At 41.2% G+C, this 144179-nt stretch overlaps 5 protein-coding genes and 1 long non-coding RNA gene across 14 annotated transcripts; 3 read left to right on the top strand and 3 right to left on the bottom strand.

The window, feature by feature from the left end:
* The first annotated feature begins 3951 nt into the window (after positions 1–3951).
* LOC311439907 (lipase member N-like) lies at positions 3952–15286 on the top strand. Its single transcript, XM_084526214.1, has 9 exons — positions 3952–4115; positions 6427–6541; positions 7364–7562; positions 8303–8412; positions 10035–10171; positions 11145–11285; positions 12314–12385; positions 13775–13843; positions 14848–15286. The coding sequence occupies exons 1-9, from the start codon at positions 3984–3986 to the stop codon at positions 15079–15081; spliced, it is 1209 nt and encodes a 402-aa protein (XP_084382340.1). The 5' UTR covers positions 3952–3983; the 3' UTR covers positions 15082–15286.
* Positions 15287–18172: 2886 nt separating this feature from the next.
* STAMBPL1 (STAM binding protein like 1) lies at positions 18173–43218 on the top strand. 3 transcript variants are annotated; one of them, XR_014695066.1, is made up of 11 exons: positions 18173–19286; positions 30295–30493; positions 31341–31558; positions 32734–32809; positions 33452–33547; positions 34905–35250; positions 35872–35996; positions 36937–37074; positions 37751–37879; positions 40229–40328; positions 41945–41960. XR_014695066.1 is itself a non-coding variant. In XM_084526206.1 (11 exons), exons 2-11 carry the CDS (start codon positions 30413–30415, stop codon positions 41999–42001), a joined length of 1350 nt encoding a protein of 449 aa, XP_084382332.1. In that variant the 5' UTR covers positions 19063–19286; positions 30295–30412; the 3' UTR covers positions 42002–43218. The 3 variants fall into 3 exon arrangements, 2 of the variants coding, with proteins under 2 accessions (XP_084382332.1, XP_084382333.1); XM_084526206.1 differs by having other exon boundaries at positions 19063–19286; positions 37751–37863; positions 41945–43218; XM_084526207.1 differs by lacking the exon at positions 18173–19286 and adding an exon at positions 23053–23186 and having other exon boundaries at positions 37751–37863; positions 41945–43218.
* Positions 43219–43870: 652 nt separating this feature from the next.
* Positions 43871–81643, bottom strand: ACTA2 (actin alpha 2, smooth muscle). 5 transcript variants are annotated; one of them, XM_084526211.1, is made up of 12 exons: positions 81406–81579; positions 76359–76493; positions 57662–57809; positions 57128–57303; positions 49274–49445; positions 47894–48022; positions 47321–47431; positions 46732–46816; positions 46477–46638; positions 46044–46235; positions 44925–45106; positions 43871–44161 (listed from the first exon to the last, which is right to left on the bottom strand). In XM_084526211.1, the coding sequence occupies exons 5-12, from the start codon at positions 49400–49402 to the stop codon at positions 44018–44020; spliced, it is 1134 nt and encodes a 377-aa protein (XP_084382337.1). In that variant the 5' UTR covers positions 49403–49445; positions 57128–57303; positions 57662–57809; positions 76359–76493; positions 81406–81579; the 3' UTR covers positions 43871–44017. The 5 variants fall into 5 exon arrangements, with proteins under 5 accessions (XP_084382337.1, XP_084382338.1, XP_084382339.1 ...); XM_084526212.1 differs by lacking the exon at positions 76359–76493 and having other exon boundaries at positions 81406–81643; XM_084526213.1 differs by lacking the exons at positions 76359–76493; positions 81406–81579 and having other exon boundaries at positions 57128–57274; positions 57662–57804.
* On the top strand, positions 67380–81226 carry FAS (Fas cell surface death receptor). Of its 3 annotated transcripts, XM_084526202.1 has the most exons (9): positions 67403–67796; positions 74073–74241; positions 74836–74967; positions 77451–77562; positions 78041–78105; positions 78464–78544; positions 78688–78749; positions 79215–79236; positions 80036–81226. In XM_084526202.1, exons 1-9 carry the CDS (start codon positions 67470–67472, stop codon positions 80449–80451), a joined length of 1386 nt encoding a protein of 461 aa, XP_084382328.1. In that variant the 5' UTR covers positions 67403–67469; the 3' UTR covers positions 80452–81226. The 3 variants fall into 3 exon arrangements, with proteins under 3 accessions (XP_084382327.1, XP_084382329.1, XP_084382328.1); XM_084526201.1 differs by lacking the exon at positions 79215–79236 and having other exon boundaries at positions 67380–67796; positions 80011–81226; XM_084526203.1 differs by lacking the exon at positions 79215–79236 and having other exon boundaries at positions 67381–67796; positions 78688–78756.
* Positions 81644–92957: 11314 nt separating the features above from the next.
* Positions 92958–97227, bottom strand: LOC311439910. Its single transcript, XR_014695069.1, has 4 exons — positions 97093–97227; positions 96840–96934; positions 94194–94258; positions 92958–93690 (listed from the first exon to the last, which is right to left on the bottom strand). It is a non-coding gene; the product is annotated as an uncharacterized lncRNA (long non-coding RNA).
* Positions 97228–140348: 43121 nt separating this feature from the next.
* Positions 140349–141881, bottom strand: CH25H (cholesterol 25-hydroxylase). The gene has a single exon (XM_084526222.1). It carries the CDS (start codon positions 141737–141739, stop codon positions 140915–140917), a length of 825 nt encoding a protein of 274 aa, XP_084382348.1. The 5' UTR covers positions 141740–141881; the 3' UTR covers positions 140349–140914.
* Positions 141882–144179: the final 2298 nt, after the last annotated feature.

The following is a 144179-nucleotide window of genomic DNA, read 5'->3' on the forward strand; positions in this document are numbered from 1 at the left end:
GGAACAGCCCCCAGTACCAGCCAGCAATACACTGGCAGGGCATCACTGCTTTGCTCCTCAGAAGAGCTCTTGGCATCATCCCTTCAACGCAGAGCTGCTCCACCACAACCCTGCAGGCTGCCCTCTGCCAGACCTCACATAGGGCCCTGTCTCCTTGTTCGTACTCTGACTGCTGGTCTCATCAGAGATCCTCTATATGATGGCACACCATGGAAAAGGAAATTAAAGTCCTGTTTGCTTCATGTTTCTAGCAGCTCTTTGCAAGGAAGAAAGGAACATAGGCATTCCCCTTGTCCTCCCTCCCCAAGCCTGCAGACCATCATAGATGTGGTTAGAGGCACAGGATAACTAGACATTTGACAGACATTGGGGGTTAAGACTTTTAGGTACTTCATGTTATGTTCAGCTGTAAGCCAGACCACCTGAACCTCAAATTGTTGCTCCAGTGTTTTCAAAACTGAATAAAATCTATCTCAGTTGAGTGGTTTCTCTGGGTAAAGGCAACATCACATGTCCTAGGAGACTTCTGTATATCTTTTAGGCTTTGCGTTTCCTATGCTTTTTTAATATGCATTACTTTCATTGTCTCTTTCCTATGTCTCGTCTTTTTCCAAACTAAAAATAAGGGACAGTACTCAGGTTCACCTATCTTTTGCTCTTCATCTGATCCCTAGTATCTATCAATATCAGAAATTACATAAACTTTGTACACCCCATATGTTGGTATGCGGTAGAACTAGGTAAAATGTAGATGATTCCAGCCTGAACTAAAAATGTAGCATGGTGTTAGCTCAGACTTTAGCAGAGCATTCATCTCTGTCTCTCATTGAGCAGAGATGTCAGAGTTACCAATCCATAAGATCTTTCATCAAGCAATCACTTTTTTGGCCATTCCACAGACTGCTCACTACTTCATAAAGTAGAATTGTTTCTACAGTTTCTCTAGGTTCTGTTTACTAACAAAGATTTGCTTCACTCTGTTTCCCCACATGAGGCAGAAGATTATTAGCACCCACATTCCAGAGAACCTGCTGCACAGGCATCACTTTCCTGTGGTGTTCTTCTAAAAGCTCATCTGTCCATAATAAACCACAAGTCCTTCTGAAGATACTTAATAGTTAATTTGCTGAAGAGACTGGTGCTCATGCAGGAGGATTCTATTTTGTTTGTAGCATACCTGCCTAAGGATACAGAACATGTCCTTCTGGCCATGGTCACAAAGCCAGTTTCAGTGAGGACTGAGCCCCTGCGCTGACTATAATTAATTCAGTGGTCAGCAATGTTTACACGGAGTTCATGCAAATTGTTTGGAAGAAACAAGAAATGTTGTTAGCATCCTGTCTGAGGAGAAGTTTATATGATGTTTTCAAACTTCATTCAAAACTTGGGAGTCCCTGCTGGAACAGGCTCATTCAGAGCAAACTGGTCTTTCTGTGTTGTGGTACTCACCGACCAACAGTTTTAGGGATATATGTGTAATGCCAAGTATATTCCTTTTAAATTACCTCTATTTTCATTCTAAGATTACCTAACAAAAAAGAATTGTCCCCAGGAAACTTGCAAGTGCAGTTCAGAAAACAAGTGGCAGGTGTGCAACCAAGGACCGTGCCAGCTTCTGTGCAAACCACAGTAGCAGAGACCACATTCGTATGTAGAAAGTATTTGAAAACAGCTGGACTCATCCCCATCTTCATCCCAGAATAACATGATCACTGCCCGAGACGAGCAGTAGTACAAAGCAAGACCTGTAACAGCCTCAGGGAACATGAACCCCCAGGTCCCTGCTAAATAGCCTAACCACAGATTAGGTGCCTCTTAACCTTTCCTGCTCCATGGTGCAATTTGGTCTTTCAGTATGTCACGCAAAGGTGCTATTTATCATAACATATCTCCACTCCTTAAGTACTGCCAAATCAGCACTTAAACGTCCTCGCCTATACACGCAGACAACACACAACACTCTATTGCTGCTCTTAAGTGAATTTTGATTTCCTTTTTTTTGGCATAAGTTTCTGCCAGTGAATCAGTCCACTAGCAGAGACAGACAAGGGACTGCAGCAGAAGACAGTGAAAGGCAGTGAAAGAGAAGACAGAAGACAGTGAGGCAGTGAAAGCAGAGGTAAGTTGCTTGTATGTATGTGTTCGTGGTCTCTGTCTCCATTGCCTGTCTCCATAAGATGTGCAGTCTTGGTTTCGTGCAGTTGCTTGTATGAGCAAACAGCCTGCATCCTCTCTGATCTGTAAGCCTGTTGCTATGCGTCTAAGTGCATGTTTTCCAAACTTGAGTAGAGGAAGAAGTATTTGATCAGCTAAAGCAAAAAAGGAATAACTAACAGTTTCATCTTGCTCTGCTTATGTTTATTTTTTTCCTGAGACCATCATTGTGGCTGAGTGAAAATGTCAGCATAGAAAGAGTGTGCATAAATTGGCCATTTTGCACTCAGTCTCAAATGCATTTAAGCTTTCCTCATAAGTTAACCATGAGACTCAGATATCTTCTAATTGTCCTGGTGGCTTTCAGTCCCACTTATAGTTGAATGCGAAAAAAATATTATGACTCTCTCAAGAGTATGTTGATGAATTTCTAGAAGGTTTAAAGCTTATTTTCATTAAATATCAAAAGTTTCCAGAAGTTTGGAATAGCCTTTTTAATGTACCTTTCAAGTGGTCTCTTTCATTACTTTTTTTGTTGTTGTTTTGTTTTGTTTTTTATTAAATATTTGTTAATTTCAATTTGCCATTTAAATGCTTCCCTTTACCATTGTTTCATAAGATAAAAAGAGTAGATTGTTGTTCAAGGTTCCTACAGTCAAGACTTTACCTCTGAAATTAATGAGACAGCGTGTGCCAAGCTTTGTAGTTAATTGGTGTTCTCTATCTGATTTAGAAAGCATTCATCTGGAAGTGCCTTAAAGCACTAAGATGGGTGACAATATAGGACATGGAAAGAAGTATACCTGAAAAGGGGCAACAATTTTGCTACCCTCTTGCCTCATCTGTTAGTAGAAAAACAAACTATGACTTAAGTTGAACTTCTGAGTTTGCTTCCCAAACTACGTTCCACATGCAGACAGACACAAAGGAGCATAATTTACTTCTAATAGAACAGAATAAAACAGTAGAAAGCAGTGAAGAGTGTCTGCTATAAAACTGTGCTACCAGTGCACACAGCTGGGAGGATCTCCCTCTGTTCTATTGACAGAAGAATGGAAGCATTTGCCTATATAGTGAATAGACTAAACTTGGATGCTAATATTAAAATTGAGGGTATTTCCCAGCTTTTATTTAACCTGATAGTTCTAGTGATTGAAGGGGACAAAATATTTAATAAATAATTAAAAGAACTGAGAATGCCCTCCCTCATTAAAAAGTTCAGACAGAATGAATCTCTTGGTTATCCCTTCCAGGCTCTCCCAACTCTTAAAAGTTTTCCCTGCAATATGCCAGATAGTACACTGTTTTTACAACCTGTCTGGTGTCTCTGTGCTGATCATAAAGGTGGCTACAGCCAAAAAGAACATGTAACAGCTGACTGCTGCCAAGCAGGGCACTAATGAGATAGATGCCACTCTGCAATTTCTATTCAGCAACACTGCCCAGTGACCATAAGTTAACCCCCTCCAAAACACAAGAAAAGGGAGTCTTACCTCTAGGTTGCCAAGACACATATTTACAATAGGAAGACCATATGTGAGAAAGAAAGGAAGAAACTTAAGGCACAAGCTATCACTAATGTTCTACAAGAACATTCCCTCAGGCCTGTTCCACATCCTCCTGGAGCCCCTGACTCACTCGTGACCCTTGTTACCTGACATTAACTGTAGACAGTCCCTCCTCACAAAGGTATGTGTTTCTGTCAGCCCCTTGGGGAACACCCGAGGCAACCTCCAAGAGACTCCCCACCTGGGTATCCCTGTGGAATTCCCCAGCTCTCCCTTCCTACAGCAAACGCACATGCCTCTGCTCTTTCACACAGCCCCGAGATGTGGTGCCTCCTCGTGCTGCTCTGCTCCCAGGGAGCTGCCTTTTCAGCAGGGTTCACAGCACCCTTCACTCTTGGCTCAGAGGGAAGACAGCACTTGAAGCACCGCCACCCTGAAGACTTTATGAACGTTGTAAGTTGTGGCACTTTCTCTGCCTTTCTTTTAAAGTTTCTCTCACAATACCACCACCACCACGGTACCAACTCTAACAGCCCATGAGAGAAGGCTTCAAGAAGGGCCCCCTCCTGGTCACCCATTTTCCCAACCTGCCTCTTTCAAAGCCACTGTGTTAGGGCCAGGACTGCTGTGAGCACCAGCTCGGGATGGGCCAGGGACAGATGGGACCCTTGTACATCACACACAGCACCAGAGCAGTGTGCTAGCTGCCCCTTTTGGCTCAGAGGCCAAGCAACTCCCCAGAACCTGCTGAAGGGCCCTGGATATCTGGGTTGCTGAATTTTAACCCCAGCAGCAGGACTCAGCTTTAGACTGTGGCAAAGCACACACAGCACAGCCAGCACAACAGGCTTTTTCTGCCTGCATTTAGAATGAGCCCCAACAGATGCATGAACATGTGGCTTATAACTGTGACACCTGCTTGCACAGTCACCTTCCTCAACACACCCAGATGTTTCAGACTAGTGCACAAAGAAGGGGAGGGTAGGATCCTGGCAAGAGGACAAAGATCCTTCCAACATTTTGATAGGGAGCACCCACGTACAAGAAACGTCGACATCTTATCCAAACAGTCAGAGCTGCCAGAGAGAGACTCCTTTGCAGCAGAGGCAAAGGTTGGCTTCTACTCTCAAGAGAAGCAAAGTCCTCCCCTTTAACAACCCGGTTCCTCAGTATGGTGGCAAGGGAAGTTGAATCCCTTCTTAAAGCAGTAGATTCTCACAACACAGGGTAATCCAGGACCCCTTGTTCTGACTCACCGAAGCTTTCCTCACAGAATTGGCAGGAGTGTAAGAACAGGTGGTACTGTGAGTTTGTAACAGGAGCTCCACCCTACACAGCTTACCTAACCGCACTTTGGCAGGAAAGGACTCATTTGGACCAAAGACTGCATCTTCTGGCACAGTCTAATACTGATACTGCTGCATGTTTACCCTCTAGAAAGATACCACCTGTATCAGCCTTGCAAAACAGGACAAACTATCTCACTTGCATTTGCTGTGTGAGCTGAAGCAGTCTCCCCTTGAGAGGCAGAACCTGAAAACAGTGAAACCTGACTTTTCACGTTCCTCTCCCCAGCCACCAGACTTCAGAGCAAGCAATGGACCTGTCTGCTTTATTTTCAGACATGCAGGTCTAGTGAGGAGGATGTAGGTCTTTCTGGCTTTGTAACACACAAAACGCCAAGCACAGCCAATGCTACCTTCCTGCCTCCCCCTGTGCATCTGCTTCATGCAGTGCTGAGGGACAGGACCCTGCTGAAACACAGTTCTGGCATTTCTGCTCTGGCTGGGTGTGACCCAAGAGCTGACTGAATGCAATGCTGCACTCAGGCAAGCAGCTTAGTTACCCAGTACAGGTCTGCTCTGTCTCACATGTCATCAAAAACCTGACCACTACCACCTATGCAGCTCTGAAGCAGGCTTTTGATGCATCTTTTTACAAGACCTGTAATATTTGTTCTCAGCCCTAAGCCTCGTTACATATTATGGTCCCTGCAGCCACAGCCCTTGCACTACTGCCCAGGAACAGCAAAACATCCACACCATTCATCTTTCTTACACTCCAAAATGGGATGCTTCTTCCAAGCTGTTTAACTACATCATCCTGCAGCTCCAAAAGCACAATGATGCATTCAGGAGAGGTGGTGGGAAGCACTGGTATGGACAAGAAAATCTACTCCTCGAGCAGTCCTAATACATGACACATTCAAACAAGCTCCAGAGCCGAGGAACATTCTCATTTCCTGCACAGGCGATCTTTGTCATCTTACCATTCTTATGAGCCTGAGTAGTGCTCAGGTACCACTGCCACAGCAATTACTACCCAGCCAAAACCTAAACAATAGTAGTGTATGTCTGGAATGCTCCAAGTATAATTAGATGCTTCTACCCAGGCAAACTTTGAGAGATACAGCATTAAACAGCATGCACAAACCACATCAATCAAAGACAGGTCAGCTTCTCTCACTGTTGTTGGCATCCTCCAGCCTCCCTTTCATGGCTGCCTCACCATATATATCTGTTCATCCCCAAGAGAAACACGGCCAGAAAGCTGTGCTGTCCTGCAGGAATCTCTGTAGGGTCCCTTCCTACTAGTGTAACACAGGAAAATAGAGAATAGTCCAGCAGCATGGAATCGTGTTCATCTTCCTGCCGTGTTCTTGGCTAGCTGCACATCCTTGGACAGAAGCAGCCTCTGGACACTTTTTCCATCAACCTCTACACTGTAAGTGCATGTTAACAAACTTTCCTTTGGCTTCCCACAGAGTGAAATGATCAGATATTACGGATACCCCTGTGAGGAGTATGAAGTTACCACGAAGGATGGATATATACTTGGTGTTTTCAGAATTCCCAGTGGGAGGAACATGCAAAATACAGGTGTGACACGGGTATAGGACATAAGGAAGGTCTGAGATCCAACTCCTACGTGGGTCCCCCACCTTTCAACTTTGCACATGTAATGGCATGTTCCACAACTTTCCACCTCAGAAAAAGCAACTAGTCAGGAGCACGGTCTGAATTCTGAATCTATCTGAAGACCGCAAATTTAGTGTCTGTGTTCAGACTTCAAACTTCTGTGATTTTTTTTTCCATAATTCCCCTTCTTGTCTTTCACATTTGGTACAACTGTTGGCAATATCTTTGTTGACAATAACTCTCTGAGTTGACATTGAAATAGGCATTCCCTGCCTCATGAAGGACAGTCAACTTAAAGTCAAGAAGGTGATTGATTTTTCTGTATCCATCTATTGGGTAGGAATCACGTCATTGGTTGGGAAGAAATAGTTTTTCAAATTTTCTTAGTAGAATGACAATTTGTTCCTGGAATTCAAAGGTCATAAATGCGGGACAGTGCTGCTCCATTTCCTGCTCTTCCATTGTCATCTTAATATGCTATTTTGTCTTTAATTTTTTATGTCTAGAAATCAAGGGATCTGTAGATTGGTTTCTCTGTGAAAATGGATGTTGGCACTGACCACTTGAATGTGTTCTTTTTTAGCTAGTCCTGACATGAAATAAGACAGCTTGCATGGAACCAAATCCTCCACACATCTTACCCCAAAACCCATGGCCAGCATCCATCAGTTTCTTGAAGAAGGAATGTTAAAAAAAACACTCATATAAAATCACATTCTGCAACTCAATTTTAACTACACATTACTTCTTACTATAACATAAGAAAATGCTCTTCTGTTTCAGGGAAAAAGCCAGCAGTCTTGCTACACCATGGTACTTTTGCAGATTGCACTTACTGGATATCTAACCTGCCCAGAAACAGCCTAGGCTTCATCCTTGCAGATGTTGGCTATGATGTCTGGTTGGGAAACAGCCGAGGAAACACCTGGTCTTCAAAACACAAGACCCTTAAGCCCTGCCAGAAAGAGTTCTGGCAGTTCAGGTACTCTGTGGAGAAAGAATATCTGAAGACAGCAATTTTCAGGGGACTAACAAGTTTGGGCAATTAGTATTGGTAGACCCTTTCCCCTTCAGGCAACTGGTTTTCATGTAATCTGACTTCAAGTGGGATGTACAACTTCTAAGGGGACCAGACCAATTCTTTGTGGATGCAGCCACACTGGGCTTGTCAGGGAGATCAGGGGAAGGATTTGGCTGGTTGGTCTGGACAGGCCTTTCTGGAATCAGGACACAAAGAAGCACAGCTGGAAGTAAACAGGTCACCCACCATCTTTGTACATATGCAGGGCTGGTTTATTTTGGGGAAAACATTTCCAAAACTGGGAAGAGGCATCTTTAACCTGGTGGTCTCTTGCTAGACATCATTCTTCCAAGTATGGACAGGAGAGGACAATACACAGCCGAGTCTAGAAATCTGATCTATCACACCTGACATTAACTGACAGAGAAATGAATTTTGTTACCCCTGCTAGTGAAAGGACTCAAATCCACATCCTGGACTGGCACCTCCTCAGCAGAAAGTCCAAGGCATCAGGCAGCCTGTCAGTACAGTTGTGTCCTTCTGTCCCCTTCCCCAGCTCACAGAAAAGAATCCAGACAAAGTGTGCATCCTCATCTTTGAACGGGTCCGGCTTGGTGTTATGAAGAAAACTGACATTCAGTAACTCACGCTGTGATAAAGTACATGCCCCTCTGTCAGCTTTTTGTGTTTCTCCTTTTTAGCTTCCATGAGATAGGTATATACGATCTCCCAGCTGAGCTGGACTTCATCATGAATAAAACTGGACAGAAGGATGTATATTATGTTGGTCACTCAGAGGGTTCAACTGCAGGTAATGTTAGGACGCCTGAGTATGAAATAGTTAACGTCACTACCTGACTGGAATCTCTCTCTCTCTGTCAACTATCTTCTTCTCTCATAGAAAGTTATTAAAGGGAGACGTACTTTTAACTTGACACTTGCAAAAGGGGGGGGGGGAGGGGAAGAGGGGAGGGATTTTTTTCTATGATCTGTTGTATCTGAAACAAGCAAGTAACAGAGGATCCAGAAACACGTTTAACTTCTGAAAGGATTACTGATACATAAAAGCTAGTATTTACCAGGTACAGTTTTCTAAGTATCCTTTTTTATTATACTCTTGCCATTTATTGTTATTTTTTCAGAGTCTTCTAGCAATGGGATATTTCAGCAACAAGGAGCTTTTATTAATCTAAATTCTTAAAATGTATACCTTATGGACTACAATAATCCTCAATGGATTAGACCCAATAATCCTCATGGATTAGATGTAAATACAAAAAGCAACAATCCATAAAACAGTTCTAAGGACAGGAGACCAAAACAAACAAACAAACAAACAAACAAAAAGAACACAATAACAAATTAAATGTCTCATGACCTAACACCAGACTTACTATTTAAAACGTAGTTAATGTACAACTATAACTCAAAACATTATTGTTTTAAAACAAATTACCAGACACTAGAAATTAGAAAAGAAATACCAATGCTCAAAACTTCATTGTTATTAGCTCCTCTGTAACATCAACACACTTATGGTCTTTGAATGTTGTTAGTGTTTATTATTTATGCATAGGATCCATGAAGAGATACTGAGTTTTATGCTATTGTGTGTCATTGCCATTGTATAAAAATAAACCTCAAAAACTGAGGAGAAATTTGGTTGGGGGGGGGGGGAGAGGGGTGGAGTTGTATTTGGCCATTTTATTAGACCATTATTTTCCTTTTCTCTCATAAGAGCATTCTAAGTTTTTGGAACAGAATAAATCACTCAGACCAAGATATCGTCATCCTTGTCCACAGGTACCTCTGTTTTAGGCAACCAGCTAAGATTGTCACCAAATCCATCAGTGGAAAAATTTGGACACATTCAGAAAACAAGATAGGATGTACCCTTTTTGTTTTCCTTTCCTTCCTTTCTTCCTTCCATCCTCATAGGGTTACTTTTCTGTGCATTCACTTTCACCTGAGTTTACACTTTGTTGCAAGTCAAAAATTCTGCTCTTAGCCTCCCAGCCTTCAGGTATTTATTGCATTACTGCATGCCATCATCAACATACAGAGATTTTTAGAGACTACAAGCTGAAAAATTCATTATGGTATTAGAGTTTGGGGAACTTTAGCAGGAATCTGAATTCAGAAAATCTGATTGATGTATCATCTCCCAAAAACCGGCCTAACAAAAAATTGTCAATTCTGAGAAAATCAATGTTTGGACATCCTCTAATGAAGATGTATCCTTAGAATGAACTCTTTCCCCCAAATAAAGTTTCAAGGATCAAACACTTTCCTTAGGTCTGCAGCACAGAAGAGGACAACAGACAATGGGTTGTTATTCTACTGTCATTTTTTATTTGCCACCTACTGCTTTTTATATATTTGGTCTGTGGAAGATCTCTTCACTAACTTGATTTGTGTCTCCTGTGTTTGCAGGCTTTGTAGCATTTTCTACATATCCTGAGTTGGCTCAAAGGGTTAAAGTGTTCTTTGCTTTGGGACCAGTAGCCACAATCACATATGCTACGAGTCCTTTCGTAAAGTTTGCACGTCTTCCTCAGCCACTGATCAGGGTATGTCATTCCTTCTAAAAGACCTAAATGCCTGCCTTGTCTCTACTGGATTCACTCAGGCTGAACTGAGTTTTAAGGGGGTGATGAGTTAAGAATGAACTTAGGGCATCAGAGCATTGATAGTGCTGGTAGACTTCAGACTTTCCACAAAGATAAATTACAAAGCTTGACACAACATCTCTTTGGAAGTTCGTTAGGGAAGCCAGCACTCTTGCACCATTACTTGTTGAAATCAAATATTTTTGAAAGAAGCTCACAAATGCCATAAATAAAAGGTATCTACATAATCTACTAATCTGAGCCTTAAGCATTAGTAGAGAACTACAAATAAAGTATTCCACAACTTAAATTCATTAGACATACCATTGCTTTATGCTCATGAAATATTTCTTTGTAAAATTATAAAGGAAATTTAAAGGGAAATTTAAAGGAAATTTAAATCTGTTTGACACCATAATTTGCCAATTTAATAGAATGTTCTGGAAATGGTAGAAACCCTGTATGCTGTAGTTATATGCCAAACTACAGAAGCTCATGCTCTTTCTGCCCAAGCTGTACCCAGTATGTGACTATAGAGTGCCCACTTCTATACCCTCTCATTTGTCTTCTCCCCCTTTGCTTAGTATCAATATTCAGATAACAGTTTTGTGCACCTGCTTGGAAAAAGGACTGGGGCAAAGAGGGTCTCCCTATACTCTACAGCCATGACTGCAGCCAACTGCCCTTTCTCATTGAGGCCTGTGCACTAAAAACAGATGGATATCAACCTCCAAGACTCATATCCAATAGTAAGAGGCAGGAATAATGTTCTGTGTGCTCTGGGGGAAAATGCACTTTAAAGGATAATGGAATGGCAACCAGTTTCAACCATCTTAGTTAAGAGGCTATGCTGTTGGAGAAAGGGAGAAACAATTCCCTGCATGTTGCTCCTGCAACAAGAAAAAGAAAAAAATTGCACTTTTTTGCCCCTCAGTTACTTCTTGGCTGCAAAGGAGTTCTTCGCCAGAATGAACTGACAAAAGGGCCTACAACACTGCTATGCGCAACTCTGGGAAAACTTTGTGCCAGAATCTTCTGCTTCATAGCTGGGGGCAGTATACAAAATCTGAACACGGTAAGCACGTCCAAGAACACCTTTATACAAGTAAAACTGAAGTAATTTTGAAGAAAAATGATTTTTCTGCCTTATGTCTATATAAATTGCGGGGATATATAGAAATGTGTTGGGGTTTTCAAATAATGCCAACTAGGGTCTCAGCTGATGATGAAATCAGCCACCTGACATTCAGATCACACAAGGAAGAAAGGCTGAATTCAGCCTAGTTTCATCTTGCAATGATGTACCTCAGTGTTGCCTCTTCTGGGACTAAGCCAAAGAAATATTGGCCAGATACCAAAGCTCTCTAAAATGAAGAAATGGATGATGGAGAAAGATCTTTTGATTTTGCAAAATTAGGATTTTTCTTCCTAAATAGGATGACAACCAGATCTTATGAACATAGGAGACTGTTTATTTTTGGTCCCTACATGTCAAAACTTTTCCAGCCAAAACTCAGTCCTGAAAGTTGTTTCTTCACACTTCTCCACTTCTCTCAATGCCAATATATCTTTCCTTGACTTTGGCTGCTATCTTTTTTTCTTTCCTTTCCTTTCCTTTTTTTTTTTTTTTTCCAGACCTTCCACATATCTGTTCTCGGTGGCTTTTGCACACTCGTTTTTTAACAAGTCTTCCCATAAAAAGCTCACATACATGGAGTCTCATGTTCAAGTCAACAGCCTACTAACAGTCCTTCTCTAATGACTGAGCAGAGAATTACTTAAAAGCATCATGCAGACTGTAAAAACTCAGAAAAGATAAAGCCATACATACTCCTTGAATGTAGCTTTCCATATGACTAAGCACTAATGTGGGAAAGACTCTCTTTATCTTTCAAAACAAAGCATAAAACTCTACGTAATACCTCCTACTGTAAAATCACATTATATGGGAGTCGACCATTAATTTTGTTTAATATTTGAAAAATATCCTACAATATGGTCAGGGCTTTAACACAGCAGCTATATGTTGCTCAGGTCCTTCACAGCTTTATTCTGTTACAACACTGAATCTCTGCTTTTGTAACACTTCTGCTTTCTCTCCAGAGTCGAACAGATGCATTCGTAGCACATTACCCAGCTGGAACATCAGTACAGAACACTATTCACTGGCATCAGGTATAACTGTGTACTGACATAAGCAGACTCGTACTACTGCTTTTTATGCAACTGACAGCCTATAGGGAAGTCCACAGGTGCTGGTTCTGGGAAATTACCCAACATGTCTTCTCGCACAGTGCCGTAAGCAGCTGCCACCAAGGAAGCACTGCTTCCCGTCGCTCACCAGACCATTACCCACATTGTCCCTTTCATGTCAGACCTTTCTGCATGTTAGGGTCTAGTGGCTTCCAGCCTTCAGCTCCATTTGTGAAGGCAATTGCCTTAAAAGCTGCAGAGGAGTGCTCGAGCACAGTCGAGGCACTTGGCAGGCAGTAGGAAGATAGCGGAAATGTGAACAGCTAGGGGATGAGCCAGAACAAAGTGATCCAGGTTAAAGCTTTTCTCCCAGAAGGCTAATTGCAGCCTGGATCACCTCCCAAAGCCAGTTAACCACACAAGCACTTCTGCTGGCACAACGGGAAAGTGGGGATCCGCCTTTCTTGCTGGAAACTTACGCCACTCTCAGACCTGAGCTTGAATCAGACCAGAGCAAGAGCAGGTCTCAGAAGCATGTTACAGCACGTGCTCAACACTACGGCCATTTCTGCCAACACTTGGTATGGTCTTAAGTATGTGCATGCTCCTGCATTCAGCCCTGACTAAAATTTCTACCATCCAGACACTCAGCACACAGATCCAGCAAATGGAGGCAAGGTAAGAGATATCCAGCACATCCTCAATTACTTAAAGACTTGAACTCAATTCACTTATCAATAACTGAGGAACAATTTCATAATGACTCTCACCTTGCATTAGATAAAAACACTAACAAATCAAACCACTAATCAGGTTTGGAATTTAAAAAACGCACTCACCTTTTCAGTAACTTTTTTTTTTTTTGTAATTCAAAATAGATTCCAGACTACTATTTAGTGATAGACTATTCACACCCCAGACTACTGTCAGCAGACCAGACACTGCTGACACACAAAACAACAACTTGTGGGAGGAGAAATCATAAGCTACACTAGATAGCCACTAAGAGCCATGACAGGTACTAGACAGCCTGGCCCTCCCACCAAGGTGAAAACTGAGCACAACTCCGCATCACAAACGGGAACACCACCTTAGCTAACTTAGTCAAACAGCACTTTAAAAACAAAACATAACAAGGGTGATAGTTGAGGATGAGGAGAGAACACTAGCAAGGGCAAAGGCAATAAAGCCTCTCATCCTACGACCCATCCTCAGTACCTGTGGAAATCTGAAACTGGAGGAAGGGGTGGGAGGAAGCCACAAGCCACCATCTGAGCCTTGGGTCATTCACAGGGAGGAAAATACCTTCTGCACTCTGCTCTGTCTCTTATCACTAACACTTTCATTTTATCTTTGTTAAAATATTCACAGATAGCACATGCAGACCGATTCCAGGCTTATGACTATGGCTTGAAGGAAAACATGAAGAAATACAACCAGGTAAGGCAATATCGTTTTCCTGAGAACTCTTCCTTGGGTCCTGGCAAAACTAAGAACAAAGAACTTCAGCTTTTAGAATCCATGAGCTCCACTGCTACAGAAAGGAGAGAATGCTCTGAGATAATGTTTCACCCAAACCTAATGTTGCTATGTGTAAAAGTCTATTCACAGACAGTTCCTTGCGGGCAGCTAATAGAAGTTCATTTTCCCTTCCCTACTGGTGCAGGGATGTATCTAGTGACATGCTGATTTACCTGCCATTCCCAAAAGGCTCAGAGTCACAGCCTGGCCATAAAAAGAAAAAAAGAGAGAGAGAGAAGGAAATGCATCTCTCACCTTGTTTTTGGAAAGCTTCTTATGAAATAGAAGGGATGCTTCAGAACAGCACAGTGAATACTGCTGTGGAGTATTTTTTTCTGTACACTGTACAGAAAAAAAGGATAAAACAGATAAAAACAGATAAAACTTGGTTACTGCCTCGTCAGCCCTCAGAAATGCTGCTCTCCTCCCGCAACACTGAGAACTGGTCTGACAATTTTTGAGATTTGATCAGATCTGTTGACTTCTGGTAATATTTGTGAGTCAGGGCAGGTTGTTTTACATGTGGCATAGGTGGACAAATATTCCAAAGTATATTTCCATCTATTTTATAGGTGGAAAAACGCTCCAAAGGTTTCTCAGACACTTTCCATTCATATACGATCTTTAAATACCAAAGTTTGAATTTTGGACTGGGTGAAGTTCTATTCCCAGTACACTTAATGTTTAGGAAATGGTCAAAAAAATAAAAAAGCAGACTGAGAAATATAATAGAACTGTGTTTAAATAACAGCAGTCAATTTAAAATCATCTTTTGCTATGGAAATAAACACTAAGAGGGTTGGCTTACTGTTTTCCTGTAGCGAGTGCAGAAGGGAAACAGAGAGATGTCTGCACAGCATCCTTTCTCTAAACACAGCTTCTGATATAACAGCATGCACTAAGGTCTCCTCCCTTTCTTGCAGCCTACTCCTCCTGCCTACAACATAGAGAGGATAAGCACACCCATTGCTGTTTGGAGTGGCGGACAAGACAAATTTGCAGGTCCAAAAGACATTGCAAAGCTACTTTCTCAGATTACTAATCTCTTTTACTATAAGCACTTTCCTGAGTGGGGACATCTTGATTTCGTCTGGGGCCTTGATGCGACTGAGAGAATGTATCGGAAAATCATTGAACTAATGACAAAATACGCTTAAAGCTTCATTCAGGGAGCTCATTCATGCAGTAAACCCCCTCCATTTTCTATTTAGCAGCAGAATATAGGCATAAGGACTGGTATTGGGGTTTGTATTTTCTTGCATTGTTTTCTGTGGCATTACAGTATTTTGGTGACTGGAGTCTCTCTGAGGAAGCTGAGGTACATGGGGATGACCAGTGAATATACAAACATTAGAAGGCATGCTTCAGAGGGTGGCTTGCTTTTTTAAAACTGTTACAGGAATGAATTTGCTATAACCAGGCTTTTATTTTCTCTCCCTTGTATATCAATATTACATGTTCCACTTGAGACAGAGGTGATATCACATGAAAACATAAAAATTGAATATATTCATTTCTCTGTTGAAGTATTGCCAATCTTCGTTTAAATTAAATCATCTATTGTCTTGATAAAGTTGCTGGCCTGTTTTTATTTCCTCACCTTATCAAGGCTGAGCCACAAGACCTTCTGCCATAAGACTACCCTGCCATCTAAACATACAGGAGCTGGCTTCAGTGGCACAAATCCCAGGAAACCCAACCTCGGAAAGTCTATGCCAGAGAGAAATCACTTAACCGTTGGACAGACACAGATGCTCTCTTGTCTTTCATGCCCACACACCAGTGAATAGTTTGTTCACCCCCTGACTACAAAGAGCACAAACATCTTCACATCCATCACTTGGCAGCTGAGGATTAAGGATATGCAGACATACCAGGCAGCCTGCACACCAAGGACTAGAGCACCCATCCCAAGAAACATTCCTGACACTGCCAGTGAAGTTGATCGTAATCTGGGAGACTGACACCAATATATAAGCAAAACATGTTTGTCTCATGCAATATACAAAACATATGCAAAGGAGATGACACAACCTGTTTGGCACCTGTGGTACCAGGAACTGGGATCACAGTTTCTGGAGAGGTTTGCAGTCCACAGCTCAGAGCAGCTACTCTCACCTACACCATATTGCTTGTGACCTGAGCACCCCAGAGAGCTCAGCAGAGGCCTAGCCCTGCTCCTTAGCATAGCAGAGGAGACATGGCTTTACACACAGTACAAACAAGAGCTCCAGGTCTGAAAGGCAGGGAGCAGGACCAACAATTTGAGCTCAGGTAAAGAAGTGAACACCTCTTTAAATGGTCTCTCAGCAAAGCCCCTCGCCTCTACTCGCACCCTCCTGCAGCACCACCTACACTGACACAAGCTGCACACCAGAACCTAGCAGCGTGAATCTGCACAAAACATACGATAAAAGGACCAGAGAACACAGAATCCCAACACCAAACTCATCCCACCCTCACCAGGGGTGCCCTTTCCCTGCTGCAGGATCGGGGCAAACCAGGAACTGCCTCAGACCCTCCATGGACAGAGCACACAGCTCTGCCCGACTGAAGAGAACAAAGGGCAGGCACTGGGGACCGTGCTGTGTGGGAGGTGAAAGAAGTGGGACCTGGCAGCTCTTCAAAACCTGGCTGTGTGGATACAAGGCTGACAGCAAGCTCACTCAGCTTGGGAGCAGCCACCAAGGGGCACTCAAGGACATTGGCATCTCCAGAGAGCTTTCAGTGCTCTGCAGGAAGAACCAGCCACAGACAGACACACCCTGCAAGAGGTCAGAGGGAAGCGTTCAGGTCAGTGAAACACCGCTCAGAAAAGAAAGCAACATGCAGTGTCTTGCAGACTGAAAACCTAAGTGTCATGATGGAGAACTAATGTTCCAACCTAACATCACCTCTGACCCAAATGACGTTTACAAAGGGTTGCCAAATTGTCTCATGGAAGACAAAAACAATTTCCAAATAGTTTGATCGGAACGCTTGCCAATATAGTTTCCTGCAACCAGTCATTATCTTCATACTAGAATAGATCATGAGTGTAATCCTGTAATGGACAGTGTCTGGACAAAGAAAAACACCCACCCTTTATACCTCCCCTCACAAGACTGTCACCCCTGCAGCACTGCGAGGAGCCCATGCTCCTCTGCGTCAGGCTGGGCTTAACTCAACAGTCCCCCCAGCACCAAGAAACCACACTGTTATAAATGAAGTCTCAACTAAATCTGAATTTAGTAATATTTATAAAAGGAATATTTATAAAAGGCATAAAAGGCAAGTAAACAGCGCTGGTTGTACGGGGAGTCTACGCTCCACCAACACACACACACAAACATAACATTGCTTTTACATACTAAAACCGAGTACGCCTATACATATGTACAATCAGAAAAGGTAACAAACAATCCTTTAAATTCCATGACTTAACAGTCTCCATTTTCCATTCCTTTTCTTGATTACAAACAAGTCTCCGTTTTCCATTCCTTTTGAACAATATGTCTTGCTTTAACTTGTCAAGCAACTCAGTCTTCGGGCCTTATGTATCCTGTTCTTCCCGAATCGAAGAAAAGCGTATCCATCTCCTTTTCAAGGCCAACAGGGCCTGGGTCAAAAGGCACCTCCAGGTCAGCAGGGGGCGTAACAGCAAAAGGCTTCGATGGCTGTAGCAGCGGAGGGGCCCATGGCATAGCAGTCAGATCAGTAAAGGAGCCCGCGGCTCCCTCACTATCTGGCAAACCACACGTTTGTGATTGTGGTCCCACATGGCTCTTTAAGGCCTCAGAGATTGCTCGCCAGGTGCCGAGCAGTCCCGCTGCTACCTTGTCGTTTTTAGTAGCAGAGTCCCACACCTTGACCTCAATTTGGTCCCATATTTCAGGATCATAAACTGTCTGACTGTTAATAAGGAGAATAAGCTGTAAGGTTACCAGGACAGTCTTTGTTTCTAAGGACGTATGATTCCCCATAATGTGCAGCTGCTTACCAGCGAGGGGCAGTTGTGTGTATGGGTCCACTTCTCTCAGTTCAAGCTTCTTCCCAGCTCCAGCGTGCCTATTTCCTAAGACTTCCTGTACGAGCTTCTCTGAGTGGTTTGCTGAGTTTGGCTGAACCCATATTCATGAGGCAATCAAAGTGCCTGTTCCCGTCTTGGTCTCTGTCCTGCTAGCCTGTTCCTTTTCATTCCTTCTTCCTACTTCTTTATTGATGACATAACTTCATTGTGTTGCCTTCTTTTTTTTTTTATCTTGAGGGCAGGCTCCCCTCTTATACCCTTCTCTCCACAGCAGTCCTTTTCAAAACAATTTTTCATTGGTCAAACAACTTTGCATATAACAGCAACAGCAAACACCCAGAAACTTCCATGCCTTAATGGCTGGAGAACAAGCAACCCTGAGACTGCATGGAGCCTCCTGAATCACCCTTCTTTGCTCCCTCTACTCTTTTACGTTCCTGATGGCCTCATCATTCAGAGTCTAATGTTACCATCAACCACAGGGCTTTCCGACCCCTATGGCCACACTCCCACATCTCCCCCTTCTTTACTAATATCAACCATTTTGTCGACACGAATTACCACTCCATATATAACACACACCATGGGGCAAACTGAAGACTTTATTTTATAACACCTGATTCCACATTTTGTGAACCACCAGTTGGAAATATGCAAGCAACCAAGGCAAGGCAGAGCAGGCTGGCAGGGTGAGCAGAGAATCTGTCCCCTGACACGCTGCTTAAGCCTCTCTCAGTGCCACTGGGCGCTGCCAGCTCCCTTGCTGCACCAAATGTTCGCCTTGTTCCAGCTTCAGCTCCGCAGCCTTGGAGCCCTTCTGCAAGCAGCACGCTGACCACGGCCTCTCCCCTCGGTAACTCCAGCACTGCTCCCGCCCGGCTCGGGGCTCGGCCCCCACAGCCTCCCGACCGAAATGGCGGCGGGCACTCGGCAGGCGGGGAGGGGACGAGGCCCGGCGAGCCCCGCCGGGGGTGCGGGAGTGGCCGCAGCCCCCTGCCCTCGCCCCCCTCAGCCCCGGCGGCCGTTGGGCTGCAACGGCGGCCCCGCGGCACGGCGGCGCCCGCGGCCGCAGGGCAGGCAGGCGGCCCGGCGGCTCTGCCGGCGCTGGCTCCTCCCTTCGCCCCGCTCCGTGACCCGGCTGCGGCTGCGGCAGCGCAGGGCGTTGCGAGCCGCTCCGCTCCGCGGGGAGCCCCTCGCCTCGCCCGGCCCCGCTGGAAGCAGCTGCCGCCCTCGCGGTCGGTGCCCGCGGCCGGGGTAGCGGTGCCCGCAGGCAGCCCCGGGCCCGGTGGGGCGGGAGCTGCCGCTGCTGCGAACCCCCCGAGCCTGCGGAGCGGCGCCCAGCGGAGCCGAGAGGTGAGGAGGGAGGCAGGTGAGGTGGGAGGGAAGGATGGGGTGCCGGCACCCCGCTTGTAGGCGTCTATTCCGTGTAGCTCGGAACATAAAATGAAAGGTTTTAAAAAAAAAAAAAAAGGTGGGGGGTGCGTTGCTTGGCCGTCTGTAATCCTCTCGTAAGGTGTTTCTGCTCGTCTGCTGCGTTTTGTACCTACGGTATCTCCGTAGGACCTAAGTTGCCTCCCCATAGCACAGCAAGCAGCACAACGTGATGTCTCCAAGGCGTGGATGCACTTTCCCTTTTCAGAAGGGCGAGGCAAAGTCTCTTCTGGGGGAAGTCCTTTTGGTTGGGAATTTCTTTTGTTTAATGTGCATGTGGTTCTGCCTATGTGTCCGGGAGGTCATGGGCACGCTTCATGCTGAAAAAGAAAGGTGGTGGGGTTACGCGGTCTTGGGTGGCTGGTGGCTCCTGGGGCTTCTTTCCTCAGGGCAATTTGGAGGAACTTCTGTCTTCACAACTGGGTTTCTCCTCGTTGTAGGCTGAAGTGGCTGACTGTCCAAGCTGGAGTCACACGTTTTTAATAAATTGCTTTGGACCAGCAGGTCCTAGAAAATGGGGTACAGATCCATAATTTCATGAAGTACCCCTAGGAGGAGGCAGTCTAGGTTTGTTGTGAATGTTGCTGAGGCAACATAGCATATTTCTCTGTAACAGCTGGATTTTCTGAAGCCCCAAAAGCATTTCTGTCTTGTGTACTGTATATCTGTGTCCTCAGGGTATTAACTGAATCAGAGGCCATTGCGGACCAATCCAGAGATCCCTAGATCATGGAACAGAGTGGAAAGCTTTGTTTGCAAGTGCTATAGTACAGGTGCAAAATTCATGTTTATGTTTCTTCTGTAATATTTTAAGCACTTGTAATTACAGGAATTTTATTTTGCAGTATTATGTTTAAAAACAGGGTTCGGTGTCTTGATCAATGAGAACACTGTGAAGGCATTTCTCATGGTTTCCTTTATGTGTCTAAGTAAGTTCAAGATTAGGCCGTAAGTCACTTCCTGGAAGTTAATCACCATGCTGGGGGAGAGTACAAGGTGAGGGGTGTCACAAAATCTTCAACTGCTGCAGGAGTTGCAAGGTGACTTACACATGAAGACACTGAGCAAATGCAGTATAGTAAGAAATGTTTGGTCTCTGTTTGCCTAACTTGTATGCATAGGTTTTGTTTTTGTTTTTTTTTTCCTTGGCCTTATCTGACTCCTGATATTTTATTTCTATATCAAAGGTTACACATCCAGTTTGTGTGCTGAAACTTAGGTTGCTGACCTGTAATGAAAGTCTTTGTCTACCAAATTTTAATAAACATGTAATGTTCTGATTGCCTTGCCATAAAACATATTTTCTGGTCAAAGTTTTCATTGTAACTAGAAGTATCGGTCCCTGAAAGCAAGTGATCATGCCAACACAGTACAGATCCTGAATGATCTGGTGCCTGAAGGGTCACGGTGGCTTAGTACTCTTGCTGCACAGGCATCCCTCTTATAAAGATCCACCATTTTGAATCATATGTGGATGATGATACCTCGTGTGATGCCGTGAGTCAGGCACCTGCTCAGACACGACCCTTTGCCCACCACTTCCTACTGGTAGTTCTATATGACTGACAGTTCAGCATGCAATGCGTTGAAGTGTGTTAGGGAGGCAGTGGGCTCTCTACATAATCATTGCAGAAAGTGCCTCCATCCTTTAGTGTCTCCAAATCACAGTCAGAAGGCCTTCAGAGATTTCTAGCCCTTTCCATTGATAAGGAACAGAGCTTGGATAGGCTGTAAAGATCATCAGACTCATCCTGAAGGGACAAACGATGAATTTGGAAATTATTTTGGCTCAGAGATAGGCTGTGCCTATCACTGGGATGAACAGCCTGTTGAGCTGCATGTGTATGAGTTAACTGCACATCACTGTGCTATTAACTTTGAGACCCTGGATAATTGAGCCAAAGTAAAACCAGCTTACAGGGCTGCTTGAGTTACATTCAGTGCCCCTATAAAGCGCATGCTTATCATTGTTAATCTTAGCAAACTTACAAAAGAGAAAATATGTATTGTAAGATACTTTTGTTTTTTTACAAGTAGAAAAAAAAAAAAAGGACTAAAGCACATCAAATTCTTCGTATAAAGTCAGACATTCCTGTTTTTTTTTTTTCCATATACTCATAGCATGAGAGATCCTCCAGCTAGGTCAGAGCAGGAGGTCAAAGACTTCATTATGAAATCAACAAACTGTAGTATCTTGTATGTTTCTGTAGTATTTATGTATGTTTCTGCAGCATGATGCTTATGCCTGGTTAGGTGGTTACTTGTGTTAGTTGACTACACTCCTTCCTGTAGGTAATAGCACTATCAGTTTTTTTACCAGCACTTTGTTCACTTAACCATTAGTGCACAAAACAATCAGAATCCATTGAAGTAATGCCCCAATTTGTGTTGTTTTTTTTTCTTTTCTTCCAGATTTGAGGCCACAAGACAGGCATCATTCTTTACAGATAATTTAAAAGACATGAGGTGAACTGTGAATTTGTGTCAAAAATATCTGCTAAACTTAATTCTCCCTTTTTTGTTACCTATGTTATGAGCCATAACAAATAAGGCAGGATAGGAATTTGTCATCCAGTAGAAACAGAAATTGATTGTTGCAGCTGGTTACTTGCCCTATTAACAAGTGTCCTAATTAGAGGTTATGGAATGTCAAACTGTTACAGAATTAAGTAGCAAATACTGTCAAACTGTTGTCTTTTATAGGAAGAACAGGAAGACTTCTAAACCTTCCTGAGGCTTTGTCTCTGAGAGAAGTAGGGCTACAGGCAGGAAATCTGTGAAACCTGAGAATTTGCAAGTAATCATGCTTTCTCTCTTTCTTGGAAATCTCTGAAGTGTTGCAGACCTCTGTGCTGATCTTAGCCTCTCATTTGTTTCCCTTGGCAACACAGCTTCTTGTCTTCATGATGGAAGTTAGTTTTATCCATGATGATATGTGTTGCAGGTATCTTGTTTCAGTATGTCAGCTGAACCATCAAAGAATAAATAATATAATAATAGGCATTTCTTTTGTTTCTTCCCTCTTCTGGCTTAATATGCCCAGGTACACTAACTTTTATGGGGGACTGTTGTGGATTTCCTAAAGGAAGAATAGAGCACTGTTTCTCTATGCAATGCCTAAAATATCCTTTTAATGGGTTATTGGAGAGATGCTGTCCTATGTTGCATAAGTATATTTCAGTCACTGCCTAAAAATGCTACTGATCTGTAAATCCAGTTGTTCTGGTGATACTTTATCAGTTACATCAAAATTGCTTTTCTGCTGAAATTGAATGGTGTTACCAAAAAGGGAGAGGGAGAAATTGTGTTTTGTTTTGACAGAAGAAACCACAAGACAAAGAACCATCTGAGTTCACAGGCCGCTGCCGCTGGTTCACAGGTGCATGTTTTGGTGTTCAGAACCTCCGGTCTGTTTTTCCAGACATTCCCTTAAAAGCAGCTAATAATTGGTGTAGACAGAGCATATTAATAAATCAGGTAGCGAGCCATCATTATCACATACAGCACAAGTGCACAGGGTTACGTAACAGTAGCACAGACGTAGCAGATCTTAATTTCAAAACAGTCTGTGTAAAAAGGAATGAGAAAATAGATGTGGGTCAGAGCCCTTTGTACTCTGAAGTGATGGGAAATGTCTGTGGGTTCCGCAGTCATAGTCTTTGTAGTGGTGGTGCTTCTCCCCAAAGTGATTAATTCAGTTTCGTAGTCAACTTACTGATACCCTAAGTTTAAAACATGCATCAGCACAACCCTCCCATCTCAGTCACTGACCATCAGCAGTTAACCTCCGTGGGTTGGATCAGTGTCCTGCCAGCTGAATAGGTAAGTGCCAGGTGTTAGGGAGAAACCGAAAGAAACTGATCCTAAATTAAGATCATGGCAAAGTGGAAGAGGTCTGAGTGGCTGAATAAACTGTCAGTTTTGAGTTACTGCTTGAGACGGCAAGTGAGGTTTTCTTTATGTGTGCTTCCTTTTTGTGGAAGGGAAAATAATGAGATGGACTTTATTACCCATGGGTAAAGATAAGAGACTTTGCACATGCATTTGTGTTGTATGATTTTCTTCCTTACCAGGAACAGAAAGCGTAGATGAGAAAACAGTTCTTTCATGTGTCATGTTGGGCATTATTTGCTTGTTGTAGTGGTTTATCAGATTCTCAGCAGACCTGATAGCAATCTAATTTTATTGAAGTGGTTTCTTAATGCAGTAATGTTTGTATCTGTTCCAAAGGGAAAACTGTCCTTAGAAAACAGCCGATGGTATGGAAGTAGCTACATTCACAAACTGCAGTCAACCAAATGTTTGCTGAGCAACTTTAAAAGTCTTCAAAGAATTGTTCTCACTTTTTTAGCTGTTGAAAAACACATTCTTGTAATTCATCTTGTTTAGATGAAAATAAAGCTCAATTTTGTGATGTAAGATTGAGCAATGAGTGGTGTAACCATACAGGGAACATTTGGGTTTGGCAGATCAGTGCATGGAAGATCTCTGCACATGATTTCTCCCTCTCAGTACCGAAGGGGGTAAAGATGATACTGCTTGTACACCACCAACAGTCTCCAGAAAGACCTTTAGGCAGCATCTGGGGAGGTGTGTGGGACTGGTCCTTCACAGGAGAAGAAAACAAGGATATAACCATGACCCACAACCAGGAGAAAGCATTGTGTAGCTCAGCAGGTGCCTGTAGGTGCTAGTGAAGCCTAGGAGGAGATCTTGTCAATGCTCTTTAAACGTAGCCACAGGGCCGAGAGGCAGTGTTAAATTATGAACCGTTACTGAGACAGGCTTTTCTAGTGCCAAGACTGGTAGCTCCTACTATGAAGAGCAACTTCTCCATCGAATGATGTGGGGTTGTCAGCAAATGGTTCCTTGTGGTGCTTCTCTCTGAAAGGCCCTTCTGTTGTTTTGTGTTAGTTGTGGGATTTTTTTTTTCTCTGCAAAAGAGAATGATCTTGCCATGACATTCAGTGCTTTGTTGTTGTGGTGTGTTTTTTTTTTTTTCTTTTTTTTTTTTTTTCCAGAAGAGGCTACTTACTATAGTAGCTGAATCACTTGTTGTAATGGGCAACTGTTGTTTCAAAAAACATGCTGACAGATAAACATGGTGTTTCTTTTTGGAGAGAACCAACAGAAGGCAGTTTGCTGTTTAAGCTGTTTTTAGCATATTTTACATCAAACCCGTGTGTGTGTAAATGATTATGTTCTGTACCAATATGCTTGACATTTCAAAAAGGGCTTGAACGAGATAGGTGCCTGTATTTCACTAAAGACAGTTTACATCCACTTCAAAACACACAAGTATAGGTATCTGCATGACTTGTTGGCATGAAACAGTCATTTATCTTCATGTAGCAATGACTGGATGTGCTCTATTTTGGGTTTGCTGAGACAATTGAATTCTATTATTGGCAGTTAAAAGGTGTTTTTGCACTTGCTAATTTGACTATTTTAGTGAGGACGGGCCTCTGTGGTTTGAGACATCTTTATTCTATAGTCATCACACCTGATAGTGTAGTAAAACAGACTATTACTGTTTTAGCTTCTTATTGCAGTATTAAAGTAACCTTTTTCTTTTTTTATCATAGAAAGAATGTAGAGCAGTGCTCTCAGGAGTAGCTTATAAAAAGTGGAACTGTGCCATGTTTTAGATCTTTTACTAGCAAATATTTTTAGACCCTAATCACGATGAACTGAAGTGAATGGTTTCTATGGGCATCACATCTGGGCTCTAATTCCACCAAAATAGCAAACAAAGGATGGATATTTCTAAAATAATTTACTACTAAAATAGGCAAAGAATAAGGTCACTGTTATTTTTTAACAGAATCATAGCCAGTGCATTAAAAAGTGCTGTGGAAAATTTTACCAGTGATCTGTTTAATGCAGCTTTTTAGTAAGACCAGCATTCTAACTATTGACAAGAGCTGCTGGAGTAGTGAAATCAGCGTGTTGTGACTAAGCAAGACCCTTGAAATTGAAAAAGTATGTTACAAGGGGGGAAAGTGGAAATTAATGATGAAACTAATACATTGTTAAGTCAGGCCGTTACTTGTTTATAAATCTAAAAAGTTCATTCAATATCTAAAAAACTCTTGTGAAGACAGAAGAAAGAAAAGCGGCCTCAAGGCCGGAGCAAGGAGGGGAAACCCATCCTGGTGCTTCTGCAGCCCAAGGGTCTCAGGGCTGCTGTCACCCCAAGCCCCCCACCGGGCCGTGCCTTCCCCAGCAGGACCCGTCAGAGCCTGGCCATGCGGCCTGGCTGTGCTCGCAGGTCGCACGTGGCCGGGTTGTGCTCCCGGGGCGTTTCGGAGCCTGCCCAGCTCTGAGCAGAGGTGGTACACACTCCTTCTGCCCAGACTGTGAGCTGGTCCCACACAGGCATCGCAAGCACAAGCTGTGGGGCTTTGTTAGCTTGGTACTGCACCGGAGCTAATTGGCCCTGCTGTGTAGCCCTGCGTACCGCCTTTCGCTATCACAGGGCACGCTTCTGTAGCTTCCAGAATCAGCTGAGGATGTGCACAGGCAAAGGGGCTCTTGTTTGTCCACGTCCACCCACACTGACAGTTACAAACATGCCAGTGCAGCATCCTGTGAGGGTGTTGGAGAATTTGTGGTGAATTATGGTGTTGTACCTCTCAGAAAACCCATGAGCGTGTGTTCATCTTCTCATTACCACCTCTGTCTTGTTAGCTTACTCTCGACTTTTGATGATCTTGAAATACTGTATGTAGTTTGTGCTATTTGCTTAAATATGCAATACTTCCTGATAAAATTGCTGTCTTTCATTCTCCTTTCACTTGGTACCATGCTTGTTAGCCTGAACAGAAAGAATGATTTTAATGCCATTTAAAGTTCTTGCTTTGCTCTGTTTCCTGTGGCTGAAGGCCTTTGATTTAATTAAGCTGGATTTTCAGAATAATTAATCTGTAGTATGATAACGTGGATTGAATAGGAAAATAAGTGGTTTTCTTTTTGAGATGGAAATGGGATTTGGTAAGGAGTGTCTGATTAAATTAGGAAAAATATCTTAACTGTTGAATGGATGTTACATTCTTATATTCTTATAACGATTTTCAGAAAGTTCATCATTAGAGAAAACTTAGCATGCTAAATCTACAGACATTTCTTCTTAACCAGATGTTACCTATGTCCCTCTAAATTAGCTGGAGTGCCTGAAATCGGATAGCAGAAAAATATGTTTACTCTTAGAATTTAGAGCACTTCACACTCTAACAGACTCTGACAGCTCCATGCTGGTGTTGCTACTTCCCACATGCTTGGGGCTGGATTGTGGTTTACTGTATTTGCATAACTATTTTGTATATCTGAATATAGTTAGTTTCAGTTACATGGAGAGGTCTCCTACTTGCCTTTGTCTTTGCTCTTGTAGAGTAAAGTATGTGTTTATTCCACAAGATAAGTAGTCATTGCTCAGGACTGGGCAGCTCTTGGTAGACTCTGTACAAGTTCATAGGGGGCATTTTTAAAGCCAGCTCCTGCCAGTCATGCCCTCTGAAAGGGGCAGTCTGTCAGTCACCACCTCCACCTTTCTACCACCTTCCGTACGTCCTGAGCTGAGAAATCACTCAAAGGAAGTAGTTAATTAAAATGAGTCTACTTAACTTGAATTTAGGTTAGATATAACTCGCCTTGAAGTCACTATTGTCAACAAAGCAGAGGTAGAAAAAAATATGGCAAGGGCAAGAGTGCAAAGCTGCAGCATGAGGAACATTATGCGTGGAGGCATACCGGGGAACTGACAAATGTGTTTGTGGGGGTGGTTTTAGTAAAGCTTAATCTTCTGCCTTTTAATGATTTATAATTCTGGCCAGTGTGCCTGCATGTTAAGGGTAATATATAGTAGTGCGATCATAAAGCAGCAAATGATCTTCTTAGGACTCTTTTTCCTTTTTTTTTTTTTTTTTAACTATGCAGCCACTTGTAATAACTAATGCATTTGAATCTTGTTTTGCATTTTTGTAAACATGATACAAATTCATCCTAGTATTTCTTCTTCATTTAAAATGTCTGGGTGTTAACATGCTCCTGAAGCTAAGTTTAAAAAGTCCGTTTCCTCTTTTATCTGAGGCAATTTTTTTGCTAACCCCTCGCGCGGTGACCTGACTGTGCTCGGTGCCTTGCTCTCTGCAGGGCTGCTTCAGCTTTTCAAAGCCCTGGCACACTTTTGAGGAAGTGTGAGTTTCTGCTGTTACCAGATGTCTCTTGTTTAAAATAACCATCGTTAGTTTTTTTTTTTTTTTTATTATTATTAATGATTCTTTTTGTTAAAAATTTAAATGAGAAATGTTTGCAAGCAAGGGGTTCTGTGATACCTTCTTCTGCCAGTTCAAAAGATTTTGGCTGGGGGATACCACAAGCTTCTTTAGCAAGGACTTATTTGAGAATGCTAGCAAAAAATAAAATAAAAATGGTGGTTTCTGTGTTCCCTACTTGCTACACTAAGATTTTTCCACTTGTCTACCCACTAGGCTGAAAAGTCTTCAAGCTGTGTTAACAGTTGAAAGAAGCATATAACCCATATCCCCTCCTTTGACTGTTTCCATGCTGGATGTTGTAGAAAGTCCATAAGGACAGTGTTTGAAAAGCAGTTTTCTTCTATAAGAACTGCTAATTGAAATAGAAGTAATTGAAATAGGAATTGAATAAAAATACATTTCTGCACCCTTTAATTTTGAACAGTATTTTCTGGAATAAATTGAACGTCTAGACCATTTTGCAGCATGTCATAGTTATATGCATACCTTAGATCAAAGCCAGCCTTCCAGTCAGTCATTGTGGATCTCCCAGTTGCTATTAGGGGAACTAAGAAAAATATTTTAAATCTGCAAATGATGGATAAGGGAATAAGTGGTTTTAAAATACATGCTTTTTAGTTCTGAGAGTGCTTTTCCTTGTTTGTTTGCTTTATTAATGTTCCTACAGGACGAGGGGGAATGGGCTTAAGTTGCGCCAGGGGAGTTTTAGGTTAGATGTTAGGAAGAACTTCTTTACCAAAAGGGTTGTTAGACATTGGAACAGGCTGCCCAGGGAAGTGGTGGAGTCACCATCCCTGGAAGTCTTTAAAAGACGTTTAGATGTAGTGCTTAGGGATATGGTTTAGTGGGGACTGTTAGTGTTAGGTCAGAGGTTGGACTTGATGATCTTGAGGTCTCTTCCAACCTAGAAATTCTGTGATTCTGTGATTCTGTAAGCCACACAGAACATATGAATGCAGTCTCTTACTGAAGATTTGTTCTGAGCATCTGAGCTACAGGGACAGAAAACTAATGTGAGCTCTGTGCTGACCTGGCTTGTAGTCCTCTCCTTTCACAGCCTACCATGGCTACCATTTTCCAACTAAGAAGGCTCTCAAGTGGAACTAGCCACAAGGCACTATAAACATAGCTTTGGTATATACTAAAGCAAAAATATTTCATTATCATGGTCCCATGAGATCTTTCTGCAGCCTGTGAATTGGCAATGAGTAGGGCTTTCCTGCCAAGCTAATCCAGTTTACACCAGAGCTCCATCTTTATAAAATGAAATTGTTTAGAGAACTTTTTCCATCAGTGCTACCACCTCAGCTAATGTTGATATTTTGAGTGCATAAGCCAAGCTCTATTTTTTTCTTTCCAAAAGGGTATCACAAATCATGCAAGTGTTTTGAATGCCTTGAATTGAAAGAAGCTGACCTTAAAATTGCATTCACAGGTCTGTGAGATACCAGATGAAGAGAATAAAAATCTTGAAAATGCAAAGCAGGGTTGTAAAGTCAAACAAGAATATATTACTTGAGATTAGGTCATACATAGAAACGGGGTAAGGTTGATTCAGTAAGTGTACCATTACAAAGAAACAGGATGATTCTGATTATTTTAAAGAAAGCATCTTGCTTAAGTGAATGTAATGTCTCCTCTAACATTTGGTTATAACATTAACACTAAAGATTAAAATTAAAGGCTGACCTAATAGATAGATGTTGTTAGTTTTGAGAAAAATGAAGACCCAAATACAGAAATCAATACTTTAGGAGCCAGCTAAAATGTGTTAGGATTGTTCTCCTCTAACCCAGAATTGCTTTTAGAGAAGGATGTGCCGAGAAAGTATCTTCGCTGAACCCTCTGTTTATGCTTCTGTGAAAGCATAAAGCATATGGATTGCAATATATGAAGTGTCTTTGACATTTGGAATCAGATCTGTTTGGATTGAGAGCTCAAAAGTGAAAGGCCACATTAGCAGCTTCATTTTCATATTTCCAGTGTAATTTAAATAATTAATTTCCCTTTTTTTATTATGACCATGCCATGTCTAAATATTTGTCTTTACTTGTTCAGAGCTGTGCAAGGAGCGACTACCATCAGTCAACTTGTCATATTTCATTGTGTTTTGAGTGGTGTTGAAGTCAGCAAGTTGTACAGGTGGAGCACAGAGTGCTTGAAATATTTCCTGTATGTTATATTACTGATATGAGTTTATGTGCTAAGTTTTATTTATAATTATAGGCGTAGTAGGAAAAAAGGTGCTAGATTGATGCTGTTTATAAATATGTTTGTCAAAACATATGCTCAAGGAAGCAGATTTTGTGCTTAGCCTTTGAAGTTTTTTTCACTTAATGCTTGAAAGTTGGCTTGCTTGTGTGTTTGTGCTTCTTGGTTGCGTTGTTGTTTGTTGTTTTTTTTCAAGTTACTGTTAAAATTGTAGAAATAATTTGCATTTGAATCCTCTGTAATAATGTTAGGTCAACTAGCGCACAAGTGTCCTGCAAGGCCTCATGCATTCCTACCTTAAATTCTAGATGTCTCCTAAATTCTAGATTGTTATTAAGTATGTAAGTATTGTGATACTGAAGTGATGAGTGGGTGCAGGCATGCAGACTGATGTGACATTTGAATGTATTTTTAATCTGAATGACTTGTCCTATTTCTTCCAGCACCCAACCACAATCAGCATATTGCTGTTAAGTTTCCCTTGGACTAATAGACTCAGAGGCAGCCTGCTGCAAATATTGAACTGATTGATACTTCAGTCATCCTGTCCTTCACAGTAAGATGGAGACTTCTGAGAAAAAGAGCGATCTTGGTTTGCAGACAGAGAACAACGTGGAACAACCATTCAGTATTAGTTCCTTGGTATGTATTACGAAAAATGCTTTAATGGCTTAGCACCCTCTTTCAAATAAGCAACAATTTAAGACCTGATTAGCAGTGCTGCTGTCAGCTGGAAGGCTGTTTTCTCAAATTCTGCAAGTTCCTCACATGTTCTGCTTGGTTTCATTGGAATTTTATTTCCATGTGTTTGGCTTATGGGGATTTAGCTTGTTTCAGTGATCACGGTTCTAAGAAGTTGAAGTAAATGTTTTGAATAGAAAAAGTAAACCTTTACAACAACATAAGGCGAAACAACTTGCAGTAGCCACTTAATTTAACCACTTAACAGGAAGGTAATGATTACAATAAGCAACTCTGCTTCTTCTTCAGTAGAATCACTTTTAGGTTCTTCGACTCTGCTTCCTCTGAAACTGTAAAATTAACTGTTGATTAACCAGGAAAACATACTGCTTTTTGTTAGGTGACCTGTACCCAGAAGTCATATCCAATATAACATATAACAGTAGTTGGCTTAGTCATGCAGATTATTTTAGTAACTAAAGGTAGAAACTTACCGAATTTCATATTTGGGGGATTCTGAAGAGGACGCACTGTTATTTTTGATCACTTCTGCTGAGGTTTACTGTTGTTTTTTTTTCCTTTTATATGTATGCATTGAGAGGGAGAAGATTTGAGGAGAGGGATAAGATAATTTTTTACTTTTATTGCAATTGAGAAACATTAAAATATTTTAACTGTTGCTAGTAGTGAGGAAACTGATACCTATTTTGAGAAGCTGAAGATTTCCCTTGAGTTTCTTGAATGACATCATTTACTGAAAGAGAATTGTAGTATCTGGCTCTCCTTGCTAATCTCTGTTCTTTTTCAGAAAAAGCTAGTAGCTATTCCTGACCATACAGACATCTCTGTAACCCCAGAAGAGAGAGTACGTGCCTTAAGCAAACTTGGCAGCAATATCACAATCAATGAAGACATCACTCCACGTCGTTACTTTAGATCTGGAGTAGAGATGGAGCGAATGGCATCAGTATATATGGAGGAGGGAAACCTGGAGAATGCTTTTGTTTTTTATAACAAGTTCATAACGTAAGAAAAAGTTTGTGGTCATTAGAGCTTACAGTTCTGAGTAAATTAAAACGAAGATTTGCAGTGATAATGGGGCAACCCTTTAGATCAGGAGAACAATGTTTACTGTTTTCTTGCAGAATAGCTGTGCTCTTTAGAGATCTTTACTCTAACCCATCTTTTTTACAATTTCATCTCAACTGTTAGGGTAATATTCTTATCTGTCTCTTAACTGGCAAGTGTGAATTAACCTCATTTACAAAGGCTGAAGTTTACTATACTGTAAGCTGTACAAAAATCGGGACATAGATGATAATATTGCACAGCGCTATTTAAAAAAAAAAAAAAAAAAAAAGATTTTTGCCTTTCTTTTTAGTTTTCATCCCCAAGCGGTTTAAGCATATTTTTTTTGGAAAAATATATTGATAGCAGATTTAAACTTTCTGTCTAGCTAGCTTTGCTGTAGGATTGGTTAGTTTGTTTTGATACTTCTAAAAGTATGCATATCTTAAATTATTTTTTTTAACAATAAGAAACCTCCTTCCCTCCCCTAATTTTCATCATACTCTGAAAAACTAAGCCAAATCTTTCTTATTCGACTTTGTTTTAAATGTATGTATCTCTATAAAGAGGGTCTGGAGGTGAACATTGCATAAATTGCAGAAAAAATTATTAGCAGCTGAGAATCCTAAACTTTTCTGCAGCTAAGCATTGACAATTCTGTGATAATTTAGATGTCTGGATGGGTTAATAATACTGCAGTTAGCTGTGCAGCTTAGTCTGGTAAAAATAACTACTTTAATGATAGTCAGCGCTTTATTTAAGATTCAGCATTTCAGCTAAGGAGACAGATTAAGACAGCAGAAATAAGATTTAGTAACACTGGCCATGGTGTTTTTTTTTTTCAGGTGCTGAGTTCTAGTTAATCCTGTTTTAATCAAGCCCACTACTAAAGAGAAACACAATATATTCAGGTGTAGAAAATAAGCTCCTGTCATTATCCTCTGTGTCCATACAAGTCCGTACAAGAGATTAAGTGGTAATTTAAACAAATGAACGTATAGAAACCTGCTTGGAGTCATGTGGAATTCGATGTCTAACAGTTATAACTTGTGAAACTGATTTCTCTGCCAAAGTAAAAGCTAATGTAGTTATTCCTCTGGTTACTAAGACAAACATGCTGTTTAATTTTCTAGCTTGTTTGTGGAAAAACTGCCCAGTCACCGAGACTATCACCAATGTGCAGTACCAGAGAAACAAGTTATTATTAAGGTAGGGTTACTGTTTCCTGAACTTCAAGAAATCTTTCCTCTATTTCTATTCTTTCCTATCAGTCCTTTTCTCCCAGTGCAAACGTAGTCCAAGGCAGCCAATGCAGTTTGAAATTCTGATAACTTTGTCAAGTCATTTATGTTTTATTTTGGTTTAACCACTTGATCATTACTGAAAGTTAATTTATCATTCTATAAGGAGAACAAGAATGGTCTCTGAATAAGTCGGTACACTGTTGGAAACACAAGTATATTTCTGAAATAGTAGTTGGCCCTAGTTTTTTTTATAAAACACATCTACATCAAAAATGTTGGTTATCACACACCTGTTAAACAAGACAGATAACAGATCACTAGAAAAAATGATCTTTTCCTAAGATAGCAAGTAGTCTTGTTATAGGTAACTCCTTTCACTGATAGAAACTAATACGGCATTATTTGAAATCAATGTACTAAGCTTAATAAGCTGATGATTTATTGTGTATTTCTTATTTTCTTTCCTGGGAGAAGAGCAGTATTTTTTTATTATTTTTTATTTTTAAATCCATATTACAGATGAGTGTGGTTTTCAGGTGGTCCTTTTATGAAGTAGAAAGTTAACTTACCTGTCTTTCTACCCTACCCCATCCCACCCCACCTAAAGAAACTGAAGGAGGTTGCATTTCCACGGACAGATGAACTGAAGAGAGATCTTTTAAAGAAATATAACTTAGAGTATCAAGAATACATGCAAAACAAAGTAAGTTTTATGTGGTTATGAAATCGTTGTTGTATGAATATTTTTCTATTGTATAAAAATTCTTAAAAATAAAGCAGTAAAATAGCAGTTCTGCAAGACCATAGTCACCCAGCAGACTGTTTAGAATGACTTTTCATGTCTCAGAATGTGATCAGTTGATCATTTGAAAATAAGTAATGCACATGTGAGCTTGGAAATACATGTTCTGTCATATTTACATATTGATAGTCAAAGAAAATCAGAATAGGTCTTCAGTACACTCTGGTTCAATTTTATAGACGGTATTTTTCAGAGATTTTTGTAAGTATATAGAAAACACCTGTTGACCCTGAATTTGTTAATTTCAATTTATCCCGTTTGAGTCTTTAAGTAACAGTAAATACCTGCATATTTGTAATGAAGTCAATGAAGACAGGATCTGCAGTTTTAAAAACTTGTCTTGGAAAAGAGTGTCTGGGGAAAAAATATCTTTTCTTTCCTTCCCATGAAATGGACCTAGGGAATTATGGAGAGGGGGAAAAAAAAAAGGAAACCACCACACCAAAAAAAAAAATAAAAAAAAATCCTGTCACTGATTTGTTTGAGGCTTACTTTCGCATTATATTTGGGATGATAAGAAATGACTTTGTTCCAGTTTTCTTATTTGCTTTTAAAGATGCTTGGTGCTCTCCCTGTAATGGGGGTAGGAAAAACTGTTGAAACCTGAAGCTTCCCTATCTGGAAGAGCAGTTGGCCCGGGGACTGGGGGCAGAGCCCAGACAGGTGGCAGAGATGGCATTAAATGTGTCTGAAAGTGGGGAGGGCATGCACAGAGAGTTGAGATAAGCCCCTGTCAGTACAAGGAGCAATCCAGGGAAGGCTAAGGAAAGAAAGAAGCAGGAGAAAATTGACATATCCAAACAGCAACAACAAGCAACAAATCAGGTAATAACATGGATTATGAAATCTACCCAGAAAAGCAATGTGCATGTGGATCTCTTGCTGCACTGCAAGTTGTAAGGACTTCTCATCTCTTTACCACCACTGTTCTGAAAACTCCTTCACTGCCTATATTGCAGTGGCTTAATAAGGCATGTGCTCTCACTACTGAAATAAAACACAGAGCATCATAGGTAGGCATGCTGCAAGCTTTGTGTTGGAAGCTTCCTTGCTTGTGGTGTTCCATTCCATATCTTGCTGCTCTGGGGGCCAGAGCTGTATTTGGCACTTCAGCCAACAGGTTTCAAAAGGCTTTTAAATGTTAATGACAGGGTTTGATGGTTTTGTTGAACAATTGTATTGCTTCTTTCCTCTCATTTTTGTAGTTTATATGTATATATATAAAATTCTGAGAATGTAACTGTTTTGCATGTTTCAGAACAAATGTAAAACTGAATTTCTGAAGAAACTAGAACAGCAGAGGCTAATAGAGGCAGAGAAGAAAAGAATCGCACACATGCGGCAACAGCAGCTTGAATCAGAACAGTTTCAATTCTTTGAGGATCAACTTAAGAAGCAAGAACTAGCTCGGGATCAGAAAATTAAAGACAGCATGGTTATGTCTGAACAGATAGATGGAAGTATGCTATCTTGTATTTCTGTACCTGAGAACAGTTCCTTATCTACCACATTGCTTGAAAAAAATGAGAAGAGTGGCTCAACTGGACATTCACCTCCAGTAAACCGGGCCCTAAAGCCAGCAGCTGCTTTAAGTTCTGTTCAGAGTAAGTGCACAGATTTTGTACTCTTTGTCTGCTTATAGCAGTCCACACATTGTATATGCATATGATGATGGTTGGACTTGATGATCTTAAAGGTCTTTTCCAACCTAAATGATTCTATGATTTATTCCCTTTGAGTGTGTCTGTAGCAAAATAAGCATGAATAGGTTAATGTACACACAACAGTTCTATATATTTTCCTTGTTTTAAGAGAAAAAAAATTCACATTTTCCATCTGAGTGCCAGTAAATGGAGATGGAACCTCAGTTTTCCTATGGAACGAAGTCTGAATATTGTCAAGGGCTTCAAGGGAACAGAAGCAGAACCTGCAGGGGTCTCAGTCAGAGAGGCTTTTTGAAAAACCCTGGCCTATTAAATGGGATCAACTCACTGTCACCTCAGATGCATGCTAGCTAGGTTATACCTCACTTTGGCATGACGTGCTTGCACTGTAGATGTAGTCTCATTAGAAATGTGTGATGTGATAATTCCTTAATCTTTAATAATTTCCTGTAACTGTGTATATTGCCTTATTTTAAGGAACTTCACTGTGTAAGCTACATATGCCTTTTTATTTCTCTCTCTCTCTCTGTCTCTCTCTTTTTGGTTTTGTTTGTTTGTTAGCTCAATTGGCTGAAGCACTCAGAGGTGTAATTTTACCCAGGGATCTCTGTCACAAATTTCTGCTGCTAGCAGAGGCAAATACATTAAGAGGAATAGAGACATGTGGAATTCTCTGTGGAAAACTGGTACAGTTCAATCTTCAAATTCATATGGGGAAGACATTTTTGGTAGTGTAATATTTTCCTGTAATATGCTGACTTCAGAGCAAAAGAAGATTTAAACAATTAGTCTTTAATGTAACTAACATCATATTATCACCTGAGTGGTCACTTCACCAGTGTGGCCTGCAGCTCCCCTTATTGGGGGAATACTTGATCAAAGAACCCTGCTGTTGTCATAAATTTTAATTTTTTTCAGTATGCTGTACAATACAGGCTTTTTCAAGTACTTTCTTAGCATTCATCTAAGCTAAGTGAGGTTTAGTTACAGGACAATGGAATATAAAGACTGTTAGAATCTACTGGGGTCATCAAATTCATAACAGCAACAGAACAGAAAAGAAACCACCACCCCTATCAACCTGTAGAACATCTGATTTTCATTTTTTTTATTTTATTTTTTTCCTGTTTTATTTTTCCCTTGACCTAGATAGCAGTGTCCTTTCAGAGCAGGGAAAGATGTCATGACTAATGCTGACATACAAAGAATTTTGAAGATGATGTCCAGTTGTATTTAAATCACGTAAAGAGAAAGAATAGCAAGAGTAGTGATGTTCCAAGGTGCACAGAAAATAATAATTCTCAAACCTCTTTTCATTCCAATGTTTTTATTTTTTTTAAATGACATCTTTTTCACAGTGGTTTCTGTGACCATTTCAATACAACAATCTTATGCTGTTATTCATAATACCCTGTATGTTTCCATGATAACATGCTAGGGCATGTTTTCAGGTGTACTAGGTCAGCGTACTTTTCAGGTGTACTAGGTCAGGTAGTGATGTGGCAGTCACTGCAGATACACCACTTTGGTTTAGCTGAAAGGCAGACCTGCTTCAGATTCTCATTCAGCGTTTATTCAGTAGTTCAATTGTTTCACTCTAAGTTATCTCAACTTTTTTTTTTACAGACACACAATGAATTTACTATTACCCATGTAATAGTGCCAAAGCAATCTGCAGGACCAGACTACTGTGACATGGAGAATGTGGAAGAATTATTTGGTATTCAGGATCAGTATGATCTCCTCACTTTGGGCTGGATCCATGTATGTATATCTCACAGATTCTGGCTTTCTGCATCAGCTCTGCATACTATATGTAAACAACTCTGTAAAAAAAAAATAAAGAAATAACTGGCATAATACAAATGAATTTGCTCACCTAATTCTAATCATAGTGATGTAAATGAACTTTAATGTTCTTCGCAGATAATGAGAATCTCTTAATCTATGAAGTTGAGGCATCCTGTTTACACAATAGAGCCTGCTTTTGCCATTGCAACTTTTGTTTATGTCTGTTTGTGGGTATTTTATTACATTCTAATGCTATTTCTTTTCCATTGTATTCAAAATCCTTTCAAAGTTTTGGGGGTACTGCGTTGCTTAAATTCTGTATTAATTACGTGGAGTGTGATTTCACTCTTAGAGATTTTGAACAATCAAGTAATTTCCCTTTTGTCCTGTGCTTCTTCATTCTACTTTTTTTCCCCACCATGATGAGAAAACTGCTTGTACATCTGGGCATGAATGTGTTCCCATGAACTTCATAATGAAAAGCTACTCTAGCAATGTAGAATCTGGGTTAATCGTAAATTAAGAAACCAATCTGGGGAAAGTACTGATGCATTTATGAGTTAAAAATTATTGTTTCTTCTCGAATGCATGTTGAGCTTGACTTATAAGGAGTATTTCATGATGTTGAGTTTTCCCTTCCTTTTTGTAGACACATCCAACACAAACTGCATTCTTATCCAGCGTTGATCTTCATACACATTGTTCTTACCAGCTAATGTTACCAGAGGCCATTGCGATTGTTTGTTCACCAAAACATAACGAGTGAGTTCTGATTTTTGTAAGTAATATGGAGATATATTCCCCCACTCCTTATCTTAAAATGTGATCAAATGCAAACAGCACATGTCAACTGGGGTGAAGGACAGGAATGGGCATATCATGAGTTTTTCTTTAGTCTGTTTAGACTTGCATTCCAGTCAGTCTGTATGCACAGTATTGTTTCTGGCTTCTCTCTCCTCCCCCGTTTGTAGCTCCAGGTTTTAAACTTTGATTTATTTTTATACTCTACTTAACCAAGTAGTAATAACAGGAGCTGTTTTACTGTAGACTTCATTGCCTGTGGCTTACCACAGAGCTCTTGTCATTCTGTCTGATGAAGGAAATGGAAGGGTAAGACATTTCTGTGACTAGAAATTTGTAGGATGATATGAAAATTGCAGTTTTGGGAGTAGAAAGATAAAGGACACTTTCCCTATTAAGGTCCTATTTTCATATTTCATAAAATGCAAGCAGTAAGTATGTGGAAAAACCTGGAACTGTATAACAAATGATGTGAAGATTTACAATGTAATAGGCTATACAGAAACATTGTTAAGTCTCCATCCTTGGAGATAAAATTGAGTGGAATAAGGTCCTTGGCAACTTGCTCAAGGTGATTCTACTTGAGCAGGGAGTTTTGACCAAATTATCAGAGGTTCCTTCCAACTTTGACAACTATGTGATGATTCTTTGGTGTGCTTGACATTGCAAGTCTCTGTGGCTAACTCCGTTGTTTAGTTTGTACCTGTCTTCAGCCTGCCTTTCTGGTCTTCTGCCCACATAGATGACTCCTATTATAGTTGGCCAACTTCCCATATGGGCCATTCAGGTAGCAGAGCTGTAAATAAAGCTTGAGTGATAAGTGCATGAACATTAGGCTTTGTGACTTTGAGCAGCAGCGTTTGCATACCTTCAGAAATCTCTGGCCTTGTAAACTGCTTTCATAGCTTTTGCTCGTCTGCTACTGCTGTCTGTAACATTAATTGATCAGATCTTGTCCTGCGGTTTTTAGGTGATTACTTTTTTGTGAAAATAAGCATAGGTTTAGGTGTGGCCATGGTAAATCAAATAGATAGCAATCAGCAGTAATGCTTTATAAGTGTTATATACATTATATATATATATTATATATTATATAATATTATATATATATAATATTATATAATAATAATTATATATATATTTTATATATAAGCATATATGTTTATACTATATATAATGTTTATTATACATATTTATCTATTAAATGATATGATGTATAATATATAATACTTTATAATTCAGTACTACATATTGGGCTACACTTTGATACATCCTCACTAGATATTTCTTAGATTTTGGTGTATCTCTTTTTTGGAACTGGAAGTGTCAAGCTGCTTCTACTGCACCCTAAATGCAGCAAAAATGTTGCTAACAGGACTAGACTCTGGTCAGATTTTGTGGCCAGCTGTGACTGTGCTGTAGATGAGTATCTATGGAGCATTTTGTTGAGAAACAGTTACAGCATATTGGCACGCTTTGAGGTAGGATTCTGTATGCATCTGTGATATGCACAGCAGTACTCTGTGCCAAAGCATCATCTACATGTGTCAAAAGAGGTCCTTACTTACCAGTATGCTGCTTTCGTTGGTCTAAGCAAGATCCCAAGCGTATGTAAATAAATAATGCAATAAATGCTTCATGCTTTTGTTTTCTCAGTTTCCAAATCTTTTTCATCTGACAAAATAATGTTGATTTCATGGAGACTTCTTACCTGAATATAGATTCAATATCCCTCCAAAGCCAGGCCTTTGAGTCGATCTGTAGAGGCAGTGGGTTTTTTTTGTTTTTTTTTATAGATGTGTGGTTTGTTTTTGTTTGTTTGTTTTTAAACTACTTGTTCTGTACTCAAAGTAGAGTGTTAGATCATATATATTCAGCAGTGTTTTTTTTGTAGTGCTTTGTATTACTTGATTACCTAAAGCTACCTAGAAGAGTGATTGGGGAGGATGTATACTCCCAGTAGCTACTTACAGGGCTTCAAGGCTGTTCTTTTTGTGTTGCCCCTCTAGAGTTCAGTGAGTGAAATGCAATCCAGAGCAGACACGGATGCTATGTGGCTGTTCCTATATGAATTTACCTCCTGCCTTAGTGGGCTAAACTGCCTAATAGGAATAGCACCAAGTATTTTGTCTTCTCCCCCCATTTCCTCACCACGTCTCCCTTCGCTGCAAGGTGACTCCTATAAGGTTCAACCCAACCTTAGCTCCAGTATATCAGAGGTTATTGAGTACCCTCACATTGTCCTTCTGTTTAGCTAAGTATGTGAATATGTGCAGTTGTATTATGGGGACAATAAATAACAGTAGTTCCACCTTTTGCTTTCCAGCACTGGCATCTTCAGACTTACTAATGCTGGCATGCTTGAAGTTTCTGCCTGTAAAAAGAAGGGATTCCATCCACATACAAAGGATCCTAGGTTATTTAATGTAAGTATATAATCTATATAATCTGGTATGTTTTTGACTATTCAAATTCTTTCCCGTGGTTCTAATGCAAGCAGAAATTGTAGCTGCTTCAGATTAGGTTTCCTTATACTTTCCCCCATCTTAATAACTCCTTATGCATACTTCTCTGACAAAGGCAGACATCAGGAATCTGTTCAAGCAGTTGGTAGCAGCCCTGACATGACTTTTGTTACACACTGCTATTGAGATAGTGGACAGCCAGAAGTAGTTGCTATCAGTTGTTTTCAGAAGAAGCAAAAGCCACAGATTCAAGTAGGAGTTGTTCCTGAGTGCTTCAGTTTTTAAACAAAAAACAATTGTGTTGTCCCACCAGAACATCCCAGCTGCTAAAAAGTGCAATTATGAGTAGATTAAATCCATTTCCTTCATTTCCCATTTTCTTGCAGCTTCTCAATAAGCTTTTCTCAGTAACTACCACATCTTTTAATGTTGTAATAGCATGATATACTATATGAATGACTGAACTGTATAGTCATTCAGAATTATCAGAAATGCCACTGCTATCTGGAAGAAAACCATATTTATCTTTGAATAATTAAGATTTTTTTTTTTTAAATGAGACTCTGTTAAAATAGACAACTAGTCATACCTCTAACTCAAAGTAAAATGATTAAGAGCAAGTAATACTAAAAGATGACTTTACCAAAAAGTAGTATTTTTTTAGAACTTCCAGAATATCAGTACTACTCAAGGAGAGTTTATGTGTTTTGCTTTGTTCTTACATCATTGACCCTAGGGGTATTGAGAAGGTAGTCCAAGTCAGAAAAAATATTTATGCTTTTGTTCCAGATAAGCTCTTTTGGGTAGTCCTTTACTGACTTAGTTTACAAATTAAGTTACTGGCCACTTTAGCACATTTATAAACAGTAGATGCATTGCTGGTATCACATATCAAACAAATATCCTTGCAAGTACAATCCCCAAAACATATTTATCTGCCAGTAAGAACAGTAAGATCACAGACATTTTTCCTGGAGGAAAAATATCAGGGGTGTTAATATAGGAAGCTTCCTGAAACCTGACTAGAACAAATCTAACATGCATCTGTCAGGTTTCTTAAAAAAAGCTCTTATCCACAGATTCAACACATGCTGTTACTTAGAGAAGGCTGTGGCTAAAGACACAAGCTAGTCCTAAATGCTTAAAAAAAAAAAAAAAAAAAAAGTGGGCAGATAGCTGAAGCTACTGCAGAAAGAGAACAGAGTTTATGCTTCCCTTGCTGTTGCCCTCCATGCACCTGATCTAATGCAACACGCAGCTCCTTCTCTCTCCCTTTCAGATATCCCATGCTGTGATATGTAAAGCATAGCACTGAACTATAATCTGCTTCAGAAGCCAAGCACTAAACTATATCCTCTGTAGAAATTTTCTGTTTCCATGTTGTAGTCCTTGCTTTTATTCAGCAGTCTACACCTGCGAAGGTAAGGTTTGCCTGTAAACAGGCACAGTGATAGGTATAGTCCAAGTTGAATATATAGCACATTAAGCAGGCTCAGAAAATTAAAAAGAAACTATTGTCTAAAATACGCAATTTTACTGAAACTTATTTGTGAGTAATGCATTGATTTCTTCTGCAGCCATGTACCCACGTGGTTGGAAAAGACATAAAGATAATTGTGCTGGATCTGAGGTGATACAGATGGACAATAACAAGTTGCTAAATAAGTGGTCAAAAGAGAAAAATGGCTTCCTGTTTTTCCTACATTTTCAGAAATGACTTTTATATTTATACATTTTAGATTGAATGGTTTGATATTTATTGCTTTAGCCTGTTTTGGAGTTATTTTGTTGCTCTGTCAAGATGGAGTTCAGTGGCATTACCCCTGAATCTGTAAAAGCATCATCTCGCTAAAACCAACAATAAAACAAACTTCAAATAACAGAAATGAAGTCGAAATAAGTAATGCTTCCTTTGTCATTTGTTAGCAGTAATTGCTCTCTGAGAATTATAGTTTTTTTTTTAACAGCTTTTTAAGACTTTCAGCTACTTAAATCTATTCACTGCTTCAGTGAATTTACATTATATGTGGTAGAGACAAACACATTGGTTCAGCGATTTTTGTTTTCATCCTTATATAGCTCGTGTTTCGACTAAGCCATTAAACAGAAAACACAAGTCCTTTACCTGAGTGCTGACCCTCATAACATCCTGGAATAGCAGAGAGGTTTTGGAGTCCCGTGGAAAATTGTGTTTTCTCCAGCAACCCTCTAGCAGAAACTCCCATTTGAAATCAAGTTCTGATTCTGCAAGGGATTCCCTGGGTCTGTCTAGAGCTAGATTAAAAGATCTGTCTAGAGTTAGAAGGAAGAATCGTACAAAAAATATTTGCTCTTACAAGAGTTTATTTAATATCTGCTCCAAGAACCTAGATGACCTATACTTTAAATAATAAGGTTAGTACAAAAACGTTTGGAACGTGCTAACAGTCAGAAGATGGACAAGATCTGAAACCCAACAGTTACACAGTCACAGTAAATAACAGGTGCTATTGCAGAGTTTACAGCTTGAAGATAAGGAGTAACAGGTAAGTGAGGTAAATAAACTATTGAGTTTAAGACAGGAAAAGAGGTAACAAAAATAAATAGCATCCTTTATCCTGAACTCTAATGAATACAGAGTGCAGCAAGTTCCTTAGAACTGACCTTTTCCAGGTCTGCCTCGTGATTACTTTATTCATACATATATATATATACTTGTAAGACAGTAGTAGTACTGGCTTCAACTTCTATGCATATACTTCTATTTTAATATCAATTTCAATGTATTTAAGACATAAGTGGAATCAGAAAAGTCACAGAAAAAGAAAAAATTCTAAAAACATTTTAATCTGCTCTGATTACATTATATCCCCTTACGTATCCCACCCCACCCCTGCAAAAAAAAAAAGTTCTGAAGAGCAAGTGTATTAAGCCAGCTTAATTACCCTTTAGACCTTGCTAGAAATCCAAACAACAAAAATAGACTACACTCATCCTGAGGACATGTAATAGAAAAGTCACGTGTTCAATCTAATATCAGAACTTAGGTATGCTCTAAAAGAACAGGTTTTGTTTCTTTAAAGAAATCACCTGGAATTGCTGTATAAAGCATTGTACCTCTGGTCCATACAATGAGAGAACTTCTTCTAGCATGACAGCTGTGAATTAAGTGATGTAGACAGATAATATTTCTGGTTAGAGCAGATGCAGAGCAGAATGCGCATGCACATCCTGGTATCGAACAGACACTATGCTTCTTTAGTGCTGCCCAGAGCTTCAAAAATCAAGACTAGCTCTGCTTGCAGACTAAAATGCAGACTAAAATGCGGCTAAACATCAACAACATGCTGCCTGATAGTCCAGCATTTTCTAGCACTGATACCATTGAGCAAGAGGTATTTGCTACTTTTTCTATTAAGCCCAGTATAGTGTGGTAACAAATTTACGCCACAAGATGGAGCTTCACACCAGCTGTAATGGTACATCCAAAAATGTGTCTTTTTAAAATAGGAGCAGCAATCTCATTTGCATATTTAAAATTTATTCCAAAAAATACATAGTATCCAATTAATGAGTCATGATGAAGGATTTATGGAATGAAATTATAAGAATGTATTTTCCTGAATACATTCACAGTAATACACTAAAAAGACATATAAAGATAAAGCAATTTAAAAGCACTTGCGGTGAACAATGGATGGGCCGGCTTCATCATATTCCTGTTTGCTGATCCACATCTGCTGGAAGGTAGAGAGGGAGGCAAGAATAGAGCCTCCAATCCAGACTGAGTACTTACGTTCAGGAGGAGCAATGATCTGTTTAAGAAATAAAAACATTAAACACGACTTTCAGCTGTGAATTTGTTATACAGAAGTATTAAAGCAGTGATATTTGATATTACTGAAAACAGTGTATTTGTACACATTAGTGTCATCCCTTGCCATCCCAGTCAGCAAGTCATAAAGTTAAAAAGTTGTTATTGAAATCTGAACCTAAGTCCTCAATTTTTACAACTGAGTCAGTTTGACCAGTAAGAGTGTATTCATGACTGCAAGTGAGAAAAGAGGAAAAGCAGTTTTCATATAATATATGAGACAAAACACGCAATGGTAGCCAAGGAGGGTTTGGAAGAATGAGTGACCTAGAACACCCTTACTGGTATAGCTGACAAAATGTTTGCAAAGCAAGAAAGGGGGAAGATTCAAAGCAGCAGAGAGAAGATTGGCTGGTGAGAATCTCTTTCTTTACTGAATTGTAGGCTGAGGGCAGAGCCAGTATTTCTCCTTCGTTCCCCTTTCCCTTAACCAAAAAGGGCTGAAGAAGCTTGATACAGCCCCAGGAAAAATTATAATTTATGCTGTTAGGGCAGTTTGCAGAACATAGCATGAGAAAGAAAGTCAGAGGAGAGATTATCTTCCAGCAACCAGGGTGATTCTTATAGTTACCAAGCAATTATTATTTACTATAACATACAGACTTGATTGAAAAAGAATTTTGTGAAGTGTTACTGTTTTTCATTAGATTTTTGAGGATGTTGCACATGCCAGCTAAAGTAGTCTACAACTAATTGTGCCATACCTTGATCTTCATGGTGCTGGGAGCCAGAGCAGTTATTTCCTTTTGCATCCTGTCTGCAATGCCTGGGTACATGGTAGTGCCTCCAGACAGCACATTGTTGGCATAAAGATCCTTTCTGATGTCTATGTCACACTTCATGATGCTATTGTAAGTGGTTTCATGAATGCCAGCAGACTCCATGCCTAGAGAAGTTACATCAGAACACTGAGGAAGCAACTCCTTACAGGGACTTTAAATCGTTAATACAGAACGGACAACATGAACTGCAGTGTCTCTTTGGAAGACACCAGTCTTCAGAGCTACAGAAACTGGAAAGTCTTTCTGCAGCTGTTTAAATTATTGGAGTTCCTTGAGGGTACAGCCCTCCCCTGCTTACACACACAACGCCTCCTTAAAAAGAAAGCCAGGGGTGTGGGTGTACAGTCTCCACTAGGCTTTTGCAGAAATCTCATAAGTCCAAAGAATTCCTTATATGGTCCTGGAATCATTTGTTGTTTTTTTTTTTTTTTTCTTCTTCCTTTCTTTAACTGAGACAGCTCAGAGACAGAACAGTCAAAATATGTCCTAATACCTCTAAGTATGCAGCTACTGTATCAGTTTCTAAGCTGAAATTTACCAATCAGCAGAAACTACACAGGATTTTTACATGACCTTGCTGCAAGCCTGCCTTCATAGCTATTGATTTGCTCTGCAAATGTACAGAACCATGGATTCAGGATTTGGAGTAGTCTTTTGGAAGAATAAAAGTACTGGGTTTTGTTTTGTTTTTTTTAACCCCTCCCTGCAAGCACATTCAAACTACAACCCTCACACTATTTAGAAAAATGTCTCTGCAGCCATACTTTTTGTAGTAGCCAACTCCATAACATACAAAATGGTGTGGGCCCGAAGCCAGGAATAAACATTCAAGGTTTATTTTGGGAAAGTATTTTGCTTTACTGTTTGACATAAAGTTCCTCCCACTGTATTAATAGTGCTGTTTTAAAGATTAGTTTATAATGGGCAATAGGACACACTTGTGTATACATCTAAGTGTGCTAGCAAGGTGTACAATCAAACCAAAACAGGGACTTAATATTTATGTGCAGCTTACCAAGGCCAAACAATCACTCAACCTACCAATGAAAGATGGCTGGAAGAGGGTCTCTGGGCAGCGGAAGCGTTCATTTCCAATGGTGATCACCTGACCGTCAGGAAGTTCGTAGCTTTTTTCCAGTGAGGAGGAAGAGGCAGCAGTGGCCATCTCATTTTCAAAGTCCAGGGCCACGTAACACAGCTTCTCCTTGATGTCACGGACAATTTCACGCTCCGCTGTTGAGATGATTGTGTTTAGAATGGTGCTTAGAAAGGGCCCAGATGTATCAACAGGTGGTTCCCTTTCATCCTCTAACACCCTCCCTATTTATTACTCTAATGCCAGTCTTGCTCCCCTTTCCTGTTGGATTCTTTCTTGCTAAAAATCAACTGCGGAACCACTGCTATCCCTTCCAAGGCCACTAGAAGCATTGCACATTAAATAACTCCCCTCCTCATTTTAGTAGCATGTTCTTACCAGTGGTCACAAAGGAATAGCCACGTTCTGTCAGGATTTTCATGAGGTAGTCTGTCAGGTCGCGGCCAGCCAGGTCCAGACGCATGATGGCGTGCGGCAAAGCGTAGCCTTCATAAATGGGCACGTTGTGGGTGACACCATCCCCAGAGTCGAGCACAATCCCTTTGAGGAGACAACACGCACAATTCATTCTCAGCTGCACACCAAAATGCTTTTCTATTTCATATGCCTGTGCCACCATCTCCAGAGGCCTACCTGTGGTACGTCCAGAAGCATACAGGGACAAAACAGCTTGAATAGCTACATACATGGCTGGCACGTTGAAAGTCTCAAACATAATCTGAAATGAAATTAAGATAATCAGTTTAACAGTAGGGATCTTAGCTTAGTTGTAGCCATACACTGAAAGAGAGATTTTCATATTTATTGATAGTTGGTAATAACAAGGAAGGAAAACACTTCTAAATCCATATGTATTTGTCCTATAAGACATTTCCCTGTGTCTGGTCTATATCTATGATGTATGAATAATAATACATGCATATATTAAAGATCATTTTGTGATAGGCCTAGACAAAAAAAAATAATACTAATAAAAAGATGAAGGTGATGTACGCTTGAACAGACCAAGGCTTTCATATTCAGAACTGATATGTTGACTTTTTAAAGTAAATGCAATAATGTACAAATTTGACACATGGTCACACTGCACTTTCCATCTTCCATTACTAAGAGATGCACACTACTGGAAAGTCAAGCTGACATGACTAACTGAAATTATGAATTTCACATCCTGCTGAATTCACAAACTTGGAATTATTCCATAGCTTCAGAGTGAGATTACCTGGGTCATTTTCTCTCGATTGGCTTTGGGATTCAATGGTGCTTCAGTCAGCAGAGTTGGGTGTTCTTCAGGTGCAACACGGAGTTCATTGTAGAAAGAATGATGCCAGATCTGAGTGCAATGGAAGAAGGCAAAGGAGAAAGAAATACCATCAACTAGCAGCTCAGAATCACTTTCAGACAGGTGCAATGCTCCAACATTCTGCTTACAGCATTTCAGAGACAGATAAGTAATGTTTCACATACAGTTGTTCTTATTGCCTCCATAGGTATTACAAAGTAACATGAAAAAGAAAAACACAATCCTCAGGTTAAATATATCACTGCTAATGGTATATGATTTCTAAGAACACGCTAGTAAATGAAAATAAATACATTCTTACAGTAGAAGATACAGAGCCAAATAGGCTTTATTCCAGCTCGCTGTTAACAAGCTTTTCATTAAATCACACTTGATAGCATGACACTTTCATCTCTAAAATTTATTGAGTAATCTGTAAACATTTGGTTCAAGTGTTTTTTTTTGTTTGTTTGTTTTTTACCAGTGATACACATCATTTCAATGCTGAAATACCTTCTCCATGTCGTCCCAGTTTGTAATGATGCCATGCTCTATGGGGTATTTCAAGGTCAGGATTCCTCTTTTGCTTTGGGCCTCGTCACCTACATAGCTGTCTTTTTGACCCATACCAACCATCACACCCTATAAAATAACACAAATGGAGTTATTCCCTCAAGGAGAGGTGTCACAAACACTTCTTATAACAACATTGGCTGATATAAATCCAGTTGTCAGTGATACTAGTAATAAAATACTTTAAGAATACTAATTATTGGAAAATTACACATTGCTCTAGTTTCCAAAATGAAATGTTTAGCTAACTTAAACCTCTGGAGTTCACGTTTCCAGTACAGTAAAAACAAAGAGCACACAAGTACAATTTTTATACCATGGTAAATTACATAAAAAAGTAAGTACAATATTAAATTCATCAAGATGAAGTAGAACAATAGGCAATTTATAATGTTCACTGTTTAGGGATGACCTGCCTGTTAAAGTATAATAAAGTGGAGTTAAAGCGGAAAGCGACATTGTGCCATTTAAGGGCCAAGATGCAGCAATACACACTTCACATTTTCCAAAGCTTAAAATTATTATGATTATTTTTAATTTTTTTTTTTTTGAGACTAAAATATTGCCATTAAAGATATAAACAATTTAAATCTATGAGTACAGTTTACACTTTAGGGTATTTTTGTGGATCCTGTAGAAGTGGTCCTTGGACCAGAAACTGGAAACTACTCTATGTATTAAATTAGAAATACTGTCAGAAGAACCAACAACTAACAAACAGTATATACTAGGATGCTTTGACTACATAATACTCCTATCTGAACTTTGTCATTACATGCTCCAAACCTTGGCTTCTCTAACAGTTTTGTCTTGGAAACACTTAAATGTAAAACCTGAAGCTAAAGAAAATCAATCCTAGATGAGTGCCCATTTGTGCCTATAAAGCTAAATGAATAAAGTCAGGAAGGCTGATAGGAAGCTGACTGAAACCTTCTCCTTCCTCCTTTAGCTCTCCATACATCATCTATCACCAGCTTTTATGGCAGTCAAAAGTTACAGATGCTTCTCTATCAGGCTTGTTTGCTTTTAGACTATCTTTACTCATCAAGTTCTTTGGGTGATCCAGAATCAAGGGACAGGAAGAAGAGAGCATAGAAGGAAGTGAAAAAAATTAAAAGGATTCCTCTCACAAGACTAGACATTGCTTTGACTCAGGTGGCTGCACTGCTGGACTTCTACCTGGGAGTACTGTGTTACACTGACCTCCCAGGGCTCTATTTGCACCAGACGCAGGAAAAGGTGGCTCTGGGTGGTCAGCTGGGGATGGGGCAGCAAAACCTTCTACAAACCAAGTGTGGAATAAATAAAGCAGTTCATCACCTGGTGCCTGGGACGACCCACGATGGAGGGGAAAACTGCTCTCGGAGCATCATCCCCAGCAAAGCCGGCTTTGCAGAGCCCCGACCCATTGTCACAAACAAGGGCAGTGCTGTCCTCTTCCTCACACATCTTCTATGTCAGTGTTCTCAGGACCTCCAGACAGGAAACAGACCTATAAAAACAGCAGGAAAATAATTAGGAAAAAAAATATGTATAAAAAAAAAAAAAAGCAAACCTCAGAGAACCAGTCTTGAAGACAGAGAACTGTATGAAAGGAACCATCACACAGAAATACTGTATGCAACAGACAGTATTCAAGGGATTCCAGAGGAGAATTCCAATCCTGCTGCATGGACAGATGGATCATTACAGCTCTGGGACAGCAAACGTTTATCTAAATTTGGTCAGAGAAATCCACTGCTGGGGGGTGAGTGGGAGATAAAAAAGACTGCTGGACTGACAGCTGCAAAAACAAAGATCCCTTTGCATCAGATTTAACACAACATCCCCTGCTTTTCTACCATTTTGATAAAACCAGTGCACGTGGAAAGCTAACAGATGTAAGAGCACTTTAGCCATCACCATTTAGTCTTGGAGTTCCCAAAGAATTAGCACTTCACCTGCTAGTCATGTACCAGTGGTACACAACGCAGACATTATACAGTGATAAAGACACATACCCACTGAGTCAAGATGTCCAGCTAGGATTATATTTTTCCCTTTTAAAATAGAATAAAGGTTCCTAATATAGAAAGAAAATAAATAAATAAATAAATCAGCCCTCCCTTAGTTACTCAGACAAAAAAAAAATCCCAATTTTAAAATGAAGTCAGAGACAGCGTGTGTTTCGAAAACTGGCCATAGCATATGCTCTATCATAACTTCAAGCCAGCTAAAAACTTGCATTTAGAGTGACAGAGTAATTTATACTAGCTCCCTGTTTCAGTAAAACAGAAATTGTTTTCCTCCTCAGACAACAGGAAGATAACATGAGTAATAAAAATGCTTTGAGGGTTTTGTATTAAAGTCAGTTATAGAAACAAGCCCTGAATACCAGCACTCAGAAGAACTATTTGCCCACAATTTATTGTGTGGTAGGGAACCACCTGACTACCTGGGATCCCAGGCTTCCATGCAGAATTAAACAAATTACAGTGTGTTAAGAGCTAAAGGAGACAGCTGTCATCTACCAACCCAACTGGCTCCTCACACAGTCCCTAAAACCTTCTGCCACAGAATATTGGAACTGGAGGACAAAGTGGCAACGGGGTCAGTGAGAGCCATGGCTGATGAGCAAGGGTGTGTACAAAGCCGCTCAGCCTGTACCCGGGTGGAACAAGCAGGGACAGCCTCTGCCCATCCTTCACTTCAGATCCCCCATCCCGTCCCAGCCATGAGACACGGCTGTAGTGCTGCTTCTGTAGGCTGCATGGGTGTAGAAGAAGAAAAGGACATGGAAAACCCAACTTGACGTGCTCCAGATACTTTATCGTTATTCCCAAGAAAGAAAAGTAGGTTGCATTTATTAAATTTACTCTTGGGGAAACAAGCTCTTTATATTGAAGCATTTACTCAATGGGGCATAATTGTTATCTAACGTGAATGAACAGAGTGGTTTAGACAAACCATTTCCTAATTAGGAAGCAGGCTTTTCAACTGGCTGTTTTTGGAACAGAGCTAGAGGTCAGGGGGTTTGCTCAAACCAATCGCAGGGAATGCGATGCCAAAAATCACTTGGGGGAGGGGAAAGAAGGGGGCAGGAAAGGCTACATTTCTGAGCTCAGAGGACTCTAAATGAAAACCATATTTAGTAATAAAGCACAAAAAGTTGAAAAATCAAAGCTGAATCATTCAGCCAGGATTCTCTGCTGCCAAGCAGTGTGTTACAGCTCAGGATTGCTGTGGCATGCAGTAGTAAAACCCTGCAGCAGCAAATGTCACTCAACACTGTGGAATAAAGCAAAATACTCTCCCAAGCAATTAACACAGTATCTAGCCTCTTACCTCTACCTGCTTTACATCTAAAGATAACCAATCCCTTCACCAGTCTCCACAGCATACTATTAAGAGAACCCCAGCCTCACAAGGAACACTGTGTGTAACCTGTTCCTTACTAAAACATCTGGCATTTAGCAGAGCATTAGTATCACATACATGAAGACAGGGGTATACGTGTACATACACATGCATCCTCATTGCATCCTTTTAGATACTGATATATATATACATATTTTTTGCATGCTTCCAGCCCTTATTACAGTCATAATTCTCCAAAACACTCGTGTCACCCTAAGCTAAGAGCAGTGAGGCAAACCTGCTGAGAAACCCTACTATACAGTGGGCAAATTTACCACCCCCTCAGGAACTCTGTTGTGTCCAACACCAACAGCCCAGGGGCACAGGTTCACTGAAACACAAACACAGCTATCATTCCAGCTGCACCACCACACAGCCTGTGTGCCTTTAGACAGTTTCTGGAGCATTAGTGGAATCAGCAAAATCATCAGGTTGATTTCCCTTTCAGAAGTGCCATAAAATAAAAACAACTCAGTGTAGATACTACAAGCATTTTATCAATTCAGTTCTACTAAGTAACGCATAAGCAAACTGCAGTACAACAGTACATCCTCCTGAATCACTTCCATCTGACATAACTTAATTAAAGTCCTCCACAAAACCGTAAATCACACTGTTGGTTCAGTGCCACTTACCCTGACAGTGCTTGGCTGCGGATAGCGGCCCTGGGATGGTGCTCTGTGTATCTGAAAGCACAGAGATTATATAGCCCCTTCAGCTCTTCTCCTCCCACCAGCCTCCCAAACAAGGAGCAGAGACAGACAGAGACAGAGCCGAAGTCTCTAACAAAACCATATAGGGACCTTATTACAAAAACCTCTAATCTGGGTGGCCACAGGCCCTGGGTCTCTTCCACTGCATTCCAATGTAGAGCTCATGAAACAGGAGGAGACTTTCAGCTGTGTAAGATAAACACTTTAAAACTTCAGGAGAGTGGCTAACACAGTGAGACAAAGCGTGTCCATGACAGGCACCCTCTGGCAGGAAGAGCATGTGTTCAGATGACAGAGGTCCAGGCCTCGACAGAAACATCCAAGAGGCAGAGTAAAAATCTGGAAGACCAGTCATTTATGACAGGGAAGGTGTTTATAAGAAGACACTTCACTTTGATTAAAGATTTTGACAAAACCAATGATAATATTTCCAGCAAGCTGCTGAATTTTGCTACAAGTTCTCCTTAAAAGCTTAGCGTTTTGCCTGCATGCTAAATGTTGCCCATAGTTTTAGAAGTACTGAAAAAAAAGTACCTGCTGTTGTGTAGGGTTCACAGTGGTGTTTGAAGGCAGTGGAAATATTCTGTTAAAAGATTATGATCAGCTTGTTATAGGTGAGAATCAATTTTTTCTTTCCCTATCAGCTTATTTTCAAAGCCCTAGGAACTGTGGGCCAACTTCATCCTAGTGTTACTCCAGTGATGGCCACAAGTCTGTGTAAACTCACATCTCAAAATGCTTATAATGAAGTTATTGAATTGTATAACCTCCAGCTAGCTCTGCCACTGAACATATTTTTAGCGACTAAAGCAAGGGTTCTCACTGTACAAGTTATTTTCAGAGCACGACAGGATTTTTACAGCTGCGGCCAGCTGTTCTCTAGACAGGCTGACTTTCGTGGAGCTGCCCTTTCATAGTCAATAATACATAGCCATTAAATTACTACTAAAGACGAGAAATCAGCATGTCTAAACTCCATCACTAGACAATTACAAACTCACAACTGGTCTATGCACACGAGCCAAGAACGACGTGAAAATCCAAGAGAGATCCTTGCTTTGTGAGTCTTGTTACAGATGAGAGCAGTGTCATGTGTTTGCTTACAGAGTGCTGCCTAATGGAGTAGTCTTAATGCCAGAGATCCCCCCTACAACCGCAGAGGGAGTTGGTCCGGTGCAGAGGTCTGAGGATTAGGCAACATGTAAAGATAGCAGTCAGGAAGAATTATGGATTGAAAACCAAAAGGAATTTAACTTTTAAGGAAAGGAACTTTTAAGGAATGTAATTGCTTTGAGGGTCAGAAACAGAAGCTAACAAGTGTTGGATCATGAGCCATGCAAAAGCTATTTGTGATTTCCACTTCTAGCATTTGGGCAAAAGATAAGAGATATTTTTTAAAAATAACCAAAAAATAATAATGATAAAAAAATTCCCACAAACTACCAAGGTAAGCCATCCACAACAGAGGATATAAGCAGATACTTTCTTGCACATCTCCAACTGACCCTCAAAGAACAGCTGAAAAGAAATACTCTCTTGTCAAACACTCAAAGACATAGCTGACAGAAATTATGTACCTTTCATAGAAACATAAGCGATCAGCAAAATCAAGTCAACAGAAATGAGAATTTCACACAGGAAACCCCTTCACTGCAGTATCATGTCTGATTTTGTTACAAGCACCAATTACCCCCTAGACTGGAGGAAGCATAGTCCAAAGTTTTCAGAAGCATAAGCTATTACTACTCCTTGGAAATATCTACACTGGGACAAAGATCCAGAAGAATCTAAACTCCTTACCTGAATGAAAAAGGTTCACTCACCCAAACAACAAAAACAAAAAAAAAACCTTACTGGTGATGACACTCTAGTGGATACAGCACTTATGAGATTTCAAAGCCAAGTAAACACCCCTTCAGTAGGGCTGCCAAGCAATTCACACAGCACCCCAGTGTAGCTAGAAATACAGGCAACAGTTTTTTTATGAGACCTCTGTGGATATCAGGGGACAGTGTCTAGCAGATACCACAGACAGCTTCTTCTCTCTGTTAAACTTCATCATAGTCCCAGAAACTTAGCCTGGTGCATACCCCAGTACTGGCGGTGGCAATGGGTGCAATGAGGAGTGGTTCTATGGATGGGGAGTGTGCATCATTTTGAAATACCTTGCATGTCACAGGCATCAAAGTTTGGGGAATCCCAGCTTTCAGGGTGTTTGTGAAGGACACAGCAGACACAGGTTCTCTCGGAAGGGGCAGTTGTCGATATGACAAGAAGGAAGATACACAGGTATTTGTAGGGACCTACCATATGCAGAATATCTGATAGAGATAGGATTGTGCAGACTGGAAGGGGTAAGCCAGCCTGACTGCTTAAGAGACTGACTTAGCAGTAGTGGTGGGTACAAAGGAACATAGCACAGCACAACCCTAAAGATGCTGCACAACCATGCATTCATCACACAACTGCGAACCAGTGCTCAGCAGGCAGCTTGTCTCTAGGGTGTTACGCTATGGAAGGTCCCGGGGCAGGAAGGAAGGAAGGCAAACAGGTGAACTATGCAAGGAAATGAGGTCAGTCCAGCTTGAAGGGCATTACAAAAAATAAGTATTTCTTTTGAGTGATCTCATTACTCAAGATACGATCATATAGATATTGCTAAATAAAAACATGCAGGAAAAAATGACATTAGTAGTTTATGCCTTACTTCTCAGCAACACAGGTTACTGCCAGAGGGGTGAGGGAAAGGGGAGGAATGTACATGGCATGATACTGGGATAAGAACATAAAAAGAATGGAACAGAACAAGTCTTCTGACAACCAAGCCTTAAATGCTGAGGATCAAATCTCTGAACCTTCCTCTATGGCTACAGACACATACCAACTTAGCCCAAACATGCAACTATTTTCACAAGACAAAGAACAAAATACCATTCTTGAAAGGAGCTTAATTTCCCCTCTGGAGACCACTTCCTGCTGCCTACCTTTCAGCACTTACCCTGCTCATTTGTATAGAAACCACCACAGTGCAATTTGCCCAGGGTGTGTACACCCTGAGGTTGTAGCTCTTTCATTGCACCCATAGCCAAAACGTGTATGATTTCTCTTTGAGTTCCTCCAAGATCTTGACACTTACCCACTCAAAAGTTTGCCCTTTTACAGCCTACATCACATGAGCATGTCCAGCATATGACCAGAGAAAGGAAAACAACAGGGAAAAGTAATTCTGCTTTTCTTTCATAGACTTTCCCCTGTTCTCTTTACAGTGATACTAGCAAGTTCCCATGTACATTGAGAGCTTCCTCATTGACTTCAAGCATCTTTCAAGGTACCAGTGGAAACTCAGAGCTACATGTTTCTTAAGTCAATCTTTTCATTTTTCAGTAACTTATGCAAATTGTTGTATGAACAGAAAATGTACTTGAGACTCCATGCCACAGGCGCTGTATAGCTACCACGCCTAGGAAACAGGCTACGGCTGTCCTGAAGAATGCAGGCTCTGAGGCCATGCACTAGCTTGTAGATGTCATACTTTTTTGGTAAAGGAGGACAGAAGTTGCAGTCTTATCCCAACTGCTATAGAAAACTGGGAATAAAGTAACCTCTTTACTCATAACATTACAAGCCATTACTTTATAAGGGAAAACAACTTCTCAGATGTGCATGGAGACCTTCCTGCTTAGATCTAATTGGCTGCTTAGGAATGAGGCTCTGCTAAATATGTCCCCGCTCCCTTTTATTTGGTGATTCCTTTCATCTTCTCAGCATTAGCAGAATCTCTAAATGTTTTGGTTTGTCTGGCTTCAGGCCCTCTCCTCTACCTCATTGATAGGCTTTACACTTTTATTTTCCCCCTCCCTCTGCCCTTTTGAGAAAGGCAGGAATAAATAAGCTTTAGGGAGCAGAAAGTCCTTCAAATAACCTGATTCATTGCAGCTGTCATGCAGTGTGCATCTGTAAAGTGCCAGATTAACCATAAGCTCTCAGACATATAGACTAGCATGCTTTATCATTGCCAGGCTCTATTGTCTTAAGACAAAATGTCTCTAATCATTCTCAAGACAGCTACTCAAATGCGGGAGTTTTCAACCTACAAAGTCTGGAAAATAGTTTTGCCAGTGCTGCCCAAGAGCCAAGGGATACACTTTGCCTCCTGGGTGGGGTGATGAAGCATTTTAATTCACAAACTTCATTCATCCTCTTAACAAGGCATCTTTCTCCACGATAATGTTAAGTAAAGTTTCCCCTCATTCAAAAACAAAGGAACGTACTCAAAGTAAAAATGAGCTAATAGTTCCCTCCTCAACCTTCTTTGGTAAATAAACAGAACATAAGAATAAGCCCGCCTGGGTCAGGCTGATATCCATCTAGCCCAGTATCCTGTCTCTGAGATTTCCTGATAGCAGAAGCTTAGGATAGAAAGGGGATATCTACAGCAATAATTTTCTTCTTATACCCTTCCAGCCTGCTTATGTGCAGCGTCAGAATGTCTTGAGACAGGAGTTTGTACATATATCTTCATGTGTAATAGGTGCAGACAATTTTTCTCCATAAGCTTGCCTAATTTAAACACAGTTTTGGAGATAGGTTGTCCTCCATGATGTTTTGTGGAAATAAGCTCTACATTTCATCTGCAAGGCACCACCCATAGCTCATACTCCAGCTGGTGTGGACATGCCTCATATTAGAAAGAAAACTTCAAATATATCAGAAGCACAGTCCAAGCAACAGTCTTAATACCAAGAGCTGCAAATCCACCAGAGATCCTGGATAAGTACTCAGGCTACTAGCCAAGGCTGAGCTTGGCCCTGCTGTGTGTTAAGGCAGCAGCTGCTCAGTAGCTACTTCACCGCTCTTGAAGAGTTATCTGCTCTAGCTGACATTGTATACAAGGCTACATGATAATGTTGCACTGGCAAGTTTCCTAAGAGCTATGAGAGAATGGATTCCCCCAGACTGTTAATCAGAACCACTCTGGTAACATGCTATCTAAATTTGTCCAAACGCAAAGGGAATGTTCTTTATTACTGTGAGAAACAAGCACTGTACTTTAAGGAACACAGACCTGCAGAACGTGTGCATGGGGGCTGGCAGGAGACAGGGGTTCTTCCTCCTCTCTTCCTTTCACAATGACTTCTTCACTTCCTAATCAATGTATTCCCAGACTGGCAGCAATAAGGAGACCAAGTCCCCACCACACTTTTGGAAAGGGCTGTGTTGAAGAGAAGCTCCATAATTATCCTACCAAAATTAGAAAAGTTTCAAGATGAGCTTGCACATTATGAGAAACCAGCTAGTTCCCATTAAAGACACACACTGGAAGCCGGTTTCATGAGGCTATTACTTACTCATTGCATGCTTAGTCATATCACAGTTTCACAAGCCTCAGTGCCTGTATCATCTGGTCAAGCTGATCCTCCAGCAGACACCAAGGAAAAGGATCTACAGAGGGCAATTTCATCCACTCCTGAATTTAACAATTTTCTGTAGTTGTCAGAATTTCACTTTTTCTGACCAGCGCACAACTCCTGTGCATGTAGGCTCTGGATGACAACTGTGGAGTCCCCCTCAACCCAAATTTTACCATGTGGGTACGTACCTCTCCAGATGGGCCAGCCAGTTTCCAGACCCTTTCTCCCAGCTCCCAGGCTGGGCACACTCAGCACAGTTAGGTGGCACTGCTGGGTAGGACAAAAAGACATCCCTGCTGCAACTTCTTTGTCTTCTCCATCAGCCACTCAGCACAACTGAAAAACAAACAACTCCTGAGAGCACAGCTGTGCTCTTTTTTTTTTTTTTTTTTTTTTTTTTAAACTTGCATGAGAAACACTGTAATACAATGAAGGAATGAGCATTAAATGGCAAATATATTTTTTTATTTTTATTTTTTAAAAAGAACATCATACATAAACTACAAGGGGAAAATCTATGACCTGCAGGACTAAAATAAAGACATACTTTTTAAAATATCCTAGATGATAAAAGAATTGTACTTTTGGAATTACACAGAAATATGTGCTGTTATATAGACTTGTAAAAAATAATGCAGCAAACATATTTAATACACATGCATTTTCTGCACCAGAAAAGGTCCACGTGTGTCCAAAGGACTGCAATGCAGTCTGGGACTTTCTATTTCAACTCCATCACAAGAGGATGCTAAAAGAGCAGTCAGAAAAGTTAGGCGATGAAGTGCAGAGGGTTTGGATAGCCCATATCCATCAAGGCATTCCTAGAGAACTGGCTAAATTGCGTCCATAGCAATTAACAGCCATTCTCATCAGCCCTTAGAAGTGCTTAAGGGGATTTCAGTGAACAGGAAGAAATACAGTTCATCAAAAAATTCAAGCTGTAACTGGAAAGAGTAGCTTTTACAAACATCTCAGATGAACACAGTGCTCTAAGCCAAACTGTCACAGTAACCAACATAGAATTCAATTAATAATAATAAAAAATGAGACAATATAATAGATGTTGATCAATATGGTTTTATGAAAATGACTTCTCAAACATTTTTTAGAGAAATATTACAAACTTAGTTGTAAAAGGTTCCTCCTAAAACCTTTAACTTTCCAAAACAATTAATCTAAGGCTAATTCAGAACTGATGTATGCAGAGAAGTATGGAAGCTGGCTGGCTGAAGTCTCACAACACACCAGCGTAGGGATGTCACTGCTGAGTGGGTGTGATTCCATGGGACTTTCTCCTCTCACCGTTGGCTATGACCTTTAATACCGTTATCAGTGATCTGATCAGTAACATAACAATTATAGTTAAACAAAGTGTGGGCAAGTGTCTTTACAACTAGCCACAATCTACATTTTAGATCTAGAAGAAAACAAAGTCCTCCCTGTAGAAAGCTGTCTATTACATGAAGCCTTGAGAACAATCTTTGCATCTCTGACCTGTACAGAAGTGTTCCCTCTCCCCTCTATAGCATTTTTGCTGAGTGTCACTTTGGCCGATGAAAACAAGGTGCAGACAAACACACCTGGCAAAGTGGTGCCTAACTCACTGCAGGTTGCAGGAAGGACAGGACCGCACCAGTGGTCCCCTCTGCCCACAGTGCAGTGTCAGCCTGCCTCTGTCACACCTCCCTGCAGATGTCCTGGCCGCTGCTTGGGCCTGCAAGAGCATCCTGTAATCTACCACAGTGCTCCAGAAGACTGCCAGGCAGACTGTTGGTCACTTAGCCAGAAGGAACTGGTTATAAAAAACTGATGTTCATGGGCTAGCACATACAGTTTACAAACCTCTCCCCAAGAGGGACTCTCCTCAAGCCTCACAAACAGACTGAGATAGGCAAGTTTTCACCTCTGTTTTGCAGATGCATCTTATTTACGTTAGGTAGGTTCTTCTTCCTCTTTCTTGCAGACAGTCATGACAACCACGGAAAAGATAACATGCTATTTTTGTTTATTAATTGCATTTGTTTTCTGAAAGCGTGCCAGTATCTACCAGCCAAATATTCTTTGTTCCCTCTCCCACTAAATGTGTTATTACATGCCCACCTTTAACTATTTACACAAATTCTCTGTCAGATCAAAGAATATTTTGCTGGTTTCCGTTTATGATTGTAAGAGAGACTTGGACACACATTTCTGAAACAGATATAACTGTATTTCAGGAAAAAAAAAAAAAAAAAAAAAAGAATTCCACAAAGTTTTCATTCACTCCAACCCATGTCAAGGCCAGTTGCTGTTCACTGGAATCAGTTGCAAGACAGCCATCAGCCTCACGGGGGATAAATACTGAGCGGACTCAGGTATAACCTGCCCAGGTCCCAGCTGGAATCTTCTCTGACCTCAACTGCTTTCCAATCCATTTCTCAAGCAGTGTAAGAGGACAGACACTGTTCTGTATTGCCTGTACACATATAATGTGCATACACTGGTACAGATACAGCTCTGGCTGCACACGGGTCTGCATTCCATAGACGGAAGGCTGAAACCTGCCAGACTACACTGAGGCTTTCAGGACTTCACGAATATCTCAAGTCCTTACAAGCAGAAAATGATAAAACCTGCTGCCTCATGTTCTGTTCTTCCTGTGAGTCAGCAACAGTACTAAATAAAAGACAAGCTTTTGTAAGCCGCTGTCTCAGAATCGCGGTCTCTACCATATTGTCACTCCTTTAAGCACTTCCCATATTTCTTTCTTTCAGCTCCTCGCTAGTAATTTCTTGAATAGATTTAGCAGCCATAGCTGCAAAATACTGTTGCCCACACATCTTGGAAATGCCTGGGTAGTGTTCACAGGAGGATACCAGAACTACACACGTGTTTCTCAGCATCCTAATTAGAGCCTGTCACTTATGGCACTGTACTTAGCCATCTCTGGGAATTCACTTACAAGGTCAAATTCTCATACCTCTTCAACAAAATATAAATCTTTCCTCTGCACTCCAGTTAGTCTGAATTACACAGCATGAGCACATTGCTTAATAAAAGGAGAAAATTATATAATTAGCAGGTCTACAGCACAAACACATTCTCCTTCCTGAATTGTGTATAAACAGCGTTGGTATAGTAGTGGCAGCATTAAAAACTGAGCACCACTTACACTGGAAACAGCCTGGTCTTCTCAGAAAAACAGGCTCCAGGAGAGGGGAATGAGGGACAATCACACTTGGGAAAAAGTACTTAACACCTGATTTCTTTTTCTCTACTTACAGTACAAGCTTCTGTTTCCGTGAGGGCCCAACCTTTCCCATCAGCCTGATTTTAATAATTCATAGTTATTCTTCTGCAGACCTTTTTGCCAGATCCTGTTTTTCAGGTGGGCCCTCTGAAAAGAAAACAACATGTGGGGTTTTGGACCAGATCACTCAGGAACAGCAGGACAGTAGCTGGGAGACCAAAGAACAAGCTCCATGTGTCAAAAGGCCCTCATGGCCCTGAGCAGGGACTCCTCAGGTGTGAGGTTCCAGGCAGAGCAGGCTGCCCCTTGGCGGGGCTGAGGAAGAAGGGGCTGGCAGCCAGCCCTGCCCTGCCCAAGGAGGTAAGTCCCCAGTTACTGGCATAATGTGTCTTTCCATCTGCTTTGTGCACATGCAGTGAGATCTCAGCTTCACTCGAGACAATGACAGAATTACCACTGATCTCATGTACGGCTCACCAAAGCGATTCAATGAGAACCGAGCACCCGGTCCAAAGCTTCTGCCTCAAAATGTAAGGCAACTTCCTCGCACTGTTAAAGCAGAGGGACACAAGTCCCTCTTCATTTCTCACACAGCACTGAGGAACCCGCCTCCTCTCAGCAGGCCACAAACAGAGGGGGTTCAGAGCACCCTGAACCTGGGGGAGACACACAGGGAGCCTGTGGCCTGCACTGACACCGCTCTCCTGCCCACCTGAGTGCAGAAACACCCACCCTGCTGCTCATTGCCCTCCTGGCAAGCTCCGTCCATCCACCTCTGCACGAGACATGGGCTGATGGCAGGAGGGAGGCAGCTACCATGGCGTGTGGAAAGAACGCCACTTCTGAAATGTTTGGCTTCAAAGAAGTATGCGAGAAATGATTCAGCTGAAAAAGTATCTCTAACATCTTATCTGGGGACTTAACAGGATGATCTATTAGAAGCAAATGTTAGCGTACCCCTTCTTGTTATGACTGCCCCTGGAGACACACAGATTTCTTTTTTTCATTTAACTGCTGATGAGAGCCACCGACAGGCAACAACCAACTGCTTTCTCACAGAAGCATAAATCGGTCTGTACCATGTACTCATTTCGTTTGCTTCATGCTCATAAGAGCTTGACTCTGCAGCAGGCTGTGCAGCTGAGCAGGGGAGATATGACTCACTCCTGTAGCTGCACGATCTACCCAGACCTCTGGTCTGTTGGCACAGATGTGTGCTAGAAGTGGGTGAAGGCAGAGAACAGTGACAGCCCCACCACCTCCAAACCTTGCTCTTACCACAACAACACCTCTCTACAGAAATTTTGCTCTTGATCATCTACCTGAAGCAGAATCCCCACTAATAGCACACAGAGAAGTGCCAGGAGACACACACTCAGAGTGAGACCACTGCATCCTGTTCTTGTTCTGAAGACTGTTTGATGTTGCAGAGGATGCCAAATTGCATCTGAGACGTTAGTGGGAGGGAAAAAGCCGTCCCTCCTCCCCACCCCCACAAAAAAAAAAAAAAAAATAAAAAAGATTTTCAAAGGTTAGGTGATATCAAAAACACAAGAGAGTTGGGAGTCTCAGCCACAAGGCATTGCTTTATCTCAGTGTGCTAATCTCACTTGTGTAATCTCACATCCAGAAACAGGAGCATACCAGAACAAAGCAGCCTGACAGTCCTAAATCCCCAAAGGCATAGTACCAGTTACAGTTTCAACAGATCAACTACAGTATGCTAAGATACTTCAAAATGTTTCCTTTAGTTTCTCCTCCCCACCATCACCTTTACTAAAATCTGTTTTAGTTAACTTTAAAAATATTATGAAAATGTTTTTCTCTGAAGGGTGACTGTTTGGGTGTCACTTACTCAACATCCAAAGTAAAGCCATCTGGTGTGCTTGTTACTTCCATCTTCAGAGCAGCAGTTAAAAAGCAAAACTAGAGATTTCCTTCAGCTCCTGCTTACCTTTAAATTTCAGACATTTCTCTGCAGATTTTCCTCTCTCATCCTCACTACTGGGATTCAACCTTGGATTTAACTCACAGTTGCAGGAACTTAACACAACTCACAGACTAAAACAGCCGTGTTATGCCCTAGCAGTGCCTGAAGGGAAAAAGTTCAAATAGTTCCTCACTCTCCTCTGGAGAACATCTAGCCTCCCTAACACATTATCTCAAGAGCTTTTAAATTCATCTGTTACACATTTGATTGTTAGCATTTGCTTTACACTGAGTTTATTATCTTACTATATTATTTATACTAGTATTATCTTACTATAGTAATACCATCCTCAAAAAACAACTAAGAGTAGCTAACCTGAAAAAAAAAAAAAAAAAAAGAAAGAAAAAAGAAAAAAGCCTACCAGCAAGCCACTGAAGCTAAGCTGTCTGCTGCAAGTTCTGGACAAAGACAGAGCCCTGCAAGACATTTCAGAGATGCATTTACAACATATCAAGTCACAAAGTTAAATTTTAAGCAAGCCAGTGTGATGTGCAAAATATTTGCTAAATTATGCAGCTTTCAGGATCTCAGCACACACTCATAAAGCACACACACAGAGGACTGGGACAGGACAGTCCCACGGCTAAAATAAAGTCAATAATCAAGCCTAAGATAGAAATACATCTACATTTATGGTAAGGTTATGGTGATTGGCTGTGAGAGCCACCAGGCAGCCAGCCAATTTGCTTTTCCAGTCTAAGAAAATGCTCAGTTTGTTTGAAAAATGATTTTTTTTTTCCAGCTGTGAAGAATGCATTAACGTCACCAAACTGGGCCTGTTAAACAAAAGCGTGGATCTAGGGTTTTGTCAAGAAGCTGAATTGCAAGAGAAAGGATGCACATTTATTTTAGCTTTCCTTTGGAGTGTCAGGAAGGGACTATTCCCAGTTTTCCATATTCACCCCCTCCAGAGGACAACTGCTAGAGGGACAAATGACTTACAAAAAGTTTCCATTTCCCCTTGGTTTTGTTCCATCAACCCTACATGCACAGAGACTCCAGATAAAGAGAGGCTCCTGAGATCTTTTGTTAAACAGAGCTGCAGCCCTGGATCTCACCTGGGTTCAATCACCTACATGCTCCATTCCAACAGTCCTACTACTGACTCTTCTATCACCTCACGGAGTTTTTCATTTTCCCCTCTCCTTTTTTTTTTTTTTTTTTTTTTTATATATATATATATACACTATCATTTACAGCTCTGCAGGTCCCATTATCCAATTACAATTTGCACGCCGTGTGCCAGAACTCCCTGATTCATTTTGATTAACACCACGCAGCCGCAGCCTTGCAGGACACCACAGTCAGCAGCAGTGTTTGTAAACACCACTTTCCCCACTTCTACGCTGCTGCATCAGCTTCCTCTCTGTGCTGGGCCAATACAGGGCTTCTCTACCACATCACCCAACCAAGGTGCTTTCACTGCATCACTAACCCCAGTGATTATAAGTAGCACCTCAGAATGGGCCGAGAGTGACACTGAACCTTTAGAAGCAGGCTGCATCACACTGCAACAACGCAGCCAATAGCTACAGTCATTACAGAGCATCTCTGGTCCTCAAAACCACAGAACAAAGCATGCAGCTGGTGGGTGGAGCAAGGTCACCATTTTAATGTTTCAGAGATCTGAAGAGAGGTGATTCTCCCCTCTGCTCAGCACTGGAGAGGCCACACCTGGAGTACTGTGTGCCGTCCTGGGCTCCCATGTACAAGAGGGACACAGAACTTCTAGAGAGGGTCCAGCACAGAGCCACTGAGGTGTTTAAAGGCTTGGGGCATCTGTCCTGTGAGGAAAGATTATGTGAGCTGGGCCTGCTTAGCCTGGAGAAGGGGAGGTTGAGAGGGGATCTTAGCAACCTCTATAAATACCTGAGGGGACAATGTAAAGTGGATGGGGCCAAACTCTTCTCAGTGGTGCCCAGTGATAGGACAAGGGGTAATTGGACTCAATAAGAGCTGATGATTTAAGGACTGATTCCACTCAGGTCTTTTAGCAAAAGGATCATTCAATGTTTATAACAAAAATCGTGGAACCAAAAGGGTTTTGAACCAACAAAAAAGAGGAGATGGTGATTGAGTAACCCACCCACAATGCTCTATCTTGCTCTTAAACCGAAAGTCAAATCAGGTTGTTCTGAACATATACGAGGGAGGGAAGAGGCAGAACAGAAAAACAAAACAAAACAAAGTTAGAATGTGAAACAGAAGTGCTATACTTTGGGTCTGATTATTAATTTATTTTAATTAAATCCCCACCCTCCCCCACCTTTAAAATTCAGGTTACTTAGAAAACATGAATCACATAACAAAATGTTTCATTTTATTATGTCTGAAATGTATGTTCTGTATTCTCTCCTACTTTCCTCCCTTTTCATCCAAACCAAGTTGACCAAATACAAGTTTTCTCCCCTAAATTACATTTCAAGGCAAACTTACTGTCTACCGAAAGACAGAGGTATAAGTCAATATACACAAGACAAGAAAACGCAAAGTTAGCATGAGGACAATTGTATCGAGGAGTTCATAATCCTTCTCAATTTCAACAACTCCTACATTTAGCGTGTTAATGTACCCCAGTCTTCTGTGCAACAGTAATCTTCTAACATGTACTATAGGTCAAAGGATAATTTACGTTTAATGGAACCACTTCAGTTAAATTATATTACATTAATCTAAATTGCCCAATCTTAGCACAAAAGAATTGCTAAATAATCACCAACATGCAAAAACAAACCTAAACGAATCATTAAAAAAAAAAAAAATCAGTAATTTTAATTTAAAAAACCTGCAATAATTCAACAACCAAAAAAAAAAAAAAAGTAAAAAAAAAAAAAAAAAAAGTGGTAGAAAACAAGTTAGATCTTATGCTTTTTTCCCTCTTTTATTTTCCCTCTAGAATATACACGTGGATTCAACATTTTGAATTAAGACAAATACAATACACAGGCCCCTGGGTTCCTTGATCATGTTTTATTTTACCTTAACAAATTTTCATCACCTGGAGAGACTAGTTAAGTTGGCCTTCTCAAAATACAGCAGTTTACAATGTCATAATATCCTAATGGAGTCAGTTTTTCTAGGTGCAAGTAAGTTTCTGGACAGGGACAAAACAGTTTGATGCCAATTAAGGCTTAAATATTATTTCTAGCTTAGTGACTCTCAAAGTCAGAACATTGCAGTAACATGTCCAGATGTATTCCTTAGGCATTTCTACAGCTATTTTTAACAGAATTTGCTATGATCAGTGCACATACATGGACATAGAACAACAGCAAAACCCCACACACAAATCAAAACAGCACAGTGAGTAGGCCAACAACTTCACCTTAGTTCCAAAACCTGTCATTTTCAAAGGCGGAACTGCAAAGAAACTGAAAAGTCAGCTTGATACATGTTAACTAGTCCTGGAATTTGATCTTTCCATGCCGTAATCCCTCTTTGCATATTAGAAAAGGTTCAAGGACATCTACTGGTAAGAAAAATAATGCAACATCTCCCATTCTCACTAAGAGCTTAACTGACACGTGAATCAAACTTTAGATGATGAGAGAATAAAGAAAACAGTCAAAGCTGTCACTTCTACCAGCCAAAAATGCTGCCACAACCCAAAGATGAGTGCAAAAGATGAAAGCACAACTCCTCAATGCCCACCAATATCACCTCGGAATAATTAAACAAACAAATTGCTCTCATGGTTTGTATCTATGACATCACCAAAAACCCAAACTGCTGCAGTTATCAGCCATGAGGTATGACTCCAAATCACATGCAGGCACTGTTGTTTTCGCGAGAATCTGGTGGCTTTTCAAACTTATCTCAAAGCAACCTACCAAGACAAAAATACTCCACCACAAAACAGATATACCAACGCACTCAATTGCACCTCGGGGGGTTGGGGAGGGGGGGCAGGACAGGACAGGGAAGCATGCAAAGAGTGCATGCATCCAATAGACATTTATTAACCTAATGGAAGATACCCAATAATTAGGGAAATAAAAAGACCTAGGTGTTGTTAAATACTAAGTGATGCCTGCTGAGGGCCCAGTGACATTAGGTTTTGTTTTCAGGGCAAACCACAACCCCCTAAGTGATGAATTTGGAAACAACTCTACTGAGCTTTCTGCTGCAGCACCCATCTAGATCTGGGTGGGGCTGTTTGCAGTACCCCCTCCGCCCTCACTTGCGCACAAACTTCCATTAAAATTAACAGCCTCGGGTTCACCAGCCTTGAGCATGTACCAGTTTGGGTTTGGCCTGCAGGCACGCAACACAGGTACTGCATCAAGGACAGGTTTCTCCCCACCGTACTCCATACTGCCACGTGGGAAGGAAAAGAGCTGGTTGTTACAGGATACTCTGAAGGCATCATCTCCAACACTGGGTCACTACGGTGTCACCTCCTAGTTTTATGCGGAAGTGATTAAAAAGCCTGAAATATTTAAACCAGCCGCTGTTTTTTGATGATATATGAACTCAGCTTATCTGAAGGTAGAGTTTATCTGCAGGTAGGAGCCACACCAGCAGAAAATCCAAAGAGGTGATTCACAAACTACTGAGAAACGGTGCTTAAAACGAAAGCGCCAGCTCAGTTACAACCATGGCCTTCTCGGGGCAATGGCATCACGTGAAATATCAAGAAATGCGTCAATAACTGACAGCGCCCTGTTACTCCTAACGCTACTGAGGAGGCCAGCAAGCTACTGACACTTCAAACCACTAAAAGTTTGCAGAAAACAAAGCGGCTAAAGCTAGCTACAAAGCCGCAGCCGCCCTTTTGATGAGCTCAGCCTGCCCCAAATGCCTGCGGATTGAGGATTCCCTGCCCCAAACCCGGCGTCTCCCGCAGAGAGACAGTGCCCTCGGCGGGGGGCTGCGAGAAGGGGGCTGCCTCGGGGACCCTCACAGCGCCCAGCCCGGTCCCGGCTGCCTCCCTCAGCGGGGCAAGGACGGCGCCCGCCTCCTCCAGGCCCCTCCGCTCCCCGGCGGGCCCGCCTCGTGTTTACCAACATGGGAGGAGCCCGGCAGGAGCCGCGGCGCTTTCGCTTCGCCGGTGGCTGCGGGACGGCGCTCGGGCATGGCCCGGGGACTCCTCGCCCTGCTCCTCGTAAGTGGCCGCCGGGCAGCGGGGCGGGGACGGGGCGCTGCGGGGCGGCCGGTCGGTGGAGAGGAAACTTCTTTTAGCTGAAATCGAGGTGAATTGCTCAAGTCTGGTGGTGCGCGCGGTTGTTTTGTTTGTTTGCTTTTAATTTTACGATCCTCCGAGCTGTGCTCTCCGCTGCCGCAGCAGAAGGGCAGCGGGCGCCGTGCAGCAGCCGGGTCTGGGCGCCCTCCACCCGGGGCCGGCTGCTGAGGGCTCTCGGCCCCGAGGAGAGCCGGGCAGGGCTGGGCAGGGCCGTGCCGGCAGCCCCAAGCGAACAGCTGAGCTCTGGCCCCCTGCCAGCAGCGAGGCAGGGAGGGCTGGAGAGGCAGGCGAGGCTGAGCACGGTGAAGTGCGGGCGTTTACCGGCAGCGGGGCAGGGCCTTCGTCTCGCTCGGGACGAGGCTCGGCAGCTTCAGGGCTCGGGTCACCCGGCTGAGTTTGTTGGTTATCACTCCCGTTGCGGAAGGCGGCTGCCAGCGAGGGAGGTAAGGAGGTGCAGCAGTACAGGTGGGTTAGAGCTCCAGGTCTAGGACCTCTAGAGCTCCAGCATCAGGGCTCCTTGGCCAAAGACCCTGGCACAGGCAGCAGAGGGTGAGCAGGGACCCTGCCCGTGGCAGCGATCCCTGTGCCGTAGCAGAACCGAGCCCTGCATGTGCCTGGGGTACAGGTTGTGCCCCCAGCCTCGCTCCTCGACTCCTCCAAGAACTTGCTGGAATTCCCACTGCAAGAGGCGTCACAGTGTGGTTACACCGCTAATGAACAGTGGCCGCTTGGGGGGAGGCAGGTTATGTTCTGGTGGTCAGGCAGAAGTTATTCAGTGTCTCATCTGATTTGAGATGCAACCCGCCATAAACAAAGTGATTTATAAGGTTCTGCACAAAGCACCAGGGCGTAAATACAAAGAAGAATTTTCAGCTGCTGAGGGAATTGTTTATTATCTGTCCCTGTATGGGAGCAGCAAACAACTGGCAGAAGTGTCAGTCTAGTTCAGTATCTTAGAACTACTCAGAACATAAATTAAGATAAAAACACCTTCTCTTACCTACTCCCAGAAAAGGAAGATCATTCCTATTCTCACATTCCAATTGTTTCCAAGTTTTGCTATCCTTTGGAAAGACTGCAGCTCTCCCACATGCATTCTATTGAATATATATATGTTTAACTAGTATGTTGTTCCACTACTTATAAAATCAGTAAACCTGGACAACATTTGACTTGCTCACTTGATTAATCCAGAACGTGAAAGTAGATTGTTGAATTAAACCTCAATTTTGCAAGCAACTCCATAGTGCGCTGAAGTAGAAGCAGTTGCAGAGCAATACAGCAATGGCCTATATAGCTAGAGAACATCTAACTTTGCCCTGTAAAACAGGCCACAAAACCACATACCATTCAGAGACGATGGAGAGGAACAGGCCACCACAAGACTGTGAAATGTTACATAAATACTTCGTAAAGTTCTGATGGAATTATTTACAAAGCAGGCGGTCTTCTGGAAGAAGACATGCCTTTGGAAACAGGACTCCTACTTTACTATGCTGACCCTTATTTCTTATTTCCCACAGGACTAATGCACATTTTAAATGTATACACATAGGCAGCCATAAAGCCATGGGATGACCCAAGACTCGAGTGAAGAGCATAAGCACTCCAATTCTGAAAATGCTTATCTGCTAGTGTTTCCACAGTTAACTGTCTTTATACTTGAGGCAACTCACTGAGCAAAGAGAAAGAAGCTACAAGCAAATCGTATTGTGTTACAAAAGGAAAAGGGGGAAAAGTTTGTAATTTCTGTTCTGTCCATCTCTTACTCACCCTTAGCCACAATATCATCAAATTGAGGTGGAAGCTGTTAATACTGTTCCAAGTCTCTTTAATTCAATAGTATCTCTTATGTGTTTATTAGCACAGTGCTCCTAAAAACACAAAATTAAAAACAACCAACCAACCATAGTATCCTTATCCCCCATTATACTGCTGTGAATTGCATGTGAGACAGCTGAGATGTGAAATAGTAATGGACTGAATTTGGACAATTACTTTAAGACATGACAGTAACTGAGGGTTATTAGTCTTGCAGGCACTGAACCCATGAACCTCACTTGAAATTTCAGGAGGCTATGATGCTTCTATCTGTGGGGAAATACCAACTCTCATTGCTAGGCTTCAGAAAACAGAACTGCACTTAGTCCTTCTCATAAAAGACTCTAGAATGTAAAGACATACTATTTTTAATGGCTATTTTGGTGCTAACTACCGTCTTCCGCCTTCGTGGGAGAAAAAAATAGATGGGGAAAAATTGATCCTAAAGATAGCGGAGGCAGAAATGAATGTCATACTAGAAGAACTAAGTAGAGAATCCTCTTAACTAGCAGTGTAAATTCATTTCTCTGACGAAGCCATCCTGAAAGGGGTTAGCACAAGGGAAAATAATTACATGGAAAACTGTATTAAAATTGAGCTAACTCTAGCAACCATTTGTCAAAGAAATACCAGAAGCAAATCAAAAATTAGACAACAAGTTTTTCTTAGCTCCCACTATTCAAAAGAGCAAGAAAAATCCTCCCACACCCACCTGTTTGTTTTGTGTTTTTTGTTTTTAAACCACTTAGCCCCAATGAACTAATGCACATTACCCCATATAATAAATGTTGGAGGAAAAAAAAGGCCACTGTGTGCTGAAGGCATCACCCTTCTCATCTGTAGGTGTTTATGGTTTAGAAATGGGAGAAGCAGCTGACAAAAGTCAAATGTAGAGATAACAGGAGAAAGAGAGGATTTTTTACTTAGAGGGTGAAATGTTGTAAAGCTCGCAAAAGGCCTGTATGCAAATAACATATTCACACGCTTCCAAAGTGATCTTACAGCCCTACAAGATGAGTCTGCTGAAAGGTTTGCATCCAAGGACTTTGACCTATTATGAAGAATACTCGGATGCAGAAAGAATCTGAGGACAGAGTCCCAAAATCACGTGACTTTCAGGAAAATAAAGGTCCTGTCGCTGCCCTGGGAGCATAGATGAAGACAGGTTTTCTACATCTCCTTAGCAGATGCCTGTTGCTAATAGCATTTAAGGATGCTCTAAGAGGGAAGGAAAGGAGGGGAAAGAAAAGATAGAAATGTCTCACTCAAATGCTTAGGCATTTGAAAAGCAATGCAAAATGAGTGAAACCAAAAAAAATTGTGCCAATGTGATAATTCTTACAGATTCTGCTAAGGTTAGATATCCCTGATTGCTTCTACTCCTATGGGCTGCTCAGTTCACTCCATCTTTAGGTTTGACAACAGTTTTTAGTTTACTATGAGAAAGGTAGAACAGACCCTCTGTGAGTCATTTTGGACTGAAAACGCACAGCCTCCCTTTAAATATACTCATCATAAAAAAGTACCTATCACCCCTGCCTCTGAAAACCCCTGCAATGCTTTCCGCTAGTAGCACTTGCTGCTCAGCAACAGCAAAGAGGGGAATTGAGGTATGCTCCGGAAGCTAAATGACTACTGACTTTTTTTCCTATATGAAAGGGCAGACCAACACTTTTGTATAGCAAACTGAATGATTTTAAGAGGGTGCAAATACAGGAGGAGAAAGTTTTATTTTAAATTAGGGTATTACTTTGAAAGCTAAAATCTCCAAAAGTTTTCTTATTATTCCTTATGCAAGAAAGCACTGCAGGGAGACTTTACAAGCTGAAGTTATGTAGGCTGTTGGGGCTGCTTAAAAGTCAATTTCTGAGAAATGTTCCCCACTTCTTCTAAGTGTAGAGGTGAACTTCCTGGTACAAGTGACAGTGGAGGGCTTCCATCCAAAACAAATAAACAAACAAAAAAACCAACCACCACCACCACACTGCTTCCCTCCTAACTCTGTCAGCCTAGCTTATCAATGTAAGCTTGAGTTTTGCTCGAGGGAAGCTTGTCCATGCACGCACATGGTTGAGCAGACCCTAGAAGCAATTGTACTAAGTTTTATTCATAATAGTCATTTAGAAAGAGTGTTGTTTTTTTTTCTTTAATTTTATCCTCTTTCCTACACAATTCTCTATACATTTTCCTTACACTAGCATAGCTCCGAGTCTCCTCTTTACTCCCCAAAAGCCACAGGTGCTGCTTCACAGCTCTGATGTGGGAGACGCGTGTGCCAGAGCAGGGTGGGTAGCTCCCCAGTGGGCACAGAGCTTGGCCAGGTGCAAGGGCAGATGAGGAGGAAGGAACCAGCCTAGTGCTGCGGCAGGGTAAAGGGTGGCAAGAAGTGGGCAGGCACCTCCGAGTGCTGGCTGTGTGCTCGGGAGCAGGTCGGTGCTGTGCCACTTGTCCCCGCTGAGTCACAGTTCCTCCATCAGAGGGGAGAGACCGAGCAGTCATTTCCCCACCGACTTCCTTATGCTGTGAGTGCTGCTCACATCTGCCCTCCACATGCCCCAGCCACGCACCTGCACGTGGGGCGGAAAGCCTGGCACCATCGGGCTTTCTGGGGCTGTGATGGCTGCCTTGGGGTTGCCAGAGCCACCGGCCCTGGCGTCTCCACCCTGTTTCTAGACCCTCACTCCAGTCGGGGTGTCACAATGCACCTGGTTCAGCTCGAGAGACAGTGCAACCATCCCCTCCCATCCCTACATGTGGTGGAGGAGCAGAGGCGAGGGGCTTCACCCTCATCCAGGGAAAGCCAAGCTAGGCTGGATGGCAGCCGCCCCGCAGGGCTGCTGTCCAGGCCTGGCTCCCAGAGGTGGTGTGCAGCTGGAAATACAACCCTCTCTTTTTCAGCAAGTTCCGATAACTACAAGAGTTTTCTACATCGAGCTACAGTTACAGCAGGCATCCAAACAGTTTCACACAACTTCATGAAGACTGAATGAACCAGCCATTAAATATCACCCTCTGTCAGGGAAAATAAGTTATTAAAAGTCTAACAGTAAAAATAACCAGTTTTCAAACCAGGAGAAAGTTGCTTAAATATGTATATAGCATGTCCTTTGCTGTCAGCATTAATAAACACAATCAAGTTTGTATTAAGCTGCAAGTCAAATGTAAGCTAACCATTCAGAATTAACCTCTTTCATATAGTCAATTATTCAAGTTAAGGTATCTTGCATACTGATTTAAAATGCAAGCAAATGTGTGATTAGCAGGACTTCTGTAGCCCATCCACTGTGTCATGGGTATGAGGACTACACATTTTATTGTGTCTCGTTACCCTCTAATCCCTTTCTGAAAAAAGGGACTCTATCCCTCTCCTTCATAACTGGCCTGTTCTTTCATTTTGCCAAGGACAATAGCACTGGTCCTTTTGTTTCCAGGCATTATTTTCCCCTTCCCCTCATAATTTATATTTTTATGTCTATTGTGAATTAGGAAACAGTATTCTGTAATTAAAGGAGGAGCAAGAACAGCAAATATAGAGCGTAAGTTTGCAGTTAAGACTGAGAACACTTCAAGACAAGGACTGTCTTATTTTTTTTTCCTGTTACAACTCCACACAGATAGTATCAGAAAAATAAAAAGGTCAAAATGTTCAAATCAGTCCATAATATCAGCAGAAACTGGGCTAACTAAAGGCAAGTTTTCATTTAACTCTCCTGCATAATAGTATTTCTGGGATGGAACCTAGTTCTCCAGCCAACGAGCTGTCAGCTCATTACATAGCTGTGCTATGTAGACAGGAGACATGTCATACTTAGCGCATGCAAGTCATCTACAGAATGTCCCACAAACTATTGTGAAGAGTAAGGTAAATCATGGTAGATCCATCCTTCTCTTTCCCTCTTTACACCCAAAAGAGAAAAAGGAATGGTTTGGCCTCTCTCTGGTACACAGTACTTTTTTTTTTTTTTTTTTTTTTTTACTATGAAGAGAGGGGACAGTGATTGCTAGTAAAGTTACTATTGACTAGTAAAATAGGAGAAAAAAAGCATCATACAATTTAACTTGAGAATGCATTCAAAGAAATGGAAGAGCAGCATAAATTAGTTTGGAAGACGAATTATATTCTTTTAGGACTATATAGGCATCATCTGCTAAGGAAAAAAATAATTGAATTGGAAAACAAAGTGAGAATGAGAACTTCAGTAGGGGGTGAATATGAATATTTTAATGTAATATTCATTTTTATGAATATTTTATGTAATATTTCTATGAATATTTTTAGTAACGGAATGACAATGCTGATGTAGCTCTGTGCTAGTAGTAACATGCATCTACAGTCCTTGACAGTTTCTTGTATAATTTGATGTTCTTCTCTCCTAGGTGGCTGTCTTAATTATTGAAGCAGAGTGTAAAAGTGATACTGAACATCCCATACATGTAGCATACAATAGATCTATTACAAGAAAGAGGATCATTGCTAAAAGGGAAATTAAATGTACTGAGGATGAGTACAATTTAAATGGTCAGTGTTGCAAGAAATGCGAACCTGGTGAGTATGGCGACTTTTCAAGACAGCCTTTAAAAGTGGAAACCACAACATGCACAACTGCTTTTTGCTGAGATAGCTACATGGCATGCTGTGGCTTTCTGGTTGCAGTGCTTCTGTCTAACCATATCTTTCTCTATTACAGGACATCAGACGCTTCAAAAGTATTTCTTGAGCTCAGTGCACCAGTAACTTCTCACCACAGATAGCAGTTCACACATTACATGCTCATGACAGAAAAAAAAAAAAAAATCCTATATTACTTAATACAGCTTTCAAAAAGTTTTTAAAAGTGCAAACACAGGGTTTTGCCAACAAGATACTCCATGCTTTCATGGGTTTTTGAGTTTTACACATTCAGTTTTGTTTGGTGTGTTCTCCTCCAGTAATACATTGGAGGAAGAGGGAAGGATAATCAGAACTTGATGTATACTACCATCCTGAAGAACACATATGTATGCATAAAGAATATGGATTCTGTTTGTATTTGTAAATCAAAAGGTATTAGGGATTAAAACTAAAACCTGGTAGAGGTCTTACAGCTGATGGCTTTTGTCCAAAGGTATAAATCTTATTCGTGTTTCTCTGTCTCTACAGGTTACATTAAAAATATTGACTGTCCAACAAACGTTGGAGAACACTGTGTATCATGTAAACCTGGAGAGTACATGGATCATGCCAATACTGAGGACAAGTGTAAGAGATGTGCTTTATGTGACAGCGAGCTTGGTATGTTTATAGAAATAGCAGCGAGTCTTACATGAGACAAGATTGAACTGAAAAGTCTCTGTAATTCACGAGCAATGGATAGCATGCAGATTAAATTGTTTTAGTAGTAAGATATGGAGGACTTTATTGCAAAGTCATACGTTTATCCTCTAGTTTCTTTTTGTTAAGTACAAAAAAGGATGAAGAACAAGCTATGTTGGTCTATTATTTCTCCTTATATCTGCCTTTGCTCAGCTAGGAAACGTTTGGAGAGTAATATCCCACCTCTTTCCACACTTGCCTCTACGGCACCTTTCTTTACTTTGCACAGAGGCAGATAACCCACCTGTTCCAAGATACTCTGATGTTGCTAGTTGGATTTACAGTAGTTAATGCTTCTTCACCAGCCTCAATTTTGGATTATGATATGTTCCTGTCAGATTATCTCACAAGCACTGTAATATTTTAGGAGTTATATTGAAGGACCCTACAGATAATGCATTTATTTGGTATGCAGTAGCCTACTTGTGGCCAGCATGACAAGTAGCATCTCTCAGTAAGTTCACTGATAACGCAGTTGGAAAAAAAGAAAAAGACAGGATTCTACACCTTATTTTCTTTATCAGTCCTGAGGATACCAATAGCTTGTAAGTTCTGAGATCTTGTGTTCCCAAAAGTCTCTTTTTGTCCTCACACACCCTCATTAGGAACATAACTTGATCTAACAAAAGATGTTAGTTCTTCTGAAAAATTTGTCTTACTAGATAGTTTTCAAAGTTATGGTGGAGATGTGAACTAGGACATAAGAATCAGCTTTGTTTTCCCAAAGACATTCAGCTTTGAACACGGGCTTTTCAGACCTTATACAGACTGGTTAGGGTCAGTGAAGGAAAGCTTGCTCTCTCTTGTTCATCCTCTATTTAAAAGAAAAAGGGTGTTGTAAGAAGCAGAGAAGGGAGCATTCCCAGTGATCTCTTTTGTATTCTCTCAAGTAATAGATAATATCTAAAATTTCTGGAGCTGACAGGGTGGTGTTTTTTGATATATCCAGTGTGCTTTGTGGGATATAGGATCAAATCACGAAATTATAAGGCATGTGGCGTGCCTTAGTGGGTCAGGCCAGTGGTCCCACCATCCCAGTATTTGGTGAGCAAGAGATTCTATTTAAAGAAAAAAAAATACACCCACAAACCTAATTTCTGTGTTCTGTTCCCTGCAAAGTCTCCTAGCATCCACATTTATGGGAGGGAACATTAGAAAGTTCACCTCCACATAGTCAATTATAATCCATTTATGAGCCCTTTGTGCCTGTTGGGGGACACCAGGTTCCAGGAATTCACTATCCAATGCATAAATACCCAGCATAGATTTTTTTTTTTATTTATTTTAAAACCATTAAACTGATCTCCTACCAGTTTCACCAGGTGTCCTGTAGTTCTAGTATAGCTGGACTTGCAGAATGATAGTTCTTCATTCTTCATATCCAAAATACAGTTTCGTAACCAGAGAGACAGCTCTTAACTCCAGTATGGTTGTTCTCAGAACACCTTTAGGAATATAAAGTTAACTTTATATGTAGTTAGCTTTACATTAGCTACTATAACAAGCATTTTTAGATGGGTAATGAAGATTACTATAGTGAAACAATTCAGTTTATGTACAGTGCCACAAAGGAAGCTAGTTAGTACGAAACTAATTAGAATTAGTTAAAGCTAATGGGATGACTATTTTGTATGGGATAATGTGAATAATGCTGTTGAAGAGAAGTTAGTAGAAAATATTAGGCAGGAGGAAGAGAACCCTTCTTAGGATCATTCATGTTTGGTATTTTCATGAATGGCATCAGCACTGGTTTAGCAGTGGATTTAACCAAATTTTTGAGAGAATTCATTTTTCTGTTACAGCAGGTCACTGAATGTGCTAACTCAAAAAATCCCTTCTGGTCCTATATACCAATGAAAATAGCTTTCATAGTAGATAAGTCTACTTACAGAAATTCTTTATGCAGAAATATTTTTTTCTTAAACAGTGATCTCTTTCTCATATACATTGAGGACAGGAGAAAATTAATATACTTGTTTTAATATTTCCTATTGAGGGTTCTCAGGAAGAGATAAAAACTTGCTATCTGTCAGGGGGAGTAAAGTAATTGTCTCAGATGTAAAGCTGAGAGATGGGGTACACGATCTTTTGTGGTCCCTTCTTTATACTTGTGAGAAAAAGAAGCTGACAAGTTTGTAAGTGCCAAACGAGTCCTCTAGCAAGTACTTTGTTGTGGTTTTTTTTTTTTTTTTTTTTTTTGAGATACCGGCCAGCAGAGGTCTCTCTCTGCCACCCTTGTGTTTCCAGTACTCCCACAGCAAGGTTCCTTATAAAAGCTACATTCTACTTACTAAGGGTTACCAGTACCAGCAGTGGTAGAGCTAAAAACACACAGGTCTGACAAGAGCTTGTGAGCAGAGGCCTATTTTTTCAAACTAACAAACTTTAAGAATTCGTTTTAGGTTTTAAGGTTGAAGAGGATTGTAACACAAAACAGAACACAAAATGCGTCTGTGCGGAGAACTATTTTTGCAGTTCTGTACCATGTACTACACATTGCGAGCCATGTACCATGTAAGTTTATGCTTTCATTGTTAAATATAACAGTGATAATATATTATCACACTTATTTCCAGACAGCTTCAAGACTGGGGCTAAGATAATGTTAACCTGAGGGAAAATATACTAGTTTTCCTTTGCACTTAGCTTGTTCAGCTGGCTTAACTCAGTCAAAATAACTTGCATGCAAGCAAGCTTTCCAAAGGCATGCCTAAAAGTCTGTTTACATCCAGCAACTCTATATAGCAATTTCAAAATAATTTAATGTAGTGTATAAGCTTTCCTATTGCCTTTTTGTGATCTCCTGTTACATCTAGAAAATCATTTACACACTTTTTGCCCCACACTATTTTCATATCTGTTAAGTTCTATACTCTAACATTCTGTTATAGGACTCCTTTAGCCAACAAAAAGCATTAGAGGATTTTTATTTGCTCTCTTGACACTTTATAAAGAGAGAAACAAACCCCACAATAACTCATCTTTTCTGCAGATGTGAAAGTGTCCCAGTTGAAGAAAAATGTACTCCAACTTCAGACGCTGTGTGCGGAGTGGAAGGTACCATTTTAGACCCTAGCATGCTCCAGCATCTGCTGCATTTTGAGAGGCTATTGCAATTGTCATGTTTTACACAATGACCCATAGTGATTCCTGACTGCTAAGGGGATTTGTATCTGCTGGGCCCTGTACTGACCTATGAAGCACAATTGCCCTTTTCTTCTGATCACAGTAGAGATACAGGAGCTATTACTCCTTTCTGGGGTTGACTCACAATAGTCAAGACTTTAACAAAGTGCCATCAGCAGTCAACAGAAGGGCCTCTACAGTCTGATGCAATCTTGTTAAAAAAAATAGTGTATTGCTGTATTGTGTTTCTTGGCTTAGCTTTCATGTAACGTTTCCAATGTTCCAACAGGAATGCCATCATGGGGCATTGCAGCTGCAGTCATATCTGTGATATTATTATTAGTAGGATCTGGAGCACTATTAATATTCTGTAAGTGATTCCCCTTTTTGTTATACCTAACATACTCTGAATAAGATATTCAGCTGCTTACTCAGATGTAATTTTATATTCTTGGAGTCCAGAGGAATAAAGTGACCTGGATTTTAAGAGTGTTTTGTGTTTTTCTGTTTCAGGCAAGAGAAAACGTAAGGGTATTACTTGCCTGGAGAACCCAGGTGAAACACACCCTGAAACAGTAAGTGGTATTGCTTAGACCAGATAAAACTCAGCTTGATGCAAGGGAACTTTGTTCCATTTAAATTACCCTGGTACTGCCTGAGCACATGCATGCCTCTCTTCTATGAGATCAATGAATCATAAGGAATCTCAGGAGAAGTAAGAGAAATTCTGGGTTATTTCTTCAGGGTTTGTCATTGTGCTCAGTTACATGACCAAGATGAAAACCTTACAAAGCATCATACCTCCACTGATCTAGGGTACCTGCTCCCCATGTGTATTTTTAGGCAATAGCAGTTGTGAGGTGATTCTCCAAGCTTACCCAAGTCAAAATGTGTCCAGTCTGATTCCCTAGCTCATAGAATAGGGGAATCATCAAGAAAACTGTGTCATGACATCTGTTTATCCATGTTTATCTGTTCATACATGGTTGGTACTTAACAAAAACGTCATGTACTCATTTCTTGCTTTCCTCTCTTTTCAGATTATACCACTTGTATATACAGGTAAGAGACAAGTAATTTTTCAAAATTTAGTAGAATAAAAAAAAATACAAACATGTAAATCCTACTCTAAAGAAAGGGTATTTTTGTGTAGACTATGCCACTTCCTAGAGCTGTGACTCAGCACAACACTGAACACTTATTAAAGAAGTGCCAGCTTATAATGTGCTTATTAAGGCACACCTTTTGCCTCAGGTCTGTTGTATAAGAAGCAACTACTAATTGACAATAGGTGGATTTCTTTTCTGCTTACAGCACAGACAACAGGAGGCAGCAAGCTGGATTTCTAAAACCATGGATAATTTTAATAATGGAGTAGCCCTACAGCCAGCAGTAGAATCACAAAAACACAATCCTACCTTATGATCAAGGGCAAAACCACTGTGGTAACACCCCATAGGAAGAGAATACAAACTCCAAGGCTATTATCACAAAAAAACCTGTCCCATTCCAGGACATTTCCCAATACTATTTAGAGCAAAACAGGTACAGGAGTCATGACCAGGCTTGGATGGTAGAGAGGAATGAAGAGGTTACAGAAGGAATTTAGTTCTTTTTAAGATGCTAGAAAGCAAGATGGTTACAACCCTGGATATTTCAATTATCTTCATTTGGTAGGAATGTGTAAAATCAGACCTGAAATATATTGCAAAATCACACATAAAACATACAGAGTCATGAATACCTGAAACTTGGCCTGTTTTGTATAGAAAAAGTATCAGCTCTAAGCATAGGTGCTTAAACAAGCAAAGAACAGTAAGATTTCAGTGCTAAGAGCATTCATTTCCTTTTATGCTTCTAGATGTTGACCTGAGCAGCCATATCCCCATTATTGTGGAGGAGATGACACTCCCACAAGTCAAGAAGTTTGTCCGTTATCGCCAAATACCAGATCCTGTCATTGATCAAGTTTTGCAGGACAACTTTAATGATGCATCTGAACAGAAGATTAAGCTGTTTCAAGCCTGGTATCAAAGTCATGGGATGAAAGGAGCCTATGGAACCCTACTAAGCAGCCTGAGAACGTTAAAAATGTGTGCTGTAGCTGATAAAATTGAGGAAAAGCTGAAGACAGTTGTTTCTAGCAATCAGGAAGGTGGACAATCTTATAATGATAATATTGAGCAAAGCAAAGCCTGTAATCAGGAAGATGAGAAATCCTATCATGATAATGCTGAGCTAAGTAAAACCTATTCTGATAGTTTGGAGGAGACATAGCATGGAGTCATTTGAAAATTATTTCTGACTGAAGTAGTATTTTTTAAGTACTACAGCTAACAAACCTTTTAAATGCCATTTTTGTTGGCAGCTGTGAAAGTTTCAAGGTAGTTATAATACAAACAAGGAATAATTATGATTTTCGTGGAGGTATGTTTCCTTTAAAAGAGTCTTACCTGTTGATTTTGATTGTTAAGAACTGGGAGGATAAGTTTTCTGGCTTAGTTAATAACAGTAGCAATCAAAGATTTCTACTATAGGACTTGCTACAAAAAGAAAATACTAGTCATTGGCAAAAAGGTTTAGTCCAAATGCATGGTCCTGCATGCAAATCAATGGATTTTTTACATTAAAGTTCTGGAAAGTTGCGTTTTTGAAGGTAAAAACTCCAGTGTTAAGAGTTTATGCAATGTACAATGTAGTATTAATATATAATCACATTTTGCCCTGTTGTAAATGTGATTTCTTCTTTGTGTGAAAGCACCTGTGTGTGTATATTTATATTAGTTTTCTATGTCAAATCCCCCAGTGTTAAGTAAAAGTATTATTTCCCTTATTATCTGCACTGACTTCAAGCCTATTTTGATGTTAAAACCCTTGAAGGAAGCAGGAGCTGGTGTAGCAAAACAAAAACATGGATTTTTGAAGGCAACCTACACCAGCTGTAAAAGTCTCCAGACCCAATCATGCAACAGCCAACGTTATCTTTTCTAATGCAGGAACTGGTACAATGAAAATACCATTAATAAAATAAATAAATCCAAGTAGCACATGACTTCTCTTTTCCTTCTTACAAGATAATCTATACATATCATCTTTAAGTTTTATTTTATTCAAATCAGTAAATCACAAAAAGGGAGATCATTCTCCTGGGGAAGAAGGAAACAAACAAACAAACAAACAAAACAAAAACAAAAAAACAAACAAACAAAAAAAAACAACAGAACAACATACCTGTCTTTCATCACAGATCTCAAGAGGGCTCCTCAATTCAAAGACTAGCAGTACTGAGCTACTTTGTAGGTAAAGCCTTTCCTGCTCCCACACCAATTCATGCAAAGTCTCACAAAACCTTTTGGCAGAAAAGAAGACCGTCCTAGAACAATCTGATTTTTTTTTTTTTTTTTCTAGATCCACCTGTTAACAGGATAACCTTTTTCTTTGGCTCTTCCATCCATTCCCTAGGAGGGAATCTCCAGTTAAGTGCCAAGCATCAGCCAAAACACAAGAAGACCTGCCTGAGGCTGCTCCTGGCTGAGCAAGTGTTGTCAGCTGGAGTGTGTGGACAAGTCCAATTGCTGCCACCTGGCCCCAGGGTGTGGAAAGGCCAGGACAGACATGCCAGCAGGTGCTTGGAATCAACCCCAGGGCAATGCTGCGTGTCCACAGCTGCAGCAGGGCTGCTCCCAGAGGTCATGCTGCTGGCAGGAGCAATGTGCCTGCCAGGGCAGCACCCGGCCCTTGAAAATAGATGGAAATGCAGCCACAGTTCTGTGTGTTGTACTAAGTTGAAATGAAAAGCAGGGTTTACATTAGTAGCTTCAAAAACTGTTAGACTTTTATAGACTTGTGGACTGTGCGAAAGCCACTGAGCCTATTCTGTTGCCAAGCCATGACCTGGTTCAGGATGCACAGCTCTTCCTCAGTTCTCAAACACCATATAGATGCTAAGTGCTTGGAAAAACCTTCCCGCCAGCTTTGCAGCCTCTTGCTTCTAATCTTTCTGCATTTTCTACATGACCTAACAAATTAACATTACACTGATTTGCTGGCTATGCTGCCAAAATCCCCACACTGTGCTGCTTTTCAAAGGAGAACATTCAGGCAGCTGTAGCTGGACAGTTTAATATCTATGCACCTGAGTTGGGCATCTATGGACTAACTGCAGAAGCTGATTAAGGCACAGCATTGTGCCTTGTGATCTGACATGCTGGGACAGCATGCTGCTCGCTGCTGTCTTTTGTCCAGACTCCACATATACAGCAATAAATTATTGTGACAGAATAAAATGTCTGCCTTTTGGCAAAGCAGCACAGCACTGGCGTAGGCTGTGCCATATTGGCTTCCTCAGCTGTGGTTGTGCAGAAATACAGCTGAGAAGGGAAGGAAGGAAGGCTCCATTCTCTCACAGCCCCTGGTAGACAGACTGCTCCCTGCACTATGTCCCACCTAGGAAGGCATAAATGTCACTTAAAGGTATGTTGGCATTTGCTTGACGTGAGCATTGGGTTTTCTTGGCATCTGGCTTCATCCCTTATAGCGAGGGATCTGGCCACCAGAAACCAAGGTTGTTAGGACTTCCATGTCAGTAAATGTAACTGGGCTGAACAAGACAAATCTCAAAATGGATGCAGCAAATCTCATAAGTTTGTGGTAGTGAAATAAAACATGAATTTTTTGTTTCAACACACTGGAATTCCCCAACCTCAGTACAATGAGGATGGATAAAAAAAATAAAAATAAAAGTCCCTGAGCAATGAGTCATTTTCTCCTTAGGAGACCTCTGTAAGACTGAACCCCAGCTGCCATGAAGTCTAGTGGTTAGCATACATTGCTTTTTTTTTTTTCTTAACCAGAACATTGTGCAACAAATAAAATGACTGATGATGCTGTGCAGCTGGTTTTTCAAAGCAGTGTGTATGGTCTATGTTGTGGTACAAAGCCATCTGATCGAGCTCAAAGTAACTGGACCAGAAGCAATTTAGTTCTGCTGAGGCATGTTAGCACACCCAGATTTCCATTTCCTCCTGCTTCTGGCCCCAAACTTGGGCTGCACAGGGAAATAATTCTGAGCAGGTTATGTTAGCAGTTTCACCTTTTGCTCTCACCGTTCCCTCTCAGAAAGTGCATGGAGTGCCATGCTGCTGAGAAGGCTGCTGCCACCTTAGGTGCCTGCTGAAACCTTTCTGGTATCTTTACCCCATGCCCTGCAATCTCCATACTTGCAGGGCATACAATGACTAAATGACTAGCCTCTTTCTCCCCAGTGACAAGGCTGGGTAAGCAGACGGCCATGTAAAGTAACTCTTTTCTCAGCCTTAGGTAGGATAACAAAAACAAAAACAAGAAAGAGAAAAAGAAAGCAACAGAAATGTCTTTGAAACTAATGAAACTCTCCTACTCTATGGAAACCCAGCATCAGAAAAGCAAATGGAAACTGAAACAAAAACTTGTCCAGGGAATGAGTTGACACATTTTTGAAAAGCAGATTTGAAAGGGGAAGCTCTGTCTTCAGGAAATGAAAACTGTGCTAAACACTTGCATTATGACTTAAAGAGGAAAAAAGAAAAAGAAAAGCAAAAAAAAAAAAACAAAAAAAAAAACACATTTGTTATTTTAAAATAGCAGCAACAGAGGAACAGTATCATAGGAATAAAAGGCCTGAGGGATAATCTAGGTTCAGTCCCCTGCAGACTGTAAATGACCATACAAGAACCAGGGTTGCTCAGAAGCCCCACATGCTCCTTCTCTGTGTGCACCCACCCCATCCTCACCCACACTGTGAACCACAGAATAGCTCCTGCAAGCAAGCCTGGCACCTGCAAGAGGACAGCAACCAGATCACTATGGCAGTGTGACACCAGGGGAAGGCATGAGAGGTCCAAGACAGTTCCATTCGCAGTACTGCTACGCTGTGAAACTGCTAAAGTTGTACTGCAAGCTGCCAGTTCATGAAAAGGCATTGCTGAGAAGTGAAGAGCAGAGCACAAACAATCCAAAATGTGTCTTTGCAGACAGCATGACAAGCATATTAAAGCATGAGAGAGCTGTAGGCTTATTTCCTGTATGGAGAGGAGGGAAGGAAAACAATACAAACAAATCTGTGAGAAAAACAAAACTGTATTGGGAAAAGTCCCTGAGTTGGACAGATTTCTTTTTTGAGGGAAGATACAACCTCAAAACTCACATCCCTCTCTTACTGTTTGTCAATACTCTGATTTTGGACTTGAAAGGGAAGCTTACATTCCTGCTATCCCACTGCTACCGAGACGAAAAATGCCCTCTGTGCATATCTAGCCTCCAGTACAAACCTGTGGTTGAGGATTAAAAGGGATGTGGGAACAATGACAAAACTTAACGTACAAGCAGTATTTTCTGGAGAGCTTTTCCGTGGTTTTAGTTCATTTCCAAGCTGCAAACATGACTTTTAAGGCAGACAGTGCTAGAGGGCCCTTTCCCATAGCCTAAACAGAGGTCTTGCTCCTCCTGTAGCCAGCAACTGTGAGAACATGCTATTTTTCATTGCAGGCAACCAGCAAAAAAAATGTCTGTGATTGCAGGCATCCTGAAAAGAGGGTCCTAAACAAACACGGGAGGAGGAAGTGATGGAAAGCCATGGCAGGAGGGAGCTGAAGGTGCAGTCCCTGGAGGGCCAGCATGCAGCCTCCCCTCTGCCGCTGCACCTTGGCAATCGGTGCGTTTGTCAGATGTGAATATCTCAGGTTTTACCTTCCCATTTTCCTGGTCCTTCCTGCATGCTATGCCAATATCCCTCTCCGAACATACTCCTGGGATAGCTGAAACTGTGAGAAATATTTTATGCCCCCCCGGCTTGCTCGGACGCACCATCCTGCCAGCACCCCCGCTGTTCTGACCGGGACTGCGACTGTCACAGCAGTCGGTGGGGGAGGGTGGCTGCGATCCGGGCCGATCTCAAAGGGGCTGGAGGCATTAAAACCGCATTAAAAGGGCAAGTTTCTGCCCGGTATGTGTGTGTCCGCGTTACTGGCGGTGCAGGGCCACCAGTGCCCAGCAGGCGGCAGCCGGCCCCCGCACAGCCCACGCGTGTCCCCTGCTGCTGGGCTCGGCCCCACGGGCTGTTCCCCACGGAGGGGACAGAAGGGACTCGGTCCTGGAGCCTTGTCCAGGCAGGGCAGAGCCTGCTCCAGCTCCTCCTGAAGATACCTCCACGGAGGTGATGTCCAGGGGCTCCTGCAAGGCTCTGAGGAGGAGCACAGCCTGCCTCAGCCTGCCAGGAGCAAGGGGCTGCAGAGGGGCCCACGCTGCTGGGTCCAGCTCTGCAGCAGCACAGCCAATGACCTGGCACCACCGGCTTTAAGCTTAATAACACATGGAAAAAAGCTGTAATGACGAAACATCCGGGCTGGAAGTCTGGAACTGGCAGCGCTACTGACGTACGTGCGGCATGAACGTGCTACCTGTGCCAGCGTGAACGTGCGGTGCAGCGGGACTCAGAAACGCTCCCACAACACTTGACCGTGGCTTACCCAAGTGCCAAGATGCTACTCACACAGATAAGTGGCTGAAAAAAGCCAAGGAAAGGCGGGATGGCCAGCCTGAAAGTTGGCCCCATAAGGGCAGTCTCTTGTGTCACTGTAACCGAGTGCCAGCACCGCTGGTGTGGACGGGGTAGAAGGGTGGGTGGTGACAGCTCAGAGGCTTCCTGGAGAAACTGGCTGATGAATGATGCACTTAATTGCTCCAACATGCTGTTGTATATGGTCTTGTCTTCTTTCTCTTCCAGACTTGTAAGGTAGCCTATCATTTTGAATAAATATACATTAAATGCAGTTTTAACTTCTGTTCTAGCTATAGAAACTTTGGGAATAACAACCGCAGGGACCCTGCTGCCAAGATTTTTTTATATATTACAGGATCTGTGGCTGTTGCTTCAATCATAAAAACTGGAACAATCGTGACTGCTTAAAAATACACAATTCTGTACCATGGAGACATCAGAGCTTGCAAAATACTCCAGGTATTATGCTTTTTGTTGACTCTATTTATGTGCATTGAGCAAGCAAGCTCTATCTTGCATGCAAGGTACAGAGCTCCCTCACTGAGACATTTTTTCCTGAGAAAGGGCCTTCTTCAGGAGCTTTGTTCAGATCTCCCTCCAGCACCCAAAAGCCTTTCCCTGACTTCAGGCATGCTGGTGTAAGGAACTTCCATCGAACAGGGAAAGAAATGAGCAGCATTAGTCAGGGCAATTTAAATAATAGGTTATGTGGGCAGGTATTCTTAGGCACCCTTTGAGGAGGCATGTGTGAAATGATTTGTGGTATATCTACACTAACAGGCACCTTCAAGGCTCCCTGAGCTGTGGTCACCCCCCAAGGTACTTGGGAGTCAAGGCCTATGGACTGCAGGACAGCGTCACATTTACTTGGTGACAGAAAATTTGTTTCTCCTCCCCTCATTGCCTTCCTTTACAATTGTGAGACTCTTAACCTGCTGTCAGTGCAACTTCTTCGGCTCTTTTTTTTTTTTTTTTTTGTAAATGAAAACAGATGAGTAAATTAATAAGTTGGAATTTTGAGGCTGGACACAAGATAAAGGCTCTGTTCTGTGTAAAGGCTGAAGTCAAACAGTCTTCCAGAGACCAGCTTCCTCCTCCAAAGGCATCCCTACATACATCACAATAAAAATGTACAGATCCTCCAGGAAACACAGTTCTCAATGTCCCTGCACTCATCCAAGTCCAAATCAACGACCAACAGAATGTATAAAAGCATTTCTCAGAAGGAAATACTGTTTTCATACTTTCTGCTCTCAGCTGTGGACCTATTCCAAAGAAAGATAGTCATGTATTCTTTTTTTTAAATAAATGGAGGAAATGGTTCTTCCAACTGTGACTGAAGATATTACTGGTTAAAGTAAATCAATACATTATGTTTGGACAGCAACCAGATTAAAAAAAAAAAAAAAAAAAAAAGACAGAAAAGACAGCTTTAGAAGTTGTAAGTAGTCCAAAATAGGGCTTCGTGTGAAATCTTACTCTATGTGGATTCAAATTTGTAATTGGAATCAAAAGAGCAAACTAACTATCACTAAAAATCAAGAGAGCTTTTTCTTTTCTAGGCAGCATTCCACCTGAGTATCTAATTAGTCATCAACTGATACTCACTGCTTACCCTTCACAAATCTGGGCAGATTTACAGACAACCTTAGAACAGATAAATCTACTGGAGGAGTCCATGACACAACCAAAAAAAAAAAAAAAAAAAGCAGGCTTCTTAAATCCGAAAATACTAGCACAGCCTTCTTGGAACTGAAGGCAAGGCATGGCCTCAGATGGGATGATCTCTTTGGTGTCTGGTGTCTTGCTGCACTATCAAACACAGAAAGGCAAGCCAGATGTCCTTCCCCCTTCTTCCACTCTATCCCAATACTAATTAGAATAGCAGATTTTAGCACTCCTGTGAGACATGGCAGAACCTGGCTGGAATCCACTCTTCAGTTTGGAGCAGCAAATTGCATTCAAGTCTCCCACCCCACAGAAGCATGAGCCTGGGCTATTTGAGGACATCTCTTGAAGCTGTTCCACTGTGCATAATTAATATTCATTGGTACGTAAATTTGAAATTGATTCTTCCTTCCAAGAAATTTCTAAACTATTGGGTTATCACATTAGTTATCCAGTGGCCTGAGAGCCACAGCTAAGACAAGGAATTGTCCAGTTGGTGAGCTCTGCTAAGGGGTCAGCAGCTCAGCACCGACAACTTGCTTTTAGATGATGAAATATTAGGTACTTAAATTCTTCTGTGGGACTAAGTTTATTCAATTTGGATCAGATTACAGGTGGCAGCAAGAGCAAATAACTTGTCATTAAGGTAGTGTTACACTATAAAGTTGTTGAGTTTGTCACACTACACTTTTTGTTTGTTTGTTTTGTTTTGGTCAGGTGTTGTTTGTTTTCAGGTGCAATTTGTTTTCAGGTTTTGGTTTTGTTTTGTTCTTTTTTCCACATAAAGTATCTGGGACTTCCTTCTTTAAGAATACAGTACTGCTTCTGATATCAAACAGGAAATTAAGGTTTCCAGCTGAGGTGAAACCCAAGAATTTTTCCTGTTGAACAATGGACTCTAGTGCGAGTTAGAAAGAAGGAGCTGGAAATTCCAGTCACCTTAAAATAGACATGCACAATCCTGCTTTAAAAGCTACCAGTTACTTTCTGAGACTCAAAGGGCTTCAAAAGGTCATTTACTCCAGTCCCTTTCCCCGAAGCAGGATTAACTAAAATGTTTTTGCCCTGTCTCCAGAGACAGAGACTCCAGAACTCTCCAGATAGTTCATACTGATGTTTCTGAATCTCTACTGTTAAATTGAAAAGTCTGTCTTAATATCAAAGTGAATCTGTGGTGCATTTGCAGTCCCCTGCATCTTGTCACACCCACTATGACACGGAGAAGAGAGTGTTCCTTTTCCTTTTCACAACAGCCTTCGCATATTTCAACATCATTATCATGCTTCCCATCACATCCTTTCTGTTCCTTTAGGCTACATGGCACCAGTTCGTTTTTCATCAAAGGGCACATCTTCTTCACAATAACATGAATAAAAAAGACTGTATTTTTCCTGCTCTTCTGCATGATCCAATGGGCATGGTTAAGCCTGCTAATTCAGTTACCCTTGAGTTTCCATTTGGTTCTCTCTCTGAAACATGTCCCCAGAACAGGAGCATATTTTAGGTGGATACATTTCTATGTACTTTGCAATCCAGAATTAAGCAAGTAGGCACTTCTGGCTCCTCCTCACGTGGTGGTATGTATGTTTAGAGGTACATAGAGGCTACCCCAAGATTATTTCTGAAAATGTTATGTTCAAAAAATTGCATTGCAATTTTGCAAAACTTTCTGGACATAGAAAACACAACATATGTCTATCATTATGTGAAGATGAGTAAACCCAAGCTAACAAAAGTAATTCTTATGTGTTTACAGCATCTTTGCAAGAAATTTAGGAAAAGAAATGGTATAGCAGAGTTGTATAAATTGTCTACCTCTTCTAACAATTTTCAGTTACAGCCATAAAATATTTTAACTCTAGACAGGAATTTGCACAAGTGCTGGTATGTTATTAATGGCTGTCCATGGTCTATATGTCATTTTGGACACTAGATTCAGTCAGGTTTTGTGTATCCATTTAAAATATAGAGATTATCATATTTCCATTGGGCCTTCTTTTTAAATATAGCTACAATTCTGCAGAAGATGTATTATTACCACCTCAACAAATGAAGCTCTAACTGCATAAATTCTGCTTAAGTTCCAACAATAGTTGGCAGAAAAATTATATAACGGCTGAAATGAATTTCCTTGGTCCCTAAACAGGCACCTTTTGCAAGTGTAAAGGTATTTTACACACTGCCAAGTTTGCTGTCACAACCAGACCTTAGCCTGTTCTGGCACATTTTCACATATCCTCTAAATATTACTCTGCAAGGAGCCCTGTGGAGTTGGGCTCTGAACAAAATCATTTGGTATTGCAATGCCTGGGATTTGAATTTCCAGGGGAAATGTCATATTCATCAGTATGAAGTCTGTGTTCACCTAGTTTAGATATATAATCTATAAGAGCTCTGTGCATCTGATTCCTTTAGTCTGCCATTGTGCTAGGGATCTGCTGGTGAATTCCCTCTTTCCTGCTTCATCCTTCTTGTAAAAATGCCACAAAAAAACAGTTTATTTATTTAAGTGAATGTCCTTTTCTGTTATGTCAGGACCTATATATGTTTCTTATCTTTTACTCTATTAGTAAGTTACTGGGGTTATGTGACTTCATAACCCCATAACTGGAGTTGTGACTTCAAAATTTCAAGATTAAGATGTTAACATTCTTTGCTAACCAGAGCCCTTTGACCCCTGACATGTCAGCTTTGCCATTTTATCCATTTTCTCGGTAATTTGTTAGAACACCGGAACATTGCCATAAGAATTAATGGATCTTTGACTTTCCTAACAGTTCTTTCCTGGAATTAGCCTATAAAATTTAATTTCAACAAAAGCCCTATAGTCTTTGAGACTGCTGCTCTTTATGAATCATTTAAATGAGTTTCTGAATCATTAATTAGTTCCTTCTCCCCTGCTGGGACATTGGAGGCTGTTGAAAAAGGTTCTGAGCTGTTTTCCTAGGGCATATCTCCTGGCATGCCCTGCCTCAGCTGCCAGCCCCCAAGGTAGCCAGCACACCATGCCCACCTGTACGTCATTATGCTGTTGGCAGCAGCCAACAGCAGCAGTTACTGCAATCTTCCAGTGCTCCCAGCGATTCTTCCTTCCACCCCCTTGCCTGTGCATGAAGCAGAATCTTTGGAAAGGTATCAGAACAAGACGAAAAGCTGAGAACAATGCATTTCAGGTAAGATGTCAGGTGTTCATACATGGCAGCAATATGAAACTTACCATTGCATGGATAATAAATGAGATGGAAAAGCAAACAAAATAGACATAGCTTTAGATTCAAATTTAAAGTTTCCTCTTGAAAGTCAGTAACAAATGGTCAACCTCTTAGGAAAGCACCCCTTCCCTGAGCACACAAATTGAGGAACTGTCTTTCAAAGCAGGTTTCAGGATGTGTGTAGTTAGGAACTCCAGTGTGAACACTGCTCAGTGCCAGAGGAAGATCTTTTTAAAATACCTTATCACTGAAATAAAACATTAATCTAAATAAGATGCACATCCCGGTTTTGTCAACACAGTTGATGTATTGACCACACAACTAAGACCCAACAGATGTAATTATTTTGTGATCTATCTCTGCCATGAAGCAGATGAACATCAATAACACTGCTGAGTCAAGTTGTTCCCACTATAACTTTGGATTCCAAACAGCTTTTGGAGCATGAACCCTGACAAGAATCTAATCTGCCATTTGACTCTACATCCCTAGAGATGCTACGTGAAAAAAAGTAAGGAAGAATAAAGTGCTAGAGGTTTGCCAGCAGTCACTTAGCTAAAACACATCCAGGTTATGGCCCACCAGTTACAATGTTTGTCATAAGCCAGAAACACATCCTGATTCAGCAAAGCAATCAATCACTGAACACGACCAACATCTAAGAAGTCATTCTGAGGACTCATGGGTGTGTTGAAATTTTAGATATTGTAGCACACCCACTAACCTGCCAAAGCTCTACATTTGTAGTGGCATTTAAACATCCATGTTAAAATCTGCAGAACATTACTGTTAATGCACTGTAACTGCAGACATAGATATGTCAATATGTTGACCTTCACATGCGATCGCTTTATGTGGCCACAGTGGTACTGATGTCCAGAATGCAGGCAATGAATGTCAAAATTCACTTTCTGCTTCGGGATATGTTTTTCTTTTTCCATCTGCTCATCTGTTGATTTCAGTTATGCCAGGTGACGAAAGGGTGGGGGCATCTCCAGAATGAAAGCAACAAAGGAGACAGTGCCTGACAGATGTGAACACCTCCACTGGTACAGCAACACCACAGAATCACAGAATCATCTGGGTTGGAAGAGACCTCCAAGATCACCAAGTCCAACCTCTGACCTAACACTAACAAGTTCTCCACTAAACCTTATCACTAAGCTCTAAATCTAAACGTCTTTTAAAGACCTCCAGGGATGGTGACTCAACCACTTCCCTGGGCAGCCTATTCCAATGCCTAACAACCCTTTCCGTAAAGAAGTTCTTCCTAATATCCAACCTAAACCTCCCCTGGCACAACTTTAGTCCATTCCCCCTCGTCCTGTCACCAAGCGAATGCCTCCTCGCCTTACCCTGAGATTAGCAGCACTGGTGACAGCAGGACATGGAGACAGCAGGTCTCTGCCTGGGGGTTCAAGATAACATTGTCATAGAGCGGATATAGGACAGATTGGCTTGAGACTGTAGGGAGACACTCCTAATAATTAGAAAGAAATGTAAATACATGGTAGGGACCCAGCTGGAAATCTCAGCTGATTACATACGGGATGCAAGCAGGAACCTAAGATGAAGCAGGAAAGGACCTGGCCTGAACCCAGGCTGAAAAGGAGGCAGATACAGGATAGGGGAGTCCCTGGAGAATCTCAGAACGGGTCTGTACTTTCACAGGAATGCTGTTATCACTTTCAGATTGGTCGTGCTGCCTAAACAGAACCTAAAGAGGAGTGTATGCAGGCACCACACTAGCACTCACCTCAGTCCAGCACCCCACATTCACTGGTGAACATTTCCCAACTTTGCCTTAACATCAGACAACAGCAATTTGATCTCCTTTAGGAAAATATCCTGCATATCTACACTGCTACTTTCTCCAAGGAAAGTATAAGGATTGCCTTGAGCATCCTGACATTGGACTGCTTTCAGCTAAGTGACAGATTTCAGGATCCCACAGCTTTGTCTGTCAGTACACTGGACAAGTACCCGGAACACCACTGTGACTGCACTAAATGCGGGCACCTTCAGGCTTACTCTGCAATAAGGTGGACTTCTCACCACCCTAGATGTGACAGCACTACTTGCACCAGTGTGATTACACTTTAGTGTGTCCTAGGGAGGGTTCATGTGGCATGCCTACAGGGTACAGGGGACAGTTACCCTGCGAGGTGGAATTAGGGACAAGCAGATCATCTAGAGATGAAGCAGGTACAGGATCAAAGCCTGGCAGTGCTGAGATGTGGCAGCAGACTGCAGATATTGCAGGAAGCAATGTGCTGATCCATGAGAATATGGAGGCTATACAAGAAGAAAAGCATGGGTAAGTAGTTGAAGTATTTAAAATAATAATAAAAAGATTTAACTGCAAATGAAAGGAAGAAGTGAAGGATTCTACTGAAGCACAAAACAAAACAGGTCTTAGGGCTGCCATCATGCTTGATTGTCATTTTTCTGCATTGGCCTGACCAAATCCAGGATAAAGTGTTTCCCACACAATTGTTTTAAGTAATGAAGCTAAACACAGCTAATTATGGATTATCTAGCTATAGTCAAACAAAGTCCTTCCATGTTTACAGTAGGCCCTACATCAAACATAAACTTATTAAAAGGAACAGTCTCTGGGAAATGAACCTGCCCACCTAGAGCTCCCCAGCCTCTCCTATCAGGTACGTGTGTGTCTTCTTCTTTCTTGAAAACTATCAAAGTGAAACAGCCCAAGTTGCAGGCACCTTTGTGGAACATTTCTGGATGTTTGCTTTTCTGCTGGGGCAGCCTAACATGCCTCTTGCTTCTCTTGCCCAAGGGACAGGCAGTGACTCCCTTTGACTCACAAATTCACAATGACATACGCCACCAATGCATCTCCCAACAAATACTCCACAAAGAGAACTGATTCACAGAACTGCTGTCCAGAGGGAATTGGCTGGAGAAGAAACAATAAGCCATTTCCAGTGTCATAACTCTATTGTTTCCTGCCTTCTCAGTAAAGTGGCCATAAGAGGTCTGCACTCAGTAGGAGCAACCAGGCTAACACCAAGGAGATGAAAGAATAGACAGGATATGTCTATGGAGTTGCTGATGGCTTCAGCTGAGACAGGGACTCTGAAAACAGACACGGGGAGAAAATGTGTTGAGTACAGACAAAGGAGAAGAGCTGAGTGACTGATTATGTCTTGTTTCTGGGGCAGTAGCTAACAGAAATGCTGTAGACACATCTGGACCACTGTAAAAAGCTATACTCCTTGACTTGGGTAATTTTGAAGTACATAGACTGCTCTGCCATCTTGATAAATATCTCTGGAATGCCAGGTGTTTTGCCAACAAGATGGAAAATGTTTACCCATTAGGAAGTAGCACTAGCCATTTTTTCCCTGCTTCTATCATTATTTCATGACAGAAGATAGGGATCTCAGCCCAAGTTCCTCCACTGCTCATCCAACCCAATACAGCAGCACCTCTTCCTTGAAAAGAGCCAAGAGGAATCTTCCTCTTCTGCCCTTTAAAAATCAAATATCTGGTCAATCTAACCAGAGCTAGCTAAGTCCCTCCATCTTCCCACTCCCCCACTTCTCATTTGCCCTTTGGTGCAAGGTTTTATAACCAACCATCTCCATGTTCCACCACACGGTGATACGGGCACTTCTTCCTTCAGATATTCCACCCAATGTGGCTGAAAAGGAAAGAGAAGTAAGATATCACAAGTGGAATCAACCTGCTAAAGGTCACGTGTGCTGCCTCTTCCTCTGAGCTTGGTGTGACATACTGGCCATAGTTTCCAGAAGTATCTACGTGAAAGCGGTTTGGTTTCATCTGGCTGCTGCTTGTAATTTGCTTTCTCTGTTTGTTTGCTTCCTTCGCTCTAAGTTCTCATCTTAGACAAAAGTTTTGTTGCAGTGGTATGCCAATCTCTGTCTGACCTCTATAAAACCATGCACAGGCTGCGTTCCTTTTCCGTCTTTGTATGAGTTGTCTTAAAGCCAGGTGCAAAACATTAATGCACTACCCAAGTGCCTTCTCAACTTGACTTTCTCTCTCTCTCTCTCTCTCTCTCTCTCTCTCTCTCTCTTTCCCCCTCTCTCTTTGATTGACCTTGCATAAGACCATTCAAAAATCAGGGAACAGTTGCTTTATTCCCTCCCACCACACACTAAGCAAGAATTCCTCTTTCATCTTCTTGCAGGACATGCCAGGCCCTTGCCCCAGGATGTCACCTACCTGAGGATGCTGCAGGAGACCCTGGCCTGTGAGCCCTGTGCGAGGCCATTCCCCAGAAATGTGCCGGGCACTGTGGCACCCACGCAGCTCTGAGAGCTGCCAATATAATCCCACACCACAGCCACTGTTTCTGCCAAGCCCCTCTGACTTTCCGTGTGCTTCAGGCTAGAGTTGGCCTGCTTCCTGAAAGCAGGGTCAGAACCTAAACATTTTTTTTTTGTCCAGACCCTGCTGAAAGCATTCTAGTTCTTAGCACCAGGTGGAACAGATCAAACTCAGTGATCCCTGCAATATCTGCAATGAACAGTCATGGAGTTTTAAGCCCTCACATCTTAGAGATGGTTTCATATCTCAGAGACTCTATTAAGGATAACTTTTGGTGTTGCATTAATGTCATGATTTTTCTTTGTTGATTAATGTAGCAATTCATCTTCTGTGGTATTTTTTTCTCTCATATAGAATAGGAGCAGTCCCCAAGGGAAAAAAGAAAACAACAAAATAAACACAATCCTAGTTACAAAGTTAGTACCATCTCAAACTCTGCATCTTACTTTTACTAGGGAAACTATTAGAACATTTGGTCAAAGGTCAGGAAACAGCAGGGGCTACTTCGGAATTTCACCGTAGTGAATTAATAGATTCAAATGGAAATGCGATTGGAAAATATGTTTTCCATCTCAAATAAAAATCACCCTACCAGGAAGTCTCATAAGAAACAAAAGTATACTACACTCTGGGACAAATAGCCCAGCAAGTCTGATCTTGTATGCACTGAATTCAATGGGACTTATTCCAGTAAGTTCCCTGGAAATATGAACAGATCGTGACTACCCTAACAAATTATAAGCAAAAATAAAATATTTTTAGTGAAGAATCATTGTTTTAATAGAATACTTTACATTTGACTGATTTGCAAAAACCATTCTAAGGCCTGTGGAAGAGAAATCTCCCCTAATCTGACAAAAGACAAAAAATCCCAACTTTCCATGGATCAGTATTCCCCTGGCACTGACACCTATAAGCATAGCCGTAGGGTAGGGAAGTCCATTTGCTCAGCAAATAAAACAGCAAAATGCCTAGGTTTTGTTCTGAACCATAAATCACAGTCATGACTTACATAAACTCCTAATTCTATTGAATTACACCCCAGTTTCCTCCAACTCCCAGGAGAATACGAATGGTGCTTGCAAAACCTTCTCTATTGCATACCTGAGAGTCACAGCCCAGAACTTCACCTTCAGACCTTCCTGGAGCTGTTGTGCAGCCAGAATCTTTAAGGGGTGTGCATATATTAGTACAGGTGCCAGTAGCTGGCAGGCTCCTTGATTTTTAATCTTGTATACTTTTTAAAAATTTTGTCTCAGCAAGTTGATTTGCACATAGCATTCCAATTATAAAAAAAGTCACAAGTATTCTTCTTTACAAATGCCCTTAGTACTGTCTAACCTACCTGGCAATATCAATAATGTTACGTAAGGGTGATGCAGCTACCTATTTGCCAACAGAAAATTCACTGGGCATTACTATAAAAAAAAAAAAAAAAAAAAAGAGATAGTGCCTGTGGTCTTAGCAGGTGCTCTCTGTGCTATTCTTGGACAATGAAGATCTGAAGATCTCCCTGGATCTGTTGTGCACATAAATGCACATTTACAAGACAGGCAGCTATAGATCCCATGACAGAGAAACAGATACTAAGAAAAGCTTATGAAAAAAACTGTGGAATAGAAAATAATTTCTGTGTATCACATTGCCTTTTCAGTTACTGCCATCAGAAAACTTTTAATCAATGTTTAATTCTTACTAATCTCAGACACACACAATAAGCAACACAGGATTGAAACCAGTTATGAATAGAAGTCAGACCTCTGTGGATTCACAGTCGTCTCCAGGGCTAGGCTAGAATTATATAAAACGATGAAATCTGACTGCTTCCATTCTATCCAAATTAAATACAGCAACATACCAGCAACTGACTCTTTAATGTCAAAGGAAAACATCAGGATGAGAGAACAGACATTCAGAATGACCATGCTTACATTGCTCACCAAAGGATGGGTCAAGTGGCCGAATTCCTGAGGCAAGGTCTGTGTGATGGACAGATTCTGTGGAGTGACCTTTAGCTTCTTGTTTCCTGGAAAGAGATACACAGAAAAGCCAGCTGACTCCTCCAACACCAACATCTCCTCCACTTTACAACACCAAAGATTTAAAGTCCCTATCCTCCCACAGATGAGAGCCCGTTAGGGCTCAGCAGTGTCCCCAGAAACACCAAGGCAGAATACACCATACCCCAGCCTACACTGATGCAGCAAACACTCCTGCAGCTGTGAGCTACATGAGAGGTTTATAGCGAGGGCAGCATATCCCTTGCCACAGTTAACTTTCTCACAAACGCTGCTGTCTGCTTCAGAGGAGAAAGCTACTCAAAGCAGGTTTTGCAAGGATTAAAGAATTCCCCTGCTTCACTTCCTCTGCTCCACTCCATCCTCCACTTCCTCTCCTCCACCATGGGGCAGTAAAACTGCAGTCCTGTCACTGTTAACACCAAGGTTTTCATTATCACTCTGCCTCTGTATGTTAATTTTGTCTCTGTGATGCTGTTGCCTGCTTTTCTTCATCACTTTACACCTTCTGACCAGTATAGCAGCCAAATACAGCAATTTCTCCAGGTGGCACAAAAACAGACAAGGAGAAGGGAGATTTTATAACAAAGAGGAGGTTATGGTGTAAGTGCCACTTATATTATATATACATCAGGGAATCCAGGCATACACACCAACTTCGCAGGAGACAAGTATGCCATTAACACTGCTGCTTGCACAACACTTTGACAGCCATGCCTTCAGAAGCATTCAGTCCTTTGGTTGTTTATCCAGGGAGAGTGGGTATGACATCACTTCAGGAAGTCAAAATAAGCCATTAGCCTTGCTGTGTTTTCACACCTGGAGAAACACTTTCTCTAAGATCATAATGCCACCATAAGATGTGATTGAAATTGGTCTAAGGGTGTGTGGGAAGCTGCAGGGAAAACGGGGTCACCAAATACAAGATGACTGTATTAGTCATTAACTTTATTCTGTTTAGACAGAGTACCAAAGAATAAAAATGGTGGTAAAAAGAGTAAAGTTAGTTCTGGGAGTGTTTACTGATGAACCAGCTCCTATAAACACAGAGCTTTTTTCAGAACCTGTATATAATTTGTAAGGGCAGTCCAAGTTTCTTACAAACAGATGGTTGTTCAAGTGCCTTTAATATTACAGCATTAGGGAAAAGTCACACATTTTATAAGAAACCTTGGATTGTTCTTTGTAGAAAAATTCTTTCCATTTCCCGTCTTCCTTTTTTTTTTTTTTTTTTTTTTCTTTTGTGTGTGCTTGTTGTTGTTGTTTTGTTTGTTTATTTGCTTTCTGCCCTGGCATTCAGTAATTTATCATAGAATCACTGAATGGGTTGGGTTGGAAGGGACCATGGCGGGGACACCTCCCACCACATCAGGTTGCTCAAAGCCCCATCCAGCCTGGCCTTAAAACACTTCCAGGGATGGCACATCCACAGCTTCCCTTGGCAACCTGTTTCAATGCCTCACCACCCTCTGAGTAAAGAATTTTTTCCCTATATGTAATCTAAATCTCCTCTCTTTTAGTTTAAAGCCATTACTCCTTGTCTTATCACTCCACTCCCTGTCAAAGAGTCCCTCCCCAGCTTTCCTGTAGGCCCCCTTTAGGTATTGGAAGGTTGTTAGCAGGTCTTCCCAGAGCCTTCTCTTTTCCAGGCTGAACAACCCCAACTCATTCAGCCTGTCTTTGTAGGAGAGGTGCTCCAGCCCCTTGATCATCTTTGTAATCAAATATATTCAGCTCTTTGTGCCTCTAAGGAAGCTGACATGAAGGAGAAAATGTACTGTAGTGATTCAGGAAATCAGAGAAATAGTGTGGTTATCCACCACCACCTCATGGTTTTTCCAGCATCTGCAGGAAAATTCATATTGTGGTTTTGTAACACAAATCTTTGGTGGCAATCGTACCTCAAAGTAGTCCCGCTCAAGACTGTCAGTCACTTACTTCTGCTCCTGGCACACTGCCCCAGGCCGCTATGGCAGACCATATCAAGGAACAAACTTTGGAAAGAGAAACAAAAGATAACCCTTCTTTTTTCCCAGAGTTGTTTCTCCAAGGTAGAAAAACTTCATGATGTGGTTCACAGGACAGCTGGGCAAACCCCTGTTTCAGTGCTCCTGCAAGAGCAGGGACACATTACAGGTGCCTGAGCAGGACCGGGTGTACAGTCTGGAGCTGGAGCAGGAAAACTTTTGCTGGTACTGACACTCAGGATGTCATTCTGTAAAACCTCAACCTCTGGCTTCAGTTTGATTGTATTGGGCTTAAGTGGCAACGTTTTAGTAGTGGGGAGCTGCAAGGGTGGCCTCTGTGAGCAGAGCCCAGGAGCTGCCCCATGTCAGATCCAGACGGCTCCAAAGGAACCCACCACTGGCCAGAGCCAAGCCATGAGCGATGCTGGTTGGGCCTCTGGGAGGGAAGATTGAAGAAAGGGAAAAAATTGCTGTGCTACAGCAGCTGGGAGTGAGAAACATGAGAGAAATATGAGAGAACCAGTGTTGCAGACACCAAAGTCAGTGCAGAAGGAGGAGAAGGAGGTGCTCCAGGTGCCAGAGTAGATCTCCACGCTGCAGCCCATGGAGGAGCACCTGGTAGAGCAGGTGGATGTGTCCTGGAGGAGGCTGCGGTCCATGGAGAACCCCCACAGGAGCAGGCCCTGGGCCGGAGCTGCAGCCCATGGAGAGGAGCCCAAGCAGGAGCAGGGGGTCTGGGGGTAGCTGCCGCCCATGCGGGACCTGTGCTGGAGCAGTTTGCACCTGACAGATGGATCTTGTGGTACAGACCCATATTAGAGCAGTTCTTGAAGAGCTGCTGCCTGTGGGAAGCCCCCGCAGGATCAATTTGGGAAGGACTACATCCCATGGGAGGGACCCCACATGGAGCAGGGGCAGAGAGTGACTGTGAAGGAGTGGTGGAGATGAAGTGTCAGGGGCTGACTAAGCCTCCATTCCACTGCACCTCTCACCATGAGGAGATAGGAGACAGCAGGATGGGGGCAAGGTGGTTTTAGTTTACTGTTAGTTCACACTGCTCTAGTCTGCTGGTAATAGTCAATAAATTACATTAATCTCCCTACATGGAGACTATTTTGTCTGTGACAGTAATTGGTGAGTGATCTCCCTCTCCTTATCTCAACCCATGAGCCTTTTTTATCATATTTTCGCCCCCCGTTCTCTTAAGGAGGGGGAGTGAGAGAGCGGCATGGTAGAGCTGAGCTGTCTATCAGTGTGAAACCACCACACCAATCACATGCAAGAGCTTACTGCAGGCCGTCTGTGGCAAAGTCATGCACGTCACCAGCAAATCATCAAAACATCTCAACTGCTCCAAAACATCTTGGTGGTTTGCAGTTGTACCCCCAGGATTTATGGGAGCAGGTGCTGCCCACGAGACCAACATTGCCCTCAGGTCCCCAGGGTAGCCCACTTGTATTTCTATCAACCTATTCTTTCCCTCTAAAGTCCTCTGCTCTTTAAACACAGGTGTATACCTTGTTTTTTTACATTTCCTCTTTTCCCCTCTTACTGATCTTTGGACTTCCACATGGTATGCAGATCCTGCCACATCTTCCAGCTCTCCTTTCTCAGCTTAGACAAGCCAATCAACCACTCAGTGAGTCCCCATGTTCTGTTTCTCCTTTCAAGAAGTGAGTTGCAGATCAGATCTTGGGTATTTTTTGCTGATTCAAGCTCTGTTAATAGACAGGCAATCCATAAGAAGTTGCCTGGGTTTGCAAGTTTGCCAGGAATGTTGCCACAGTCACCACAACTCTCGCTGTCTGTCTGCTGTGACACCTCTGCCTTCCACACATGCCTCTCAAAGCTGTGGAATCTCATAAACAGGATGTCCCCAGTTGATGTTGTCTTTTGGTCCTGTTCTTTTACATCAGCCAGACTAGGAAAAGAATTTTTCATGTTTTGATCCTCTGATGCAACACTATGAAGCAGATGGATGACTGAACCCATGGTATTTCATTAATTAGTTGGTCAGTATATCTTATAAGATTGTACTGGAATATTATCACAGCACTTCACTCATCTTCTGCCATAGTGTCTGCTATTTTGCAATGCAGAGAATGGTGACTTCTGGTACTTGTCCCAAAATTCAACTTTTATACATATTGGTTTGCTGAGGACTCTTCTGGGTGAAATGAGAGAGTGTACGTAAGAGATAGAGGTAATGAAAAGGGATTCCTATTATCCTATTATCCTTCACTTTGGCATTCAAAGGCCAAGACAGAGGACATAAATAAATACCAAGTTACTATTTAGCTAACAAAGTTGGCTAAAAAGTGAATTCTGTGAAGGTCTAGGTGCCTAAATTCCTCTGTGTGTCTTGCTCAAACATCTGGAGACAGACCAAAGTTATTTTATTCTACAAAAAAAAAAAAAAAAAAAAAAAAGAGAGAATAAGGCTACAAGTGTAACTGATAGAGGAGAACAGGAAGGTAAGACTATGAGAGCAGAAAGGGAGTATAATTTATAACTACTTTCCTAAAAGCAAAGATGACTTGGAATGTAACATGCAGAGAAAAGGAATTAAACAAGTATTGGCACTGCTATGTCAAGAACTTCAAAGAAAGTATGTCTGCCTGGCCCATCTGCATATGGGCCAGCAGCAGTGGGAAGGGCACTGCAACCGTTGCTGACCCAGCATGGAGCTGCATGCCAGGGAGCTTTCCCAGATATCCCAGAGCACCAGTTACCCACCAGTGTGGCTAAAAAGGGCACATGGATAGGTTGGAGGATGCACTAGAGAAAGTGAGTACTTGTTATGACGAGGCAGTGTCTAAGCTCATCGGGTCCCTAAATACACAGATGATGGAGGACTCATGCCTCTTGGATGAACCTTAAACCTTAAAACCTTAATCACCTTAAACAACACTGAACTCACATCAGGATAAATGTAAAAGGCAAATAAAAGTGCATTTGTTCATAATATCCAAAATAGACAGAATTTTATAGACTTCACAGACATTATTGAGAGAATCAGAAAATTCTTACTCTGGTATCCAGATGAATTGTTTTTAAATGGGATTAAAATATATTGCTCTTGACTGAGACCAGATGTGACAAACCAATTCAGGATGATCATTAGTTTGGAATGACTGTTCCCTTTTATTTTATTTATTTATTTTTTTAATGCTGTACCACATTCTGCATGTATTTCATTAAATAAACTCCATGGAGTGTTTTTCACAGACTGGTCGCAAACACCCAGTCTCTGTAAGGACACACTGAGACACTTTTCAGAGTCATGAGGGTTAAAATAATAAAAAAGAAAGGCTTGCTTTCTCTTTTTTCCCACCAACAACAGCCTTGAAGTCTCTTCATGTCACTCCTGTGCCTCTTCCCCTCTGCCATCTGGTCTGGCCCTGGACTCCTCGGCATTCAAATCAAGTGGCTTCTTCCTCCCCATGGCTGGGACAAGCTGGGGCACAGCGAACCAGCTCTCAGTTCCTTTGCCCTTATGAGTCAGAATGGACCAAGCCTACACAGTGTCGAGACCTTTAGAAATTTTTGATCTTCTGTTTTAAGAAGCCAGTGCTGAACTACTTGTAAGTGCCCCAAATGTAGGACATTTTTCATTAGAAAAGTAACATGTTTGTTACAGACCCAAAGGCCACCCCGCCACCAATTTTTGAGGCCATGGTCTGATACACAAGGGCAAGATAACATCTGAAAGAAGAGAACATCAGAGTATTTTTAGCATTGCAAACAAACTCATTCTCAATCCCTAATGTGAATGTATTCCTTTTATTTATCTGCTACTTGATTTAATCCACTGCTTTTAACTATTCTTAGTTTTATCCTCCTAATCTTAAGGAACAATTGACATTAAAATATTTGGAGCAGACTGTGCAATGCCTTTTGTGAGGGGACAGCTGAGGATTTTTATAGTTTACACTACAAGCAAATCTGTCCATTTTGCAGGGCTGCATAGTTTGGCAACATATCTTGTGCTCCATGTAAAGCTGTGTGCAAAATGTACAGGATCTTGGATGTCTTTTCTGGCCAGGCTCTTGGTATCCTTAGTTAACAGTACATCACGTGTCTTTGCACAGATATGCATATAGACTGTATATGTTTCTGCTGAGGTACAATTGCTTTTGCTGTGTGGTCTGCAGAAAAGAACTGTTGAAGTTTGGCCTCGGTGCAAGTTGCTGTCACACAACTATGACAGTAAGTGGTCAGCTACACAGTCCTTTTTGACGTCAAAGTGGATGTCCCTAATACAATCCCTAATAATGTTCTCAAAAAAGCAATAATAATCTGAAGCTATTTCCAGCCTTCTGTGGAGCCAGTTTACAGTACTTAAATAAGAGGAAGGTCAGACAGACTGCACTTGACACTGCTGGGAACTGACAGATGTTTTTGAGGAAAAATGAAAAAGGTCATCTAAAAAAGCAGCTAAAAGATTCCCAATTGTTTACTACATTGTTAATAAACTGAGGTTTCAGAAACACTCACAAAGGAGAACTGGGAATTACCCAACATTTTAGAAATTGTTATCCATCTATGTTCCTGTTCATATTTACAGTCAAATACACATCATGTAACAGATAGAAGAGTGTTATAGTATGTATCATTAGCCAGCAGCTCATTTTCAGCAATTGAATAAGAAATTAGAAGTGAATAGAGATAGCACAAGAAACTGGCTGAAAGATCTATTCAGGAGATAAGTAACTTAAATTCACAAGAGAACATTGTTTCAACTTTTGTATTTAATATTAGACCAGTTTATCTAAACCACATCAGCAGTCACAGAAAAGAGCTGGGCTCTCTTCCAGGCCAGTTGGGCTTTACTTATCTGAAATACAGCTACAAACTTTCCTGGTTTATTAGTAATTCTATTCATAGTTTACTTGAGTTTTCCTCTGACACAGAGGCATATGCAGAATGAGCAGTTCATCAGGTATCAAACTGAAAGCACTGAAGGGGTAAAAGGAGGAAGGTAAACACATGGATGCAGTCAGACCTGGCAGTTCAAGCACAGGGCAACAGTGGAGGTTAACAGCAAGCTGCTGAGAGGGCAGAAAGATGTTCCACATAACATACATCAGATCTGTGCCACCCCCCCACCAGCCAAGCATGAGCTTCTGTTTTTTCCCAGGACTGTACAGAATTGAGCAAGAGGAAAACCCAAAGAGATATCTTAACACTCCCTGTTTCAAGACAGAATCATGAATCCATTTGGATCTTAATGGATGTCTCTTTAGGCTGCTCTTTCTATTGATGATGATGACAGAAAACCCTTCTGAGAATTATCTTCTAGCTTTTCGTGGCCTTTAACCTCAAAATCTTTCCTAATGTCTAGTCACATCTTCCTTTATTGCAGTTGAAACTTACTGTTTCTATCCTACTTACAGTAGATACAGAGGAAAAAAAAGTTGTTTCCTGTCTTTGAATCAGTCCTTTATGCATTTGAAGATCAGTATTAAAGATCAGATCTCCCCTTAATCTTCCTTTTTGATTAAACAACTCCAGAATGCTACTTTTTCCATCTTTCTCATAGCTTATGTACTCTAGAAGCCTTGTTGTTCTTCTCTGAATTATCTCCAAACAGACCACATCCTTCTTGCAGCCATGCTGCTCCAACTAGACATAGCTCTGCAGCTGAAAAGTGGAAAACCTTCGTGTCCCGTGCAAGCTAAGCTCGTTGTTTATGTGTACAAGGATTTGCCACTTGCACAGAATCAGTACTGTTGACGCATTTTCAAGTTTTCACAAACTCAGTCCTTTTTCTGCCACTTAACTATTGACTCTCCACTAAAACCTGTGACTGTCTGTTCCTTGTGTTTGATTTGATTTAAACTCACATCCTATTTTATCAGATGATTTCTTCAATTTGTCAATACCATTTTGAATTCTACTTTTCTTCAATTTACTGGAAATATCATTGGACACAAGACATACCCATGAAGCACCTGATTTTTCCACTTCATGCGTCCTGTAATAGACTAATATACATCATGTTTCCCTGATTTGTTTATCTGAACAGCATTAAAAGCCTCAGTAAAATCAAAACATCTGAAACCTACTCTTTCCTCCAAGCTCAGAAGGCCAGTTCCACAAAATCTTAGAAGCAAAGGACTGATCCACTTAGAAATAGTTTCATAATTTATTCTAACTTGAACTTAAATTAATCTGAAGTGGTTTAGTCTTCACTTCTTCCTTCCTACTTTCTTTTTCACTACCATGAGGAAAAAAAAATAAAAATGGGGCCTGAGTGGTGGATATAAGCATGTACTCAGCTCAGCTAAGAACAATTTTGCAGATGAAGTCACTGAAGTCAGCAGTATACAAGGGGGTAACAGAAGAAAAATGGTTATAGAATTAAACTAGGATTGGTTTACTGCACCAAGGCAGAATCTACTGGAAACTGATAGATTTCATAGCTAAACAGCAGATAACAAATGTTCAAGGAAATGGTGGAAAATCACACCAAAACTGCATGAAAATTGTTAGGTCAATGCTGAAAAATGCTTCTAAATTGTAATCTAGAAGTGAGTTTAACAATTGGAGGAAATCCTGTCATTTCCGCGAAAAGAGAAAAGCCTTTTTTATCTTGTTTAGTTTTTCCTGGCAAGAAAAATTAAAATTATATTTCTAAAACTGTTTTCAACTCAAATACCCTGAGAATTATGACTGGATAACTCACTGGAAAAAAGAAGCCAAGTGTCTTTCTTAAACAAGAAAATTATTGGCTAATTATGCCTGTTCTGAAAGTTGGTTTTAATGGCAGGATGGGATCTGTCTCAACTACCTATAAAAGTGCTTCAGTCCATACAGTTAAGTACATTAAGGCCAGTTTTCTTTTCATACAGACAACCATTCTATAGCTTCCTACTATCGTGAAAATGAAATATTTCACTTTTCATCCTTCGTACCTCATGAAATCATTAAAGAAGTTAATTAGTTAAAAGATATCCATTTGGGTACCTCAGAATCACACAGTCACTGAAGTGGGAGGCGATTCCTTGAGGTCCTCTGCTCCAACCCCCTGCTCAGGGCAGGGCCAGCTTCAGAATAAGCAAGTTGCTCAGGGCCTTGTCCAGTCAATTCTGAAACTCTTGTTCATATTACTATTATTATTACAGTAGTTATTCACCATGAAAGCCTTGCTTGAGGAATACTGTTGCAATTTGTCAGGTTGTTTGACTTCATCATGCATACTGCATGTGGTACGGCCTTGGTCCTCTCACACAGATTGCCACCAAACCCCACTACAGCAGTAACAGCACTCTATTTACCACATACTTTTTATATTTCATTCAAATAGGCCCTCCTAAGAGAAGTGCTGCCAGAATATGTGGCAAGAACTGAAATGGTTAAGTAGCCTCTGATTAATGTGAAGATTTCCTTCTCCTGTAATATCTTTGTGCTTACAGAATCACCTACAAAAACCTTCCAAACTGTATTAGAATTACACCTTACACACAGTGTTATGGTATTATTTAGGCGGGATTTGGCATCAGCAAACTATTTGAGAAGGTTTTCAATTTTACACAGAGCAAAGAGAATTTGTCTGTGAAGTAACTGTGCTCTGCAGAGCTATGCAAATAGTCCCTGGGGGGCAAGAATATGTTCTGGAGCACCTCACTGCTGGAATGGAAAGTATGAATGCCTCGGAATGCTGACAAAAGTACATGTAGGAGTGTAAAACAGTTATATTTCACCTAGTGAAAGTCCACAGTCCTACTTGAGTTTCAATCACCTGACGTCAGCTAGTAGAAACAAGTCTAATACAGGCAGGTCTTCCTGTAGCATTCATGGCATTGCTGGAGGGAAGCGTGGGTAGACAACTGTTCTCATTATCAATGTTTCCATTCTCCTGTTCATCTTCAAGAAACAGGCATCCCTTATAAACTGAGAGCGATCCTCCCACATTCTTCCCCATGTGTTAGGGCATGCAGGGAGGTATCAGGATCAGAGCACTTGGATTTAATTTCTTTAAATTATCTCTTCTCTTTCGATCTCTGTGCAGGAGGAAGAACCTGACGTGAGAAAAAATCGTAGCACTGGTGTATGTGTTTCTTGGGAAAAAAATATGAACTGAAACACACTTCAACTAATTGTACCACTATTTTCAGCCTACCTCTTTGATCCACTATAGAATTGCAACCAATAAGAAACCCTCCAAATCAAAAACAGACAAAAAAATTGCAGAGCTAATTTCAACATTTAGAAGTCACGATTTTAATTTAGGCTTCTTAGAGAAATATTAAGAAATCAGCATGGTCTCATCACTGATTGTCCCTGTCATTACTCAAACTAAAAATATATCTGTGCAGTGCAACGAAGCCTCCAGCTAGGCTTACCAAGACCCAGCTTCCTCCAAAGAGGAAAATGAATGGGCTGATTCTGCTTCATGCCCTCCCTGTTCCCAGGAGCCTAACTAGATGTACACTGCAACCAGTGAACTGCATTCTCTCCCTGTTTGCCATCTTACTGGCTGACAAAGTAGCCCTTCTTTCCACATTCATAACATCCTCATCACCACTGCAATCATGTTAATCCTGAATTTGTATTTGCTAAGAGTCATATTCTACAAAGGCTTTCAGCCTTAAGGCTCCCTCCATACCTTGCAAGAATGAGATGCATTTTAGCTGTAGTTGAGAGGAGGGGAATGGAGAGAAACTCAGAGACTTAATACTAGACACAAGATGTGATAGCTGGGAAGTGGTTTGAGTTTCTGACAGTAGGTATCAGATGCACAGATACCAAATACCCCTGCTAAGGAAATGACAGGTTGCTAATACTTCAACTGAGGAAACATCTCATTAATAACCTTAGGAAAATAAACACTTAGCCTCACTACAAAGGAGAACTCTACTGTGTGCATTCCAGTCCCTCAGCTTTTACCAGAAAGGAAACCTTTAATAGTTCAGCACAGGCATGATCACTGAAGGAGACAACTTAATGACTCACTGTACATGTTGAGATCCCAAACAGAAGGGCACGTCCCCAGAGGAAACATCTGGAAAGATCAAGGGCTTTTTACCTCGTTTGGTTCTGGAAACCATAACCTTTCAAACCCAGTTTGTTCCCATAAATATGCAAAAGTTGTCTTGGTAGAAGACTAATTTTCCCAAGAAATAGGGTTTAATTGCAGTAGGTATATTTATTTCCTTCACCAAATACAACATGTGAGTGATATGAAGAATCTTTCAGAGATAAACACATGCCAGGAAAATTTCTTTTATATCAGAATTACTTTATCTTTTAATTAAAAAAAAAAAAAGGTATTGTTTTCTGTACAGTGAAAACTGAAACCAAATTGATTTTGTTTTCCAAAACTCACGACCTACTTGCCAAATTACTGTCTCTCCTCTCAGGCTTATGTACATTTAAAAAGTGGTGGAAGAAACATCAGGGAACATGCTGAATCTTTGAAGACTACCTGCGAAGCAAATGCAGACAAATTGCTCTGACTTCAGTGTTCACTTTTCAGATTAAATTTAGTTCAGCACTGGATTACAGATGTCTCCAAATGTTTCTACTATGCTGACCACTCTGCAAGTATTTTCTGTGATTAGATCCCATGTATTTTGCTAATGTTTCTCACACAAAGAACCATGACAATTTGGTTGTCCCTGCTGACAGGGAGCCCCAGGACATATCCACTGCCTGTTGGCACACCAGGGGAACACACGCACTATCTTCCTGGTCATATCAATAAGCATCGCTCTAGAAAAAAAATAATTCTTATTCTCACTTGATAACAGCACCAGGGGCTGTCAACATAATACAGTGAACACCTGACAGTTAGATCCGCTGCACACTGAGACCAGCTCAGACTAATTACTCTCTTAAAATACCCCAATACTTCTAACATTAAACTTGTCATCTCTACTGTACACAGGGGAGAGGCACGCATCCAAAGGAGCAGGACAAAGTTTGGAAAAGAAGCAACTGTTCTGAGTGGGAAACTATGGGTTATTCAATAGAACGACATTTCTGAAAAAGCAGCTTTCAAATATACAGTTGGAGTTCATTTGTGGAGTTGGCTGCTTTCCCAAGCACTTGCTGTGTTCTAAGGAAAACATTATAGAATTATAAACTTACACTGTATTTAATAAATTAAAATGTTTAGACATAAGTCACTGCTTAATGCAGCAGTTGCACAAAATATTGTTTACTTATAATTAATGTATCTTATAATTAAAGAAAGGTATCCAATTTATCAGTAAACATTGCCTTCCTATGCAAAGACAGTAAAGTTTAGCTTTTCCTGTTCATTGATCCTTGTTGTTGTTATTGGCTTGTCTGAAACTGTTAATAGCATAAATCATTCCCCTCTTAAAAATCATGTATTAGTCTTGAAAACACTCGGCATATGGGCTAATTTAACGTGTTCATGAAAAAAAAGAGATTTACCATGGTGCTGGCAGGCATGTTTCCTTTGCACCTTGGGCACAAGCTGAAGGGCAGGTCCCAGTGCCATTCAGTCCATCACTGTTAGGTTCAAACGAGGAGAGAGTCAGACTGTGAAACCTAGCTGAAAGGCAACAGGCACTGCATCTGCTAAGAGGCCATGGTAAAAGTGGCACCCAGCTGCAGAAGTGCTTTTTCATTATCTCAGGGGTAAGTGACTCCGAGAAACCTAATTCATACCTGCCTTAAACTAATGCATTTGCTCCTACGAGGGAACAGAGAAGAGCACTTAAACAGTCAGATGGTTGCACAGGATGTTAATTGTTGTAGTTTCCATTGCCCCTGTTGGAAGGGGCTTAAAATATCCTGAACCACCGCCTGTCCTCTCACCTATCGCTCCCAGTTGGCTTCCAGAATGGAAACAGGAAGTCAAAAGGTGCCAAAAGATGGGCCAGAAAAATTAGCTGCTTGAATGATCCATAGAGCAGCTCAGAAGCACTGGCCCAACACATCTCCCTAATGCTTAAACAAGTCACGGTACTCCACCACTTGATTTACCATTTATTTTCTGGTGTATCTGAGCTGTGTATTCTGCAGAGAGGTGGGGCTAAAAAACAAAGCCCCGTTAAAGTCAGTGAGAGTTTCACCATGTGCCTTCAACTGGAACAGAGCACTGCCCAGAGGGATCTCTGGGAGTGACTTTCTCAAGACCATTTTAAGAGCACCTTGTGTGTCATATTTACCAATTAGTTACATTTCAAAAGTCTCGGGAAATGATTGAAAAACTGTTTGCTAGGGCCAGCTGTGGCCCGTTTAAAAGACGAAGCAATGTACTTGATTAACCCTCAGAAGGACTTTGGAGGCCAAGTGCTCGTATGTCTTCCAAAGAATGCCCTGAGTTTTTCTTGCAGGCAACTGAAACATTTCCAAGATACACACACCCCTCACTGTTCATGGCTTCCTTGGAAGTACAGCTTTTGAAAAAAAAAGAAAAAAGAAAAAAAAAAACACAACTATTTAATTTAAAAAAAAAATACTGTCTTCTGTGAAGACAATGTTCACCTATTACTAGTGGCACTATTTTTGACGCAGTAAATGCTGCAATTTCGAACCCTATCTGGGAAAGTAAGTCAGACAGATTCCCAGTTAGAAGGACAGCTTCCTGGGGAGGACATGCTCAGGCAGACATCATACCGAACCCAACTGAAGGAGTGAACAGGTCAGGTTTCAGGCAGGGCACAGGACAGACTGCATTCTTCTCTTCTTCCAAAAGCCATGCATTTAGACCCATGGATTGTAAGAAACCTGTTCCTCTCCAATTTGTTCCTGGCCTTCTAGAGAGTTTGAGAATGACTTAAACTGATGGAGAGATTCAGATCTTTAACAAGAGGGGAAAGAAGCAGCCCAGCTGAGTCACACAGATAACCAGGTGTTCATTATTTGGCTGAGCACAGTTCTGAAAACATAACATATTCTCCAAACATACCTGCTGCACCTCTTATGGCAGCTCTGCTGCCACTGCACCTGCCTGAATACACTTTTGTAGTAACTCTGGTCATGGAAGAGGCCTGTGTAATTAAAAGACACTATGTTAAATAAGGGATTGAAAGTATCTGGGAATAGCACTGTACAGAAAGGCATTTTTGCTATGGGTTTCTCCGAATTAGCGTTGGTTTTGATATGGCCAGGAATGTGTGAGGCCAGCTTTATCTGAAACTTGTCAGCCATCCAGATATGAAGCCTGAATCCAAGCTGCAGCTGACTATCCCATTTCCTCCAAAGCTAAAATGTTTCCTAATTACAGTCATTTTATTTTGGTCTAAACAAATACCATAAAAGTTAATAAACTGAATCCTTATGAATCTCAAGAAAAGAACATGTATGCTCATGTCATTCTTTGCCCTCCTCTGTACGAGTGCAGTGTTTGGTAGTGAACAGATAGAAGTCTGTTCACTACCAAGACCCTATTCAAGACCCAGGACTTGAATCCAAAATTCAATCATTTTTGATCTCTGACTGTTAAAGGTGTGTGCCCTCACTGGGGCCACTGAGATCATTAGACCACATAATCTGACCTCTATATATTACTGGCCATACACTTCACTCAGCTAGAGGTCCAAAACTCTTGATCAGCACCAAAGACAACCCCTAAAATACATACAGAGAACAGGAGAAATCAGGAGTGGTAACTGTTGCTTGGGGCCCTGGTGGCACTAGGCAGCTGCAGGGGTAGGCAGGTAGTGCCAGGGTGACTCAGGGCATAGGGGAGGCTGAATGAAAGGAGAGAAAAGGGAACAAAAAGAAAGATAACTTTGTCTTCATCCAAAATGGACTCTACTATTTCTTGTCTGATTCTCCTCTCATAGCCCTCCTAAAACGTTCTTTCCCTCTCTCAGCTTCCTATTTTAATTAAATAGTTGTGTTTTTTTGTTTGTTTTTTTCAGCTTTCACCCCAAACTCCACTTCCCTGCTCTCAGCCCTCCTTCCCATTTTCCTCTTCTGCTGACCTTTTCTTTTTGTTGCTGTTATTGTTGTTACTGTTAAAAACAAACAAACAAACAAACAAACTTGGAAGCCTCCACTATTCTCTGGGTAGGAAACTCAAGCTGGCCTGCCTAACTAAAAGGAGTTTGGCTGCCTCTGTCAACCAGGTTTCCCAGTATATAAAGACCTGCTAAATGCGAGACTTAGAAGTCAAACTTTCATATCTACATTTTCATAACAGATCCTAAGTATAGTAACAGAAGTTGTTATTATGCTTCCACAGCAGAGTCGTTCCCTAATTTCCTATAATTATAGCTAAGCCTCATGCAGAGAGGGTATAATTAGAAAAATAAAGATGTCTGTCAGAGCACTCACTTGGTGGAACTAAAATTGTAGTTTTAAGTGAGATGGTTGTGCTTTCTGAAAATTACAAGCATCACTTCTTGTAACAGGAATATGACATGAAAATCATTATTATATAGTAATATCGGGTCAGTTCTATATTGAAAATTAGCTTTTTCTGGAATGCAGAAACAGGAGACATTGCTACTCAGCCTATTCCTTGTCAATGTCAGCAGAAACTGAAACTGACTTCAGGCAGAGCTGGTACAAACTCTCCAACAGAAAGAAATCCATCGATATGAGTAGGCCCCTCTCCAATCTGTGCAGAAATGAATTTGTGCTTTTTTGTATCAGCTAGAAAAAAAAATGGCATTTTGTAAATATATTTGTTTTCATACTCCTGCATTCCCATGTATAATTAATCATCCCCTTTATTTTTCAAAGGAAGAAATAGGACATGGGAGAAAGTACTTGAGCAATCTGGTCGGGGTGGGGGGGGGGTGGGGGGGTTGGAATTAGATGGGCTTTAAGGTGCCTTCCAACCCCAACCATCCTATGATTCTATGAATTTGGATATTGAGATGGACTCTACCAGAATACATCTAGTCAGGGTGGTACTCATCTTTAATCAAATCATTTCACATTATCCCTGAAAAAACTCAAAATGACTGAAAATTCTTTGGAGCCCCACTTCACTGTCAGAAGTGCCATGGAAATTGTCCAATTTGAAAGTAAAAATGTCTATTAGACATTCCTCACAGAGCCTTGTCTATAAGAGGTTACAAGGATAAGTCTCAGCAACAGCGATAACTTGCACAAATTAGGAAACTACCCATGTGATAAAGGAATGATATCAGCTCCCACACACTGACAGCCTCTTCCTTCCCTCCCGTGCAGAAATTAATTCAATTAATTAATCTGCCACCTCCATAACTCTTTCACCACTGAAAAAATATTCCTACCTCCTATAGCCCACAAACATCTGGAAGCTCTTTGTGCTGGTGGGATTGTGAAATCCCAGAAATGGCACAGCTGATAGAAAACAAATATCATATGAAGATGCTAGAGCTTAAAACATCCTACTGGATTAAAAAACAAACAAACAAAAAAGATAATATTAATAAAAGAAAATACACAAACCTGCACTTCAAAACTACGGAAAAGTGAGTTATAGGCATGAAGAAAGCTCAGTCAGTCCAGCTGTATAAGGCAGAGCAACTAAATAAGGCAGAGTTGACTAAGACATGGCTGGTTGACCTCCATCTATGAAGCAGACTGCAGTCCAGTTCAACCTGCATTCAAACGTCAGCCACCATTCTCTGACATGTTATCTGGACCCTCCAGAAACTCTTCCAGATCTAAGGACAACAGAAGCTCAAATGAAAGCAGGCACATTAGCTGCACACAATTAAAAAGGAATGAGCAGCTATCATCCTAACCAAAAACACTGTGTTAGCAGATCCTAAAGGATCCTACCCCAAAGCCCCAGTACAGCTATCCCCACAGATACAGCAGAGAGCACTGGCTCCCATTTCTGTCTCTGCAGACACTACACTTTCTAGCAGTTAATACCATTTTCCAGGCTCTGTTTGCTTGAAGCATATTTCTAAGCCAAAACCCCACCCTAATTGTACAGCTCACTATTGCTTCCTCCTCGAATTAAACATGATCTCGGGGGGGGGGGGGGGGGGGGGGTAACAGGTAACAGCAAGCTCTCTCTTGATGTTACCATAGACATTTCCTGAATAAATGGCAAGCTGCCTTTCTAGACTGCTTTCTCAAACCCCAGTTCTAGCCCCAAAACTGAAGGCAGGCTTAAGCACTGTGTGGAACCCCAGCCAGCTGCAGAATACAGCACGAGACGTTTGCTTTCAGGGATCCCAGTGTCTCCTCTTTCCTCACAGATGTTTCAGGATCCAGCAACAAGCTTTGCTCTCACAGTCCTACTTGCTCAAATGTTGACCCTGAACTCAGCTTTGTATACACTGCAGCTACCCCAGCATTTCCAAGAAACAAGCATAAAGCATGTGTTCCCAGGTGCTTGGGGTCCTGCCCCAGCTCTGGCCTGACAATACCCAGCTACAAAGCATCCCAAAGCATCCCCTACGGGTCTCAGCTCCTTCAGCCTTCTCTCTAACCCCAACCCTTGTTTACCCATCTCCATAACCAGAGATTAGGCACTTCTGTTGTTACCAGACCTAAATAAAATACACCCTGAGGCAGTCAGTCAGCTCTTTATTTCTAGAGTTTTCAGCAGCAAACCTGCCAGACCACCTCCTGCATCAAACAGGAGCCTAATCCCAAACAACACACTACCTCTCGCAAGCACAGGCATCCCAGCCAGCAGCTGGCCTCAGTGTAAACTCTACTTTTCCTTTGGTACGTGGTTGAAGCCGATCTTTAGAGGTAATACAGGCTTCCTCCTCATGCAAGCAAGAGAGACTGGTGGGGGAGAAGCTATCCCAGGATGACCTGGGCAGGGCCGCCTCGTAAGGCCCACATAATGCAGCAGATCCAACTGCTAAGTGTGCACTTCCAGAGAGAACAGATGGGGCAGGAAAGGGGCCAGCCCGTATGGTAACGTCAATGTTAATTTTACTCAAATGATATAAACACAGTAATCTGTTCATGGAAAGAGGGAGAAAGAAATGCTCTTCATAATCCGTGTGACAATAATTTCACTTCCTCGTTTTGAGGTACACATCGCTGATTACATTTTCCAATTACATTCACTGAGCCAAGCCTTTGTGATGCGCTTTAAGGAAAATGAAAGATGATGCATGTTATGAAACTTCCTGTCTAACAAAATAAAAAGGAAAAAAAAATCATTTCTGAGTGTCTTTTTAAAGGGAATTTGTACTACTCTTTCTTTATCTGTCATAGCTGGAGTGGCAAGTATAACTTCATAAATCTCTCCTGATGTTTTCAGGGGAGAAGTTGTAAAACACTTCTTCAATGGATTTTGCTCAGTAAATTTAGCTGCCAGTAAGTTAATTCTCAGTATATTAGCAATTCTCAAACCATGAAATCCATTCTATGCCTGATCTAGAAATGTCTCAAAGGTGCCTTTGTTTCTTATCTTTTGGAATACTCCTTGACTTATCTACAGATCCAGACCTAAAAATAAAACCCTAATCAGCATTTTTGTAACAACTGAAACCTACAGCCAACATAACCACAAATGTGAATAGTTTCAGTAGTTTCAGCCAAAAAACACAAGCAGTAAGAATGCTTTTTGAAGGGCAAGAAAGCAGTTAAGAGTCTCAAAACCATTAAAAAAAAAAAAAAAAAAAAAAAAAAAGAGTAAACGAATGCTTGGATTTCATATCATTTTGTTTCAGTGTTAACAGTTACTCACGGTAACAACATCGATTTATTTTCTTGGAGGAAAAACCCTCATTTCATATCAAATCTAAATTAAATATTTGGGTAATGAACATGTTATCAGACCACTGTGTGAGGTACAATAGGCAAAATCAATTATTGCTGAAAATACAGATTGCGTTGGATTTTCCAGTGTCATTGGCTGATCTTGCAAATGACAAGACTTCTTCCCACTCTGTTACTCATATTTATAACAGTTTAAATGATTTTGTAGTCTGCTTGGCTTCCTTCCTTTCTTCCTTGCTAAAACTGATTGTTCATGCCTGAATTTGTCACCTTCATTCTTCCTGAAACCAGTAGTGAAACCAAGTGTTGCTCTAAATCATGGGTTTTAGTTTTCCTTTTTTCATTTTTTGTTTTAATGCTAATTTTTAATTGTTTGAGTTCAAGATTGGGTCAATCTAAGCCAAACTGCTCAAGGATCTTCAAATATAACACGAACCTCTCTTAGCAAACCAGGTGTTAGTGCTTCTACATCCAGACACAAATTAAATCTTTCAGTGCATTTTTTTTTCTCCTGACTTCATAAGAATACAAGAGGGAATTTTGGAAACCATTTGCACAGTCTGATGAGCAGCCTCACAAAGTCACTGTCATAGACTCCTTTAAAGGGGTTTATTCAGAGCAGGAGCCTTGCAGGTGATTTGAAGTATCCCCTGTAGAAACCATGTCCCCTTGTCTAGAGAAGGAGCACTATGCATTAAAAAAAAATGTTCTTTGTGACTAACCTCTTGAAGCTGAATTCCTGTGAAAGTAACAGGCAAGAGAAAGAGAACTTTTTTTTTTTTTTTTTTTTTTTTTTTTAGATATCCAGGAGCAGGTTTAAGATGTTCATGTCACATGTGAAACAATTCCACACAGAAAATTTTAACTGCTGAGCCCTGGTAAATTGACTAAATTGACCCCCACAAATCCTCCTTGTACTTAGCATTCACAAAGTTTAATTAATATCCTAGGACACAAAGGCTTCTAATTTACATGCAAAAGAGTCATCCAGCACCACACAAATAAACAACTGCACAAAAAAAATCTGAGCCCATACTTTGGTTTAAACACTAGGATACCAAGAAAGGCAGTTTGATGAAAATCTTTCCTAAAGAAAAAAGTTACTGTTTATTAAGGAACTCTTTATTTACTATGTAAACTGCTCTCAGAAGCATATTTGAGCAATTTTGCTCAAAGCAGAGAAGTGCCACAAAAAGGCAATTGTATGGAAGTCTACAACATGGAACAAAATACATTGCCACTGGGTAGAAAAAAAAAAAAAAAAAAAAAAAAAGGAAGAAAAGAAATAGCCATTTTTCAACCTCCTGACTCCAGGACTGGGAGCAAGAGAGGCATGCTAGCTATGAATGTCATAAAGGCTCGATGTCATTAATTATTTGTAATGCTATTAAAGCCAGATGGCTGTACAATAGGATGTCTCTTTTCCCTTTCTTTGTTACAGCCACCAAAGTTTCTCATTTGATCTCTCCCTCCACCTACTTCATTTGTTGTCATACTCCCTCCTGAGCATGTCCCTTGATCTCTTTCATGCGTCATCACATCAGTTCCTGTTTCCTCCTAGTTCTTTACAGATATTTCCCCTAAAAACGGCAACATGCCATCAGTTCTCCAGAATGAAGAAAACCCAAACATCTCCCAGGCTTCCTTCTGCCTTCACCTCTAAATTCATTGAACAGTCACCAGCTGAAAGCAGTTTCTGCCATCCTGCCTTGTTGCTACTCCCAGAACTCAGCAGAAGCTCCTCCCAGGCTATAAGCAACCTGAGAACTAACCTTTAATTCTTACACTTCTTGAGTGTCCACTGTTTTCCAAGCTGTATCATGAGTACATGATCCTTCCAGCTTCTCCATATAGCCCTTGTTTCTAGTAAATCAAGAGCATTGCAAACTCAGCTCCATCCCTACACAGCATATAGATCTGCCACTGAACATCAGGTCCTTTTGTCCTAACTACAACTTCCATGTGTGATGCATATTCTTGTACATGTTAAGATGATGTCTCAAATGCAGCAGAATTTAAATGGGGCTTAATTCCCTTCCAAATATCTGTCAGCTTTTTTTCTCGGTCACTATATCTAAAATGCATCACCATTAGTAAAGCATTTAGGACATAATTTCTTACACTGGACAGCCTTTAAGTCCCCATTTTGAGGGTATGTCTAAGTCTTACCTGTTCATTTTGTACAACATCACCGAGAGATATCCTCCCTTAACCTTTCACATATCTAGGATTTACTCTTTAGTGAGTCATTCCTAGGCATTGCATTAATACTGGTAATAATAATAACAAACAAAATGCAAATCCAAAGATTTGTAAACTGGAGAATAATTTAGAAAACTGAGCAGATTAACCACAAGATATAGCTCTTCTCACTGAGACTGAACTAAGGAATGGTTAATTCCTTTGCATTAGTGTAAACTGTTCTGGTGGTTGTTTGTTTTGTGGTTCGGGCTTTTTTTTCAGTATAAATTTCTCACTCTTCCATGGCCTGGAAGACTCAGAGTGTGATCACATGCAAAACAGTTTCTCCAGGATGGTAAAATTCCTCTAGGAGCCATTCAGTCAGAGCATGACAAAACTCTGTTTTGCCCTTCTTCAAGCAAGGAGTTATTGATAAAAAAAGCTAAAGTAACTATAGATTTGCATGGAACAAGCACTTTTGACACTAGAATGGATCAAATTCTCTAAAATAAGGGATATGCAGGAGCTTTATTTTAGTTGCAGAAAGTGGTACCCTTTATTTTATACACATCTGAAATTTGATATGAGGGCGAGGAGGATTTTCTGTTAAATGAAAACAGCCTTCGGGGAGAAGGGCTTGTTTGGTTTACATTTTTTAGCCATGACCTTACTTGTGAGACTTTGTGGTTTCAGCAAGTACATTATTGCTAATCTGTGCTGGAAATTTAAAAATCTTTAGTTTGAAAGGGTTATTCCCACATTAATTTTATTATTTTCCAAACCCCTAAAGATAAAGAGATAATGAAGCTCTTAGTTCACACACTGGGGGAAATTTTCTAAAACAGTAATTTCAATATAGAAAATGAGTGTGTATGACAGATTTGTAACAATTTTAGTATTGGGAAGCAATTATGGTATGTCTTAATATTACCAAAATACTCAGGGAAAGCCATAGTACTAGGAATAGTAGGAAAGACATACAAAAAAAAAAAAAAAAACAAACACCACAATTATTTACTGTATCATGAATTAGGATTCTATAGTAGCTAAATACTGCATCAAACAGAGCAAACAAAGCCTGCTCTTTGCCCCCTGCAGATTTTGGAAATTAATGCTTAATTTGGAAAAGGGATTACCAAGCAGAACTATTCTTATTCGTGAAAGAAAAAAAAAAAAAGTTTCTTTTTTTAAATAAATGTGTTTACATAATTGAGAGTCATCTGATATGCATCAGGTCAAAATAGGAAAAACAGAGAGGGGAAAGGGGTAAAAGCAGTTTCTTTTACATCTTCACACACTATATATATCAAAGAAGGAGAAAGAAAACAGGAGAACTCTCTGAAAAAACTGAGACCCCTTTGAGACCAAGAACCAGTACAATTACACCAGTCACCTTTACATCCATGTTCAACACTTCGTCTGTGGTGTTCCCCTACAATATGTAAAGCGTTATCCCTGGAAAGCAGAGCAGGGTTTTAGCTATGAGATCTGTAAGCACTACTTCCCATGGGGATTTTTCCAAATTCTCTGCCCTTAAGCTTCACTTCCATTTCCAAAGCTGCTCCTCTCAGAACTAGTTACCCAGCAATGTCCTCTCCCAAATGTTCCTCAGGCTTCACCTACTGCTTATGCAAAGCCCTTCACTTCTCCCTCTTCTAGCAGGGCCTGACATCCTGGATCTCTTCTCGGATGGCCTGCTTGGCTCTGACTCCACTCTGAGCATCTCCCTGTAAATGGGTAACTGAAGTGTACAGCCCTTCCCTATTTTCACCCATGAGGAGGTGCAAATATGAGCAGGAAGAAGTCTGATTTAATGAAGAAAAAAGCTAGGATAAGCTTGCAACCATGTGATGCTTTGTTCCATGAAGGAGGACTGTAGCTATGCCAGATGCATGCTCAGGGAGCATTTCAGAGGAGCCTCCTTTTCTGTCCAATCGGGCTTATTTCTAATCTCTAGGGATTATCAACCTATATAGGGATATCAACCTATATGTGCTGACCTATTTGTCTCACCTTATTAATGATCCATTCCCTCCCCAAAACAACTGACTGAGAGAAGAAAGGGACTGAGATGTACCAAGTGCTATCTGCTTCTCAGACACACTCCTGTCCCCCGCAGGCAGAATCCTTATTTTGAGGCAAGTTTGAACAAAGCAAGGCAAAAGAAAATCTACAATGCACATGTCAGGATTAACATATACATAAATCAAAATTAAAGCTAAAGATTTTAAACAGTCACAGATCTCAGCACAGCACTGTCCTCAAAGCAAAGTTACTTCTGGTCTGCCTTCCCTTAAACCCAGAACCTATTAGTACTAAACCAAAGGGAAAGCACTGAGCTCCATTACAAAATACACCTTCTGCACCGCAGGACATGGAGGCAGAGAACACTGATGCTGCTGGGGCAGCTCATGTCCTACCTGATGCTTTGCAAGGTGCTCTGGTGCAAAAGAGAAACACAAGCCCAGCCAAGCAGAGCTGTGCTTACTGCAGAGAGGCAGCAGGTCGTGAAATCCCGCTTGGGAAATTGCCTTTTTTTTTTTTTTTTTTGCTGTTTCATACTTGTTTTGCACTGTATGCTCTGCCTGAAAGGGTAGGCCAGAGGAATTTTTAACCATGAAGTTACTACTGGGAAATTTTTGCTAAAAAAACCTCCTACAGCTTGTGCACTGAAAACTGTAGCAGGAAATGTAACATAAAAGCAGCACAGTCAGTAAGTATTCTAGTCAATGTAAAACCAAAAGGGAAGAAATGCAGCTTTAAGGGCTATACCTGACAAAGTTCCCACATCAGCTTTCATGGGTTTACGCTCATATTTTCCTTTAAAGAATTTTTTTTTTCCTTCCTCTACAAAAGAAGCCACACCATCATTAAAGGAAACTAAGCAGACAGTACTTTCTCTATAGTCAGGCTCAGAATAAATCAAACTGGAAAAAAAAAATGCATTGATAGTTTGGTTTTAACTTCTCCCATTTAGCTTATAATTAAAAAACAGTAAATCAACATTTCATTGTTCCCTGTGCCGGTTAGAGTCTTTACTGAGGTATTTGCCAATCTCTTCGACAAATGGCTTTACCTACAACCTGATTTCTGTGAATTGTTTGGGTATCAAAATTAAACACGCCTAAGTGCTTCGATTTTTAATACTATCATGCTACCTGCTACCATTGTGAGCTGCCTCTTATTGACATTTCTAATTTTGTAGCCTTTTATTTCTGTGCAAAGGTAAACAAGCCCTCCCAACAATCTGATACGTAGTATTCAACCTTTGTGATGTGCTTTGCACTTAACAGAGGACTACTCCATCACCATTAAGCAGTGGACAAAAATTATACACTGAGTCTAATTCTGATCTGTAGAAAACTTCCCACCACGATGTCAGGCTCAGGCTCCAAGCAAGAGGAGACCACCAGCACAGGGAGGACCTGCCCCCCTCTGCTCACAGCTGCTCTGAAACAATGGGCAAGAGGAGCCACTGCTCTACTTCATCCACTCATGTCATCCTCCTTCCCTGTATTGTGACCAGACTTACCCACATGTCACTAAGATGGGAGCCACTCCAGTGGCTGCTGAGAACAAGGCCAAGAGGAATAAATTGCCTGCTTGCCATCTGTATGCCAGATGAGGAAAAAAAATGTTCCAGCTAACCTGAGGGTGAGTAGATGTTTGGGAATGTAACCTGTTACAACTCAGAGGTACTGCTAGCTCACGAGCTGGTTCTCCTACAATGCCAACATGTACTTTGGTTGCCAGACTTCCTGCACAGAAGGGATTTTCACATATGGGAGTATTTGCAAACAGCCATGTAAACATCCCAGCAGTACAGGCCTCCAATTAAATTTCCATCTGTCAGAACTGCAGAAGTTTCTAATGCATGAGGAAAAAAAAAAAAAAAAAAAAAAAAAAAAAAAAAAAAAAAAAAAAGGGGTGTGAATCCATTGTAAAAGTAAGGGTTTCTTCTCTTTGTTGTCAAAAGCAAAAGAAAAGCAAAAGCCCTTCCAGGGCTACAAGATCTGCTTCAATGCTTTTAACAACCAAAGCTTATTAAAATATGTTAATGTTTAGTATTTTAAAATATTTAAGATGTAGTATTTTTAAATGTTTAATAGAATCAAAGTAGGTACCTCTAAATGAAAACCAAGGGCTGACGTATCCCCTGCGGTGTATGTAAGGCATGAGGTGTAGGCAGCCAGAATTCCCCCCATGTTTCCTGCAGAAGAGACACACCCTCCTGCAACAGCCTGGCTATCTGGGGAAGCCCTCACCTTCTCAGCAACGTGCCCGATGAAGGCAAACCCTTGCCCTGTTAGAAACTGAGCCCTGCTAGGACAGCGAGAAGGCTGCTGCATCCTTAGCACAGATTCATCTTAGTCTTGACTGGTATCTGACAAACTCCAGATAAGCTAAGGTGCATGTTAACATCCCAGTCACTTTCACACTATTTGTCCAGGTCAAACGTAGGGAAGTCAAACTTCATCAAATCAAACCTCAAAAAAATACCTTCTTTAGTCTTGCAAGTGGTATCCGAGTGCTGCAGACAAACACCACGCCTCCCTGCAGAACTCCTGAATTTTGGTGGTACACCAAAGTACCACCAAAATTTTGGTCCCCAGCACTGAACAAAATTTTGCTTTTGTTCAGTGCTGGGGACCAGGTGCTGCAGTGTAGTTCAGAATGCTCTCTCTCCATTTTATGACTTTCACTGCTTTCTCTAAACTCATCTTGCACCCCATGATCACTGCCGGCCTGCTCCCCCTGTTTTTGACTTTATTCTCAGTGGAAAGAAAGAAAAACAAAAAATGCTTGTAACACAAGTAGCCTGCTCAATCTGCCTATATGCTCACTCCTTGTTGCCATTTTCTATATTCCTATGACTCAGTAATTTAACCCCGCTCTATTTTCAGCAGATCTGGCCTCTCTTTTCTCCTTTCCCTTTATGTGCAAGGCACAGCCTGACAGCCAGTTCTTATCCTCTACCTCAAAGTGTTGTTATCTGACCTCATAATTTTACGAGACAAGTTATGGAGATAAGAAGTTTGTTGACAAACTTCAATCTAATGTACATAAAGCCAAAAAGGGAGTTAATGTATAACACACAAAGGAAATGAATGAAGAGGCAAGCTCCTAGTAAAACCCCCTAAGAATGTGTCATGTCAGAGTGTCAGCATACTGCAGCCCCAGCCCTGGGCAAGACTGATCAATAAAGAGCTACAAAACCTCCTGTAAGGTAAGAGCTGCGATTTGACTGTTTACTTTTATCCACTCAGGCTTAATTTTTAATCTAAACCAATCCCCTAGTTTTCCCCTACATGCTTTTCAGAGCTGGCAACCACTTCCACGCATGACCCCATGCGAACAACACTCCAGCTCAGTGGCCATACAACAGGAGAAGTCACAGAGCACATTTGCACCCAGACTACAAGCTGGCGGCTTCAGCAAAACTAAATAGAAGCTGTATGTTAATGGACTTCTGCTTTTGACAACAGAGAGAAGAAACCCTCACAAAGAAGTAGCTCAAAATGGTGGTTTTAGGCTCAAAAATGATGACAGGGCTATTGTGAAAGGAATAATGAAGCTCAGATGTCTGTCACAAAGTGTTACCAAAAAAAGCAAAAAGTACTATATTTGCATCCTCAGAAAAGCTTGTAGTTCCTCTTTCTTGTCTGTCTCCTCACTCCAAGTTATACCATCTGCCTCCCGAAAAACAGGGGAGGAGACTTGGAGACTTGCTTCACTTAAGTCTTCAGGTTCGAGCCACTGCCAAATCTCAGCAGCTCTTTGTCTAAGACATTTCCTCCTGCAGCCAGCCAGCCAAAATCCTACCCATGTTCTCACCATGTCAACTACTGCATCACCCTTTTCTCAGGAGTTATCAAGCACAGTCCTTCCCTGCTCCAATCCACCTAAAAAGTGACCATGAAGATCAGCTCTTTCGTCCTTTCTCCACTGCTTCCTTCCGCTGTTGGCCCCCATTGATACCACCTGAAATCGAAGCTCTTTTTCTTCCCTTCTAAAAGGGAAAACTACCTGCCCACCCGCACAGACAGCTTAACTCCCAGAGCTCTGGTCATCCTTCTTCAAGCATATACAGTCCCTTGTGTCCCAGCACGCAGACAGGCACTGACCAAAGTGTCCTCCCTTCCTCCTCCCACCTCCTTCTCTCTTCCCCTCCAACCATTTGGACCTTGCTGTGACCCTTGCTTCATACCTAGCATGCTGTGCTGGGAAGGGGGGCGAGGAGGGGCAGGAAGAACGTCGTGGGCACTGTGTTTACATAGCTCTGGTCACAAGAGAGGTCTCCATCCAGAAGTACATATCCCAGACACTATGATAATAAACACACGGTAAGAGTGTGGTCGGCAGAGCCGGGCTGCCCTCCCAGCCCTGCTCCCACCCCTGGCCTGGAGCAGCCCCAGGCAGCCACGATCCAAGCCTTGGAGCAAGCCCCACATTTAGAGGTTCCTTGCCCACTGACCAGGCCCCCTCCTGCCCGACGGGATGTCAGGAGCTCAGTGTTTACAGTCAACAAGCAAAAGCACGCCGGGTGCCCACGCCTGCATCCCCGCGACGTGATTCACAGCTACTCAGTGAGCGCTCTTCTGTCCAGCCGACTGCCCTCCCTCCCTGCCTTATACATTTTCAGCTGACATGCTGCCGGCAGGTTCAAAGGGCCAGCGATCCTGCAGCAGGGGCTGGTGGAAGGCGACCAGCAGAGCAGGCTTCAGCAGCACCACTGAAAAGGAGGAGTGATGCTGCTGCATGTCCCAGAGGGAGCAGGGAGGGAGGTCGGAGCTCTAGCAGGTCCTTGGGGGGCATCACTCGTCAGCTCGTGGGGGTTTAGTAATAGAAGTCAAATATTTGTAGTAACAGAAATGGGAAATAGCTTAAACCAGGCTGAAGCATCACAGGAATGCCTGCAATCACAGTCTAAGGATACCTCCAGTACACACACGTTTGCTCCTCCACCCTGCTGCTTTCTCTGCATCTTCTGCCAGATGCAGAGCACTGGCTGCTGGAAAGCCAGGCAGCCTCCTCATCTGTGTGCAAGAATAAAAGCACACAGAGCCGTGAGAAGCCACTTGCACAGTGAAGACATCGTGTTCCTGACTTCTTCACTATCTGTGCTGCTCGTGGAGGATCTGGGGGCAGGGGACATCAAAACCCTCAGTATGGGAAGCATTTTGATTGACATTCAAGTACAGCTTCACTCTGTTAGACACTTTACCACCAGAAGTGATTACATCAGTCAGGAATTGAATACACCCTGACCTACATTTTCAGAAGCCAATAAAGAAGATGGGTGTCACAATCCACTTTCACAAGTATGTGCTGGTTATTTCAGGATGAATCAACACACACAGACAGTAGGTTGAGAGCTAGATTTTGGGTAAAAAATGCAAAGCCATCTGGGTAGAGAGTGGGAGAAGTAGGAGTTTTTCTTCAGTATGCCTGGGGAACTTGTATCTTGTATCACCGTCTGAGAATCAGCAGGAATATTGCAAGCAAACTGGTCTGACAAAGTTAATTTCCTGGTCCTGCTGCTGTGTTTGTTATTAGCTTTCATTAGTTATGAGTCAACTGATATTTGGATAACGATTCATTCCGAACTCATTAGCAGTAAAATATCCTTTTTTCTTGAAGATATTTCTAAAGTAAACTTGAAATAAGAGCATAAGGGGAATCTTACAGGAATCTTGTGTAATGCCACTTTGGAAAACTATCTGGCAGGCTGGGGCTTTGTGCTAGGTACCATCAAAAAGCTGCTGTTGTCTTACAGGGATTTACATTGGTAAGGGACAGAAGAAGCCCCATTTCTCAAAGTATGAACACATAAATATATCAAAACTTTTCTCAAAGAAGTCTAAAGTCAGAGTTCATACTGACATGGAACTCTAATTCCTTGGTTGAGAGGATGAGTGATGTTGTAGTGCTCATCTATTTCCTTTGATGATTTTTGGTATCCCTTTTTGAGCTCTGAATGTGAGAAAAATGTTTCTAATGCAACTGAGTTGGCAGGGAACAGATCTCCAGCCTCTCTGTGAGGAAATGTTTCTGTGACCACTCAGAAATGGCTCAATATTGCAGTCTACTTTCAATTTTCACTCTTGTGTGTGTGCAAGCTTATGCAACTGAGCAGCATATGATTGCTATTGTCTGTCACCAGCTCCTTCCCCAGCATCGCTGCATATCCAGCAGCTCACCTCAAGACATCCTCCACCTCTCACACAGGTCATACCCCACAGCCCTACCGTCTTTCCTTTCACACTGTGCCCAGCTCCCCACCCTGTTCATCATTTCCCTCATCTCCATAGCCCCCTGCCTCAGCTTGTTTTCTAATCAAAACATGATTAGAAAAATCCATGAGGAGTTCGTTTCCGTCCTCTCTAAGGAAAACAGTGGCATGTAAAACTACTAAATTGTCCCTCACAGGAACCAGAGTTGTGTTGTTTTGTGGATTTATTTTCTTTGTTTGTTATCTTAAAGAAAACAAAAGGCAATGATGCCAGGACTCAGTCTTTCTTTGGCCCCACTTTCCAAGCTTCTTTAAACATTGTGGAGCATCATTAGGAACCTCAGCTCTGACTCCAACCACACTTTTTTGCAGAAAGTGGTGTCCCAGGCTGCTCAGCTCGAATTTTTTTTGCATGGGCTGCCCCACACTTCGCCCTATTTCCGATAACAGGTTTTAGGCTCTATTTCTCTCTGCTCCAGCTCTGCCCAGCATGTTCCTGGGAGTTTCTTTGCTCAGTCTCACCCTTGTTTGTGCATTATGCTGGGAGAGGAGAGCAGAGGAGAAAAAAAATGAACAACAGAGTTCAACAAAAGAGCTTTGTAGGCCAAACTCCTATAAGCATTTGTGACTGCTTCAATAAAGAACTAAAGATTATTATTAATTCTGAAACATGTGATCTTTCCTATGCCATCTACAGTCACCTACGGTCATGACTCCTGTCAAGTTACAAGATGTATTCAGAAAAGATTAAGCAAGCAGGAATGAAATTACTTTGGATGTGGCAAAATAATTCTTGGGTATAAAAAAACCACAGCAATTAGGGAAAGAACTCAGAGTTTATGTAAAGCAAACAAGAGGGATGATTCAGCTGTAAAATGCAGAATGATCAACTGCTTTCAGGAATGGCTGGATCCAGACTTTTACTCTCACCATTGAAGAAAAAAAAAAAAAAAAAAAAAGAAACAGGATTGACTTCTAGATAATCCAAAGGAAGTTTCAAGCAGAATGGGAGCCCAGTGGTAAGATGTCATTATTTTCAACATCTGGTTTATGTAAATTCAATGTACAAATTGTGCACAGCACCCTCAAAACAGAGGCTATGCCCTGATAACATCAAGTAATTCTTCCAGAGAGATTACAGGATTAAAATATCCAACAAACCACAGTATGCACTGTAAGTAGTGCAGCTCGGAAAAGCTTTTCATTAGCAGGATTACTAGAGGAAGCATACATAATAATATACAGAAAATAGATGTCTTGCATGTTTACCTGCTTGCGATACAGTATCAATAAGACAAACCTGAGTAAGGAAATGTAAAGAAAGAAAGGAAAATACACTGTGCTTTGATGTCAGCTGGAATAGTAGAACACGTCCTCTAGAGAGAGTATCATACATACATATCAAATTCTCACATAGCAGACAGGTGATTTTTTTTTCAGAATAAAACTAAACTCTTATTTGCTGAATAGTTGCATATTTGGATCATTAAAAAGAACTAGGAAATCTCTATTATTTTTGCTGGGCCTAAAAGTCTCGATTTTAAAAAAGTAACCAATCACATGATTTGTTTCCATTTTTCAAAAGCAAATGCTTTTATTATTGTTTACAAATTAAGCTAATATTTTTGCAATCATTCTGTAAAATATCTAAAAGTTATCAATACCAGGAAACAGACAGTGTTACCTTCCTTCTAATAAACGGAAAGAGGAGAGTCAATTTGGTTCGATTCCAAATGCCTATTTTGCCAAAATGAGACAATCAAAGCCACAGAAAGCTCTGCTTTTGCTGTGATGCTTACAGCTGTTTCTGGACAGCTCTGCACATCTGCATACCCCTTCCTGTGTGGCCCCGGAGGAGGGAAACCAAGGCTGTACCCCTGTGGACACCAGACAGAGCACAGGCTCTGTTCTAGGCTTGAACCTGCTGCCCCCTTACAAGCTCTGCTGCTGCACCAGCCCAGCTGCCATCAAGCTGTCTCTCCTGCAGAGCCACCCTGAGTTACTCCTATATGGTGTCGTGGGCTCTGGGAGGATGCAGGAGCTCAAGATTAGAAACAGCAGATGCTAAGTGGAAGAACAGGAGTCCAAGGACAGAGGAGTAAGAGTATGTGGTACTGGTAGGTAGGGGCAATGCACATATGTTACAGGGTGGGACAAGATAAAATGAAGGAAGAGGAAAGAAAACTCCCCAAAAGACATTTTTAGCAAGTACTTTTGAAATGAAGAGTATTTCATCATTACATTAATACATTAGGCTTTGCATCCTAATGAAGTCATAATGTTAAGTTGATGTTTGCACTTTGGAATGAGTTTTAAGTAAATGAAATGTATTTCTTGCAGAATACATGTGTATCATCAAGCTGACATGTCCCAGTAGGAAAGTAGATGCATCAGACAGCTTTAGTCTCTCAGTCCTCACCTCATCTGAGCAGGAAAGGAGCTTCCAGTTGCCCTTCCACAGCCCTTAAAAAGGGAGGTCAAACTGGACTCTTGGCACATTTTGTGCAAGCTGCAGCAGCTTCACTGCCTAAACAGAAAGCATGTCTGTCACTTGAAGCTGACTGTTTTTGATCTTTCTTCTTCAAAGTCTTCCATGCAGACTGGTTGACTGTCCTACACAATCCTAGAAAATCACAGGTCTTCATTATAATTCTGGACTGTCTCATCATTAGCATCACACACCCCTCTTTGAAGCTGAATCTGCCCTTTCCATTCCACCTGTGGCCAGCCTGCAGCTTGGAAAGTAATGTACGTGTGGGCAATACCAGTCATAGCTCTATGCAGAATACACACAAGTAAGATTTAGCATGTGTGTGGTCATTAGGAATGACAATTAGGACAATTAGCCAATTAGATCAGGAATGAATGTCTCCAATCAGATGAAGTCCAGCCACCTAACAGCCTCAGTACAGCTTCTAATTTTCTTCAGTTGTGCAAATCTCCAAGAAAATCTTTCAATTACCCTAAATTCCAGAAATATATTCCAAAACGTATAACCCATCCATTCAGTAAAATACATATATATACACGCATTCATCAGTGATACTTATCCGGCAGCAGATAAGAACAAGACACCTCAAGATCTTGGTTGGTGAAGGGCCATGACACAGTCACAGGTTCGCAGAATCACACTGTCCTTAGTTTCTGGTTAGAAGAGGTGTGAACTAGCATCGCTTCTGGCTGCTGATGGTTTTTCAATTTCCACTCAAGAGGAGGTCTAGCGACAGGTAATTAGGTTGACCAAGAACCAGAAAGCTTTTGGAGGCCAGACTAGCATTGCAGAGTGGTGTGGCATTACACAATAGAAGATGGAGGGAAAAAACGCTCAAGAAAAAGAGGATGAATGAGAACTATTAGGACAACATGTCTATCTTAAACACAGAGCAGCTCACCTTGCTACAAGACAGAGCAGGAAGGGGAAGGCACAGATAATTAACTTCAGCCAGTGTCTAGCCTAGCCATTTCCATAAATTTTGTTCTACCACCTTCACAATCCTGCCTAGGGTCTCACACAGAGTTTTGCATGGACAGGAAACTCCCCCCTGACCACAGGAAAAATTCCACTCTCTCTGTCCTTGAAGGCTGTTATTCCCCTTTTCTTTTACAAAGTTGAGAAAACCCCAGAAAACGTTTCAGATCCTTGTACTTTTGAGTATGCATTTTTTTTCCCCTTCCAGATCCAAATGTTAGTTTCGGCTTGTAGGAAACGTTGCTGAAGTCTTCATCAGCACTTCTGTTTTTTCAGAGGGGTGGTTTAATTTTCATCTTGACATGCTGCAAGCCAAAACCAATCTGAAAGGATTAGGGCCCACACAGTTACACTTTCATTCTTTCTGTTCTTTACATGAGAGAATTTACATGTGCTGGGATTACACAACTCGGATCAATGCAATACCTGCAGGCAATGGTAAATGCTTTCAGAGTATTGCTCAAACAAAATAAGTGCAGCTCATTGTGACATATCTCTGAAAGAGGAAGTATTTTGAGAGCTGGTAGCACAGTGTCTTAACTAGTTGTCCCTGCCTCTGGCTGACATCGAAATGCTGAAGAGGAACTACATTAATAATAATAATTAAAAAGCCACTGTTTTAATTCTCAGATATGCTGCAGGGCTTTTTCTCTCTCTTTGCCAGGTGCACGGACACACTGAGCCATGTAGGACAGGGAGAAGGGGAGAATGGGGAACTAGCTGGACCTAGGAGGTGCAAAGAGGTTTGTGGTGCCCGGGGGAACAGCTGGGCTGGATGAGGATGAGGCTAGGGCTGGTTTTGCTAGGGTGCAGGATTCACAGGTATTTGTAAGATAAGAGGTGGAATGGAGTGGACAGTGCCGATTGCTACAGGCAAAGAGGGAGGCTAGGGACACCGTTTGTGACAGACCGTATGGATCCATGGGAGAGTCACGTATAAGAAGAAAAAGCCAGCTGAACTGGATCTACCTGAGCCAACTTCCTGACCAACCTACTAAATTTTCAAAGACCTTAAAGCATTAGAGACAAGTAAAAGCAGTTTGCAATTTCTAGGACAATTCTTTCATAGCAATTTCACCTCCACTTAATCTGGAATACGTTTAGTCCCAGAAAAAGATTGTTCATTTGATGATTAATGCCTCTGCTCCCAGGATTTATGATAGTTTATAATCCTATCATCCAATCTTGGGTCATGAACTAATCTAAACTATGTAAACAAAAAGAGAGGCAACTGGCATATAAGTGGTGCTTGCGATTACACTGCAAATATTTGTGATGGTTTGTGACGATAAAAAGAAACACACAAAGTTACATGGTCATGCAATTGCAACACTCACTTAAAACTGCTGCCATTCTATAGCAAAACGTCATCACCTACAATATTCAGTCCTGAAATATAGGCTGTGAAGTCCACAGAAGTCCTTCCTTCATCAACTTCCGTAGACTTTGGAACTTGATTTTAGAACAAAGATTACTTAGTCCAGGCTTAAACTACCTTTCTCAGTGAATGTCAGGTAGACTGCTACACTGCTAGTGTTTTTAGCCACTCAAACTACCACTGCCCATCAGATGAAAAGGAAAGTGATGTCATTAAAGATAGCTCTGGTCATGTTCCTGCCTTGTTCCACTCTTCAAGTGGTTTCTGAAGTTGTGCATCCCTAGGCACACTATTCCTCTTTTTTCTCCCCACCCCTTACTCTTTCTTTTTCTCTCTCTCTCTTTTTTTTTTTTTTAATTAAATCAGCCTTATATTTGTTTTGTGAAGCCTCACCTGGTGAGGTTCTTTTTAGGCATCGTATCATTACTGAAAATGCATCAGACTTCTTGAAGAACAACAGCAAATAAATTAAATCATTCAAGGACTGTGTATCTATTGCACACTGCACTACTTTAGTTAGCTGAATCAAACAGCTGGCTGGCTGGCTGACATGCAGTGAGTGCCTAAATACAAAAAATACAGCAACATATTTTTACTCACTGCCAGGCTTCTTGTTGAAATGAAAGCTGAAGATAAGATTCCTATCATAAAAGACTCCTGATGCACATCAAACAGACTTATGGAAATACGCACAAGTTGGTGTTTAATATGCACAGAATGTCTGTAATATGAGCCACTCCCTAAAATTCACTCTGCCTCCTATAATTCACTCCATACTCCTCATTGCTAATGTTTTCATGGGGTGAGCCTGCCCCAGTTTGCCCCAGCACTGATCACCAGTGAAATCTCCAGTTCTCCCGTTTTGAGAGCAAGGGTCACAGCAGTGGAGTTCAGCTTCCTTTGAATCAGTGTGATACAGCTGAGCTCACCGTTAGATCTTTTCTGTAGAACCGTTTAGTCTGGATCACGAGTTAGCTCTCTGATTGTGTCACATTTGTCTTCACTCTTTTCAAAAAAGAAAAGAAAGAGATGCACAGTCCAAATCTAAGCTGCTGATCTTGAGCAATTCCTGTGAATTACTCTCCTTGAGATTTACATATATCTACCACAAAACCCACAGAACCTCTGTCAGGTCCCCTCTGAGACTTCTCCAGGTTTCTAAACTGTCTCCAAGATCCTCAGTTCTGTCCTAGGCCCCCAAAGCCCACCTTCCCGTGCTCGTTTTGCCTCCAGTGTCACTCTCTTGTCATGGTTAGCCTTTTATCCAAAGAATAGACAGTAGAGGCTGCAATTAACTTTGAGCTCCACATTTTCAAAGGGGCTGGTAGACTATGTCCGTGCAGTGGACTACAGTTGGTTCCTTGCTACTTCTTCTTAACATGGGGTTGTAAATATCCCTCTCCTCTGTCCAGCTACAATTTTCATAGAACCTTTGAGTACCTGCTGTCTTACAGCTTCCCCTGCTCTGTCCAGTTCTGCCGAGTTGCATAACCCAAGTTACTGGAAGACCCTAACAGATGCTGCAGTTGCATAACTGTTGTTTCCTTGTGAAACTGGGCTATAAATGACACTATCACCACCATGAAGAAGTTTCAGTTGTCTTGTTCTCTGTCAGCATGTCTTGACATGGAGGAAAACCCTGAGGTCACTTCTGAGGTTGAGCATATCTACCCAGCTCTCCCAATCAGTGCTCCTCTCCTGGTCCTCTGAGAAGATGTGGAGAGGTGTGCCTCTGCAAAACTACGATCCACAATGCTGGTGTGTTGTCGTCTTCAACTCTTTTATGCCATACCTTATACACCACAGTTTTATATGTATAATAGATATATATATCCACACCATCATGGACAACCTCACATGTTGCTGGGCAGTCACTGGAACAGCCACACATCCATTCTTAACAATCTCATCTGGGAATTCCTGCCAAGCAGAATGAAAATGCAATTCTTCCCCCAGAAGCTGCTGGCAAAGGTAGTTAGACTAAACACCAGTTACTTACCTCTGCATGACTTCAGTCCAAAACTTGTTTTGGTTCTTATATTAATCTTTTTTTCTATGCAGCTGTCAGCATTTTTTCTATTAGCAGGCTGAAGCACTGTAAGTCATGACAGTTCTCAGAGAAACATTACACAACACTGGATTTTATACTTTTGTGTGCATTGTAACAAGCAAAACTGGTTTCCAAATCCCTCTCCTTATCACAGCCAGCTGTAAACTCAGTAGGTGCTACATCTACATTAAATAACCAAAGTTTGTAAAAAGAGCACTGGGAAATAAATAATATCCTGTTATTACTTGTTTTGTTTAGATGTTAGTGCTTTGTTGATAACACACACCCATCAGATTTTCAGGCATCTGAAAGGACCAGTGACAGCTAAGTCAAATTCAGATGTTTACATTGATTATGTTTTAGTTAAATTCTGCTAACAAAGATATGAATATGGCTTTCACAAAATACGTTATAGATCTACCTGCTCTTGTTTCATGACTTCATTGCAACCATCAGGAAGGCGTAAGTACCAAGAAAACTGTTTGGCATAGCATGGAAAAGCACACAATTTATCTTTTCTGCTAAAATAGTTGGAAGGGTAAGAGTAGATATTTACTTTCCACTGCTTTCAACATATTTCTGAGTTTAAAACCTCCTACAATTTTAAGGTTCCCTCTTACTTTTACTTGCTTACTTAGTTGGAAAGACATACCCAGTCACAGAGGAAGAAGAACATATGAAGCATAAAAACCATCAATTTACTTTGGTTTGCTGTAACTGTAATGATTAGCACATAATTAATTCTCAGCAAATACGTAGGTCTCAGAACCAAGTTTGTCAGCAAGAAGTAGGTGCAGTTGATAACTCATTCCTGAAGGTAGAAGGTCTTTTACTGTGCCTACAGCCTCCTGAGAGGTACCTTCTTATTCCATAGAGCTCTTGGCACCCCATCTGGCCAGGGTTTCAAAATGATATCAAAAATAACTGTATTTGTAGTGCTGACCGCAAATTATTAGCATCTGTCAGGTTCTAAGAACATGACCACTAATTTATCCCATTACTCCGCGATCCTGTGAGACCAGCAGTGCCACAATAACCTAACTAAACAGGCAGAAGAAAGGACTTAGAGTATCGTCAGGTTATTGCCTTTCTACGCACACAGCACTTTGCCCTTTTCTTACGACAAAGAGAATAGATGCACACATAAATTTTCAGGAGAAAGCCAGCATTCCTTGCCTAGCTGTAACATGTGCAGATGAAAATGAAATCCCTGCTTCAGTTTCTCAAGGCACCAGTCTGAGTCACAAAAAGCGCAAGAGAAAATGGTAGAAATTGTATATAGCATATGGGCTAAATTACACAATTTATTTCTGGAAGAGAAGAAAGCAGAGCAGTAGGCCTTGGGACTTAGATTTGGCAGTGGCAGGAGGGGGATTTTTGGTAACAATGCAAGGATTGGGACTTGCTAGAAAGTAAGTACAATAACCAAGCATGAGCATGGCACTTCCAGAAGAGGGTTGCTACATACCCTTGCTGCCTGCCAGCACTTTCGCTCCAGTTGCTTGGCGTGGGCAGCCGGCACACTGCAGGGCAGGAAGGCTGCCAAGTGGGAAATCAATCCCCCAGGCCAGCCACAGGGAGCACCGGGTGCTGCCGAAACCAGGGCACGCCCTGGCTGTGGGAGCAGAGGAGGGACATCGACTGGAGTCAGCCAGCCCTATAAACCTGGGCATTAAACGCTGTTTGGCTTTCCTCAGTGCCCAGCACAGTCACTAAACCGTCACCCTCACACAAGCCTTCCTGAGTACAGGCTCCACGGGCTTCAGGTTGGGCCTGACCACAATGAAATGGTGGCTGGCTCCCCCAAGCACCACATCCTGCGGGTCTAAATCCACATCGCCCCACTAACTCCCAAGACATGGCCACGACAGAGCCCTCAGTCCCTGATACGTCACCTACTTGGCTTCCTCACCAGAGGACCCAAGGGAGAGACCGCGAACTGGAGCGTTTGAGCTACCCCAACCCACAGACATACTTACATGACTTACAGTCACTCAGCAAGTGCAGAGACAAACCATGAACCCCCAGGACTGGGACTGAGGAAAGCTTGCTCATCTGCCACTTTGAGCTTGGTTTCTCCACAGCCCAGGGATGAGCTGGGCTCAAGGGAGGAGGCAGGAAGGTAACAGGAGGTTCTCTGCAGGGAGAAACACCTGAAACGCAAGCTGGCCTGTACGGAGCTGAGCACGAGAGGAAAAAGGCAAGCATCTGGCTCTCAGGGCAGTGTTTTAGGACAGGTTGTGAGATATGAGCCCCAGTGTGCAGCAGGACTTGTACATGTATTGCATTAGTTGTTTTCTCTACCTCTGTGTTTTCCAGGCACAACGGAGCAATCATCTGACCGCCTAAGTGAAAAAACACTACAAACCTGGCAAACCAGCTGGCAGTGCTCAGCCAGTTTCATGAGGGGAGCAATCAGCAGCTGGAAATCGTTTGGAAAAAGAGAATACTGGTACAGAAGACACTTAGGATGATATGTGGGGGGGGGGGGGGGGGGGAGAGGGGGGATGGGGGGATGGGGGGATGGGGAAAGGCAACTGGTCAGCATTTGCTGCCTCCATAAGCTCAGCTGATAAGGCCACCTCTGAGCTTGCAAGTTGTATAAGCTCGAACATAAGCAGAGCATGCTCAATACTTAATTGTTCCAGCCCTCAGCACGCACGTCATTCCCATATTTGTTTTTTCTGGCTAGCTCGACAAAATGTTGAGTCAGATATTTTGAATGGCTCTAGAAGTTTTGTAAATAAATCATTTAAAGGGACTTTATAATTACCAAATGTTGTTACTTAGGGTTGTAATCTACAGCTTCTGTGAAAGTCTGAAAAGGTGTATAAACAGCCTTACATCAACACAGTTTCTAGGAGTACTTTTTCAGATTTTTTTTGATGGAGAGGGTACATCTTGCTCAGCTTAAAACAGATTTTTCACTAGCTCATCCTAGACTTTGAGCTACTTAGCCCTCCAAATTGCTCACTATTCAGTACTGAGGTCAAATTAAAGTACCTGCTATCTAAACTCTTCAGGAAGTACTGGTAATGTATCCTTCCACATCCCTTCAAACTGCGTATCTATAATACTACAGTTTCTCTCCATACATTCAAATCAAACTAGCCATGTTTCTGCCTGTCTGGCCTACCAACCATCCAGCTTGCCATAAGGAAAACCTGTTATCTTAAAACTCCAGTTCATGTGTTTGTGTGTGGGTTTTGTTTGTTTGTTTTTTTGTTTTGTTTTGTTTTTTAAACTTAATCTTATAGCTGACAGAAAGGTATACTTGCATTTATGCTGACAAAAGGCAGAACCACCTGTTGCATGTTGACGTATTTCTCCTTTCTCTCCTTCTACTGCCTTGTCCACACCTATAGTCTCAATCATGGCAAGCTGTGCAGTTTGGGGGATGAGGTGATTAGTAAGCTTTTTCAAGCCTTCTTTTAAAACATTAGAAAGTCTGAAAAGAAATATTTTATTTTTTTTCTCAGTGTTATTTTCCACAGCTAAAGGCCTCTCTATATTCATTCTGTTAAGTGTCTGGAATGGTTGTGTTAGTTGCTTTGGAGGTGTGGGGTATTTGTGTGTCCCGAGTAACTTCCAATTTCCAAAAATTAGAAACATATTTGAGTTTTTGGAAAGCAACTCTCTGGTTGTTGATGGTTTTTTTTTTGTTTGTTTTGTTTTGTTTTTTTATAAAGAAAACATAGAACAAACAAAACTCCAGATTTTGTGGCAAAGACCTTTCCGATTGGATCATACTGAGCGATGCAGGACCAGCCTAAACATTGGAGCAAACCGGCACATCCACCAAGCCCAGCACACAAACCCAGGGTCTTACATGTGGTCTGTATGCAAATGTGACAGTAAACTCACACTAATTAGTCTGTCATCCAAGGTGATCTGGGAATAAATCCACAGGGTTTTTGTAGTTTGTAAGAGTTTTTCTTTTTAAACTCAGATGACTGATTTTTCAGAAGCAGCCTTATAGGTGCTTCAAAAAGGAGTGAATGGATGTATGCAGGTAATAGTGGAAGCTTAATTGTGGATTAAAGCAAGGATAAGTAAAATTTCTGAGTTCACTAAAGTAAAGCCACATCACAGTTATGCACTGCTTCCAGTAACTTGGAGGGGCAATGAATGACAATTTAATGTTCTGTCATTAAAAACTGTTCCAAAACTGCTTTAGAGATGGAATAGTCTGATAGTCTTAAACATAACACACTAGATTAACTGATTCACTAAACCCAGTAATGACTAATTTTTCAAATCATAAAAAATGATGACTGTAGACTGTGCACTGTGCTGCTTTTCCCTGGAAGGTACTTGCATTTGATCAACATGAATAAGGACAAAGCAATTTCCAGAAGTGAATATTGACTCAGCATGGCTCTAAACTTCTCAAACTCTCTGAGGGACCCAAAGAACACATTTTCCTCCACCCAATAAGCAAAAAAACAAAGAAAAACAAACAAACAAAAAACAAACAAACAAACAAACAACAAAAAAAAAAAACACACACACAAAAAAAACAGTCTATTTGCAGTGTTGTGAATTGTTACTTTAAATTTGCAACACCTTTAGTCATTTGAAAGCCTCAGCCTAAATTTCAATAGAAGTATAGTGTTAAATAACTAGTGAGAATTTCAGAACTCCTGCAATTTATAAGATCAGACAAACAGTTCAATATTTAACCATGTGCCACTTTTCAGAACTAAGATACAGCTACGGAGAGATGCACATAAAATCTTATTTCTTTGACCTTCATTAAATTAGGATTTTGAGAGAGATAAAGAAGACAATAGCAGCATCAAGTCTCATTTTATGGCTTCAAAGATCTGTGCAAACATGCACTATTTGCTCACAAAGCACAACAGATTGGCTTCCAAGCAGATTAGATAGAAAGTCTGTGGCACATCACACCACATTGTAATGAGGAAGGAAGCTAGGAGAATTTTGGAGCAGAAGAGAGAAAGTTGGTTTTGGTTTTCTGACATAAACCCTTACAATAGAGTGTCACACTGTTCCATTTGCCTGGTAAAATCTTGTGGTAAGACTATGAGGAAATGCAAATATGGGAAGTAACATCTGTAAAATCCTGTTTTAAAATCTCAGCACCACCTCTACACAAAATTTGCTATGCTCTCATGCTCACTCAGACAGTGTATGCTGAACTTTCAATGAAAACAGGAAAAAAAACACAACTTTTATTTGCTTTGCTTTCAGTATATGTTTTTGCCTATATTTTGCTTTTTATTGAATTGCAAAAGCCTGAAGTTACATGTTTTTCTGAGTCTTCTGCTCACAATTTTTTCTCATACATACATCTAAAGTTATATTATAATATACCATTACAGAAAGTGCTTCAAAGTACATACAATATGAAAACATTTTCCATCCCTCGTGATATAAAGCCTGTGTTACCTACAAAGCATTGGAGAAATAGGGACAAGGTACGTTAGGATCATGTATTGATGACAAAGTACAGAGCTTTCTAACGTGGAATGTAAATAAGCCATTCTGAACATGTACTTGGAAAATTTTACATGACAATTAGTCTTATTTTTATTTTTTTAGTATTACAAGCTCATGCAATAACAAGCCTTTAAATCAACATTCCCAGCCTGATTGGCAAGAGGTTCAGTATAGATCTAATCTGAAAATTCTGTATTTGAGGAAATGCAATCTTGGTATCTGTCTGAAGTCATGTAAACAGGTAGGATGTGAGGAACAGAGGAGTTGGTGGAATTGTCATGACGTACATTCTTCCTTTGCATTGCCACCTTCAGCCTCCCTGCTGGTTCCTCTATACTCTCAGTGTTGACTGGGACTATCCCACTTGGCTTGATAAGTACAATTATAGTTTAGTCTGTGGGTGACTGGGACTCTTTTTCCTGTATTAAAGCACTTGTTACATATAATCTGTTAAGCGTCACACACACACACACACACACAAAAAAAAAAAAAAAAAAAAAAAAAAAAAAAAAAAATCAGAGTAAACCCCATGGGTTCAATTACAACTTTGTGGAATTTGTTCATAGGCTCCTTATAGAGACATACCAAAGTTAGCCTTAACTCCACTTACTTAGAGAGTCAATAGTACGTAAAAGAGACTATTAGAGTGCAGTTACAATACATAGTTATATTATCTAGCACAACCCATTGAAACCACAAAGTATCCCCACCAGATGTTCGATATTTGCTGAGCTGAATTCAATGGGATTTGTAGAACTGAGCGGGTAACTTTGGGATACCTCAAAACGGCTAACCAGCTCAAGGAAATCAGAGACTGTATTTTGCCTCCTGCGTTTGGCAAAAGAAAAGAATACTTACTTTTCTTTGTAGCACACCCCAAAATACTTAAGATTATAATAATCAGAAAAATTGAGAATTTGTTCTTTCAGCTGAATAAATGCATGGCAAAAATTCCAGTTCTGTAGACTCTGCTTTTGCTCTCAGGATGCAATTTTGTGTCATGCTCTTACCGCTGAAAGGAAGCATTGCATTTCTGTGATACCCAGAGAGCAAAGGCAGTAAGTCATATGTAATGACTGCAGCACTTCATGCTATTTATGAAGAAGTTCATCAAAATTATTTCATGTTATCAAAAAGAGGCAGAATGTCCAAAAGTACTGCTCCCGTTATAAGTTCACATTATGGGAAATATTAAGGGCTCTGTCTTCTCCTGGACAAACAGCCTCTGTAAGGTCACAAAACCCCCTAGACTGAACAGAATGACTATTACATTTCTGGGTGATGATGTGTAAGCATTCATTACACACTCCCTATGTTACTTGCTCTTTTCCTTTGCCAACCACTTTCCTGAGTAGCTTATCAGTAATACAGAGGATAGAAGGCTATCAGCATTATCAGCATTAAAATGTTCTGTAGTGAACACAAGAAATCCATGTGAATTTCTGCTGGATGAGCAGAATGAGCAGAAGACCTGTTTATCTCTTCACATGTTTTTATTGTGTTTTTTCTTTTTCGCTGTGATTTCTCTGAGACTTCATGGTTAATGTTTCATACAGAACTCCTCTTCTAACAGCATGTATCTACAGTCTCACAGTTTTGATTGCATTCCCCTGAAATCTGTATGAAATATTCCTCTATTCTGTAGAAGCTTTATTTATATTTCTTGCCAGGCTTTTGCATGCTAGTACCAATTAAATGACACGACGGTTGCAAAGGACCAGTACAGAACCTGCTCCTGTTCATTTAAGGGCTGCGTAATGTTCTGCTCTCACACTGCAACTTCAGTGAAAATAATTCAAGCTTCTTAAAAATAACAAATTTTCTCCCTGACTTTTAAAACTGCATTATTCAGTTTCTACCAAATCAAGAACTATTTAAAAATAACATGATTCTGGAGGGGAAAAAAAAAAAAAAAAAAAGGGACTCACTTTTGAAACAATATGACAACATTTTAATAAGAAACCCTGATGTCTGAAACTGAAATAAACTACACCTCTGCAAAAGAAATCATACATGTTCGTAATATGAACAGAGGAATGAATAACATGAAATGAAACACAATTTTAAAAGAATGAGCATATTTATTTCCTGTTCAAAACAGACAGCACATCAGGATTTATAATATAAATATAAAAATTATCACACAGTCAGAAAACTAGCTTTGTTTGGCAGCATTTTTTTTTTTTTTTTACAATCAGTGTACAATAATATGCTCTGGCAGGTTAAACTCCACAAAATCCATGCTGTGTACCTTCTCTGTTTACATCTTACAGCAGTAAGATAATTTTTTCTGGTGTATGTATAAAACATCATACATAATACAATACATGCTTTATGAAAGCTGAAAAGAAGGAAAGAAGAGAGAACGTACATCTCTTAATGCTTCCCTTACACCTATGACTCAAACAAATTTAAGTAACATATTTACTATGGCTTTACAGTCATATAACATAGGAAGTTCCATGTATGCATACAAATACATATATATTAAAAGGATTTGTTATAAATAGCTATGGACTTTATAAGTAGCTTCAAATATACAATCTTCTGTATGTCATTGAAAAATTAATGTCCCAGTTTAGTTTATCATAAAAAAAAAAAAAGAGTTCATCCACAGGCGAATATTCTTAACTAGAATGTGACTCTGTGAATGTCCCAAAGAGTCTGTCCCAGTGGGTGAAGTAAGGAGCATAGTTTGACTTGAATTTCAGATGATGGAGATCGTGATGTGGTGCTCCTCCATACCAACCAAATGGCACAAGTCGGTGAGTTGACCATGGAAGGTCATATCCTGAATGGTCCTCCACTGACAGCCAGATATTTACAAGGAAGAAAATCATTTCTGTCAAAGGATGACATCCAAGGAGCAATGGATTGATGGCAGCGAAGAATCCCAGTGACAGCAGTTCCCACACACTGGAATACTGTGTAGTAAGAGCAAATGTTGATATGTGCTTGTGATGCACCTTGTGGAAGGTCTTGTAGAGCCACGGCACTCTGTGATGAAGCAAATGCCACAGGAAATACTCAAAATCAAACAGCAGCAGGCAAATTACTACTTGCAGCAGGACCTCGGGCAGCTCTGGAGCTATCACCGGTAGATTCACTGGTTTCCAGTACCAGTGAAGAAATGTCACGGGGAAAATCCAAACCACATGGTGATACGCACTCTGAATAATGCAAGGCACCATCATTCCAAGAGTTGGATAGTTCTGCGGCTGGATTTTGTATTTTCTCAAGTTTGGCAGTCTAGTGCTGAAAAAGTCCAGTGCAATATATGGAAGACAGAAAGCCATGTATGCTGTAAAAGAAAACAGCACTGGAAAAAACGGTGAATTGATCAATGGCTTTTTTGCTGTGACAAAGTCCCAAAGAAACTGAAGGCACAGCCTGTCCTGCTGTCTGTCCATTGCGTAGCAGTGCAGCACTCCGTCCGGCACGCTGCAGTTCATGCTGATTGCTGTCTGAGACTCTCTAAGTCCTGCAAGCCTTTATCTAGGCTGCTCAAAGGAAAACTCCGCCCAGTCAGAAATTCTCCTTACTTAGCTTGGTAATACGTAGCGTTAAAGAGGAAGTTCCCTTTCCTGTTGTACAGAAGCGGTGTAATGCATTACAGTCTCAGAACAGAATTAGCCAGCCAGGGTAATCACTGAAACTTCACAAAAGGCTTGCATGGTAGGAAAAAATTAGAAATGCAGAACTCTTCAACAATGGATTTCAGAGAAAGAGGGTAGGAATACTTTCCACTCCACTTACTACATCCACTTAAAAAACTGGTATTTTACTCATTTAAGTTATACTATCCTTTGTTATCCTTTTGCCCTTAAATGTGAGGAAACTTAACCTACCATTGATTTTTTCTGCTACCAAAGATGCATTATGTACCTAAGCTCCAGGTCTGACCCATGGATGTTTTGTGGCTAATGGATGTGTGCAAACACATGTTTTTCTAACAAGCTCTTTGGTTTAAAATAGGCTAAGTCGAAATCTTAGTATAACATACACCATGCTTCCAGCCTGAATGTAGTAGCTGTGATTTATCTCCATCTACGTTTGAGGTCCTGTTCTCTACTAACCACTTGACATGACAAAATCCACTTGACTAGATGCAAAACTGAGCCAACAGAATATCCCTCATTTTCTGGGAAGAATGCTAGTTACAATGTCATTTTCCTTCCAAACAGACACCTACTGATAATTATAATTGCATTATTATACTATTTGCTCCACAACTTAAGAACTCTTTGAGTAATACGATAAGGATATCATCCTTCACCCAAGTATGATGCAATTCAAAGATCCACTGGTTAGAACAGTGTCCTCTAAATGATCTTCCTTTGACCGTAGACAATCACTGGACAGAATAAAAGCTAGCAGGTTTGAATCCCAGCATTTTAAATTTGCTAAAAGTATTTTAGGGGTAAAAGATGGAGGTCTTGATTTAATTCTAAGACATTGTTTCTCTTTGTGCTTTTTGAAAATGACGAACAAAGCTTTGAATATTTAGGGAAACAGAGTTTGCCATCAGCTTCCTATGAACTCACCTCTTTTGTAGGTACAGCATTTATTCTAATATTGGAAGTGAGCTCAACTTCCTGGATGACTTTATTAGCTTGTTCAGATGATTTTAGTTCTTTGCTATTCAGAAAAGAAACCCGATGGAGATACAGGAGACAGAATTTCCTTGCATCTTAGTAACGATGCGATAGCAGTGACCTTTTCTGATCTATGTGTAGACTTCTCTTAATCCTTAAATTTGTTTTCAGTCTCTGATATTTCAAGAGAAAGTCCTTCAAGTAAATACAGATTTTGCTCCCTCTTTAGACTTCAAGTTTACTGAAACAGTAACATTATTATAATGTGTGCTATTATTCAGGCAATCATAAGTTATTTGCTGGAGACAGCTCTGGTATGGCCTTCAAAGACTCTATCTGTGGCATTTTAGAAATAGGTTCAGATGTTCTGCCAGTGTGACACTGTGCTGTTGAACTCAATGAATTCAGATTGTTGAATGTAGTGAAACTAAAAACTTGTGACATATACTAATCTAATGGATGAAGACCTATATTCAAGAAATTAATTTCAGTCCTGACTGTATTTTAACCTGACCTCCATTTCACAATAAGAATGTGAAAAATGCATTTGTAACTCATTCACTCTCTGGGACTGAAAATTTTCTTCTAGAAGATGATTTCTGTTTATTTATAGAGTTACAATCAGATGTTAAGCCTCCAGATGTGATACATGATTTCTGTTTTACTGGGATTATGCAAGGATTGATTTTTTCCTATAACGTATTTCAAATCTGCCAAAAGGGAGATTGACATAAATTGTTCATCTGCCCTACACATAGTTCCAACTAATCCCTAATAACTACGCTGAATTCTCAAGAAGTTGTAGAAACAATAGTGCCTATCAGCTAAAATGTAGAAAATCAGCATTTTGCCTGCAGATTATGTCACAGAAAAATATTCTTAAATCCCTTAAGGAAAATTACAGAATTTTGCAGCATTACTGTTTATCCTGCAGCGTGAAGTCCAAGCAAATCGAGGACTGCAAGCAGAGCTTACCTCGGTGACTGCCTGCAGCTCCCAGGCGGCCAAAGCCATCGGCGCTGCGCCCCATCTGCTGGTGCGCAGGAGGATGAGCTCCATTACAAGCTTTGCCCTGCTGGGTATTGATTCAGGCTCCAGAAAGTGGATCGTCATGCATCAGAGATGGCAAATCCTTATTCTCCAGAAACTGGTTTCAAGCTCCTTGCCTTTGCCACCAAAAAGCATTTATTTCACACGTTTTCACTCCTCCAACTCAGGTTTCCTTGTCAGCACAAGGTGAAGAAGAGACAAAATGCATGCAAATCCTTTCTGTATTTAATTCAGCAACACAGCCCCA

This window comes from Aythya ferina (genome assembly GCF_964211825.1).
Source record: "Aythya ferina genome assembly, chromosome: 7".
Taxonomy (NCBI): domain Eukaryota; kingdom Metazoa; phylum Chordata; class Aves; order Anseriformes; family Anatidae; genus Aythya; species Aythya ferina.

Excerpts from the sequence above, each read along its gene's own strand:
- CH25H (XM_084526222.1), bottom strand. The coding sequence starts at position 141,739 with ATGAACTGCAGCGTGCCGGACGGAGTGCTGCACTGCTACGCAATGGAC.
- FAS (XM_084526201.1), top strand. The coding sequence starts at position 67,470 with ATGAGCTCAGCCTGCCCCAAATGCCTGCGGATTGAGGATTCCCTGCCC. Across the intron at positions 77,563-78,040 it reads CATTGCGAGCCATGTACCAT|ATGTGAAAGTGTCCCAGTTG; the intron begins GTAAGTTTATGC and ends TCTTTTCTGCAG. Across the intron at positions 78,750-80,010 it reads GTGAAACACACCCTGAAACA|CATTCATTTCCTTTTATGCT; the intron begins GTAAGTGGTATT and ends CAGTGCTAAGAG.
- STAMBPL1 (XM_084526206.1), top strand. The coding sequence starts at position 30,413 with ATGGAGACTTCTGAGAAAAAGAGCGATCTTGGTTTGCAGACAGAGAAC. Across the intron at positions 37,864-40,228 it reads TGTTCACCAAAACATAACGA|CACTGGCATCTTCAGACTTA; the intron begins GTGAGTTCTGAT and ends TTTGCTTTCCAG. Across the intron at positions 40,329-41,944 it reads AGGATCCTAGGTTATTTAAT|CCATGTACCCACGTGGTTGG; the intron begins GTAAGTATATAA and ends TTTCTTCTGCAG.
- ACTA2 (XM_084526209.1), bottom strand. The coding sequence starts at position 49,402 with ATGTGTGAGGAAGAGGACAGCACTGCCCTTGTTTGTGACAATGGGTCG. Across the intron at positions 47,432-47,893 it reads ACTGGGACGACATGGAGAAG|ATCTGGCATCATTCTTTCTA; the intron begins GTATTTCAGCAT and ends CATTGCACTCAG. Across the intron at positions 46,817-47,320 it reads ATCGAGAGAAAATGACCCAG|ATTATGTTTGAGACTTTCAA; the intron begins GTAATCTCACTC and ends ATTTCATTTCAG.
- LOC311439907 (XM_084526214.1), top strand. The coding sequence starts at position 3,984 with ATGTGGTGCCTCCTCGTGCTGCTCTGCTCCCAGGGAGCTGCCTTTTCA. Across the intron at positions 7,563-8,302 it reads AAAGAGTTCTGGCAGTTCAG|CTTCCATGAGATAGGTATAT; the intron begins GTACTCTGTGGA and ends TCTCCTTTTTAG. Across the intron at positions 13,844-14,847 it reads ACATGAAGAAATACAACCAG|CCTACTCCTCCTGCCTACAA; the intron begins GTAAGGCAATAT and ends CCTTTCTTGCAG.